The sequence below is a fragment of the Dermacentor andersoni genome, chromosome 7, assembly GCF_023375885.2.
Source record: "Dermacentor andersoni chromosome 7, qqDerAnde1_hic_scaffold, whole genome shotgun sequence".
NCBI lineage: Eukaryota > Metazoa > Arthropoda > Arachnida > Ixodida > Ixodidae > Dermacentor > Dermacentor andersoni.
Window position 1 is genome coordinate 58,062,770 of NC_092820.1, and position 144,179 is coordinate 58,206,948.

At 46.7% G+C, this 144,179-nt stretch overlaps 2 long non-coding RNA genes across 3 annotated transcripts; both read right to left on the reverse strand.

Moving 5' to 3' along the window:
- Positions 1 to 23,525: 23,525 nt before the first annotated feature.
- Positions 23,526 to 47,860, reverse strand: LOC129385508 (uncharacterized). Of its 2 annotated transcripts, XR_011895668.1 has the most exons (6): positions 47,611 to 47,860; positions 30,419 to 30,555; positions 30,283 to 30,350; positions 25,327 to 25,404; positions 24,809 to 24,879; positions 23,526 to 23,727 (listed from the first exon to the last, which is right to left on the reverse strand). It is a non-coding gene; the product is annotated as an uncharacterized lncRNA (long non-coding RNA). The 2 variants fall into 2 exon arrangements; XR_011895667.1 differs by lacking the exon at positions 24,809 to 24,879.
- An 11,434-nt stretch (positions 47,861 to 59,294) lies between these two features.
- Positions 59,295 to 95,101, reverse strand: LOC126534956 (uncharacterized). Its single transcript, XR_007600428.3, has 5 exons — positions 94,921 to 95,101; positions 78,111 to 78,247; positions 77,950 to 78,041; positions 68,283 to 68,369; positions 59,295 to 60,055 (listed from the first exon to the last, which is right to left on the reverse strand). It is a non-coding gene; the product is annotated as an uncharacterized lncRNA (long non-coding RNA).
- Between the last annotated feature and the right edge of the window lie 49,078 nt (positions 95,102 to 144,179).

The window sequence follows — 144,179 nt, forward strand, 5'->3', positions numbered from 1 at the left end:
AGTTCTGCAGCCACAAGTGTCGCATTGGCACCGTCATCCTTCTTCGAAACACTGTACAGTCACCGTATCTGCGCCACCTTTTAAAGATGCATTGCAATCGCATCATGTCGCAACATATACAACGTATTCAATATACAACGTCTTCTCGGACGATTACTTCCAGCACGCTGCCTTGGCTGGTTGATCAAAACCTCTCAGATTATCCAACGGACTGCGTTCTACGCCACGCGAAAGTGATAGTGTCGCCGGACGCAATTCGTCTAAAATCCCCATGTTCGGCGTGATGGCGCAGTTTCTGTATACCAGTGACAACTTGCAAGAATACAGAACATACGCACATCTCTCGAGGAACACAGCTGCTAGGTCACAAAGACACACCTCTTTACCATTGAGCACGCGTGTGAGGTTCCGAGTACAGCTTGCTGATGTGCTTGCATTTGCTTGCTCATGCTTGTTTTATTCACTCTGCCAACTTTTTACAGAGTGCTTAAAGCGCTTGGATGCATGAAATGCGTTTTTTTTTCTTTTTTAACATACATAATGCCACCAAAGATGAGGTATCAAACATGCATATTAGAAATATAATACTTGCTGCGTGTAAGCTTTGTAAACAAAATATAACTTTAAATGATATGCCGGCGATGAGTGAAGTTCTCACCGTGTGAAAAAGGTTGTGCATAAGTGGTTACATTCATGCAGCAAAGAATAGAATGTTAAAGGAAAGCTGAAAGGTTTTCCAGAAAAAAATGAGTGAAGAGCAGTAAGCCATGGTTTTCAACCCTCTGAATTCGAATATCGCATCGAAATTGAGTGAAAGGAAGCGCAAACGTATTTTATTTCGACGACAAGTGCAGCAGCAGACACGCCCAGCTCGCGCGCCTCGTTTCCGCCTGTGATTGGTCGGGCGCCTCGTGACGTCAACAATGGTGTTCGTCCGGATCAACTGCTGCCGCTACACACGAAGCACGGTGCAAAGTAGTTTGGTGGTGTTTTGCTGAGACGGTCATGGAAATTTTCGAGAGCTTGCGTTTCTCTGAAGAGTTCGGCGTTAAGTCCAAACTCTACGAGAGTGATCTTGCGCGCGATGGTGACGGGCGACGGCTTCGAGCGACAAAACGGGCCATCGCTTGAACAAATCGGTCGGTGTTGTCGCTCGATCGCTCGTTTCTAGAAATCTAGAACTCGTCGCTCGTCGCCCGGAAATGCTATGAGCGACTAGCCAATTGTGCGAAGCCGAAACTGGATGTACATAACTCAAATACTGCTGTTTGTCGCATGGCAACGAGCAAACCATTGAATTTTACACGTGCAAGAATAAGAACCTAGTGCAAGACCTTCAGAAATATTTTATGCTCCTTCTTCAGTAAAATACACCAACTTAAATTGATAAAGCATGCGTCACGCTAGTTTCGGCGCGTATATTGCTGCCCTCATTCCGGGAAGTCGTCGCTCAAAGCCGTCGCTCGCGTGGAGTTCGGCTTGCAGACGACGAGTGAACGCGACAGCCATCGCCTCGCTTGTAGCGCTGTCGCTGTCGCGTGCAAGATCACTTGTAAGGGGTTTATACTTGTACATACTACACGTACGTACATACTTGTACATACTACATGTACGAGCCGATTGCGAAGAGCCGGCCTCTCCAAGAAGCAAAAAACGCTGGTGCAAGCACTGCTTTCCACGCGAACGAAGGCGAAGTGTTAGCATCTCCTTGTGTTGGAAATTTTCTTTGGCGAGTATGCTTTTTGCTAAGCTGCATTCAGCGTTCCAGTGAGTACGTTCCTGCATGCCTCCTCGTAGAACGTAAGCGGTGATGCGATCTTCAGCATTTGTGCGCTGCCCCAAAGCTGTCGGTAATCTACACAGACGGTTTAAACGCGGGAAAAGTTTACCGGCTGTTGTAGCACGTGTAGTAGAGAACCTGCATCAGTGCGCCAGCCGCACGCTACTCGTAACCGGCGCAATCCGTCGGCTACGTGAAATGGTCGGTTTCTTGTGTGTGCGAGAGAAGGGGGAGGGCAGCGTCTTGGCGTGAGCAGGGTTTCCAACACATGCAAACTTTACGCTTGCACTGCGTTATGGTAGCTGCATGCAGGCTGTTCCACAACACACATGCGAATAGAAAATTTGCGGCGCTTGGCGATGAAACCTGCGACAAGGGTGGGCGATAAACATGCACCTTCTGTTCAGCGTGCTAGCTATTTTGTTTTTAGGAGAAACAAAAGCACGAATTATTGATAAACTCCGGTAGTAATCGTCACGGAAGTGGTTAGAGCACAACACTTATTCTTGAGCGCTTGAAGTTGTTTCGCTTCACAGCAGCCTCCCACTTAGCTGAAAGCTTCTTGTCTTGCAGGAACTAATGGAACATCGGAACATCATCGCGGCCGCTGGTGTTCGTGCAAGCCTAGGCTGCACAGAACGCCGGCATGATCGGCCTACAAGTTCAATTGATGCTGCGCACGTCAACTACCACTCCTATATACACACAAATAAAGGAATGTAGGGTCGAGCGAAGCAGATTAGGACGGCACGCACGCAGAAATAAGCCCGGTCAGGCACGGTTGCGGAGGCTGCGAAGGAGCGGAACACCAGTGTTGACGTCACTACGCCACCGTTTCCGGTCTCCGCTGGCATGGTCAGCGTCAGCAGCAGCGCGCGGCGCTCGACGGGGGGCGGAGCTACAGCGCAATTTTAACCGACGATTGCGTCGCTCCTAAGTGAAAAATCCCCCCCAAAAGTTTACCTTCATGGTTTATAAGGTTCCCGCATCCGTATATGAGCGTCTTATTGAATTCGACAGACTCTTCAGCTTCCCTTTAAGCAGTGAGCGTACAATTCATTATGACTGGCATAAAAGCAATATGTACGTATAGCGGTGAGTATAGTATGCAGATATGTACTCATGAGATGTTTCCAAGGGGAGAATTTCTTTGAAAGCAAATTATTTATATTGCTGATAAGAGAACTTATTTTGAGTGAAATCAAACAATCGCATTCTTCTCAGCCTGGGTGACCAATCTCTTGCCCCCTTACTACTTAGACATACCTAATTTAACATTTCAGCAATGCACAAAACATTACCAAAGAGCACAACATGAAGCAGTACCATCACGGGCATGCTCCCTCTCCCATCCATGGCAGCAAACGAGGGTGATGGACTTGAGACTCTTTGATATTGTCAGCATCATACATGCATGTTCTATATTGCTTGCTCTATATATGGAAAATAAGCTCACACAAGATGCCCATGATACTTGAACTATTGTAAGCTCTACTAAGGTCATTTTAGTTACTTCGGCATGGACTGCATGTTGTTTAAGTATTTATGCAGTAACAACCTAGCTAGCTGATGCACAGCTATAGTTTAGGAAAATGAAAAATGCATAGCATAACATAAACAGGTGGCCTGTACCTGTATTTTATTTGAAGACAAACCGGGATTATCAAGTGATTTAGGAGTGAGTTTAGTGACCTTTCGTGGTGTTAAAACGTTGATGTAGTTAGTGATTTTGTGTTTGTCTTTCTTAATTAGTAGCGGCTTTAACAAGTACATGACAATGAAATGAAGGCTCATATGGCAGAATACAAGGCCGCGCAAGAAGTGAGTAATCCTTCATTGCCCTTTTTTTATTTGCATAACAAACCAGCGAATCGTTCCTTAGGTTCAGTTCTGGGAATAATGCACGAGGTGTTCTGCGTGAAATTGAAACATTGTTGTGCTTCATTATCTATCCACTAATCAGACCTCCATTAGCACTATGACAGCACAGATATTTGCAGTCAAGAGGCCGCAATGGCTCAGCCCCTGTGCCAAATGTAAAATTGTTCCACAAGAAAACACACACAATGGTGAATTGGGTATGCATTCACATTGACTATTCAAATCCGCACATAACAAGTAATCTTTCATTCCTTGGCGCATTGCTCACCATTGTACAGACTATGTTTCAGCGCTGTGTGTGCAGTAATATAACTTCGCAAATCAGAGCTCTGGCTATTGAGTACACTGAAAGCAATTTTGCAGGTGCTCCTACATATGGGTCCGCTTAGTAGTATCAGCCGTTTTTTTACCAGCTGCTCACTGTTATGCCTGGACTCTACGGTGCCACTGGACAATGCTGTATTCATGCAGGCACGCTAGAACAGCTTGGCTATGCACAAACATCCCGTACATCGCACTTAAGTTAAGGTGGTGCCAGTTTACTGTCAGAATGTGCTTATAAGTATGACTGCCGAGCATTCATAAAGGTGTGGGAAATGTAAGGTTAGAAGATCAGCTTTGCAGGTTGACATTTTACATTTATGGTGCAAGGCCACGTCGATGGGCAAGAAGGATACCACACAAATGCTCGTGTTGTGACTTGCAGTAACAATGCAAGTAATTTTCTGTGGTTTTTAGCTATAAACATGTAAAGGAATCTGTAAATTCAAAACTGTATTAAGTAATCTGAGACACCAAGAAACGCAACATAACGCTCAGGTATACACATTTTTTTTTGTCACATCAGCTCTTTGTGGCGCAGGTCAAATATATATACGCGCTATTTGTAGCTGAAAACAGCATATATTTCACATTTAGAACTCAAAATGTTCAATGGAAACATATTTAATGTCTCAGACATACAATACGGTACCTTGTCTAATGCTTTGCACACCAGATAGCTATATTTAGTACAACTTGAGTAGCACATTCATAATGATAATTGACTACTACATATGAAATCCGTTTTGCACCTCTCCTTTGATATTCTACTGTCCCACACAAAATTGCAGACTATAATCTTTTCTTTATGTCAATATCCAAAAGACAAACAGGTTTTCGGCATCACACGTCGCAATCTTCCACACAGAGCACTTATTGCATGTTCTGAACGTGCATTCATCGCTGGTGGTATATGAATGTGAAAATAGTTTGTTCGACGTAGTTTTACTTGAATATTTTTGAACTTAGCCATAAGGTATCTGCTCTACTTTTATATACCTCGTTCAGTACTGGTATCTGGGCTGTGCCTTCATTAGTGCATAAAATGTTGTGAAAGTTGTGAATTCATTAAATGGGACGCTTATCCAATATAAACAAGAAACTTGCAGGCAAGGTAATCATGACGAACCAGCACAGATGGTGGCACTATTCTACTTGTTTTTACTTGTAATAGCAAAAGTGTTCCCACTTGTGTTGCGGATGGTTGTGACCGATATGCCGACGAAGATTTGGGTCATTCACATTTCAAAAGAAAAGTAACGGTTGCATACGTGCAACATCTTCCGCTGCCTATGTCAATGACTTAGCTAAATTTAGCAGGTTTAGCAGGGTTATTGGTGTAGCTGAAGTGAAAAATCACACATAGCCTTCGCACACTATCTGCTTGGCGAAAAGCATGCAGGAATTGGTCTTTGAGCGATTGGTTAAGTGGTGGCAAATTTACAATAAACTGACTGTTGACGAGGCAGATTTCACTTCATCTAAAGGGCCAAGTGAGTACCAGCCTAGTACTCATGACGTCAAATACAGTCACCATGTGTGACTGAAGAGCAACACGTGACAGAACAATGAGCAGTGGAATTCATCTCACTAGTATACAAAGAAGGGCAGCTGCATTTAGTATTTACTGCTGTTCTACTAAACACAAACCTTTATATGAGTTGTTTGGATGGCATAATCATTAAGATCCTTCTAATCAGCGATAGCAAAAACTAAATAAAAAGCTGCTGCCAGAGCTAATGTGATTGGTCTAAAATATGGATTCTCACATGTAGCGGATACAGTTCACATACAGGCATGAAATGTTCTAACTGCACCATGTGAGAACATTTAATTAAGATCAACTCAATACCATATACAAAACATTGATGGGGTATAGTTGGTGCAACATGCTTTGATATTAGAAGTTGTGCCGATTTATTCACACAAACACATGCATGTAAATGAAAGGTACACGACCATTCGTGTGTAAGTGTTACTGCGCGCTTCGAATGAATAGCACCACTAATACAACAAGACATAAAGACACATAATTTTTTTCGCACCAGTCTAGTTCCTATTAACTACGCAGTATCTTTTTTCTAACATGCAGCAACTGAACTCCGCGCATAAGTTAAGCTGATGTTGATAATCTAAACTAGACATGGGTGTCATTTCCAGAATATGACAAAATAAAGAAGTGACTGTATGTGCCTAAAATTGATAGTTTGGCAATATCTGGTGGCGGGGCAGTAAATTTGTGTCCAAAAACAATAACGCTGCACACTGGCCAAAACAGCAGAAAATTTTGCCAGCAGCTCGTGCTCATGGGCTGGCTTTGATCACATAACTAATGCTGACATAATTGTGAAAATTAATGTTCAGGATATACTCATGACATCCAATAGGCATGTTTTACATTGTGATAGTAGCTGACTATTCAGGGCCAGTGCACTGTGGTCATGAACATGCAAAGGAATGACAAGAGGCGAGGCACCTCTTTCCGTAGTCTGGCAGCGCGGCTGAACGGGTCAGTTAATGAGTGGAACTGTGACCTGTGAACATAAAGATCAGGGAGATAACCACTTATAGCGCGCAACATCCTTCACCCACGAATAATGGGTCGTAGTAAGCTTACATACATATGAAAGTGCACTGGAAAAACATTCAATGAACATGCTTTGCAGGCCCTAGTCAGTTTCATGCACATTTATATTTCAGTTTTATGCAACTCAGTTTAAGCACTTACCAGGCACATAATTCTGGCACATAATTCTTGTGCTACTTTTCGCTTTAAACTAAAGGCTCGTGCCAAAATGGGTGACACGAACCAGAGAGTAATATGGGGTAGAAATGCAAATAACGGCAAACTTTCGCTTACCCATTTCTACCTGCATTAGTAAAGATCATAGCTAGCCAGTCAGTGCTGGCTGCAAGCAGAATATCACATATCACCATACCTGTGACACTTACTCGTTACTTGTTATTGTCCTATGTGTCCATTTTTACATTAATATTGCTTTTTCTCAGGAAACGTAAAATTTGTGCCTAACAGGAAGGAAGTATCCAGTTCTTACCTATAACGCGCTCATCTACGACGCCACTGGTGTCTTCACAAACAGAGTCGGTGCTTAGTCACCAGCCAAAAACAAGCAGTTAGGATTCTTGGGTATGTAAGCCGCTTGCACCACAAAATATAAATCAATTTACTTCGTGCAATCTAGCAATGCTTGCTATTCACCCTAATGTCCACATAATAAATGTAAGGCTGCCCGAAATTTTCATTCATGGCATTAGTGCTGTCAGGCGTGTCCACCTTTCAGGACAGCGCTGTATGCTTGACGCACGTAACTATTATGATGTTCCCTAAACTCCCACACAATAGAACCGCCTTCAACAGTGTAGTAATATCTTCTTAAAGAAATGATACATACATGAAGCAGAAAACGACGGTGTTATAGGGCTTATCTATAAGGGTATTTCATATGAAAACGCGATCGGCAAAACTTTTGTACAGCTCAATTCTGAGCACACGCACATCGCGTAGAACGAGCATTTCTACACCCAATAACACTGGGACACATCGCACATATATATCACGATTTGTAGCTTGCGAATAGATTTCATAACAGCAAGACCACAGCTCGAACGTCGCGGTCACCTCAGCCGGCAAAAGGGCTCACACGCAGTATACCGCACGCGGAATGGCAGCCATAACGAGGCAATAATAACTTATCGCTACTGATCGTGTCATTACTTCTGTAAGTTGCGAAGGACTGGCGTTCATCACTTCGCGGCAAGGAACCGCACACACAGAACAAATGCCAATCGCGTACGCAGGGTGCGCCGATCGGACACTATTTGTTTCGCGACGCCCACAACATGTGTCCTGCTCAGAATACACGTATACGTGATGGACTTCTCGCTTTCGACGAACAAGTGAAGCATGTCGGCAAAAATCACGAAGTCAATCGCTTCAAATATTTCTCCCGACGCTCTCGTAAACACAACACACACTTGTTGCGCTCCTTCTGTTTCTGTCGGCGATCGCACAAAATGATGACGCCTGGAAGGATAAGCTGGCTAGCTGCCTACGATGAATACCTGCGTGGGTGCCAGATAACTCTAGTAAAAATCACAAGAAAGAGAAAAATAGAGTGTTTCTGACGCGGCTGTAGCTTAGGACTCACGTTCCCGCATCACTTCGCTTCGAGCAAGCGCCATGTTTGCCATGACGACGCCCGACGCCGAACAACCCGGACCAGCCAATGAGAGACGAACAGGCATGCGGATCGCAAAGTTGCGAGCCCTCGTTCGTCTAGACCGGAGAGCCATCCGCACGCTGGCGGACGAGGGCAGAACGGACGGGCGGATTGACCATGTTTGGACCCTTAGCGCTTTCCTAAGAACACTTGGCGCCACCTAGCGCCACGTCCCAAAGCATCCTCGTGGTCTACGAGATGCATGATGCACCGGCGCACGCGAACGCTGAGGAACGCTTTTTGCAGCAACCGGACTCTTCTCTCGCACTTGTTTCTGGACTCCCTGCGCTGTCTAGAGGCACTGCCGAGGAATCTGCGAATGGCCTCTGAAACGATAATTGAGACCCACCGGTGCCCGCGAGTGCTGAGAATTTTTCCCCTCGCTTGCCGTACACTCAGCGGCATGAACTCAATGACCTAAGTTCGGGAGCGGTTGATTTAATAGCGGCACACACCCAGTACATTTACTAGAAAGTTCGCTAAAGCGTTGACGTGAAGAACATTCATTGAAAGTGACACATACCCAGTGCATTTATCAGATTTCAGGGTGCTGGTCGACAATTGTGTATTGTGGCCGCTGGGACACATACAGAGAAGCATTGGATGAATCCCTTGCTGAGCTGTTCGCATGTATGTTGCGGAGCAAGAGAGTAGCTACTTCCGTGTTTAAACTGCCAGGTCGTTGCCCTACTTCCGACTTGAAACTAAAAAAAGTATATTGGCAGCACATAGGATAGCTGTGTGGAATCTAATGAGAGAAAAGCTGAATATCTCGGCTAAAACTGAATGTAATAGAATAAAAGCTGTCAACCGCCGTCACACAGAATGTTAAGAAGAGTTTAATGGGCTGCTTTCTTTGAAAGCTTATCGGCGTTTACTTCCATGACAAGGATATGGGTGGTAATCAATAGCCTATCCGGAAACATTCGCCCACACAAGCCATTCGAAGCCCTTGCTTTAAAGCAAGGAAAAGATTTACGAATTCTTGGAGACAATTTTGTGGATGGGTACAAGTCTGGCAGATGAGCAGGAATGGCGAACCCTCTGTCGTCGCAATCATTCCAGATGGATACGCCATTCACGTTTCGCTAGTTGGATTTGGCGCTTTCAGGGTAAAAAGTCGCTGGGCTGTGGGTCCCAATTTGATCAGCAATGAAGTGTTGAAACATCTGCTATACGAGTGAAGACAAGCCCGTTATGGACATATTTCATCGCGTCTGGAGCACAGGGGAGATCCCCGAAGCGTCGAAGACAGCATGGGTGGTGTCAGCGCTCTAGTCTGAAAGCAATCTTGCGAAGCTTGCTTCAAAACGGCGAGTATCGCTACCATCATGCGTATCAAAGTTAGTGGGACGACTAATATGTACCAGGTTATCTTGTTATGTTGAGCAAGGAAGTAGACTGCCGTCGTGTATGACCGGATTTCACCCACGGTTGAGAGCCAGGACAGTGCTTGGACTTACTAAGCCATATCAAGCACATTCGCGTCGATGGCCCTTCGACACTTGCCATCTTTATGGACCTTGCCAAATCACACAACTGTGTCCTTCATATTGTCATCATCAACAGACGCCAAGTGGTGGCTGTCTATAGAAATGCTCTTCAATTCCTCCATGAAATTTTTAGAGAGGGACATGCTCAAATTCAGCTCGGAAATGAGCGAAAAGCGACGCATTTGCAGAGGCGTCCCACAAAGAGTATTATCTCCCTTACTTTTTAATGTTGCCATGGCCACCCTTGTAGGCGCACAGAAGGTAGGTTTGACGGCAGTTAAAATGTCCATCTGCGCAGATGACATCTCCATTTGAATCTCGGGGTACCTACATAAACGTTTGTCCCAGATAGCCCTAGGAGCAATCTCTGTCATTGATCACCACTTATCGACGCTTCGCCTATCTTTATCAGCGGAAAAATCTGCCTTCGTGCTTTTTCCCAGGAGACTCGCCCATCGCTGAATGGTAGAGGCCATCCAATTCGTGACGACACTAGTGTTTGATTTCTAGGCATGACCTTCGACAGCAAACTACTATGGCGACGTGCAGTTGAAAGTTGGCGCTGCATCAGTGCAAAGAGCTAGGGCACTTCATCGCATGACAGGTGTACGTTCGTGAAGCAATCCTACATCTATGTTTAAACTGAGAGTTACACTGTTAGCAAGCGGCGGTCTCTATCAGCTGCCGCCAGTATCACCATCACCGGGTCAATTTCAATGCTTGGAGGCTGTGCACAGGCAGGGACTTCGCTTGACGATGGGCAATGGGAGCTCCTCAGGCGGCTTCAAACAAGAAGGCTAATAATGAAGTGGAGTATCTTCCACTCCGCCTTTGGCATTTCAGGCTTTGCTGATGCATTTATTAAGGCTGGGCAAGTCCCGAACAGGCACCGCACTTCACAGGCGGCTAAAACCAAGAACTTGCTCCCATTTATATGTGACGCTGAACAGCTTTTGATATTTAGGTACGGAGCGGCTTGAAGGGAGTCACCTCGAACCTCCAAGGTCTTCTTCGGACGTTACCTACAGCTTCAGTGTGGCTCCGCTATCGGCGAAACGCACCATTTCAACTGCAGAAACAAAGTTTCTTGTGCTAGACAACTTGGGCACGGCGTTTCAAAGCCACCTACAAGTGTACACAGAGGGGTCGGTGCGTGCAAAAACAGATAGCTGTGCAGCGGCATTCTGCAAACTCTCGCTTGATGTGTGATTATTTGGCCACCTCGATCGCTTAGTTTCGTCTACAACAGTAAACAGTGCCGCAGTTACCACGGCCTTGCGAAAATTGGTTGTGGTGCTGACGGACTCAAAGTCATTGTTAGAAGGATTACGCCATGGCCTACCTCGAGATAAGTTTGCAAGGCAATCTCTTACACAGATCAAAGTTCTAGTCAGCAAGATATTGAACTTAAAATTACAGTGAATCCTATTCTGTATTGAAATTTAGGGAAATGAAAAACTTCATGCTATTGCACGCCAATCACTGACATGTGTCCCAGAAGTATGAGCGCCAAAGATTAGTCACAATCCTAAGGATGCAATCCGCATTCACTTTAGGATGATCCACCAGACTCCACACCAAGCCTGTATGACCCATAGACTTACTCGGGAGGAGGCAACGCTGTTGTACCGCATCAAAACGGACTCTGCGTATACCCCGCTTTGGTTATTCCAGGCTGAATGATGCACTTCCCCGCTCCGTACCCTCTGTGATGATTTCGGCGGCATCGAGCATTTCTCTTTGGTGTGCCCGCCGTTCGACACAGAAAGAAAAGCGATGGTCGACAGTCTGCAAAATAATGGTCTTTCGAACAGGACCCTTGAAGACGTTTTCCCCGGATGGCCGGCAGCTTTCAGGAAGAGAGTGCAACGACTGTTGATTACCTTCATATGAGACACGGGGCTCTTCGACATCTGGTGACCCAGGCTAAGGGGTCGGGTTGCTGTCCATCAGGAGCCTTTGCGACGTGCTTTTCGATTCCGCTTAGCATCTGAGAAACTTAAGCGATATTTTTCGTCATTGTAGAGGGGCACGTGGCCAGTGGCACATACTAGTAACTAACCCAAATCGGCCTCAAACACGTTCATTGAAGAATGCCACACACCTGCTGGCTCATATCCCGTTCCTCAAGTCAGCATCAAAAAGCTTCGCTAAAGACCAGCACAGATCGAGTGGCACATAGTGCTGGAAGTCGGCGTGAAAGAGTTTCTACGCAACTAGTCTCCGAACAGCGCAGGCTACAGCAGACCCCATCTGGCAGAGAGCTCCTGAAGAAACTAGGCTGCGCCGATCAACTTCAAGAGATACAGAGGACCGAAACAGTTCCGGACGAGTATCGCAACACACTAAAGTAGCACACATACCCCGGAACATGGATCCCAACCTACACAAAGCACGCAGAGAGGCGAGGGCTGAATACCTACAAAAGATATTAGCACCCCAAGAAACGATGGTATATGTGGACGCAGCCACATACGCCAGAGCAGCAGGACAGAGCAACAGCAACGTGGTAGCAACGTGGTAGCAACGGTGATTGATTCGAACCTACGCGAGATCACCAGCGCATCACTGCAAGGCTGTGCGATAGTCGAGGCTGAAGAAGCTGCCGTCACTCTAGCGGCAGCGGAGGATATCTAACAATCCTTATAGACTCACAAACGGCGTGTCGCAACTACCTACGTGGCAGAGCAGGGCACGAAGCACTCCGCCTACTCCGCTCCGGAGACCACATAACACAACGACAAGAAATAGAAGAACCAATTAGGCATGTAATAGTGTGGACGCCGGGACACACGGGAGTGGCAGGGAACCAAGAGGTGGACAGGGTAGCTCGAGGGTACACTTATTACCGAGCATCCAACGTAGGCGACCTCGAGGGGACCGAACCTGTACCCCAAGACTGTTCGGCGATACTAAATTACTACAAGGGCTGCAGAAAGCGGTATCCACCACCGCACAACTCCCTGAGCAGAGAGGACTCTGTCGCGTGGAGGCAGCTACAAACGGGCTCATACCCGAACCTAAACGTACTCAGCAAAATGTAGCCCGCAGAATATAATGACAAATGCCCCTGGTGCCACGAAACACCCACGCTGTATCACATAACGTGGGCATGCCAGAAGATAGACGTGGTACCCGCTATACCAAACTCGAGTGCGGAGCAATGGGAGGGAGTGCTCTCCAGCGATCGCCAGGTCGACGAAGAAGGTCTGATTCGGCGAACCCAACTGGCAGCAGCATCCAGCGGAGCCCTGGACTAAGGGTAACCGACCTTTGCGCTAGAAAATGGAAGAAGCCATCTGAAGACAGCAGAAGACCAGCGAAGCTAGAGCTAATAAAGTTTTTCACTCACTCACACTCTACGAATTCCAGTGCATACTCGATCCCGCGTCTAGCGCGAGCAATGTCGGCGTGAAAGAGGTTCTTTGAAGAGCGGCCCGCATGTGCATTTTGGCAATATAAATTGACCCAAGAAGGACCGACGGTTTTCCTCAAACCCTGTTACCACAGCACATATGCCCGGGGGGCTAAACATGCAAACAGCCCAACAAGATAAGCCATCTTGTCATGAGTATGCCAGATTCTTTGCCGGCAGTCCGTACATTTCGCAGTCGCTAGAGGAGGCAAGCCGTGGAAGCTGGCGGAAGAATATGGTAGTGGGCCCGATCTCTGCATGTGGTTTTGATGAAGGAAGAACAGGTGATGATGACGCTTGTCGGAGAGTGGCAGTGTTTTCGCTCAAAGAACGCCGTCGTTCCGTCATCTTGGCTAGAAATGATGGCGCCATTCATTGTGATTTGTTCACATGGTATGGAACAAACACTCGTAAATATGACTCGCTGTGTACCTGTTCAGTTTACCGGTGCCTGCATTATTGGACCCACGTAAAGCATCTACATTAAGTACCGCAAATGTTTAATTGACGTTTCGGCCCCGCTGCCCCTGGCTGACCCAGTTCTCTAGGTAATGCCTGTGATTACTTCATTGAAAATGAATGTACATGAAACTCCTATATGACACAGAGAAGGCACCAAATCAAAAGATAGACAACATTCCTTTCACTGCACATGCTTCGCCAAGTTAAATAATCACGCTACGCTAATCGAAAAAAAAAAAAAAACGTAACGGGTATGTTTTGTCTTTAAAAGAATTTTTAAAAGCACCCGAGCACAATTATACGAACTAGATAATTCTCACAGATGGACGTTATTCCCAAGGGAAACCAAGCAGAATATTTCACTAATTAACAAAGTTTCAAACTTTCGTCGATTGCTCTTGCTGCGCATATTGTAATTCATGAATTGTAGCTGGTGACCTCAAAAGTGATATCCACTTCGAAAAAATTTGGATATTACATCAGATTAAGATTCGCGTTCCCAAGGTTTGCGACTGAATGCATCGGTGTTAAAGTACATTTTACTTTGAATGCACAAAGAGGTGTTTCGTCATAAATCTATATGGAACGTTTTACCTACCTACCTACGTTTTACCTACTACTGTTTTACCACCTGTCACTCACATGTTGCAATGTGTGCGCCAAATAAGTTATTAACATTTTATTTTATTCATTCAATCGGGCACTTTAATGAATAGAGTTGTTCTATATATATATATATATATATATATAGATATATATATGTATATATATATATATATATATATATATATATATAAAGCACTTAAAATTGAGCTGTATGGTTTTTTTTACAATTAGGCACAGGGAGGCATGCGCAAACCACCTATGCAAATAAGTTATGCGGGCAGTCGGGCTCAAAGTTAGATACTTATCGCTCCCAGCAGCCCACTTAACTAAAATTCAATAAGTTGCCTTTTGTTGACTGCACTAAATAGGTATGCTTGTATTCAAACCTTCGAGGCAGCCGTGTTTCTACACAGTATCATTTGAAAGAATTCTCCTAGCGTGTCTGTGCTCCAAGACATCCGACTCCAAATTTTTATTGTCGCTCGAATGATTACGTGTGCAATAATATTAGGATAGGCGCAAAGTTCCTCCCTGATATGATGCGGTTGTCGCGTGCTTCGTTTAGTCTGAAAACGGGGCGGAGGCATTGACATTGGTCCCTGTCTATGTATGCGCTGCAAGTGATGTTCGGGTAGAAGGCGTCTAGCATCGCCGGCCGCTTATCGTGGGCAGATGCATGGGCGCACGTACTAGTGTCGCCTTTCCTCCAGAGGCTTCCGCGCTGCCACAACTGGCGCCACGGCAGAGCACATCAGCGCAATGATGACATCTTCCTCTTCTCTCGAATCAAAATCCATGGCTGTTTCCGGAACGCGGTGCCGACAAAGTGCGCGCGAACTCCGTAGATCCCCATAGTTCTCGCTTAGAAACAGTTCGCGCTCAGCCGGACTTGCCGGTGTGAGCGCAGGTCACCTTCAGTCGATTTTTGGTCATGCGACTTTTTTTATGTCGCTGGTGTATTGAGTCTTAAAAATGACGAACCATAGCAAAGTAAAAACAATGACAACGAACAAAGAACAGGGACTTACCGAAAAATGTGCAATCGGCGAAGCCCCTCACCTCCGCTGCGGATGGGCCCGGTATTGCGATAACTAAAGGATCGGCCCACGTATGGGGAGCGCTTAAAGGGCCCCTCACCAGGTCTGGCCATTTTGAGCTGGCAAGCGCCGAGCATGCATTGCGTGACAACGATCGTGTCTGCAAAGTATTACATCACTAGGCGCCGCGTAAAGATCTGAAATTTCAGACTGAATGCCTATCCTCCTCCTCGTGGCCGACGCGCTCCAAGCCGGAGGATGACGTGGTCGCGTGCTTGCGCCCACGTACTCGGGTCCGAAGTGTGACGTCGCTCGTGGTGACACGTGACTTCGAGAATTATTCAAGGCGCAATCTGTTATTTGTGTGATCTCTTTCTTGAATTGACGAATTAATGTTTAGAGAAATAATAAAACACGCAAACGGTATGTCGGCGCGTTTTTGGCTGAACTTCGCACGAAGCCAGAGCAATGTACTTCCGCTTCGTCTGCTTGTTCCCACGGTTGTGCGGTCCTGTGCGCACGTAACGAAACTATGCAATTTTATACCGTGTTCCGGCGGCGTGATCATGCTCTGCGATCCACTATTTCTGCCTCAGTATTCGTGTAGCGCTGAATACCACGAGTCATCTATTCTTTCATTCATTCATTCACAAAACTTTATTAGAGTCCTGAAGCCCGGTCTTTTCAGACCGAGATGGGCCGCGTCCACGTCGGCACCGCCAGGCCGAGCCTTTAGCGTCATCGTGGACCCTCTGGACAGCCCGTAGTTGATCTTCATATGAAGATCTTGATATCATCTTGAGCCAGTAAAGTCATTTTTCTTCGGGGTCAGCGAGAGTAGCGGGACAGCCCGCCAGCATATGTCTGATGTCAATGATGACATCGCACACGTTACATTCTTTCCTAATTTCTCTTTCGGGGTGAATTTTATTTATGAATTACGGAGTGGGGGGGGGGGGGTATGTCCCGGATAGCAGTAAACGTAGCGTGACTGCCTGAGCCCTGTTCAATTTTGCGTCTGGCAGTGGGAATTGCCTACGCCCCAAATAGTAATATTTAGTGATGTCGTTGCAAGTTAGTAAGTGATCTTTATGCTCCCCGGAATGGTAGTGGGCATCGGTTCGGTTCTGCCGAGTCTGGTGCACTTGTCCCATATGTACAGGAAACCATCTTATTTCTGTTTTAATAGTTTCGACCTTGTAGATAATTTTAGCCGCAGTCTCAGCGACATAGCCCTTGCCAAAGCTCCTAATTGCTGCTTTGGAATCGCTATAGATGAAAGACCATTTACGGTTCCTGATGGCTAGTGCAATCGCGGCTTCCCCGGCCACCATGGAATGCGTAGTGAAGATGGTGACGGCGTCCCGTACCTCGCCCCGGCTGTCGACCACTACGGCCGTGTAGGCCTCTTTGCCTTTGACCCAGGCAGTGTCTACAAGGGCCGCCTGTTGTCCTAGCTGTTCCATTTCTTTCAACAAAGCTTTCGCTCTCGCTTTTCTCTTGCTAACATTGTGTTCCTGTTCCAGGTGCACATTTCTCGGGAGAGGGGTGGTTTTGATCGCGTCTCTAAGGTTTGCGCTCAATTCTACCTCGGATTCCTTCGGGTTCATCGATCTATTGGGGCCGGTACCTATCGCTTTGAGTATCAGCCTGCCCGCTCGCGTTTTCGTCAGTTTTTCCTGCTGCGCCATCTGTTGCGCTTCCGCTCTCTCTTCTATCGGATTATGCACGCATAGGTTCATGAGCTTCAGGTTCGAGGTGCTGATGGGTATACCTAGGGTAGCCTTGACTAAATTTCTGATCATAGTTTTGAGCTTGTTCATCTCGACCTGCGACCATTTAAATAGACCTGCCACGTAGGTGAAGTGCCAGAGCGAAGGCGTGCACTAGCCTTCGAGCGCTGTCCTTACCCAGGCCTCTGTGTCTTTTGCTGATTCTCCTTAGTAACCTGATGACTTGGTCCGTCTTGTTTAAAATGAGTTGACTGGCATTGACGTTGGTACCTCCCGCTGCTGTGTGGAAGCCTAAAACACTAATCTTTTCCACCTGCTTGACCGCGGATGCGTCGCGACAGCATAAGAGAATCTTGGGTTCCTCCCCAGGGACGTAGCCCCTAGGTCTTCGATCCCTGCGCCGATGTTTTAGGACCAAAAGCTCCGACTTTGCCGCCGATCAGTTGAATCCCATCTCGCCTAGCTTGCTTTCCATGGCGTGTATGATCTCCAGCAGTCTGGTCTCCGTTTGGCCTACGTTACCGTTGGCGCTCCATATGGTTATGTCATCGGCGTATATTGCAAAGTGTATGCCTTCTATATGCTCCTGTTTCCTCGCGACTCTGGTCATTTCTAGATTAAATAACATAGGCGAAAGTACGGCCCCTTGCGGGGTGCCCCTGTTTCCCAGGTTCATCACCTTTGATTTTAGTTCTCCTAACGTGCGGCTCGCTTGCCTACCTCCCAGAAACGCTTTGACTACGCTGAATAGCCTCTCCCCCAACCCCAGCTCGGACAGGACCTCGAGTATGGCCTTGTGCTCTATGCGATCACAAGCTTTTTCGACGTCCAGTCCCAGAATTGCTCTCGCGTGCACTGGGCTAACGTGAAAGAGCCTAGGTTAGGGCATGTTGGTATTCCATAACTGAGGTTTTTTAGCGCACGAAAATGGACGAGAGACAGTGGCAAGACGCGGTCACAGCGCTAACGTGTATGAGCTGGTGTTTGATCAGGAGCATGGCGCCCTGAATCGATAGTCTGGGGCGGAAACCGATCACGTTATACGGGAGTATGTCATTTTGCTCGACGTATCTAGTAAGTCTGTGGAGAATAACGTGGTCCATTGCTTTACCTATGCACCATGTAAGCGAGATTGGACGTAGGTTATCCAGATGGAGTGCTTTACCCGGTTTTGGTATGAGGATGGTGGTGGCCATCTTCCATTCCTCCGGATAGTGTCCCTTTCTCCACAACCCGGTGAAATGATCCGTCAAGAAAGTGATCGACTCATCGTCTAGATTCTTCAAGAGCTTATTGGTAATACCGTCGGGTCCGGCTGCTGATCTACTAGAGAGACCATGGAGGGCGGCGCGTACTTCACCCTCGGCGAAATCGCGGTCCATTTCCTCGCACGGTCCTCCCACGCGCTCCACGCTGTCGTCGCTGTCGCCCGGTTGTTTGAGCGGGAGATATTTGTCCGCGAGCTCTCTCATGACTACCTCCTGAGTCGTGTACTGGCTGACTTGATGTACTAGTTTTGTAACTGCCGTTCTCTTGTTTGACTTAGTGTCGCTCTCATTCAATAGACGTTTGAGGATGTTCCAACTGCCTCCATGTTTGATTCTGCCGTGTGCCAAGTGGCAAACTTCGTCCCACTGCTGTTTCACGAGCGTTCTCTAATGCTCCTCGATCTGTCTGTTTAGCAACGCTATCTTTTTTCTGAGCTTTCGGTTCAGTCGTTACGTTCGCCATCTTTGTAGGATGGATTGTTTGGCCTCGATCAGATGCGCGAGCCTACTGTCTATGCTCTCTATGTTTTCTTCGGTCTTAATTTCTTTAGTGGCCTCCCTGAGGTCCTCTTCAAGCTGGTTGATCCAGGTCTGGGAGGACTGTCTGCCCGCTTCTATCGGTTCCGATTCTAGTCACTTCACTCTAACTTTCCTAAAAAGGTCCCAGTCTGTGCACCGAAAGGTTCTAGTCTCTTGTTTCGGCATACCTATACCTATGTGTATGATATAGTGGCTGCTGCCTAGATTGGTGCCCCAGTTTTCCCAACTAGCTTGTTTCGCGTTGTTGACAAAAGTTAGGTCGGGTGTAGAGTCCCTGCACGTGGATGTTCCACAGCGGGTGGGGAAAGCCGGATCGGTGATCAGGCACAGTCCCAGGTCCGTGGCAAGGTTCCATAACCCCTCACCTTTCCTTGTATTCCAAGCGTATCCCCACGCTTGGTAGGGGGCATTAAAGGCCCCTCCGATGATCACCGGGGAGCTCTTTGCGACTGCGAGTGCCTTGTTGAAAAGTGCCCTAAAGCTTTGTTTCTTGTAGGTGGGACGACTATAAATGTTTAGGCAGAAGATACTCTGCGCCCTGCCCTAGTGCCTTTTGAGTACGACTTCTACTAGGATATGCTCGATTTTACTCAGTCCGAGATGGATATCGTGTTCGATAAAGGGTAGCTTTTGGTCTACGAGGGTGGCCAATCCCCTCCCGCAATCTTTTTCTCTACATGCCGATATCTACCCGGTTAGCTTTACTTCCTCCGCTAAAGTTTCCTGCAGCATAATTACTTTTGGTTTGACCCCCATCGATGTAATTAATTCTCGCAGCGATGCCTTTTTGTTGAGGAATCCGCGACAATTCCACTGCCACACACTAAAACTGTGGGCGCTATCCATGATTATTGGATGGGTTAATTTTGCTGTTACCCGCGATCGATCTCTTTGGAGCGCCCCCTGACGTTCCGGGGAGCGATTTTACGCTTTCTGATTCTGACGGCAAGAACTTGTCGTCGTCGCATCTCGTTTCGAGTTTCTTGAATCGCTGTTCAGCCGTTAACCTACATTTCTATAGTTTCCACTTTAATGTTAGTCCTTTCCATCTTCTCTAATTTTTTTGATTACCTCTTTCAGCTCTCTGAGGACTGAGAAAACCGAGTCAGTTTCGGGGCTTACTGCCCTTTTTCTCGGGGCGGGGGAGTTATCTCCCTCGCTTGGTTCGTTGCTTTGACCTACTGGTCTGGCTAGTGATACTCTGGCAGGGCTCGGCTGTGCCTTCTTTTTCAGTTCTACTACCTGTTTGGTCAGCTCTTCGTTAGCTTTACGCAAAGAGTTTACCTCCCTAATCAACTGTTCTATTCTGGCATCATTGCTTTCAGTCACCGCCGGCGTAGTGGTTCCACCGACGATTCTCACCGTACCTTTCACTTTATCCGCCCAGGCGGTCCCAACTGTTCGCTTGGCACCAGGTGTTCCATCTTCTAAGCGCGCCTGCGCTCCTCCCGACTTGGAGTAGCTTCTCTCCCTCGCGGCCGATCGCGACCGGACGCGTTGTCTTTGCATATACGCTCCTCCCGACTTGGAGCGGCTTCTCTCCCTCGTGGCGGATCGTGACCGGGCGCGTTCCCTTCGGCGAGCTCGTACCACATAGGGTGTTTGAAATCTCTGCTTGCACGCCTTGTCTCCGGTGGGATGGTCTCCTCCACAGAACTTGCACTTTGGGGTGCAAACGTGGTCCGCTCGTGGGTTGAGGGCTCCACACCCTCTACGCTGAACAGAGTCCCGCGTGGGGCACACGTCCTAGCGGTGTCCTACCCTACCACAAGTAAAGCACACATCAAATTTTTTCCTGTAGAGATAACATCTCAACAAGGTCGGCCCGTAGCGCACAAATTTTGGCACTTTCAGTCTATCGAAGAGGACGATGACTGAGCCCGACGTTTTGATGCGCTTGGCAACCAAAGCGAGTGGGTTGCGTTCATGCACGATATTCCTTGTGATAGTGGACTGGGAGTCCCTGATGTCGACTCGTCTAATCACCCCTTTGCAAGTGGCGTGCGGGGCCGTCTCATACGCATTGACTTCGTACTCCGTTTCCACGATTTTGAAGGACTTGATTCTGACGTACCTTGCCGCATGGTCTGGTTCAGGCATGCTCACCACCACGATATCTTGTGTGAAGTTGGGGCACATCATGTCTTCACTTGCTTGCTCTGCATTAGGCCTGAATCCTCGATCACTGCAGTTCCGATAGCGGTGGTACTTACCTTGCTCAAATTTAGTCCTCCTCGTGGCCTGATTATAATCTTCCGATGCTCCTCGGGCAGTTGGGGCATCCTTGAGGCCTTGACTATACGATTCTTGATCGAGCCGGTGTTGGTGTCGGGTGCCTTGCTGCCGCCGGTAGCGGCGTCTCCGCCGGACGCTTGCGAGGTATTTGGCGTCGCGTTGGCCTCGTTGCTGCTCTTCTTTCCAGCACGGGATCGTCGTCCGGTAGCCACTTGCCAACCGAAATCTTCCTCGTTGTTGTCCTCTCCCTATTCCATACGGGGGTCTGCCATGTCCACCTGGCACGTAGGCCGGCAAGGCCTAACGGGCCCTGCTCCTCGCTATGGTTAGCTCCGCACGTAGTGCGATGAACAGAGAAAGTCCAATAAAATTTCAAAAATTGGTTCCCACCTTGAAACTTCGTATCTGGGCAACTTCACGAATCTGATGATGTCCTTGAAATCGTCGTGCCTCGAAAAATTGGCCAGCGGAACATCGAAAAGCCGATGCGAGAGCCCTGTCTGCTCCGCGCTCTTCTTCTCCTCCTCCTCATGTATCCTAGCGCACAGAGTAAAAAAATCATGCGCTGCGCGAAACGATAACTGCTCGCGCGCAATGGCGCCAGTGGGTATGCGCATCGCTGAAAGAAAATGCGGGGAGAAAAAAAAATTGAAGGCGGTGCCCTTGACGCATGCGTCACGCGATCCTCCAAGTCCGGCATGGGAGAACGCAGGGAAGTAATTTCGCTTGCGAACGCTAGACGGGGAGAGTGGAGAGGGAGTTTCGCTATGCAATGGAGCCCGCCTGCTGAAATCATGCGTTTGCGGCACTTAAACATTTCTATATTGGCTATTATTGAGCCGACATTAAAAATTTTTGCGGTAGAACGCTCCCTAGAGGACACGCAACAATTTCCAGTGTACAAGCAAAATTTGCTGTGGGGTCTAGTGAGAGGCCCTTTAACGACTGCTTCACCTCAGCGGCCGGTGAATCCGGTATTGCACTATCTTCTCGATCGGCCCACATATGTGGAATGCTTAACGCTTGCTTCACCTCCGCCGAAGCTCGTCCCGGCATTGCACTACCTTTGTGATCTACCCAAGTATGGGGAGCGCTTAACGCCTTCTTGACCTCCGCTGCGGAGGCGCTCGGTATTGCACTAACTTCAGGATCGGTCCACGTATGGGGAGCGCTTAACGCCTGCTTCACCTCCACCGCAAGTGGGCCCGGTATTGAACTATGTTCTGGATCGGCCCACGTATGGGGAACGCTTATTGCTTGCTTCACCTCCGCCGCAGGTCGCCCCAGCATTGAACTAACTTCAGGATCCGCCAACGTATGGGGAGCGCTTAATGCCTGCTTCCCCTCCGCCGCAGGTGGTCCCAGTATTGCAGTATCTTCAGGATCGGTCCACGTATGGGGAGCGCTTAACATCTGATTTACCTCCACCGCAAGTGGGCCCGGTATTGAACCATCTTTTGGATCGGCCACGCATCGGGAACGCTTAACGCTTGCTTTACCTCCGCCTCAGGTCGGCCCGGCGCTGCACTAACTTCAGGGTCGGCCCACGTATGGGGAGCGCTTAACGCCTGCTTTACCTCCACCGCAAGTGAGCCCGGTATTGAACTACCTTCTGGATGGGTCCACGTATGGAGAACGCTTAACGCTTGCTTCACCCCGCCGCAGGTGATTCTGGTATACCACTACCTTCAGTATCGGTCCACGTATGGGGAGCACTTAACGCATGCTTCACCTCCACCACAAGTGGGCCCGGTATTGCACTGTCTTCTGGATCGGCCCACGTGTGGAGAGTGCCTAATGCCTCCTTCCCGTCTGCCGCGGATCGGCCCGGCATTGCCGTGAATAGCGATCAAAAACATTTTGGTTTCTTTCCGAAACAAAACAAAACAAGAAGAAAACAAATGATCTTTCGATTACGTTTTCGTTCAGCGGTAAAATTCGGTTTTTTGTTTTTTTGTTCCGTTAGGACACACTGCTCACATCGCAATTGTTTTATTTTACATCTGCTCAGACTGTAATAAATATTAAAAATGCTCAACTATATAAGAGCCTGAACCTAAAATTACGTACGTTCGCGTCCTGTCCTTCAGGTTTGTCAGTGTACAGTGTAACACTAAGCGCAATACAATCATGAATCTACACATTATATAAAAGATGTTTAGTTCATACATGTTATAAAATGCTGACACGACGTCCCGTGTACATTTCGTGCAGATTATAGAATCATAAAGGTAGGACTCGAATAAGCTTTGGCATGAACGAAATATGAGAATTATTGCACTAAGAGCTGTGCACAATTCTTGCAATGAGATGATTCACAGGATTAGAAGGCGCGAATGTCAAACTGAAGAATGTAAAAGCGTACGACAACGTTAGCGTTACACAATGTTTAGATATACTCGGAGGTCACTTCGGAGGTAAAAGCAACAGCTTTTCTTATTCCTTGTGTTGCTTCTTTTTTTTTTAAGTAAACGTTCAGTGCAAGCACTCACAAAGGTTCCAAAACCAGTAAGTCCTCTCCAAATTGTTTTTTATTCATGGGCTATCGCATAGACACTGATGACTTCGCATTGTGAGCAAATATCTCCTTACATTGCGCGTCATAAATAACATGTCCTTGAACCGCCTGCTTCGCAAACATTCGAAAGCACTTAGAGCTAGGGCCTTCCACTATGAAGGAGTCCTGAGCTCGAAGGTCATAATAGGTAGTTTGCGCTGAAAAAAAGAAAAACAACCGAGGTTTAAAAGGTCTCAAACAAGCAGTAACATTTTCACAGCAAGTTCACGTGCAACTCATTGCAACGATAAGTAGACAGTATTTCTTTCTTTGTACTTCCAACACCTTTTCTAAAGACGAGCTCTATTAATGCTCTTCGAATCACCTAACGACAGATTAACTATCTAGCGGATATACTTCAGTAATAACGAAGGCAGTCTCTGTACTAAAGATATTAATAGAATAAAGAACTCCTCAAATGCGAAACTTGCTGCACAACTCAAATTTGAAAATTTGAGGCGAATGGTCCTGACAGTATAGTTCGGGTTTTAAACAATTCATAAAGGTCTTATAAACCGAGATAATTGTTCTCAGTTTATTCGTTCAACTTACTGATTACGAACGCAGCCATGCAACCCTCCTTTGGCGTAGCAGCGCGGCGTGAAATTAGGCTGCTGCCGCAGTTCCCACTTCTCGCCATCATATTGAGATCGGCGCTGTGCGCAACTCGCCATTGCATTCATAGTCACTTCAGCAGCAGCAGGAATGAGACGAAGCGCCCTATCGCGCTTCATACCAGTTTCATTTTACGTCCCCTGCTGCCTCAAACGTTGAGTGTACCGCGAGCTGTAGTTTGCAATGCTGCGTGCGTAATCAAATAAATTGAAAAAAATAATCTGAAAAATAATTTTATCGGTTTCGGTGGCCGTTTTAAAATAATAAAACACTTTCATTACTATCGCCTCCTGCTTCTACATATATAAATGTAAAGCGTGCAACGAAGAATTTAATTATTGCAATTAGAGCAATTGTTGAACGGGTACCTTTCGTTTTGCTTGCACATGATGTCAGCGTGGCGAGGTAGTTATTCTGTAGTGACTGGATTCGAGTAAACTTTAAGTGTTTTTTTTTCTTTAACGTGTCTCGAAGTAGAAGGACAGCACACTATATATTGATTTGTCCAACATGATTTCCTAAAACATAAAATTGATTGCATCCGGCCAAGGGCATCCATTTGTGAGGTTCCACATGTGTAACCGCAATCCCGCAACGTTATGGCGATGGCGGAGCCAGCCTTACCTATTGATGTCTTCAGCCCGCCCACTACTGCACTTCAGAAGGGTGAGATACTGAGCCGCTCGTATTCCTGGCTGGAGACAGGGCGTCTTAACCAAACAGGCTTACTCGTTACCCAACGAAGGCTATGAAGACGCGAACTTCCAACTCCAGCTATTTCAACTGCGCGCAAAAATCTAACGCTCATCGCACGGGCAAGAAGAAAATACCAGTTAACTTGTTGCATGAGAGAAAATTATCCTGATAGTTATGCACCGTCTCTCCGTACAACTGGAATGGTCGGGCCGCGAGATAAAGGTTTCAGCATACCGTTATCGGGTACTGCGCTGGAGCGTACAAAGAAATTAATAAACAAAGTTTTAACGCATTTCATATAAGCATTGCATGGCCATCACTAAGTACGGTATTACTTTAGCCCCCCCCCATGTCTCTTGAAACAAAATGATGAATGTACTTTTTAATAGCTAATTCTTTCAATATATTGGAAGCATGGGCAAACAATTCAAAACATGCAGACCCACCATTTTCTGTCTTCACCCTAATAACAGCGCAGCCAGAGCGCTTATCGTGATAAACAATACACTCAGACTCAATGTAACCTGAAATGGAGAGTGTGAATGATTTATGCCTGGATATTCATCATATCCAAAACATTCTGTTGTTACGCGCATATTTTGCAGTTGATAATCAGGTTTCAAATACTACAAAAATGCTTGTCAGTGCATAGTAGACAGAGCCAGCACATTCGCGAACCTTATATTCAATAGGCTGCACACTCGGAGATGTGTTGCTATAAAAACTAACGTGACGTAAGTCGTAGTAACAGTGAAGAAGCACAAACCCTACCACAAAGAAGGAATAAATGAGGAAAGCTTCATTCGAGGTTTTATTGCCATAAAGCCAAGCCATGCCACATTGCCAACGATCGCGGCTAACATGAGCGCTGCTCGACGTAAAACTAATCCCACTATTGAAATTCGAACGCTATCTCTACCTTCGTTACATACACATAAATGCGTGACCATCCCTGGCGCTCGCTCAAACTACAAATTGTATCACTGTGCTCGTGCCGATTGTACAACTTGACTAGACATGACTCTCTTGCCATGAAATGGTGAAAACATTCACGCACATCGGATGCGCCAAACCGACAAAGCACTGATTGTGACGAGGAAGGAGCACTATTTTAAGCATCTTATTGGAGAGCACGCTCAGTGCTGTGGAGGAATTCTTCACGGGCGAGCAGTACGGGGAAAGGAACCCATATCATATGCATATTGCCCTTGTTACTAATCAACAACGCTTTATGCGTTCGTTGCATCACCTTTTATCCAGTTTACTCTCAGCCAAAAACAGTTTCCGAAAACGCGCATCCCGACAATGCGAATTCTGGAGTAATAATACATGGCGTTTCTAATTTATTGAATCACTCTGTACGTCACCAAAATATTTTATGGAGTAAAAATTTGAATTGTAGCGTATGAGTTAACGCATAGCGATAATTTGCCTTCTTTCGAAGCCGCACCTCATAAACTTTTCAGGTGGCCTGTACCTACGTGATAGTACTTGTATGTAATATAAGGATTGATTCATCGCACAGACGCTTTGTCTCGTACATGTTTTTGATCTATCCGATTGCACTTAAGCAATCTGAAGATATTGAGCCTACTGATTCAACAGGGTACAAGGATTACATTTTGCATGGCTTCCTACATAGCTCGAACTTTTGTAGGATCAGGGTTTGCTGTGATTTCTAAGTGTTGGAAGGGCCAAAAGATCACGAGATACGTTATCATAGAGGAAGATCGTATTCCGCCAGTTTATAGACATTAGTTAAATATGTCTTGTGTTCGTTTTATTGGAGGCTATGTTGTGGAACAAGCACGGATCCATCAGCATTGGCTGGTTCCCAATCCGATCAGCCTGTCGGAAATGCATAAACCTTGCCGCATGCCTCAATGACGATAAGGCTAACGCTGCAACCCAATGCGGGTAAATATATTCTGGTAAAATAAACAGTAACATAAACATGGCCAAATCCTATGATTTCTTGTACCCTATTTAACAGAAGGATAGAAAACGCCGTCGAGGGGGTCAAGGGAATAAATGATGGGATGAAAAGCAAAAAGAAAATAGATTCAATGCATGAAGTGAATCGCCTCAGGAAGACAGGTGTAACTGGTGTTAGTTGAGACAGACCCTTGTTCTTCGGTAGACATAACTAGATTGATTACTATGATGTCGCTGAGTAGAAGCGGCCAGCCGTAGCTCTGCGATATTTTTGTTTTTCTTCATGCTCTTATATGAGATCTATCATGGTCCTTAAGTCATAGCGTTATTCCTATTGTTTCTCGGTAATGATGGACTGTGTTAAGAATAATATATTCTCTCTGTAAGAAATATCCCATTGCTGAAATGTCCCTCCCAAAAATTTGGTCTTCCTAGATTACGGTACAGGGCGTAAGCTCTCCTAATCTTGTAGTAGTGCTTTAGATCACGTGGGATGGCCGAATATCGGGGAGCATCATCGCGAATGGGTCTCAGATTGTATTTTCGGGGTCTGATGACAGAAGAAATTTATATGTCAAACAATTCACAGCATCGAGTTGTCAGGAAGGCGGGGCTCGGTGTATTTCCATAAATGAAATCCAACCGCCATGTAGCTATTAATAGTCGTAAAAAGCCAGTCTTTATATACTGGGACTCAGGCTCGGCCATCCACTCCTTCTCATCCGGATTGCTAGCGGACACAATAAGTAAGATCCGTCGGCATCAGCACTTCACTATGAGAAAGGAAAAGCAGGGATATCACCGCATTTTGTGGTTCCCTGCTGCCCACTTAAGGGACAATCACTACTGGACCGAATGGGATTAACCCGAATGAGGTTGCCCATAGGTCTGCGCGTGACCTCACGAACCGCGCTGCCAAGCCTGGGGCCTCAGAAATTCCCATAGATCTAGGAATAGACCCGCTCCATACATATCCTGAAATTACCACTCATTAAATGTTTAGAATTAGAGCCTTCTCCCTGCTACATCCCAAGCTTGACAGGGCCCAGGCCTTTACGCTTATAATACGCCAGACTAGATGTTACCCTACTCTTCGCTTAATGCACTTAATCGATCAGGAGAACTCACAGAAATGCCGCAATCGCAGATAAGAAGGGTGTAAGTTTGAACAGATGCTCTGGCTGTGCCAAACCTTAGAGGCCTCTTCACTTCAAACCAAGGACTCCGGGGAATCCGCCTTCAACTTCCAGAACATCTGCAACAACTCCAGGCCGTCCAGAAGGCCCATGATGTTGCGGTGGGTCTGGGCCTGCCAGTCCCGTCATGGGTCAAGCCATCGGCTCATCCCGGGTCCCCCTGGACGTGAGCTCTTCAGGACCTCAATAAAGTTCTTGTCACGATACGTTACGTCATTGCACAAGACGTAAAAAGCGTCAGTAAGAAATCGCCCCGTATTTTTCGCCACTCCATTCTAAAAGCTGATACTATCAGATTGAGGCAAACGAACGATACAGCAAAAAAAATGAGCTGCCTTTGTGACTCCCAGTGCTCTTTACAAACTTCCAATGCTCCTTCTCCGCTTGCGTTCAAACTTAGCAACTTTACAGTGAAATACGGACACTGTGCTTGGTGGACTGAAGCCGTATCTTGATGAATAGCAGTCTCTTCTAAAATCTTTGTGCAACATTTTGATTGATTTCGGACTTTGGTAGAAGCAACTTCATTGGCCGATCTCGCACTTACATCAGAAAGGCGTCACATTGGTCATGAAGAGCTGAAATTCCTCGATGTTATTTTTTCTTCCACTTTCACATCAATTTGTTTATTTCTTTCATTCAGTTAAGAACTATGAATAATTTAGCCTATGCGGTCTTTTGTGTCATTGTTGGTTGGCTTCTCATGATGTGACTTATAACGATCAGGCCTCTCGGTTTCCTTTCTTCTCGTTCACAACATAGAGAGGATGTCGATCTGGCAGCTTTGGCGATTTTTACGCTGCTGCTGGTCCTCGTTCTGCTGCTGTTTTCTTGAACGCCGCGTCCCGGCAGGGGGGTGGAGGGCTTAGAGGGCCTACCTAGATGACATGAGCGTGTTGTAGGGGATAGGCGAAACGGGAAACTCGCTTCGCCATTTGCACCGCGTTGATTGGGCACAATGTCCTCTGTGGATCCCTAGGCGTCGCGTCAATACCGTCTTGACTGCTATAATTATATGTGATCCCCACAAAAGCACAGCAGGAGCACAACCACAAGGTTGCACCTTCCTACTAAGGTGCAACCGTCCAGTGGTCATGCAAATAGAACGGCATATGGGGGAGGGGGACAGGAGGCAGAAAATGAGTAGGACCGTGGTAGCCGCGAAACTCTTGGCACTCTTCGCTCGCTACATGGATACATGTGGAGAGGGTGGCACAGGGAGAGGACATGAAAACGCTACTACTTGGATGCCTGGATGCGTGCGTTCCCAAGGCGCCCTAGCTGCTGGTAGACACGACAGCAGTTGCGGACAAACGGGATAAACTTAAGTTCGAGGTACAGTGTAAGGTAGGATTCTGGTTTTTCTGAAAACCAAACACCGCGCAAATTTGTCAAGCGGACAACTGACGTTTCGTGTGCTGACTCAAAGTGGCATTAAAGCACGGTACCGTCTAGGCGACATCGTAGCACCATAAAGTCTAGGCGTCGCATTTACATTCAACATTTTAGTGCCTGCCGTGGTAGCTTTGCGGCTACGGTCGCGAGTGTGATCCCGACCGGGCCAGCGACATTTCAGTTGGTGCGAAATACAAAAACAAATGCTCGTGTGCTTAGGTTCAGGTGATCGCTAAGAATCCGCAGGGGGCCACAATTAATCCGTAGACTGCCACTACGGCGTGCCTAATAATTTGATTGTGGTTTTGGCACGTACGGTGCCGTATTTTAAGTAGCGCTTAATACTTGAGCCCCGAAGCGATGCGCCATGTGAGGCAAAGAGAAACCTAACCTTCTCGCAGGTTATGGACAATGGCACGCAACAACACCTCCTGCAAACAGGTCTCGCGGTGTGTTGTGTGTACTACGCAGACAAACAGCAGTGGTGCACGCAAGGTAACATTTACCATCTATTCATCAATCTCGCATTGCACTAAACGCTGAAGAAATGTAATATTCGCCATGAACATCACCGTTAATTATCGTCATTCAACGCAAACAGCAAAGAAAGCTTAGCTTACGTCGATTTCCACGGTGCGTGGGATCCATATTTTTTTATCCACTTTCACTGTCATTTATTTATCTTTTCTTTTTCTCAAATAATAACTACAATTGATTTCTCATATGCTGTCCTTGGTGTCCTTGTTTCCTGCCTTCTTGTGATTTGACTAACACACACACACGCTTGTTCCTTGTTCCTATGAACTTGTTCCTATGAGCAGGACGCGCTACAACTCTGCCTGCAGCAAAAGGTATTGACTAGAGCAGTTACAATACCTCTCATATGAAGCGTCATACATTCCTTGTGCTTCTTATCAAAGACTGCTTTGAAGCCCTTATAAGTCCTATAAGAAAAAGAAAGCAATTGCTGTTTGCGCTTCTAATTCAATAAAAGTGTGCTAAAACGTCTCACTTTTCCGTCCCTAACTTGTACCACCTATTAAAGAATAGCGACGATGGGGTTGCAAACTGCTTAACGTCCACTTTGCATCGAATATTCTCTGTGTCACTCGTAGTGTATGTCCAAATGTATTCTGATGTATCTGCGAACTGAAATGAGAGTAAAAGATAATTATTGTCACCGCTATCCCTCGCTACACGTTTTGTGGACTAAATGCCACGTTGTAGTGATGCAAGTACACAATACAAATTATTCAACAACGTTAACGGTTCGTAAGCACTCTAATAACCTAAGGATGATAAGAGAATCAGATGAAAACAAGCTCTGCCAAATGTGCACCACTATCAGCCACGAACCGGTTTATAAAGGGAAGAATTCTTAGGTAGGAGGCTTTAATTAGGACACTTCGTTCAGCATGGCCCAAACGACTGACCAAAAGGTATGTCTAACTCTGCTTAGTATTAATGAAAGGAAAGTGATGTCAGCGCACTTTTCTCCAGAAGTACATTATGCCAAGGTGTCACTTTTTCCTGCTTCTTTAAGTTGAGTCTGATTCTAAATTCTGTTTTATATTTAGCGTGCAACGCTTCGAATGGTATGTAAGAAGTGCCATCATCAAAAGTGGTCATTTCGCGTATTTTGTGATAATGCTTCCTGGTCGCACACGCTGGCGCCAGCTTGTGTAGGTGGTGGCCACTACGACCTGCGAATGCAAATCCGCAAGCAAAAATAACGAAGAGCAAAACAATCTAAAACCACGTAATTGCACCGATAAAACAATTTCCTTTCCCTTCCAGGGGAATAAACATTTTACCTCATCACTGAGCCTAAATAAAGAGAGGTTTAAGACTACACCAAACCATTTCTTGTTGCGAACGCAGTGACTGCAAGATCTGGTGCTAGATGCCACAGAGTTGCAAGCCATCTGTAAAACGGCTTATGAGACAGACACAGACAGACAGACACACAGACATATTTATTTGACATCATGGTTACAGAAAATCAGGAACATGGGTAAAAGGCTGAAAGAGCAGGGCGAAAGAGAATAGCGTAACTTGGCGCTTGTTAGGCAACTTGTCGCTTTGCGATGTAACGCACGCGAACGATTGTGAGACGGTAACAGTTATTCGCACGTTTCATTCTTTCATCTGTGGCCAATAAAAACTGGCAGGCGTGCTTGTCCTTTCTTTATGAGACAATCATTTGCTAGGTCACCATGGCGTCAGTTGTCGCATGCGCTAGTTGACGTTTACACGAAAGTAGTGTACTATCGTGAGTCATATGAGCGGGAACAGAGGAGCGTGTTTCAGACAGCCTCGAAGCCTGCTATGGGCGACACGTGGTGGCCGCCGTCGGAAGCAAAGTGGAAAGGAGGACGCTGTTATAATAACTGTTGGCACTCCCACAATACTTGTCATTGTACAAAGGGCAGTACTTCGCATCACCAGCGCACATTGATAAAGCTGTTTGATGTTACGGTTACTGATAGCTCTGTGCACCGAAGCGGGCCCAATGGCAGTACTGTTGTGAAGCGTAAACATTCGAGAGCTACTCCTCTGGCAAATCTGTCCGTCGGTGTCGAATGCGTGACACGATATAGACGAAAATTATATAGAAAAAAATTGACACCGGATAGACAAAATTCTTGCGGTCAATTCACAAACGCCTATGAAAGCATTCCCAGGCGAAAAAACGTAAGATAGAACATCGTACGAAGACATTGAAACATGTTAGTGACGTCATTACGCCCAAGACTGATGTTAGTCTGGGCTTTACAATAAGCATCTCCGGCAAATCATAAGACGACGATATCTACTGTCTGCTGTCGCTTTGCTTTGTCTTCTGCCCTTCCCATGGTCTTTTGTCTGTTACTGCCTTTGCACATGCAAAAAAAAAAAACCGTGCGCAGCTTGCTAGTGAGAGCTGTGCACGTGTTTTTATTCCAGCTGTTTGTTGACTCCAGCCTTGCACCACCAGTGTGGTGCAAGGTTGGAGTCAACAGCGGAGCTTGTGATCACCTAGCTTTTGCGTGGCTTCCCTAAGTTATTTGTAGGTTTTGCGAGTTTATGCTTGGTTTTGCTAAGTTGTTCGTAGGCTTGGCTAAGTTCATGGTAGACAAGTTCACGTCTAACCAAAGTCCGTCAAAGACGCGACAGCTTTGCCCAAGCTCTATGCTCAGGAATTCGCGCTGGAATCGGCCGTTCGCACCCCTCTTATCTCGGCGGGCTTGACGCTGGAAGTTTTCGAGCAGTCGCAAGCCCGGATCGCTTTCTCGGTGGCGTCGAGCGTTCAGGCTCCAACTATCGCGTTCCCTGGACTGAAACTCGGGATCCTCGATCCTGCGTTGCCTTTTCTCAACCGCAGCTTCGGCGCTGGGTTCCGGATAAACTTGGCGGCGACGCTTCCCTTCTCGCTTGGCAGTAGGACGCTCTTCCTGCTGAGTCGCATCTTCTTCGGGCGTCCTGACTTTCTTCGGTCTTCTCATGGCAGCAGCACGTTCGCAAGCGATAGAGGAGGCGAGAGGTGTGTCGCCGCGCCGGCTATTCCGAGCTTTTACTCGGTTGTGACACCACAACTCCACCCTACGCACATGGGCTGCGAGGAGGTTACGTGGCTCCATGCTCTCGCAGGTCGTGGCAAGGCAACGCGAGGTGGCGCAAAGCTGGCCTCAGTTTTCTGGTGACGCTCCACGGCGGAACTAACAGCTTAAGCAGCTACGCTGTTTAAACGTAGGGGCGTCTTTATCAGCGTTATTCATGAGTGTCTCTAATAATACACGTCAAAGAGGTTATATATATAAATGGGCGTGTGTGTGTGTGTGTGTGTACTCATACAAGAATTATTCAGTGCGTTCGTGTGGAGTATTTCATTTACAAACAACACTCTTGTTCGAGCGGTCCACATGAGATTCGCACCAGTGGTGGTACGTGGTATTATTCGCAATTTCTTTTTTTATATGTCTGCTTATTTGACGCCGTGCTCCAAATCACAAACAGGATGGCCGTCCGTCGCACGCATTCGTTCGCTCGCACCGCAGGCTACAGGGTTAGGAAAATTTTGAGCACAGACACTATCATGCTCTGACTATGTGCTGAATTAAAACTATGATTAATATAATAGAAGGCTCAGGCTAACAGCACGAAAGACAGCAGCGAATTGTACAGCCGCAACAAGTTTTTATAATTAGAAAGTTTAGGTGTTTGTTTCGTTGTTTCATCTCTCGTAGAGATGTACAGCCGCAAAAGCATGAAGTAATACAATCATCCGCAGCCGTATGGGTGAGCGAAAAGTCAAAATAGACAAAAAAAGATAGAAGTGCCCAAAAGTTATGCATGACAAACTTGATGGTTATCAAGAACAGGCACCACGTTTTTATTTGCTACAAGCCAATAGAGCGTCATGAAGACATAAATAATTCGGTTGTATGCGCGCATAAAGAAACACAGCCCATCAGACATTCAGCAGACGCTCGCCGCACAGCAATAATCTTACTGCTTTCCCCAGCACCGCACACGCAATTCAATAATGCACTAAAACGGCTCAATGCATTTCACATGACATATCAGAGCGCGCCACAAAATTATAAGCACGCACCCTCCTCGGCTATCAGTTGTGGCCTCAGGCCAATCGGCTGCTACAGCGTACTCCAACACTTACCCCCGTCAGCTCGAGCGGCGCAGATAGACATAATTAGGTTCGTAAGACTGCTACCGGCCTGGCGTAGAAATTTCTTCTTAAGTGGCCACCTGCGACGGCCCTTTAGGTTTTGTGAATCGACTTACGCTTGTATTGGCGCAAGTACTGCAATTTGCGCCTGTGCTACCATTACATAAATGCCTTTTGCCGACTACAGCGTTCGTCCCTGCAGCGGTGGACATCGCAATCTTTCTTATCTGATGAATAGTTATAGCTTTGTGAATACGTCTTTTCATAAGGTATTTCTTAAGCCAAAAATTCTTCGTAAGTTCGTTTAGTGAATTCCGCCCTAGGTCCTATGGGGGTATATCTTAAAATACATTATGCTAAACGCAGGAACGGGGGCCTAAGAGCTGCGCTCTAAGGAAGAGCATAACAAAAACAATGGCTCGCTGTAAGTTACTGTGTAGGCAACACTCTTATAGCCTATCAGCGGCCACTGAACTGCCGTAAGCTGCCGTTTTCGACAAACTCCAGGTGCGGTGGGAGTGTCAACAGTTACCGTAAGAGCGTTCCCCTTTCCCCTGTGTTTTCGACAGTGCCATCCGCGTATCGCTCTTACTCGGTTTCGAGGCTCTTTGCCATGGTTTCGCGTGTTCCCGCTCATATTGGTCACGCTAGTACATGCGCATATAGATAAATGCACAATATTCCGTGTCGGTCATGCGGTCTAATAAGACTGCACGATCGATGACCTCCGGCGTTCGCCGTTATGTCTAAAAGTGCGCTGCTGGCTCTAGCAAAGGCCGTTCGTTTGCGTTGTTAGTAGTGAAGCATTTGTTTGCTGCTCTAGAACAGTACATCTGGCGACGAGGGTGGGACTCTCCGCGCAGTCGACCACAGCCGGCCAGCAGCAAGCAGCAGTTGCAAGGTTGAACCGCTCACGGTGCAAGGCGACACGGAGCCCTTGTAGCCGGGATTTTATCGACAGCCTGGAGCAGCGCAAGAACGTCGAGAGCAGGAAGGGCGTCATAGTACTCGCATGGACTCCTACGACTGGCTTGAGCAAGCGAACAAGAATCGGCAATACGGATAACGCACACCGAGGGAATCAGGTCTGCAGATTAGTGAAGTTCGCTCAATATGGCCGACACAGGCCATGGTCTTAAACTCGGCAGAATGAGAGGATTCAACCCGCAAAAGGGCAACATATGCGCGGATTTTTAACGCATCGAGAACTACGTAGACATATATAATATCCTTGAAGACAGTAAACTGAAGTTGTTTCTTAATGTACTCGGCGGGAACGCATATGCACAGCTAAAGAAGATAGTCGTGCCCTGTTTGCCCTCTCAGAAGACCTTCGAGGGATATTAAATGGCTTCTAGAAGCTCCTTTCAGCCAAGCTGAGGAAATCATCGCAGGGGGTTATAAATTTAATCGCCAATACGATTAGATAATGAAAGTGGAGAATACTTTATGACTGATCTCACGCATCTTGCACGAGATTGCAAATTTGGCAAGTTTGTAAATGATGCCTTAAAGAGACTGGCAAGCAATTTTCATGGTAGGCATTTCTTTTATTGCAATGCAAAGTTTACCGGTCAGAGTGTGAAATCATGAAGTGACAATGCGGAAAACGCAGTAGAAATTTTTTTAGTCAGAATTCTATCTGCAGTGAGGATGTAGTCGTTCACCGGAAACATACTTAAAACGGTTATAGGTGAAAGCGATAACTATTATATGCAGGCATTAGAGGGAGGCAGACATGTGTGGCCGTCGCTGTAACAACCTATGATTTTGTTTATCAAGTTGACGTTCCTACGATTCATGTTTTCCGAATTGTTAAAGCATTTCTGCGATAATATATACGTGTTTTCCTGGTTTGCCGTCCATCTGCTTTGGCATTTACCCACTCAAAACGTAACCAATCAGATCAAAAACGAAACCATGCCTTTACACGACATACACAGTTCAGCATGCTGTCATAGCCACGCATGCGTATTTGATAATGTGCGACTGCCTAATAATATGCTAAACTACAATTTTTAGCAATTATTGTGCTGTACTTATTAATAGCCTGTTTACGTACAGACATATCTAGCATACATCCCAACTACCTATATTTCACCACGAGGTCACGCCTCTTACAAGTTTTGAGACCAATTTAAAATTATGATTTCTATTTAAATCGTGAACAGTGTGCCGGATTCCATAACTATAAATCATGGTCATTTCTTGTCCATCAACGCCTCACAGCTCATTCTGGCCAGTTGTCAGTTCCCCTTAAGGGACAGGCTAGCTGGTTCGCGTGACAAAGAAACGCGACGGGCTCTTTTTGCGTAGTCAGGCCTGCGCCATTCTAGCTGGCATAGAAAACGGCGCTAGAAAAGAGCTAGCTGCACAACGGGCAACGCAAAGGCATGAGTTCGACAGAAAACCGTGCAGCGCCAACGTCACTCGTGGCGAACCAGACCGTGATAAGGGAAAGATGTCGAGGAAAGTTTCATGGGCCAAAGATAGGCAAGGTGAAGAGCTACGAAATGCTTGTTGTCGTTGCGAAAAGCGTCATACGGTAAAAAATGTTGGTATCGGAACCGCACCTGCCGAAATTGTAACAAAAAGGGGCGCTTGAAAGCCGTCCCGGTAAAGGACGCAAAACAAACGCTGTCAGGTAAGTCGACACTACGGACGATCAACACGAAGGCTTGAGCGGTCAAACTGTGTTCTACTCTGGCATTAGTTTCACTGGCTACACGGCATGCTTCAGCATTGAAGCGAACACTGTTTCGATGGTAATTTACAGGGATGCAGTGGTCCCGATAATGCCAGAGGGTCTGTACAAGCAGTATTTTCCGCATGTCGAGTGTGTGATAGCCAATCTGTGATTGTGCGCTTACACAGGAGAAAAGGTGAAAGTGCTCAAGAAAGGAAACGTTTTGGTAGACGAGGAAGGAAGCAAGACCACTTTACCCGTATATGTAGTGAAAGAGAAGGGAACGTCGATTGCCGCTCCGGTGGGAAAAGTCTTGCTAGAAGAACAGAAGCGAAAATGGAAAACAGTATATAGTCTCTCCGCGGATAGACCAGTGTAGCAGAGAGTAGGAGAGACCAGTGTAGCCAGTGTAGCAGAGATTAGTAGGAAGTATCCCGAGCTTTTCAATAGCGCCCCGGGCATCGTTACAAACTTAGAAGTTCGCATCTTTGTAAAGGAAGCTCAATCAGTGTTCTCAAAAGCCCGGGCAATACTGTTTGCTTCAAAGATGAAGTATCAATAGAGTTAGAAAAGCTCGAGCAAGCTGAATTACTGAAGACGATCCCGAAAAGCGACTGGGCAATGCCTCTGGTCGGGGCCGCAAATAGAGGCGGTGCAGGATTAAGATTCTGCGACGGCTGGAAAGTCATGGTTAATCCTGTTCCGAAAACCAACCATTGCCCTTTGCTGTTGGCGGAATGTCGATATGGCATGCTTGCCGGAGGCAAAAACTTCTGCGTCATGGATATATCGCAAGCCAATCAACAGGTACCGCTTGCTGTGGAAAGCAAAGCGTTGTTAAGGGTGAACACTCATCTCGGATTGCTTCAGTTTCAGCTGCTTACGTATGGCATCTCTAGAAACACCACTATACTTCAGTCATTACTGGACGAATCCTTAAGAGGAAGCTTTAGCTCGGGTGCTCCTATCTAAATACATGTAAAAGGATAATTCGTTTTTCTCGGCAACCACTGCACCAAATTTCATGAGGTTTGTTGCATTTTATAGAAAAACCTCAAATATAGTGACTGTTTGTTACGAATTTTTGATTTTAGTCGTAGAGTTTTTAGAAAACTGGCAAAATGTGAAAACTTTTAAAAACAAAACTATCAAGTGTACAACTCTAACTTAGCAACCAAAAATGATAATGAAATTCTGTGAATTGCATCTAATAGAACATTTAAAGCGGACAAAATTTATATGTTATACATGAATCTCAAAAATATGTTGTAATAGTGAAATATAGCTTTTGCAGAACCCCTGTAAACAACGTAACATATTCACGTAATATGTAAAATTACATATCGAATTTGTCCGCTTTCAATGATCTAATGGATGCCGTTCACAGAACCGCGATATCTTTCTTGATGCAGAGCTATGAGTTTGTAAACTGCGCGCTTCTTTTTTTTCAAACTTTTGCATTTTTCAAAATTCTTGCAGCAAAATTCGAGCCCTAAATTGAAATTCTCCTTCCAACAGTCACTAGAATCTAACTTTCTCTCTCAAATGCAAAAAGTTCATTAAAATTTGTCCAGGGTTTATCTCAGAAAAACGTTTTTGCGTTTTACATGTATTTGAATAGGCCCGGTCGGAGTTGGGCCCGAGCTAAAGATTCCTTTTAAAAGGAATTCCAAAATACATTGCTCTATTGATAACGTCATCGTCGTAGGTGACATCGTAGACCACTGTCAAAAAATCGTCAGAAAGGTGCTTGCACGACTTCCAAATAATGTCACCGTAAAAGAAGAGAAGTGCGAAGCTTTCCAGCAGTTACTCTTTCGTCATTGGCACAAAATGACAGCATATGACCTTTTGCTATCTTCTACAAAGATAAATTCCTCATTTAAGCACCTGAGCCAAGCAACGTAACTGAACTACGAGCCTTCGTTGGCGTCCTCAATTTCTACGCACAATTCAACAGAGTTAGCTGCAGTTGCTGCACCAATGTTCGGCCTGTTCAAACAGGACACTAGTTGGCTGTGGAGGGACTCGTATTTAAGATCGTTCGTGGCATTCAAGAACCGCCTCATCGGCAGTCAAGGTTTAACTTTCTACAATGTGAGAAAGCTAATCGTTTTAAGCTGCGACTGGTCGGCCTACGGACTAGGGGCCGTAATTTTCGACGTCATGCATGATGGTTGAGAAAGACCCATCGCCTTCGCAACCACAACATTGAATGCAACGGATCACAACTAGCCTTTCCCTGCAAGGCGAGAAGAAAGCCGTTACCAGAATTTTTTGTTTAAGCAGACTTCGAATATACCTCTGCGGACGCGAACTCACGCTTTACACGGACTATCAACCGCTCTTGGACACCTTGGCATCGGATAAACCAATTCGTTCTCTGGTTGCAGCAAGGATACAGCGTTGGGTTATCACGTTAGCAGCTTATCAGTACGCACTGCTCTAGATAAACGGCAAGAACATGGAAGTCGCGATGCACATTCAAAGCTGCCACTTAGCACAAAGACGACAGTCATGAATATCTTGCAGTGATTGATTCAACGCTTCTCACCGCGAGCCAGGTGGCTGCTCCGACTAAAAGAGACAGCATTCCTTGCAAAGTCGTGCAGTTCAAGTTATCTTACTGGCCCAAGCACTACGATGATCAGTTTCAGCCCTCTTACGTTCGTCGAAACGAATTGTCATATGAGCAAGGCAGCGCGACGTGGGGCCAGCGGGTCACCATTCCGGACTAACTTAAACAAGCAGCGCTCACATTTCTGCATGAACACCCAGGAATAGAAAAAAGGAAGATAATCTATGCGTCGTTTTTCTCGTGACCCCTGATTGACAAATACATTCAAAGAACTGTCTGTCAATGTAAAGTGTGTCCAGAGACCATGTCTGTGAAGGCACCAGGACCATTGCATCCACGGACGTATCCATCCCGTGCTTGGCAGAGAATGAATCCACCTTATTCCGTTTAATGGACTTTTGCTCACAGTAGAGAGAAGCAAAATGCATCCGCACGACAACGACGTCAAAAAGAATCGAATGCCTGAAACAGATATTCGCAGCCTATGGCTGCTAAACGGAATTTATCAGTGATAGCGAACCTAGGTTTAGTGTGCTGGAATTCTCCGATTTCACCTCTTCTCACAGGACCCGACACACATGTGCCACCATACCATGCTTCGTTGAATGAGACCGCAGAACATCTAGTTCAAAAGGCGAAAGCTACTCTACTCAATCTAAGGGCGAACAAGGTGAACGCAGGAGCCAGTGTTTCGACAAGCGTACTTATCTTTTTGAGGGCTTCAGGGCTTTCTTGAAGATGACAAGTCCACTTGTCGACACCTTCACTCCTGCTTTCACATTGTTCTCGTTTTGCTCATCGTCTTGAATTTCCATTTCCTGCATTCCCTCTGTTTTCTCTGGATTTCTACTACAGCAAGTGCTTCGCGATTGGCTAACAGGTCAACACAGAACTCCGAATCAGCGACTTGCCTTCTTCCTTGCTTACAGGAACGCCGCAAATTCCGTAACAGGAAGAACCCTAGCTGAGCTGTTCTTGAAGCGACAACATCGAGTAATGATTTCTCTTTTGAAACCGAGTTTTGAGCAGGATATGAGGATTCGTCAAGACCGAGACACCACCTATGGCAGCGAGGGCTGAGGAAAGGGCGCACATCTAATACCGCAGCATGAGGCGGAACACTCAGTCTTCTAGCATTACCACCACTTCAACCGTGGTATTGAGTGTTTTACTCAATACCACGGTGGAGTATTGAGTATTGAGTGGAGATCTACTCCTGGAATTGATTGAGAAGATCAAGTTGAAGTGCTTTCAGACGTTGCCAGTACCAGTAATATAACAGTCATGATTCCAGCCCACCGCTCGTCGTCTTTGTCCTTTTTTATACAGTCACTGTAGCGCTCGCTATTGAAGCTACAGCATCGTAGTCGTGTGATTTGTCCTCCTGCCTTTGTGATGCCATGATTGTCAGTGCATTATCATCGTACAGTCGTCATGATGCATGCGTTGTCATACTGTAGTCGGGATGTCGTCGCGATGGTTGATCGCAATCGTTGTAGCTTCGACATCCGATTCTCGGCATGCCGGTGTCGTCGTACAGTTTTCAGGACATCGTCGTCAGCTGCCGTCTCACCATCTTCATCAATTCAGTACCGTCGTCCCATTGTCGTCATGGCACCTTCGTCGAATGATCGATGTGATTCTGTGGTCATTATTCTGTCGCAACCATGCTGACGCCATTCAGTCGCAGCGCAAGCCGCGGCTTGCCATGCACGACGGGCGTACAGTTCAGATCCTTTTCGCGATAATGAAGCGAACACCCTGCAGTTCATGGTGCCGAAAATGGAGGTCCTATGAAACCACTCCTTCAGCTTAAGCTGTGACTGTGCTGCTTTAACTGTGCAGGCCCCGGACTTTTGTTCTTGCTCGTGCCATCATCCTCATTCTTGTTCTATGGGGTTGTCGTCATAACATCATTGTCACGCCGTCCTCGTCATAAAATTGTCATCCCGTTGTGAGGTGACGTGGGTTCGGTGGCACACCAACAGTGAGTTATATTCATTCGAATCCCGTTCTTTTCCTGCAGCTTACCGTTCTGGCATTTTCGTTGCCACTGCAATGTCAAAAATCTTAAGTTCCCCGCTCACGTGGGATCCATCATGGGAGGCCCCACAAACCTCAACGAGCTGGCCCACTCCAAGGCGCGAGGTTGCGCTTTCCGCAACCATGGAGAACTCCAACGCTAGCCCGCAGTGGTGGAGAACGGAGATCAACCGACCACATACAATGAAATGGCTCAGCACTTTTATCTCGGCAGGAGAGACTTTCCCCTTCCACACAAGAAGTTAAATAGAGCGCAAACATTGACCCTCAGATTATGGCAAACAGACTCGTATCCCAGCCCGGCTTTATACCACAAGTTTTATCCCGACACCTATGCCACTAGTTCATGCAGGCACTGCAATGACATCGCTAGCCTAGACCATATGCTCTGGCGTTTCCCCTCGTTACGAGGCACAGAACAAATCAATGAGGCCAAATGGCTCTCCGCTATCAAGAGCCCCGATGCCGGGGCGCAACTATGGGCTCTGCAGGGGGCCCACAATGCTGCGGTCGGGCAAGGCCTGACTGTTCCAACGTGGGAGCGGCCCGCAGCGCGCTGAGTCCCATGCCTCAGGACCTTCATTAAAGTTTTTCATCCATCCATCCATCCATCCATTATTCGTACCAGCACATGCTTCGTATTTCCAGGTGCAACTTTGCTTGGCAGCAGCTCCACAATCAAAAGGAAAGTCGGTGTGTAACGTCAACAACCAGCCATTCAAACAGCATCAGTGCCATATGGCACCAGCACCATCATGGCAACCCTCCGCATCACAAGCATCGATACAATGCATGCAGACTTTGCCTGAATCATAAACTCTACCATACCTTTCCTCCCGTCAGCACCCTTAGCATACCATCACATCCTCTTTCCAACCCTACCTTCCACCGTAAAGCTGTTTGTTTACCACATGTTCGGACAACTACTCATCATTTTTTCTTTTCTCAAACAGCCATCAATTGGAATTATTTTCTCGTCAGCCTCGTTGGTCAGACTGATTCTTCGCGTTTTAGGTCTGTCATTATATTACTTGCTTGATTGCATTATCTGATTGTATTACCTGTAACAACCTCTTTACAATGTTTCTGTGGATGTCTTAACCTGTTCATTGAGATTTCTGACGTTTTGCTTGCCATGTAATATAGCTAAAAATATGTTACTGCCCTGTTTTGTACAGATTGCGTTCAATATTTGTAGATTGTTATATATTATAAGATTTCGTGCTTTTCTTTAGGCGTTCTTCTATTTCTTAAGCTATGCAATGCCACTTATTTAGTTTTTACGTATTTCTTTATTGCTGTTTGTTTTGAACTCATTTCAGTGCTTACCGCAATGGAATCGTGTTTCTGTTAAGTTCTATGCCCGCCCATCCCTCATGAGAACCCCTCTTGCAGGAGTATTTGAAGTGTTATGAGTAAAATAAACAAATAAATGGTCCTCATGTCGCCGTTGTCACTTTGCCACCGCTATATCATCGTCGTAATTTATTGACATGATATTGTCGTCATGTTTTCGTCATTATATGCTTTTGTCGTTCCATTAATGTCATACTTCGGGATTCTATCGTCCCTGCGTCGGCGTCATATAGTAGTCGTAATCCATCCATGATCATCGGCCACCTTTGCAAGCGAATGCCATAGTATAGTGCGACGATATCAGCGCCTGTGTCAATTTGGCGAAAGCAACAAAAACCTATAAATTAACTCTCCACGTATTCAATCAACGTAACTTCAGGAGTATGGTCTCTCACTGTATTGCTCTACCGCTTTTCACCTTACCGTCGAGAGTCATCGTGAGATGAGTTCTGCCATAATTTTATATTATTTCCAGCATGAAAAGAAAAGGAAGCAAGGTCCATTTAACGTATAACTATTTCAATTTACTTCTATTCCAATCTCCTAACGTTAAATTTAGGTAACTGACGACGTAAGCCTCGGGTGTGACCGGCAGCGTCATTTCGACCTCCATTTTGAAACGCTCTTCTCCTTCATAGGAGGTCACGTTTGGTTGATTTCAAAGCGAATAGCATTGCCTATTTTGGAAACTTTTCCTTATAAGCTGACAGTATTGCAGGCTTCATGTGGCAAACTAATGAACAAGCTAAAACAAGACGAGGAACCAACTACAATGGAAAGCAGACAGAGCGAAAAAAGTTGACCAACCTTTAGCCTACCGCACAATGGGGGTAAGCAAAGCTTGTCCTTCGTGCACCTGACCTTCGTCACCGTTGACTAACCTACAGGTAATGGTGCCAGATTGCTTCAGCTTCCCGCTCCGTCAGCTCGGGATATTCTGTTCGTCATTGTCTGATTGCCTGGGCTCGGGCGGCTCTAAAGGCTTTATTGGCGCGGGCGGCGAGCCTTTTCCCGGACGGGTTGTTGCCGCCACTCTTCAAAGCCTGCCCTTTCCTCGGAGGAACGCACAACGCGTGGCCGCCCCATCAGTTTCTTAAGAGTGAATTGAACGGAAACGAAGCCCGCATAAGATGCCTGAAAACTTTACCTGCCCTTTCCCTTTCCGGTGGAAGCGAAGCTGCCCTGAATGGTTGCGCGCGTGGCATGAGCGCGCGCCTATGCAGCTGGAGTCCTTGTTGATGACTCATGCTACAGCACCCGCGCAGCTGTCAACTCGTCAACCAGCCCTTCCCCGCAGCTGCTCCCGCAGCAAATAGTTTTTTTTGCCTGACCACGACAACGCCACTAAAACTTGTGACCAATACAAGTTCGCTTGAAAACATTCAAAGGTTTTTATAACTCCTTATGTACATCACCTTTCCCACAGATAACTAAGTAGCAGGAAATAGAAAGCAAATGTGTTTTTATCCGGCAAAAAAATAGGAAGTGTTCGTTCCAGGGTAAAACAACAAAACTTGAAGGCAGAGAAAATGTTAAGGTCTCTATTCTAAACAACAAATATAAGTTGTCCTATAAAGAATATAGGATCCCTGTAACATGTGGACAAGAGTACATCGGACAAACCGGCATATGTGTTAACTGAAGATAAAGCGAACACATGTATAGTTTAAAAAAAGTCCTAGCAGAGATTTGGCTTTGCATTGTAGCAATTGTGAGGGCACACCCTGCTTTATTAACACGTCTAATCAATAATTATAATAAAACAACTAGAAAAATCCTGGAAGCGTTTCACATTTCACGGCAAAAAGATGATTATGTTAGTCACGCATCTATTTCTATGTTAGAGTGGTTGCTACTTTCAGCGTATGTAAATTCTAGACAATTCACGTGATTGCTGCGTGCGCCCTAGATGGAATACGGAGATACTTTGAGTAGATGTGTTTCGTGTTTAAGTCTGATGTCTGTCGGAAAATAAAACCACTTTTTAGGAACATTTCGTTCTTGTCTCCTTTGTCCCCACTTGTTTAACACAAACTTTCACAGTCACATGTAGAATGGTAGCAGAAACAGCGGGTACCCTTGGCGTACACATTAGATTAGGCTTATCGCCTGAAGCAGTCAGCCATTAACTATTATCTAGCCAAGTCATGTGCGTGGCATATACGTACTCCTTTCAACAGCCTTCCCTTTTGACTTTTTCGCACTGATATTCTTTAAAGAGGACATTAAAGTAACAGCAAATGAACAAGAAAACGGTGAATGCTTGGCCAGACGAACAGACGCCGCATTTTATCGCATGTACAAGACACATGGAGATACCCAGCGGTAGGCGCATCGTGTAGCTGTTGGAGTACAGTGAGACGGAGAGTTGTTGGAACTACAAGCAGAAAATGTGAGCCGTCGGTAGAGCGTCGGTAGGGATGTGAACGTCGGTAGAGAATACCGTCACGGAGCACAAGCAATGTCCGCGACGTTAGTTGCACAGTTTACCGGCAGTGCGTGGATGATGGCACATCGCATGGTGTAGACAGTAGCTACGGCAATCCACTTGTTCACCCTAAATGAAATGGTAAATGGGACAACCCGATCGAGGCCCACGCTGCGCAACAGGACAGTTGCAATCTTGACAGGCTTAAGTGGAGCGGCGGGCCGCAAGGACGCGCGTTTGCTCCGCTGGCCGTACTCACAAGCAGCAAAATACCGACGTAGATGGGTGGGAATGGTGGGCCCGGCATGGGTGTACGAATTATATCATCTTGTTCAGAACCCCGCGAAAACCATATGCCCTTTTTATTGTTCCGTTAAGGGACACGCGATTTCGGTGAAATTCATGAAAAGCGTCCAAAATAAAAGCACAGACCAACGAAGCTCCCGATGGCTTAGGCTGAACGTCGTATTTCAAAAATTTGGCTACACGTGTTTTGTCAGGATCACGCTGTACGCCACGACCACTAAACTGGCCTAGCACAGTTATTTCACGACGGCCCAAACTGCATATTCATTATTTAATATGAAGGCCTGCTCGCCTGCAAACATCGAAAACTACCGACAGGCATATAACTGGCCCTCAAATATCTGTGAAAAAAGAGCATGACATCGTGATGATAGCACAGGCACGTGGAGCATTTGCAGCCGCGAAGTAGAGAGTCCATCATCCTTTGAAACATTGCTGTGGCATTGTACAAGCCAACTGACATCAATTTAAACTGAAAAAATTCACCGACGATTACGATTATCCCTAATGAAGATTTTGAGCGCAGCTGTATATGGGTTTTCAATTCGAGATATATTGCCTGGCGCGGACAACCTGCCTCGTGTGGCACGTTGCAAACGGAGTAAAATGTGGCGCGACTGCCTCGCTAACTGGGCGATCGCGTGAGGACGCGCGTGGGTGAAGCACGAGCGCAATTGAACGCAGCCACCGATGACAACCTCCGTTTATGCAGCACTAAGTTTCCAAATAGCCTACGCGTGCTACTCTGGCACCGTCTCGCAGTCATCGTCACAGCAAAGCCCATCGTGCGCGGCACTACACTTTTCTTCCCAAGCTTTGCACTCCTCTCCCGCTTTCTTCTCGCACTCTCTTCGCTCTCGCTGCTTTTTTTTTTTTTTTTCACCCCCAGCAGCGCTCCGCCTTCGGTCTCATCTTTCGCTGTGCTTGTTCGCTCGGTTACGAGGTAGGACGCCAACGCCGATGCTCGCCGCACAGACGGGCGCCTAGAAATTGCGCACTAAAAGTCCATCCTATGTAACAAAAGCGGGTTTTTCATTGTCCAGGTCTTCTACAGAGATCTGCCAGTACCCTGACCGTAGGCCTATGGAGGAGAAGTAGGTAGACCTATGGATACAGCCGAGGGCATCGTCGATTCGCGGCCTAGGGTAGATGTCCTTTCGCCTGACTTTGTTCATATGACGGCTGTGTTTCATTTAGCCAAAGCGCTACATAAGGTCGACCGTCTGTACCTATCTTATATATTGGATCATATTAGCCCTTGAACTGGAAAGATATGAAAGGCTTGGCCAAGAACTTTTTCATAATCGTTCATAATGCACAAATGCATACGAAATGAAATATGGGAGCACTCTCCAAAAATTAAGCGAGATAAAGTAGGTCAAGAATATGGGTTAACAGCTGGTTACAGGTAAATTTACGTTGCAAGACGGCTGTTTAGCACTTGCTTTGACAGGGTGAATCTGTGTTCCGGAGATGTGCCTCTATGGATATGAAACTTAGGATTGTGCTTAAACAAACGGGAAAATTTTCCCAGTGGCGAGAATATCACTAGCACGTGCGCTTAAAAGACAGCAACGCCGGCAGATACCATTGGATCAATCAAGGTAAATTTAAAGGGCAGACGAATATTTACATTTGTATACGTTTATACACATAGAACAGAAAAAATATTAATCAACATAAAAGTGTACGTCATAGACATGTTTAGTCCACATAAGACGTGTGGCTTCTATGTGTGGCTGGGCAGCGTGGGCAAAGGAGTGCATCGGATTAGCAAAAAAAAATTTTTTTGTTGAGGCAACGATATTCTTCTGCTGCCAGAGTTAATATTCGATCGAAGTTAATTGGCGCTACCACACGACAAGATAACAAAAATGGCAGCTTTATTCGAATATTACCTCGTTTTCTTGCCATCTTACTTTTCTCTATCTTTTTTTATGGAACAGTGTTCTGGTACGCTCAACAAACAACGTTGAGACCTGTTCATCCATTTGCAAAGCACTACACAGAAACAAAGCGTCCTTCTGGCCGTTCAATAGTTTGCACACAAACAAGAATAAGGCAGCACCAGAATTTTCTAGAGACCCTACATTGTGGTAAGTTACTTGACGAAATTCTTGATTTAAAAGAAGAACGATTACCTTTCTTATATTCCATGTCTTTCTTCTCAGTAACGGAAACTTACACTCCACCAATATTGAAGCTATGGTCAACAGAATGGCTACATGAAGCTGCTTGACCATCCCGCTTTTGACATTAATATATTGAAGAACACTAGGAGGGGCACGGAAATTCTCTACCAGATAGTTGAAGCAGCCATTTCTCGTAACTGCAAACCGCTGGCAACAGTTTCGAACTACACTGCGCACTCTAGTGCTGTATATACCACAGGTGTGTCGCGAGAAGAAATGTTGTCTTGCTTTGTGTCCTACATTGTCATCGAGGTCGCTTTCTCAGTGTTATTGCGCTTGCCGTTTTGTCAGGATTGCCATTTGAAAATAGCGTTTCGTGGCGGTATGTTCGGCACAAAACACAATGGGCATTGTATTTTGTTCACACCATGCAGGCGGTGTGAATAATATTTTTATCGTTGTTTCAAATGTAGGAATAACAACAAGCACTGTATAGTGATCAACTTAAAGGAATCTACGATCCGGTTTAATTAATAGTAAGGCGGAATTAGTAATTATGTCTGCGCCAAATAATAAGCTGATGCTACAAAAGACGTGGGCGAAACCGTGAAAAGACGCATGATGGAGCACATTACTTTGTCATGTATTCTGTGCCTCCGTCATGCATGTTTACAGACTAATCCATGTTACAACTTTAAATTTGTGCAGAAAGCTTCAAATGGGATTGGCAGTATTTCTCACCACTGACCAGTTTAGGCTGCTGACAAGGAAGAAAGTACGTTGTGGGCTATTGGTGGTTTAGCTCCCGGAATCTTATTCCTGGTATTTTGGCTAAGCGCTAACAACAACATCGTAAAATTGAGGGTCAACGTGGTCTCTGCTTAGGAGCGCCGAGCGCATACGATTCCGGTGACCAGCAGTTATGCGCTAAAAAAAGTTGGACTATCGCGATTGTTCGATCGCCTCGCTTTCCTAAACCCTCACGGATCCTCTGGCTAAACGCTATCGACTTTGATGCTTTAACACTAGGATATTTGAACCCTGGAATAAGCCGACCGACATTGAACAATGAGTTATGCGTTGTTATTTTTATATAATGGTTCTCTTATCAGCTATTTTCCATCACGCAACTACCACTGTTTGCCCACTCGACTAGCAGGTTATTCTAGGCTCTTCAACGTTAGCTTGTGGCCCTTCAACACCGTCCAACAGGGGCGAGAGTATATCGCGCACACTACGCACACCTAACCAAACCATTCATGCATGAAACGATTCTCAAGGTATTCGGTACACCCGCCAACAACAATATCACGTTCCAACGCGGCGCCATCACTGCTTATCGGTGCCGACCCGTTTCGCGTTTGCAAGCAAGTGTGCACTCATGTTCCAAGCAATTTATTTTGTGGCCTCAAACAGACAATGCCGTGGTTCGCGTTTCAGGTTTCAGGAGCGTAACCGCGGTTAAACTTCACCGTGGTTTAACTCGCTCAACCATGGTTAACGCGAACCGTAGTGCGCAAGAGTTACACGGGCTATCCTGATCACGTTTAATGGTCTCATGACGCGTCACTTGATCTCTTGAGTACAAGCTCCATTTTGAATAATTTTTCTGCGACATGTGATTACGTTGGTATAAAGATGTTATTTTTCAGCAAACCAATTGTCATATTTGAGAGTTTTAACCTGTAAGACTGCATTTTGCACGTGTAGTTATTTATTTTCGAACTCCTGCTCTCAGTTGTGAGAATTCCTGATGGGCATACAACTATACTGAAAGTCAGAATTAAGGGTCACAAATGCGTAAATATAAAATAAAATTAAGTTCACTGAACGAAGAAAGGCGTATAAATGCCTCAGTTGTCTCGTCAGGCCAAATGATACGCTTTTTGGAAGCTATCTGGGAAGCGCCAGTGCTGCACTCGGGAGAAGTACCGTCCGCCGTTTTGCCTGTTTCTTAAACGTCGGTTACACTGAACCGAGGTTGCCTAGCTCGGTTTGCAATAAACCGTGGTTAGCGGCCTAGGCGCAGTTTCCCCTGCCGTGTAACCGCGTTAGCGATAACCACGGTTACGTTCACCGCGGTTAAGGTCGTCCGTGTAACAGGGGTATTATTCGACGCTTGTCGCCGCCACATGAAGCAGCCCCGCATGATGGTTACGAGCCAGCAAGCGCTCTCGTTCCATGCATCGGTTTGATAGTCATCAAAGATTCTCCAACTGTACTCAGCTATTCCTAAGAGTCTCTCTCTTTCAAGCGCTAATTAGTAATAAGCAAGTCAATTTTAGTTCCGGATTGCAGCATCACACACGTAGGCGGTTCTATGAAGTGATTACACTCATTACCATCAATTGCGTGTTCAATTGCAGCTTTAATTATTGGACTTGAACATAATATTAAGGTATCCTTATTAATTTTCCCATATTTAGTTTTGTTTATATAGGCTATAATTATCAGGGAAGGCAGGAAAAAGCAGCCATGGTATCGTCGATTGTACAACAGCAAGTGAATGTTTTTCGCTATTTCACGCATGCTACATTACTGTTACTCTAACTAAAAAAAGCACTAAGCAGCATCAGCTCCAGTAGACATCTGCGTAATTCGAAGTGTGCTTGATTTTCTAGAGAAAAGTTGGAATGACGACGTTGGAATGAACGCCATGTGTATCCTATGGGTATGCACGTGTGTGTGTGTGTGTGTGTGTGTGTGTGTGTGTGTGTGTGTGTGTGTGTGTGTGTGTGTGTGTGTGTGTGTGTGTGTGTGTGTGTGTGTGTGTGTGTGTGTGTGTGTGTTTGTGTGTGTGTGTGTGTGTGTGTGTGTGTGTGTGTGTGTGTGTGTGTGTGTGTGTGTGTGTGTGTGTGTGTGTGTGTGTGTGTGTGTGTGTGTGTGTGTGTGTGTGTGTGTGTGTGTGTGTGTGTGTGTGTGTGTGTGTGTGTGTGTGTGTGTGTGTGTGTGTGTGTGTGGATGGATGGATGGATGGATGGATGGATGGACGGACGGACGGACGGACGGACGGACGGACGGATGGATGAACCTTTAGAAATCAGCAATTGCCTAGGGCGGAGCGAGCGGAACGTGTCTCTCAGAGCGTCCCGAGGGCAAACCGAGCGTAGCGGCACCACACTCGAGCGCACCCTCACACTATTACGACTTTGGCAGTTATGCTTTTGCGTAAACACATTATTGCGTTTGTGGAAACCAAAACGTTTATTTCAGTCGGCCGACAGAAGCAATTCATGTCTGCGGGTTGTATATTCAAAGCTATTGAGTCAGTGCGTAGGTTGCAGGGAAGTTGATCTGAGCTGCACGTGTAGAGCGTTTGTGTTTCGTGAATGAAGCCTGGTAACATGTACCCATTGCAGAGAACTAGGTGGAACTATTCAATAATGCATGGCACTAAAATGTTCAAGAAGACCTGTCAGCATTGTTTTTTTAGAATCAGGATATATGTCTCCTCCTCTTCGTGTAAGGTCGTACGTAAGAGACATTTTTCGTCAAGGGCAGTGAAAAACATCGAGAGTGTTTTGTTTCCATGGTCCCATAAAGATGACTTCATTTAATTGATTCATCAATAGAGTTTAATGGCGCAAGGACCATGTATAGCCAAGAGCACCGGGCGAATTAAGCATGTTTTTTGGCACCGCGACGTAACTTCATGTGGCGTGAAAGGACTGCGTTTCAGTTAGTGTAGATATGAAACAGCCTCTGTGCTAAATTTTACTTTTGAAATTCATTTGGATGTATCGCAACAGGCTCGCAAAGTAAATGCTTTAACCTTAATTGGCGCTCTGGAGGGAAGTTCACCAATTTTGCGGTATACATTTGTGTCCATAATTAAGGTCTCTTAGTTAGCCGGTAATCCAAGTTATCAACCAGCTTTGCCAACTATACAGTGTAAACGAAAACAACCCCACCTGGGAGTCTTAACCGGGGATCTGCCCTACAAACTCGCCTTTCTTGAAGAATTACTCTGATATAAGGGAGCAATACAGCGGCGTTCCTTCATTTTGCTCCGATTGCTGCTTGTGACAGCCTAAAGGCGACATGACCTGACATTATTCCACCTTCATAATACTGGTCGCTTGCAGAAGCTTCACACAGGGAGTTTTAAAATATTCCCCACGCCGTACTAGTTCGGTCAGCTGGCGATTCCCATGTACACAGCTGCGTGACCGCACCAGCCGGCCGCGTTCGGTGGAGTCGATGGTTCTCATGGCTGACGGTTTGTTTCCATCAGTGAGACGGATGTTCCGCGCAAGCGTTTCTTTTTTTATATGCTGCCTTCCAGAAAATGTTGTAGACGTGCCTGAAGCTCACCGTATCTCTTTTTCACGTACGTTAGCTGTGGTCATTTTGCTCACAACTACGAATGCAAGAACAACGTTTTCAACAGCGAAAAATCATTAGGAATGACCGCAAAGCAGCCGGTTGAGCTGTGATATTAGCTCATGTTTCTCGCCGTCCCTTCGGGGTGAGTTCGTTAGGGAAAGCGCAGCGAGAAACATGAGCTGCTTCCAATTGACCAGAACTACTGTGCTATTTTAACTTCGCATTAGGGATAGAATGAAACTACCACCCTCACCTATGAATATTACTAAGGAAGAACAGGTGATATGGAGAAAGCAGACCCATACATATAGCAACCTTCACATTCTCCATAGAACTTATTCAGAAAATATATGCACGCATGCCCATGGTGCGGGGACGCGCCCAGCCTAAGCCCAGTTCACAGGAACAGGCCCAAAGGGCCATCATCTGCCGAGCAAGAGGGCGTGCGGAACCAGTGGTGCCTAGAGACTCCACCCAATGAGCGCGTTTATTGCGTGTTTATTGATCAATAAAGTTTTCGTTGATCTTCTTCGCTGTGGTTTTGCTTTGCGTCACCTTGACTTGTATTTTTCAGTACGTGAAATACGCCTTTTATGTCCTTGTGAGTATATGCTTACAGCATCTCATGTAATGCTTATAAGTGCTGCATAGAGATGACAACAGTAGCCGCTGCTCGACCGAGAATGTCCATGTTAGTGTCACGTGAGTGCCATACTTCGTAGCAGTGCCGTGTTTCCAGTTAGAAAGAGCGGAGTGCAAACCTACATTTCGCCCAAAAAAACACTGCAGTACGTAAGTACATGAAGCAAATAAAGCTTACTGAGAGATGTGAATCCGATTTTTAATCCGCACTTCTCGTTTAATCACCTCATTGCTTCGGATATTGCAGTATCGTTATGCTCAATCCCAGACACTGATTTAGAAGCGTACCTCCTACTTCGGAGCGTGCGGATTCGTCCAATAGGTCAGCGATATACCTTCATGTTGCAACCGAGAGACATTGCTTGGGCGCTTAGCAAGTCCTGCGGGCAAGAAAATGTATGACTACGCAGTTATTGGTGTTACGTTGGTTGCTATGGGCCATGTTCCCACGTAATAAATTCTTTCTGCGCTACCACTAATTCAGACGTTAATTTTGTCATGAAGCACGCCCATTTACATTTTTATTGCTTACTCTAACTAACGCATTCCTTTTTTGGCAAGGAACGCCGGCAGATGGGAACGCGTTCCATCACTCACAGAATGACATGCTGATTTTGACGAATTATGCCATTAGCTTTCATTTCTCACTGATTCTGAATTTACGGTATTGTGTTTAAGTAGGTCTTTTGTTTATTTCAGCGAGGCAGATCTCATATGTCTGAGCCTGTCTCACGTAATTCTAAAAACAACACAGCTCACTAGGCCTTTTCAAGGTGCGCAATATCGCGGTTATATATGTACTGGTAGAGTTGCTTATTTTGTGCGTCGCGTGTATGTTGAATGCCTTTCAATGTTCTGCATTGCGCGTTTCTTAAATGAATACATATGTCGCGGTGTATCTTCTCTCATGGACTTCTTTTACAGAATTGACGCGTTCTTCTGTGTATATTTCGAAGTTTGCCACTACGGAATTAAAACGCTTTACACGAACTCATGTGATACCCAACTTTTATACTGCTGATTCAACTCGAGTAAGCTCCGTCCAGTGTTAAGTATAAAAAAAAAAAGACAGAGAGGAAAGACTCCCAAGGCACTCGGTGAAAAATCCGCCCGCACGGAGTAAAAATTATTCTCCGATTAGACGGGGTAACATAAACTCCCAAATGTGGGGTCGCTAGAGGACAAGTATTGTACTCCCACCTGAGAGTTCTTTCCGGTTGCAGCGTAGCTATCTGCGTGCTGTTGTTTTGCGACATGGGCCACTGGGTATGTGTACGAATAGCTAAGGTAGTGCTTGCTGCTGTCCGGCCTAGTAGATGTGTTGAATCATGGTTGGCTGCCACAGCGAATGTGCCCGAACAGATCACTTAAGCAATTGTATATCATATTAGCATGTGCCGATTCTTAGTCAACGCCTCAGAATGGATGTGCGAATATGACACAATGGGTACGTAGGCTAAAATTTGTTCAAGCGATAGCACCCTCTCCGCGTAACGCACTCCCCCTAATGGATAGCTACTGCTAGGAAGTTGCAATGACCATTCAAGCGGCGTTGCCGTAGATCCCGCAGGGTATCAAGAAGGAATTGCGATGGAGGAGCCTGGCTCGGCAGTAGACGGTTGATACACGACGCCAGTCTAGGTGCCTCGTGCGGTGAGAGCTTTTACCTACTCCGTGCTTCGCCTAAAAAAGCTGTGCACCGTTCAGGAGTTTCCAGTACACAAACGAAACCGCACCGAAGCCGCTCGCCGCCGTTATGCTCCGGTGCCAGCGGAGGCCCGCATGGTCGCCTCCGCTGGCTCCTCCAAAACGGATGTGCAAATTACTCTGAATCACGCGGAAAAGGACAAAAGGAAGCAGGGAGAGATAGGAGAGAGCGAAAGGGTGATTATCGCCGGCGACTCAAAGCTGGCTAGGTGCTTAGAAGCGATTGTGGAGAGGGTGAAATGCGATAAAAGAGTGGCGGCAGGGACACTTCCGGGATGGCGCTGGGTTCTGTATGTAGCGAGCAAAAGCAAAGCTCGCGGAAAATGCCTACGTGCGCAAACTTCTCATAGTAGCAGGTGGGCAAAATGGCGTCCTAAACAAACAAAGGGACAGGACTAGTCCAGCGCTTGGCGAACGGGGTAGACGACTTGGGCGACTTGTCCCCTCAGGTGCAGATTGTGGGTTGCACGGTGCCGGAGGTGCCTATACGCGACAGTCACAAAATGTGGCAATATGGAAAATGAGCCAAGAGAAAGGCTTTGAGCTTGCCGAAGTAAACAGTGAAGTGAGAAGCTGTGGAGGTTTTAAAGGAGACGGGATCCAGTTCAATTACAGGCTTGCACGAGAAGGGGGCTGGTGATTTTCTGGTCGCGCTGTTGCTTTTTAGGGGGCCCATGGGCACTCAGGAGGTCAGAGTAGATAGTAATAAAGAAAGTCCCATAAGCGAAGCTCAGAATAGCATCGTCGTCAATAACAGAAAAAGGAGGAAAGCAAGAAAGAGAGCTCGCCATGCAATAGGCTACATAAACATGCGCGGCGGCAGAAGGAAGGAAAAGTTGGCAATGATTGAGGCGCAGTTAAATAGAGAACAAATAGGGGTGTATGCGGTTACAGAAACGCACCTTACAGACACGGAAGAGCCGCCAGTGATTGAGAATTATGTTTCGGAAGGGTGCAAAATTACTAATTCGAAAAGAAAGGAAGGCGGAGTTGCATTGCTCATATATCAAGCAGCCAAATGGAAAACAGTAAATTCAAAATGTCAAGAGTATCTTTGTTTATCAGGTACAATGAGTGGGAAAAAACTTGGCTGGGCGTTACGTATTTGTTGACCGGAAATAATTGCGCAGAGAAGAATAAAGAGTTAGTGGAATTCATAATTGCTGATAATAAGGGTTTCGGGAATTGTGCTGAAGTTATCCTTTAGGTGACATGAATGCCTACGTAAAGGATTTAGATGGCTATACCGACAACAAAGGGAAGGTAATGCTAGACCATTGTGAGCAACATAACCTCGTTATCGTGAATACAGGGTCTAAGTGTGAAGGGCAGACCAAGTAGGAAGAGGGAAATTAAATTAAAATTATATTATGGGGTTTACGTGCCAAAACCACTTTATCATTATGAGGCACTCCGTATTAGAGGGCTCCGGAAATTTCGACCACCTGGGGTTCTTTATCATGCACCTAAATCTAAGTACACGGCTGCTTTCGCATTTCGCCCCCATCTAAATGCGGCCGCCGTGGCCGGGATTTGATCACACGACCTTGTGCTCAGCAGCCCAACACAAGATAAGTTCAGAGAAGTGGCCATTGACGAGGAAGGGTATAGCAGCATAAAGAGTGACTATAAACGGACCATTCTGAAAATGAAATATGTATGTGCAAAAGAGAGCAATGAGCACAAAATCGACAGTCCAAATTTGAACGCTGGGCGAATAAGAAATATAGCCATCAGGAGTCAAGGAAGAACTTTGCAAATGGCCAAGCAAAGAATGGGAATATGGTGAGCGAAGTGCGATAACCACAGGAATAGGCAAAGAGGACCGACATGTTCCTTGGATAAGAAAAAATAAACCGAAAAGCTGGTGGAACAGGGAGATACAAGAAGCGACCGCCGAACGACAGAAAGTGTCCCGAGAGCACAGGCAGGCAAACAAGGCGCACTTGCCGCAGTATGAAGTCGCCAGTAAATGGGAAATATAACGGGAAAAAAAGTCTATGGTTGAAATGCTGGTGCAAGCAAAAAAGTGAAAGTGAACGTTCGTTATCAGAAATACGCGAGAAAAAGAAGGCCGCACCTAGAATATTTTGGAACTACATAAAATTATTAGGCAGAAAGTCAGCAACAATACAACAACATATCCTAGACGAAGATGGAAATAAGCTGGAAGGGGAAGCGGCAAGAAATTACATCCGAAAAATAACAGCCGAATTTTTCCAAGACAATCACGACGTTGTATTTCAAGAAAAAGAGAATATGAAAGAGAACCAGGTGGAAAAGGAGCTGGTGCTGACAAATTTTAACTGGAAGAAAGCCGAAGAGCGAATTCCTAAGGGGACAGCCACAGCGCTAGGCGAGGTTCCCGTTAGGCTGATTAAGGAACTAGGACCAAAAATAAGAAAGCTCTGGTGAAAACAGTGGAAAAAAACTAAAAGATATACGAATACCAGACGGTTGGCGACAAAGTAGAATGAATCTAATTTATAAAGGTAAGGGGAAGAAAGAATGGACTCGTACAGAACGTTGACCATTACATCGGTAATATACAGGCTAGCAATGCAGTCAATCAAATTAAAGCTGCAAGCATGGGCAGGGAATAATGGCATTTTGGAGGAACTTCAGAATGCCTTCAGAATAGGTAGGCGTTTAGATGATAACTTATTTGTTCTTACTCAGTGTATTGAAATATGAAGAGTAGAAAGCAGACCGTTTTATGTGGCGTTTTTAGACGTTGCAGGAGCATATGACAACGTACACCGCAACATTTTTTGGATATTCTGGAACGGGAAGGCTTATGCGACGGTTCTTTGCAGCTTTTGAGAGAGATTTGCCTATAAAATACCGTTTGTGTCGATTGGGAAGGGATGAGGAGCGAGGAGAAAGTTCATATCAACAAGGGACTGAGGCAGGGGGCCCTTTATCCCCAATGCTAGTTATGATGTGCATGTTTAGGATGGAGAGGGCGCTAGAAGGAAGTAATATCGGGTTTAATCTCTCCTACAAACAGGCGGGTACGGCAGTAGAGCAGGAGTTTCCAGGTTTATTTTACGCGGACGACATTGTGTTGCTAACTAACAAGCAAAGTGATTTGCAACGTCTGGCTAATATCTGTGGATAGGAAGGCAAGAATTTAGGTTTGAAATTTAGTTTTAGCAAATTAGGTGTTATGGTATTCAATGAAAACAGTGAACAGACAGTGGCAATACAGGGCCAGGAAATACCTCCGCTAAGAGAATATAAATATCTTGGTATGTGGATAAACGAAGGCAATAGATATATGGAAACACAGAAAAAAACAATAATAGGGAAGGGGAAGATAAATGCAGCCATAATGAGGCACAGAGCGCTATTGGGGATACAATAAGCACGATGTACTCCATGGTATGTGGAAAGGTGTAATGGTTCTAGTACTTACTACTGGAAATGCGGTTGCTTGCTTTAAATCAGGGGTACAATCAGGACTCGATGGGAACCAAAGGTCAGTGGGACGCCTCGCATTTGGCGCTCAGGGGAAGACAATTGAAGCTGCGCAGTGTGATATGGGATGGACGAATTTTAAAGTGAGGAAAGCTCACAGTAAAATTGATTATGTAGAACCACTGAGGAATATGAAAGAAAGTGAATGGGCTGGGAGAGTGCTAACGAAAAAGATTGATTCACAGTGTAGCAAAGAACTAGGAAGTTTACCAGCAAGTATTTGACCTGTAGGGTAAGGAGCACAGCAACAAAGAACGTCAAACGGAAAATCAGAGAGGCTGAAATAATCTCATGCGTGGCGGCAATGGAAAAGAAACCTGCCATGACTAACTACTTAAGGAGAAAAACGAAATATGCAAATAAGCAAGTTATGATAACTCAAAGAGAAGGTAATTTATTTTCGAAGCGAGATCGGAATGCCTTAAAACACGCACCTATAAAGCGAGGTATGAGAAAGAAGAAGCGTGTGCTTGCTGCGGTAAAGCTAGAGAAACGATGTAGCAGGTTTTGTTAGAATGTGAAGACGTCTGCCCAGCGGTCGATGAAGGCACCACTGGCCTCCTTGAAGCCCTTGGGTTAAGCGAGAGCAGTGGAAAAGTAAACATCTCCGCAATATAGATTAGTAAGAGGCGATTGGAAGATTCGTGGAAGAAAAGTAGGGAAACGACAAAAAACGGAGACGTACAAAAGCAAAGTTCGCAATAGGTGTCAGAAAATTTGGTTGTGGGAGTTCTTAGTATTTTCTTTTCTTTTTTCACCTAGGTAGGACATTTGGCAGTATAATAGCAAGGGCTTGGTGGCGTAAATCACCGTCCCGTTCCAAAGGGGACGCTCATCCATCCATCCATCCATCCCGCCTGCCCTGCAGTCGATCTAGCCACCGCTGGCCTCCTGGAAGCCCTTGAGTTCAGCGAAAGCAAGGGAAACGTAAACATGTCCGCAATAGAGATTAGTAAGAGGCAAATGGAAGACTGGTGGAAGGAAAGTAGGGAAACGAAAAAAAAACGGAGACGTACAAAAGCAATGTTCACATAGGGGGTAAGGAAATTTGGTTGTGTGAGTTCATCGTGGTTTTTTTTTGCGTTTTCTTTTTCTTAGCCTAGCTAAAACATTAGGCAGTATAATAGTAAGAGTTTGGTAGCACAACCCACCGCGCCGTTCCGACGTTCCCGCTCATAACATTCATCCATCCGTCTGCTAGGCGTTCCTAACTTTGTCCTCAGCTTGGCTCGGACTCTCTTTATATATATATATATATATATATACGAAAAAGACAAGCAGTTCTGGTCCGGTAAATATTCACAGTGAGGAACACGCGCGTTTGAAGCGGTTTATAGACGTTTCGGCCGGGGTCCGGCCTTCATCTGCTGAAGGGACCCCGGCCGAAACGCCAATACACCGCTTCATACGCGCGTCTACTTCACTGTGCATATATATATATATATATATATATATATATATATATATATATATATATATATATATATATATATATATATATATATATATATATATATATGTGTGTGTGTGTGTGTGTGTGTGTGTGTGTGTGCATGTACCAGCAAATTTTTCCTGTGGCTTCATTGTCTATGGGCCTTATGTGGTCATGATTGACAAAAATTGAGACCCTCGGGTGCCGTTTAGGTAAATGGAGACGTACAAAAGCAAAGTTCACATAGGGGGTAAGGAAATTTGTTTGTGTGAGTTCATCGTGTTTCTTTTTTTTTTTTTGCCGAGATTTTTACAGATTGTAGGCATTGTGCGAAATCATTCCGTCAACTATTTTCTCTTAAAACAGGCTTATGGCTATGCAAAGCACAAAGTATTCCTTTACGCGAGCTTTGTAACTGAGGCCCCTGCCACGCTTGGACAAGAAAGCCTGCCTTCGCGCATTGCGTACGCCGCGAGCGTTTGCCGTCAAATATTACAATTACATACGCTTTACCGGGAAGCGTGAGAAGCAGTCAGGGATCTTTGACTGCTATCGCGTTTAAATCTTAAAAGCGAAGCTTAAGCATCCTCCAAATTTTATAATACAAAATTGCATGCTGCACTTTTGTTCAGCACATCTTGAAGGAGACTGTGGACACCTGAGCCATGCAACTTCTGGCTGTTAGAGAGCTGCAAGTGATATTAGGTTCGGGAATTTATTTTGGTCGTACTATTGATTGGCATGTGTCCTTGTATAGCACTTTGGTTAGCCGTCGTGTCCTAAAAGCAGCATGTTGAAAATGATCAAGACACTTCTTATCCACGTGGTTAACAGAACTATTCCACACTCGCAGCTCGTGATGTTTATCTGAAAAAGAAAAAAAGAAAATATCATAGTTTCGAACATAAAAATTGGAATATAAAGCCAAACTATCATAAGCCATCATAAAGCTTCCAAGATGAAACAATAATCTCAGCATTGTCGCCATTGCATAAAAATGACTAAATGTTCCTGTCTTGTAACTAAATTTATAATATTGCTAGTGCTTGCTTCAGGGCGGCTTTTCTGAATCGGCCCCCGATTTTCTGAGTACAGCATCGAAGTTGGACTCACTGCCGCATACGGTGAGCTGAACTTCGCCGGTGAGGAGGCAGTCGGCTCACAGAACCATGTCAGCAGGCAGGTGCTTGAAGAAGGGAACTGCGGCAAGGAACTTGCTCCCGGCTTCGGTTTTGAGCTGAAGGTCCAGCGCACCGACAAGCAACACACCACCACCCAGGCTCCACAGCGGTGCCTTGGACTCAGGCTCGAGGGTGACTGGGGTGCGGTTTCGAAGCAATGCCGTACGCTGAGCTCCAGTATCAACAAGAGCTGCAAGCTCGCCGACGCGGACCTCAACTGTTGGGAACTGCCTCGTTTTGTACTGAATGGCTTAACGGGCCACTTGTGGGCAAGTCTCATAACCATGGCCGAAGCGCCTGAGCGATAAGCATCCGCATCGCAATGTAGTGAGCTCCTGTGGGGACCCAGCATCCAAGCGCCATGCTAGCAGTTTCCCGTAACTGCGTCGCCCGTCGAACGAGTCATCCTATCATCCTGGACAGCCTGTGGAGAAAGTATGGCCATGTGCGTTGCGTCATGTAAGCCATCGACGACAAACTTTCAGGCTGCCGGAGAGGCCCAGGCTTGTCGCAAGCGTGTAGGAGGCCTGTTTGTCGTAGATGTAGGTGACGATGTCTTCGGTTGCAGCTTTCCAGCGTGACCGCATATCCATGAATCTATAGCGTCATAAGCACTTGGAAGAGCTGCGTATGCGGACGTAAACGCCGCGCTACAAGTTGCCCATGACGCATATTCGCTTCCATGGAAGCGATGCCAGGCCTCAACAGCGGCTCGGAGACGACCTTCTGCGATGGATTTCTTCATGAACTCTGGCCAAAAGTGCTTTGCGGCAACAGAGTCGACGGCGCACACCCAAGTAATGGCGTCCGCCTTAAATCCGTGATACTCTGGAATTACATTTTCACAGAGTGGAGGGAATGCGGCGTACCCAATGCTGGAAGTAGAGCTGCTTGCATGTTGCTCAACTGTTGTGGCAGCACGAAAAGGCCCGGGCAAGTTTGGCGTTGCTGTCCTGCTCTGGAGTCACCGTGGAGGCTCGGACGCCGTTCTCGGGTGGTCCGCAAAGCACGAAAGGAATCGTCCGCTCAGAAGGGTCGTGGATGGAGGCGGATTTAAGATCCCATGGTTACGTGTTTTGCGAGTGCACCATTGTAAAGAAGAAACAGGGACAACACCCGTTCACCGGGCTAAGCTGTTCTATTCGGCCACGTCTGCTACCTCGCACTCTCCGAGCGAGCAGCCCAGCCCGAGCTCTGCTCGGTCTTGTTTATCGGTATTATATATATATATATATATATATATATATATATATATATATATATATATATATATATATATATATATATATATATATATATATATATACATATATATATATATATATATACATATATATATATATATATATATATATATATATATATATATATATATATATATATATATATATATATATATAGTGTAAGCACTATTAACGCACTTCGTCGTTTTCATTTGGACATAGCCATCAGCATCTTTCCTGTTCTTCTACTTCGCGCGTGAGCTTTTTTGGAATAAACAGCGCTTGACAACTTTATCGGTCTCCGTATTATAAATTGGTGGAGGTACGTCAAGACCCCGACGTCCTCTCGCGTTCCCGTCCTCCCTGGAGCTCCGTTCCGGTCGCCGCCTGCGCCCAGCTACCCCTACAACAATGGACGCTTCCAACCCCGGCCCTTCCGGCGCCTCTAAGCCTACCACACAGATTTTGCACGCCTTAATCGTGCAAAATCCGGCTCCTGTCCAAGACATCACTTCAACGTGTCAACGCCTAGACGAGCTGCATTCTATTCGTCTTCCACATGACAGCAGCGATCCTCAGGTTCCCCATTCTCCAGATCTGCGTGCTCTTATACGAACCGTCATCCGCGAAGAGCTTCAACTACAAGACCTAAGGCGTCCACCTGCTGCCTGCGCCCCAATCCCCACCGTCGACTTGCGCGAGCTCGTAAAGCAAGAGTTGACAGCGATGACTACACCCACGACGCATCTTGCTCCGGCAGCACGTCCCACACCTACCTACGCGGATGTTGCTTCGCTACCCACCCCTACGGTGACCTCCGTGCCTACTGGCGTTTGCTACGACCATTTGGCGTCGATGGGAACCAGAGCACTTGCTGCGCCATCGTACCCTCAGTGGCGTCCACCTCGTCCGGTTTGTTTTTACTGTGGTATACGCGGCCATATATCTCGCTTCTGCCGCCGTCGCCAGCAGGATGAAAGACGACGATATGCTGAGCACGAGAGAGACCGCACTCGCCGATCAGATGCCTACTATCCCGGATCGTACTCGTTCCCTCAACAGCGTTCTCCGTCTCCTCCAGCTGCTCCCAATATGCCTCATAGTTCCCGTTCGGCCAGACGTCGTTCTCCATCGCCTTACCGGCGCTCTACATCACCGCTTCGCCCCACTTCCCATCTTGTCGAAAAGCACTCGCAAAACTAACTGTTGCAGTTTTTGGAGGGGAAACTGCTTCTTATCGGTCTTCAAAAATTCCCCCTGTTCGCCCGGCCAACATGCTTTCTGTGACTGTCGAAGGTGTTCCCGCGTCAGCGCTCATCGATACCGGTGCCGCCGTTTCTGTTCTTCGGAGTAATCTGTGTTCCCGGCTCCCTAAAGTAAGAACGCCTTATCTTGGACCTATCTTGTGTGGTGCTAATAATGCATTCATTCACCCCGACGGACAGTGTACTGCTCGTGTTCTCATTGACGGCATACGCCACCACATTGAGTTTATCATCCTTCCAACGTGTATCCATGAACTTATACTGGGTTGGGACTTCGTACATTCTGCTTCAGCCGTCATTTCATGTAGAGAGGAAGTTGTCCACATCACGGATACAGTGCTTGCACCTGTTACGGACTCTTCACTTTCATACGTGAACTTGGCCATCGCTGCAGACTACGTCCTGCGTCCTGGTCACGAAGACGTTATAGCTGTAACATCCAGTCAGATCACCGACGCAGACGCCCTAGTCGCCCCTTCTTCCCGCTGTACTTCTCGCGGAATTCTCATTGCCACCTGTCTCGTCCGGTTTTCACGTGGCCGTGCCCTTCTGTCTGCTTGCAACACGACCCCAGATCCTGTGATGCTGCCCAAAGGGATGACTGTGGCAACCCTCGCCGACACTCAACCTATCTCTATAGTGACGCTTTGCCCTTCTTCATCGCCAGCACCAACCTTAGGTTTGGATGATTCTTTCCCTCCTCCAGCCGTTTTTGGCTCTGACCTAACAGCCGCGCAGTCCGAAGCCTTAATGGTGGCCTTGGCAAAACACAAAGCCTCCTTCGATAGCTGTTCCCCTGTGTTTAGCCAAACTCCTGCGGTTACACACCGCATTGAAACCGATGGTTCCGCTATAATACGACGACGCTCCTATCGTGTATCACCGTCCGAACGAAATGTCATTGAACAACAAATTGCTGACATGCTTGTGCGCAAGTTAATACGACCTTTATCTAGCCCATGGGCTTCTCCCGTGGTCCTGGTAAAGAGAAAAGATGGCTCCGTTCGCTTTTGCGTCGATTATCGAGGGCTCAACAAGATCACACGCAAGGACGTATATCCAATACCTCGAATTGACGACGCTTTGGACACACAACAAGGGGCGCAGTATTTCTCCAGCCTTGATCTTCGATCAGGATATTGGCAAATTCTGTTGAATGAGACTGACAAAGAAAAGACTGCATTAGCTACCCCAGATGGACTTTATGAAGTTAACGTGATGCCTTTTGGCCTTTGTAATGCTCCTGCCACATTTGAGCACATGATAGACAACGTACTTCGTGGTCTAAAATCGAAGACATGCCTCTGTTATCTGGACGATATTGTCATCTTTTCGTCTGACTTCAGCCAACGTCTTCATCGATTAGACGAACTTCTCAACTGCCTCGCAAATGCTGGTCTCCAGATCTATACAAAAAAATACAAATTTGCAAGCAAGAGGATAAAAGTATTGGGTCACGTCGTCTCAGAAGATAGCATCCAGCCAGAACCCGAAAATATTAGTGCCGTTCTCGAGTTTCCTCGCCCCCAGCAACAGAAAGATCTACGTAGTTTCCTCGGCTTGGCGTCATATTTTCGTAGATTTATACGCAACTTCGCAGCAATAGCAGCTCCTCTACACAAGCTACTGGTTACCGGTGCCTCTTTCACGTGGACTAGCGACTGCGAGTCGGATTTTCAAGCTCTTAAGCGGTATCTTACTTCCGGACCAGTGCTTGGTCACTTCGATAATCGAGCCCCTACCATGCTCCATACTGACACAAGCGCACAAGGTATTCGCGCAGTACTTCTGCAACGTAATACAGCCTTTAAAGAGCAAGTCATAGCATATGCCAGCCGAACACTTTCTCCAGCTGAGCGGAACTACCCCATTACGGAGCAAGAGTGCCTGGCTATCGTTTGGTCGATTCAGAAATTTCGCCCATACCTTTACGGCCGCCACTTCACCATCGTCACCGACATCATGCTCTGTGTTGTCTGTCATCAATGAAAAACATGTCAGGACGCTTAGGACGCTGGATACTCCGCTTGTAGGAATATGACTTTACTATAACGTACAAGTCTGGAAAAAGTCATCATGATGTAGACGCATCGTCTCGCTGCCCACTCTCGCTCTCACCCGGTAACGCGCCGTTGTCTTCCCTACCAAGTCATTTCGATGCTACGCCTGCCTCACACGAGCTCTCGATAACGCCCCTGGACCAAGTTACGCTTTCATCACGCTCTGATTTCGTCTCGCTACAGCGGGTCGACTCCTACTGTCGAGCTCTCATGGATCGCCTTAGTGGGTTCGCCGAGCCACCGAACAGCCGCTTGCGACGCCAACTTCGACAATTCCGCCTTCAAGATGGCCTGCTACACCGCTACGTTTACCACCCAACAGGTCACCGGTGGGTCCCAGTTCTACCTCGCTGCCTTCGCTTGCGGGTATTAGAGGCACTTCACGACGACGCATCGACTGACCAGTTAGGCTTCCACAACACTTAGGACCGCATAAAGACTCGCTGCTTCTGGCCTGGCCTATCCACAACGGTGGCCAAATACATTGCCTCTTGTGCATCATGTAAGCACCGCAAACGCTCGGCATCCCCTCCTGCCGGTTTACTACAACCTCTCCCTTGCCCGGTCGCACCTTTTGAATTTGTTGGTATGGATTTATATGGTCCCTTGCCATTGACACCCTCCGGTCACCGTTGGATTGTCACTTTGGTCGACCATTTAACAAAATATGCCGAGACTGCCCCTCAGCGATCCGTCACCGTTTCTGAGGTCACCGACTTTTTCTTGCGCTCCATCGTCTTGCGCCACGGGGCTCCTCGCGTTCTTCTCAGTGACCGTGGCAAGGCGTTCATTTCACAAGTCCTCGAGGAAGTTCTTCGGGCCACTAATGCCGTCCACAAATCTACTCCTACCTATCATTAGCAAACCAATGGCCTTACTGAGTGCTTCCACCGTAGGCTGTCTGACATGATTTCCATGTAAATCCATCCTGACCACACTGACTGGGATAAAATTCTTCCTTTTGTGACATTCGCATATAATACTGCGACTCAACGGACTACCGGCTACAGCCCTTTCTTCCTTGTGTATGGACGGTCTCCTTCCACCATATTCGACAGAGAACTCTTCTTGGCACCTTCTTCGCCTAACGCGTCGCTTCCAGACGATTTTGCTGCACGAGTTGCACATTGCCGTCAAATCGTCCGGCAAAGCACAGAAGCTACCCAAACTCAGTGCAAGCGTCACTGCGACAACAAACGCCGAGACCTACGTTTTCACCCTGGAGACCAAGTCCTGCTTGGGACTCCAGTCCGCACTCCTGGCCTCTGTGAGAAGTTCGTTCCGCGCTACATTGGCCCATACACCGTTGTGCAGCAAACATCTGCAGTGAACTATCTCGTCCGCCCAGTACACTCCGTCACTGATCGGCGCCGCCGGAATGCCGAAATTGTTCATGTTTCGCGGATGAAGCCGTTCACTCTCCGTTTAGATAATCTCTAATCTGCCGCCTAAGCACTATTAACGTACTTCGTCGTTTTCATTTGTACATAGCCATCATCATCTTCCCTGTTCTTCTACTTCCTCACGCGTGAGCTGGGGCGTTGCCTTTTTCGGAATAAACAACGCTGGACAACTTGATCGGTCTCGTTAATATATATATATATATATATATATATATATATATATATATATATATAATATAAACAGAGAGACAGAGCCAAGCTGAAGACAAAGTTAGGAAAGCCTAGCAGATGGAAGCATTATGTTGGTTCATTACCAGAACCGGAACCGTTAAGGCATTACCTATGCACTGAGCGGTACTGGAGTTGCAACGGTTTATCAGTACCTCGAAATGAACTTAAACAGCAAATGTACCTAATTTCTAGAGATTGTAGGCATTGCGCCAAATCATTCCGTCAACCATTTCCTCTTAAAACAGGCTTATGGCTATGCAAAGCACAAAGTATTACTTTACGCGAGCTTTGTAAGCCCCATTTCTGAGTGTGCTTACATCGTATGGTTTCCGCACACAATCACTAACACGAATTACCTGGAATGCGTCGAGAGAAACATTATCAGGTTATTTTTAACACGTATAAACGACATGATTCTACCACCTAGCTTGTAAAGCAGTAAGGGCTTGCTGCACTTTGAACCAATGCAAAACAAGGTCGCCTGAAATTGGTGCTAGAATTCATGTCAGTTTAAGATTGACACATCCCAATACATATTTTTATAAGCCTTGTGCATCTTGTCACCATCATTATACGTCGACTGTGCTCGTTATTGCGATAACACATTCAAATGTTCATTTCAAAAGAGTACTGACGGACATTCTTTTTTTTGCTATTTATGTGTAATTCAAAACTAGTATATATTTGTATATACTGCGTTGATGCTCCCTGTAATATTTCTTTCTCGGAGCTTGCAGTGTGGGCATTGTATTAGCAGCCTTATTATTTCTAAGAACTAAGAAGAAGAAGAGTTCTTATTTGTAAGAACTAAACTAAGAAGCTTCTTGTTACTTTCTTTACCTTAGAGAGGTGTTCTAGCTTCTTACAGAGTTAGCCTGATCACTAGCTTTGAAAAAGCGCGGTAAAACGAGGCGCCCTTATCATAACCACTCTTTCTTCATTTGCATTGGGAGTGCTGGAGTCACGGTCACGTGAAAGCGAGAAAGAAAATGCACCAACATCTGGCGCGGACGCCGTGCATTCGACAACGGATGCCTCGAGGTGGCACATTAGAATTTACGCTGAATTTTACTATCGTTTGCTGAAGACTGCAAAGTTGTTCTCTACATTTAAATTTTCATCGTTTATTTAGGCAATCGTTGCCTGGAATGAAAGGGTTCAAATTATATTCAAGTGCCCAGACAAAGCCCTGCTACCCGCACGTTTATCGGCGGCGTCAAAAAACAAGCACACAATAAAACAAAATAAGATATACGGACCAGGACATCAAAGAAGTTAAACATCAACACAAATGGCAACTGAAAAGTACCAGGAGAAGGGCTTATATACAATTGCACATGCATCGTTCTATGTAATGTCAAACGGACGGCAACAATTGTGTGAAACAGCATTTTGACATCGCACATTAGCTTAGGTCATAAGCAAGAAAAATATATAGAACAGGCCGTAACATGAAAGCGCCAGCAATACCTACCGCATGAACATTGTTATTCTATGGATACAAACAAGAAATAACTGTTAGCCTTTTCTTGAGGCCATATTTCGCAACCTGCACTGCGGAAACATGTTACAAATATAGCGATGCTTTTGTTTTTTAAACCATGCAATAGAGAAAGAATGCACATAGTTCGGAGGAGTGGTGGCAAACATCAGGCAGTGGAGTGGCATATCATACGTATTGTTCGCAAAAATTTGTAAAGCTTCTTTCTTCCTTGATTAATGAATACGTACAGCCATTTATGGAAGATACCAAGAACACTCCACATTTGCCGTCATTGCTTTCATACAGGAGTCGATCGGTCTCAGTGAAAATGATCTCTGCGGAAAAGAGAAAACCGCCTCGAATTTTATTTATAACAGAGTCCGTACGCGAATTGGTGACATCGTTCAAAGAATAATTTCCGTGCTTCTTGTCCTCGTCCTTTATTAGATTGCACGCGCGCGTTTAGGTTCCATCAAGACATAAGTATTACTAATGGCATAAAAGGACCCACGCCAAATATTTTGAAATCTCCAAAAAAGTAGGACATTTGTTTGCGATTTGAAGCTTTTGTAGCAGTTCGTCGATTCAAAATTTTTTAAAGAAACATTAAAATAAATGCAATCATCTCTTTTATTGTTTGGCAGCATAGTGAGCTGTGAATCTACATAAAGCTTCAGGTAGTCAGCTGACAAAGTGTTAACGGTTTGTCATTGCTCTCTCAGTGCAAATTTGGCTATGAACAGTTAGCACGTGTTCAACCGACCAGTATGCGGCCTTCCCCAAGCCAAAATATCGTAGTGCTTCAACAGAAAAGATAGCAAGAACGGTTCGATATGCCTTGCTTTAATTTCAATGCAGCTCAGTTCAACTTACCACGTAATGTTCGCCTGCGTTTTGTTAAGCCTGTACCCTAAATTGTAGTCACTTATACGTATACAAACTTATATATGAAGTGTTCTACAAATGAACACTACACGCACACACACACTATATATATATATATATATATATATTGCGAGTTTGTGTGTGGTGGCACTGGCTAACACACCCAAGGTTAGTTGTAATAAAACATGAATGCTCAAGAAAATAGATGGGGAAACGGCACTACCGTAACCTACTTGGTTAGGTTCGCACGTCTTCGCATCGCACACGTAATGCGAAGACGTGGGATTGTTGGCCACCGGCGGCAAGCTGCTTTTTCATCCACTTTCGTTCTCATTAATTTTTCATTTTTGTAATTCAATTAGTAAGTACGAGTGATGATTTCCCCCCTATGTTGTCCTTGGCGTCTATGTTGGCTTCTTATATGATAATAACATATATATATATATATATATATATATATATATATATATATATATATATATATATATATATATATTGCGTGCATTTTGCGTATATATTTGCTGTGTATACACAAAAGTATATTTGCAGTTTTAAGCAGCAATGCTACCTGCTATTCAATGAGGTATAGTTCTGTTTTTCAATGACTCTCAAGAGAGCTATATACAGGGTGTTTCAGCTAACTTCAGCCAGAGTTTAAAAATATACCGATGCACTCTAAGACGACGCGACCAAATGCATGTTTCTCACTGTTGTATGTAATGTGTAACGCGATTTTTGTATGTTGCCTCAATAAATAATTAGTCAAGATTAATGAACAAAGTTGTGAACCAACGAATCTTGGAAAAAATTTCGAATTAGGAAGTTGCAGAGTGGTTTGCAAAACATCCAAATAAACAGTTTATGTCTTTCTATCTCTTAAGCATTAGTGTTTTTCAGCGTACTGCGAATGCCCGCGAAATAAAAAAAAAACACCACGTGACATGCCCGTGGCGCGTCGTGATTGCACTGCCCTCAAGAGTTCCGCGCACAAACGAACATGGCATTTAGCCGGGTGTGCTGCCGTTGCGTCTGCTCATTGCTACCCTGAACCGCAGCGTGGGAAGAACATCGCTCGCGCAAATCGCACAGACAACGCCTTCATCACTGCCCTGTCGCCTTTCAAGCGACAATACGCCCTGCTAGATGCTAGGTTCGTTTGTACGCGAACAGTTCGGGAGCGCTGCAATCACAGCGCGCAAACGGGTATGTCACGTGGTATATTTTTTTATGTACGGGTATGTACGCGGTATATTTTTCACAGTAAGCAGGAAAACACTATTACTTCCTAGACAGAGTGTTGGAAACTCTCTAATCGGGCGTTTAGGAAAGGGCTCTACAACTTTCTAATTAAAACATTTTGCCTAACATCGTCGCTTCAGAAGTTGGTTAGTTAATATTGACTAATTATGCAATTAAGCAAAATACAAAAGAACAGCTTGACACATTACATACAAATGTGAGCAACATGCATTTGTTCGCGTAGCCTTAAAGTGCATAGCAATAGTTTTTTACTCTGGCTAAAGTTAGCTGAAACACCCTGTATACAGGGGCACGGCAAACAAAGCATACTTCACTGCTTGATACGAAAGAATACAACGCCGTAACTTATGCCTGCTATTACAAGCTTTCATGCTCGTGGTACAGTATGTCAAGATCTGTACCTCTACTATTGTGCGATGTACTAAATCGCGTTATCACAGTAATACTGAACCTTTATCCGACATGCCCTTATGCAGCGTCTCCCGGATAAGTTTAGCCGAGGTGTAAAACTAGTTTTAACACTTAAGGAGGGTATGACCAATTCTATGTTGTAGTTATTGTAGGGAGCAAGCCACACTGTTTTTCTATATCGCCTCACTGCAATGTTAGTCAAGAATAATAACCAACTTCGCAAGTTCTCATTTTGTTAAAAAGAAATCCAATATGAAAATTGTCGATCGTTCTGCGTAACAACAATTATGAACATGCTACTTGTTACATAGAACTGCTTTCTGCGTCACCGCGATTGGACGAGCAGCGCATTTGTCCTGGCATGCTGCCGATCCAAAAGTGAGATCGCAGCGACACGAGCGTTCGCTGTGCATTTTAAGAGAGTGATGTGCATCTTTCACGTAGCTTTAGGATAGCGATAATCAGGCTAGGCCATACACAAGGCTTAATGTGCGCTTCGTTCTTAAGCGGGCGGTGTCAACGCAGTGCAATTCCGTTACTCAAGCGTGCATTCTATAATATTTCGCGGATTTTACCACGCAAGAAAAAGAAAAGCTACTACTTGGCAAGTGGGAGATTTCATCATCATTATCATCATCAGCCTGGTGACGCCCACTGCATGGCAAAGGCCTCTCCCATGCTTCTCCAACTACCCCGGTGTTGGACTAATTGTGGCCATGTCGTCCCTGCAAACTTCTTAATCGCATCCGCCCACCGAACTTTCTGCCGCCCCTTGCAACGCTTCCCTACCCTTGGAATCCATTCCGTAACCCTTAATGACCATCGATTTTCTTCCCTCCTCATTACATGTCCTGCCCATGCTGATTTCTCTTTCTTGATTTCAAGTAAGATGCCATTACCTCGCGTTTGTTCCCTCACCCAATCTGCTCTTTTCTTATCCCTTAACGTTACAGTCATCATTCTTCTTTCCATAGCTCGTTGCGTCATCCTCAATTTAAGTAGAGCCCTTTTCGTAAGCCTCCAGGTATCTGCCCCGTAGGTGAGTACAGGTAACACACACCTATTATACACTTTTCTCTTGAGGGATAATGGCAGCCTGCTGTTCATGATCAGAGAATGCCTGCCAAACGCAGCCCAGCCCATTCTTTTTCTTCTGATTATTTCCGTCTCGTGATCCGGATCCGCGGTCACTACCTGCCCTAAGTATAAATGTATTCCCTTACCACTTCCAGTGAAACTTGCCAAGGTTGACGACTGGGCGTGTTGGTATAGCATATTAGAGGTTTGATTGCGCAACATTTTGACGAGACATACAGAAGAGAAACACAAACCACACCACTTCCAGTGCCTCGCTACCTATCGTAAATTGCTGTTCTCTTCCGAGACTGTTAAACATTACTTTGGTTTTCTGCAGATTAATTTTCAGACCCACTCTTCTGCTTTGCCTCTCCAGGTCAGTGAGCATGCATTGCAATTGGTCCCCTGAGTTACTAAGCAAGGCAATATCATCAGCGAATCGCAAGTTACTAAGGTATTCTCCATTAACTCTTATGCCCAATTCTTCCCACTCTAGGTCTCTGAATACCTCCTGTAAACACGCTGTGAATAGCATTGGAGAGATCCTATCTCCCTGCCTCACGCCTTTTTTTAATGGGATTTTGTTGCTTTCTTTATGGACGACTACGGTGGCTGTGCAGCCGCTATAGATATCTTTCAGCATTTTTACATACGGCTCGTCTACACCCTGATTCCCTATGCCTCCATGACTGCTGAAGTTTCGACAGAATCAAATGCTTTATCGTAATCAATGAAAGCTATATATAAGGGTTGTTTATATTCCCCACATTTCTATATCACCTTATTGATAGTGTGGATATGGTATATTGTTGAGTAGCCTTTACGGGATCCCGCCTGGTCCTTTCCTTGACAGAAGTCTAAGGTGTTGCTGATTCTATTTGCGATTACCTTAGTAAACAGTTTCTAGGCAACGGACAGTAAGCTGATCGGTCTATAATTTTTCAAATATTTGGCGTCCCCTTTCTTATGAATTATGATTATGCTAGCTTTCTTCCAAGATTCCGGTACGCTCGAGGTGTTGAGGCATTGCGTATACAGGGTGGCCAGTTTTTCTATAACACTCTCCCCATCATCCTTCAATAAATCTGCTATTACCTGATCCTCGCCAGCTGCCTTCCCCCTTTGCATAGCTCGCAAGGCTTTCTTTACTTCTTCCGGCGTTACTTGTGGGATTTCAAATTTCTCTAGACTGCTCTCTCTTCCATTATCGTCATGGGTGCCACTGGTACTGTGTAAATCTCTATAGAACTCCTCAGCCACTTGAACTATCTCATCCATATTAGTAATGATATTGCCGGCTTTGTCTCTTAACGCATACATCTGATTCTCGCCAATTCCAAATTTCTTCTTCACTGCTTTTAGGCTTCCTCCGTTGCTGAGAGCATGTTCAATTCTTTCAATATTATACTTCCTTATGTCAGGTGTCTTACGCTTGGTGATTAACTTCGAAAGTTCTGCCAGTTCTATTCTAGCTGTAGGATTAGAGGTTTTCATGCATTGGCGTTTCTTGATTAGATCTTTCGTCTCCTGCGATAGCTTACTGGTATCCTGTCTAATGGAGTTACCACCGACTTCTATTGCACACTCCTTACTGATGCTCATAAGATTGTCGGTCATTGCTTCAACACTAAGGTCCGCTTCCTGAGTTAAAGCCGAATACCTGTTCTGTAGCTTGATCTGGAATTCCTCTATTTTCCCTCTTACCGCATACTCATTGGTCGGCTACGTATGTACAGTTTCTTCCGTTCCCTCCTCAGGTCTAGGCTAATTCGTGTTCTTACCATCCTATGGTCCATGCAGCGCACCTTGCCCAGCAGGTCCACATCTTGTATGATGCCAGGGTTAGCGCAGAGTATAAAATCTAGTTCATTTCTAGTCTCGCCATTCGGGCTCCTCCACGTCCACTTTCGGCTATCCCGCTTGCGGAAGAAGGTATTCATTATCCGCATATCATTCTGTTCTGCAAAGTCTACTAATAGCACTCCCCTGCTATTCCTAGTCCCTATGCAATATTCCCCCACTGACTTGTTTCGAGCCTGCTTCTTGCCTACCTTGGCATTGAAGTCGCCCATCAGTATAGTGTATTTTGTTTTGACTTTATCCATTGCTGATTCCACGTCCTCATAGAAGCTTTCTACTTCCTGGTCATCATGACTGGACGTAGGGGCGTACACCTGTACGACCTTCAATTTGTACCTCTTATTGAGTTTCACAACAAGACTTGCCACCCTCTCGGTAATGCTAGAGAGTTCCTGTATGTTACCAGCTATATTCTTATTAATCAGGAATCTGAATCCTAGTTCTCCTCTCTCCGCTACGCCCCGGTAGCACAGGACGTGCCCGCTTTTTAGCACTGCGTATACTTCTTTTGTTCTCCTAACTTCACTGAGGCCTATTATATCCCAATTACTGCCATCTAACTCCTCCAATAGCCCTGCTAGACTAGCCTTACTAGATAACGTTCTAGCGTTAAACGTTGCCAGGTTCAGATTCCAATGGCGGCCTGTGCGGATCCAGGGATTCTTAGCACCCTCTTCTGCGTCGCAGGTCTGACCGCCGCCGTGGTCAGTTGATTCACAGCTGCTGGGGACTGAGTTTGATTGTTGTATTTATATAGGAGGTTGTGGCCAAGTACTGCACCAGGGTGGCCAATCCTGCTCTGGTGAGGGAGTGCTTACCGGTTCTGGTCACCGGGACCAGGCCGCACTCCAGGCCTTGTTTATGCAATTTTATCAACACGCGGATTTTTTTATTCCGGTGGAAAATTGCGTGGCACCGGGATTCAAACCACGGTCCTCTTGCACACGAGGCGGATGCTCTACCTCTAAGCCACCGCTGTAGATTTATCTTCAGCCCATTGATGCGTACTGCAGGACGAAGGCATATCCCTGCTATCGCCAAGAATCCATCTGTTGTGCTAGATGATTCCAGCTTGCGCCTGCGAATTTCTTTATTCCGTCACGCGACCAAATCTCAACGCCCCGCCTTACTTTATGCCCATCCTAGACCGCTTTTCCTGTCCTCTTGCATCAAACCTAATTCTAATAGACGACCGGTTATTCTCCCTATGCACTGGATGACCTTCCCGGTGTCCGTATTCGGCAACGGTTCGCCTTGGAACCGGCTCGCTCTCTCGAACTCATTGGTTGGTGCTTTGTTGCCGTCATCCCTGGCGGGCGTGACTACAAACTCTGTTGTCGTCACACAGGTTGTCAATCATGTGGAATGCGAACTCGTCGTCTGCTACGAGCGGTACCGCGGAAAAGTGCTTTGCTCATGCGTGGCGCGTGGGGGCGAGCTTGATATAGAGGGTTGCTAAGGCAACCGTGGCCGTGTGCTACTCGCGCGCTGGCCGGCGCGACGACAGAGTGGCCCATGGCTGCTTCTTTGGTTGTGTCGCTGGCGAGCGTTGGCGAGAGACAAGGACGCGACGAGATGCGACGGCGCGAAACGTTCGACATGAATGAAGCAGAGTTCCAAAGGCATCTTAGGCTCTCCAAAAACACAGTGCGATAGATTTGCGACGAGCTTGAATATCTGGAACCACCGATTAAGTAACGTTGACACCAATGCAAGTGCGGTGGGCACTGCGTTTGCTGGTCTTTTTTTTTTTGCAACGGTTTTTCGGCATTGCGTCTGGCATGTGTAAGCTATTGGGCTGTCGCAATCGTCAGCCAGTGGCATTACCACCTCCGTTGCAGGGGTTGTTACAGTTGAGGAAAAAGAAAAAGAAGCAGGGGAGATTTCTCTCCGCGGTGCTAGGCTGAGTTGCCGTATTCCAACACTTAATTTTTACTTGCACAGGTGCGTTCTGGCGGTATCCCCTCTATCCTACCTCTGCAATGCACCGGAATCTATAGATCATTTTTTCTCCCATTTTTTTATTATCCTGCCGGCAATTTTCTGCTCATCGAAAACTATGTCTAGAAATCCCACTTCAAAATTTAGGATCGCCCTTAAACAGCACTGCTATTCTCTCCCTTGGAGCAACAGTATTGGGATACAGCCACAGGAACGCTTGCCTAGCCATTTATAATTTTCTATGTGGCACAAAAAGAATGCCTTGTTAATAGTTCTTAGTTTCCGCAATTGATTTACTTCTACTTTAGTCTAGAAAATTCAGAAAGTAAAAGCACAAATGCACAGTTTAAATCGTAGTAGTATTATTATTCAAAAAAATTTACGTTACACGAGTTTAAGTATATGTTTTTTTATTGTTCTCTTTTTTTTTAGTATTCCTATCAACGCAAGGCTTACTATAGTATTGATCACTACTTTTACTCATGCATTCACAGTTTATTTTGCATCTTGGATTATATAGTTATTTTACTTTTTGTGTTAATTATTTGATAACCAATTTCTTTTACTTATTCAATCATGTTACCACCCGATTCGTGGCCTATCCACCATAGTGGGTTTGTTCCATTGATGGAGGCTTCGTAATCATCATCATCATCGAAACCCGCAGTCAGAAACACTTCCGTGACCGCGGCAAGATTGTTGATGTTGTGGGATGTGTGGACGAAACTCTCGTCGAAATAATCCGCCCTAAGAAGCTCAGCACGGGCGAAACGAAATCCTATGGAGCCGCGGCCTACATCAAGAGAACGGCTTTGATTGTTTAACATATGGCGCACCACCTAGTGACACAAATGTGAATGAAGAAAAAATTAAACCATCAGCTGTCCACGTCAGAAGCTCACAGATATTACTGGAAATTAAATGTGCAAGTCTTGTGTACAAACCAATATTTTTTATCGAACTAGGAACATCCTTCAGTTACAATATAGCCCCAAAGTACAAACAAAGCGGATGACGTGATCTTGCGGCCGAACATTCATTCATCTCTCTCATTACGCGACGTTCCACACCCACTCCGCGTGTCGTAACCGAGACGTAATAGCCAGAGCGAATCGTTGCATAATGCGGCCCCAGTTCTATTTCTTTCCTCGTTATGTAAACTAGTATAGCAAATGTTTTGTTTGCTCCTTGAATTCGCAACGCTTTCTTCCTGTCTGCCTAAAGTTTTGCGCTCCGTCAGTTTTTCTGTGGCCCATAACTTCTCAAGCCTTTTGTGAGTCTCCAAGTACGTGTAACATGCGATAATGAGTGAATGAGGGAGTGAAAGAGCTTTAATGGAGGTCCGGCGAGGCCGCGAACTCGTCGCGCACCCGGCTAGATCAACGTCGGGACCGGCAGGTCTAGCCCACCGGCCCGGTCGCTGGCATGCCGGACCACCAGGATTTGCTTATCTAGATACCGAGAGAAATAATGCCCTCACTGTACACTTTTGTTTTCAAGGCCAGCTCTAAGCTGCCCGTCTAGACCTAATAGTGCTTGCCGTGTACCCTGCAACCAATTTTTGTCCTTCACTAAACTTTCTTCTCCTGACATGAGCACCCTGCGAATAAATTACCTAGATAAACGTATTTGCTCGTTGTAGCAGTAGTAGTTGTGGAAAGAACTGCTAATGTAGTGTTTCCCCAAACACGTTGCAACTTTTTCTTGGAAAGCTTCGCGCTAAGTTTGATATTTTGAAAGTAGGTAAATAACCTGTAATAATAACGAAGTTCAGCGAAACAGAAAAAAAAATGAGTGAATTGCTCCATACAAAGGCTAACAATTAACATTTTGCCGCATCGTCCTAAAATGCTTCGCCATATTTTTAAACCTTGCCTAATGTTAGCTGAGACGTCCTGTATAACATTTGTCATAGTATTGCACGGAAGGAGATATTGGATCTTGTGTTTTCGACTACAAAAGCTTTGTGTCGGAGCATTTATTGAGCTGTTTCAAACGGCTTCGTGCTGCAGTTGTTCCAACACCTCATGCGTCAACTCTCAATTAAACTTTCGATGCGCATTGTATGGTATTTTTGAACTCACGCGAAAAGCGGAAGCGCACCTCTGTGCTCTGTGATAATAAAGATATACAAGATAGCTTGGAGCTCTTGCCGTCCCCTCTTGTGTCTTCAGTTGGTTTTTAACATTGTACCATACATGCTTCTTAAGCGTTGCAACAACTAGCCCGACATACTACCTTGGTAAGCAAGCTTCGCACCTTGAACCGCGCTACCACTCTCACTTCGGTTCTCGGTATACACATCTTATTGGTAAATATTGTTGAACATCTGTGGACCAACCTTTGGTGACGAGATTACTCGGCTTACATTTTTCATCATCCAGATAATATAGATGGAAAAACAATTCGTAAGTGACATATTAAAGCACGAGTTTTACATTATTTCTAATGTTTATAGATCCGAATAGGCCAGTACGTTACTTGAAACGCGGACCATCATGGCATTGAAGGGCACACTCTTCCTTCCTGCATCTTCCAACACCTGGAAAGATCCTTCCATGCTGTTGTTGACTCTGTTAGGAATATCACATGGCTAATAAATGTAAATAAATGAACTGCCTAGAAAACATAAATATACATACGTAGCAATATGCCAGTAATAAAGTCTGTGAAAAAGAACTGAAGATCTCGTTATTCTCACTGGCACATCTACTTTACAGGTGTATATTGTTCTCTCCGTTGTCTGCAAACTCCATATTGGGTGTCTTGTAGTGTAAAACTGTAATGAGAGGAAAAAGTTACAACATTTAGAGCCAAGATAAAGAGACGATTTGTGTGATGGAAGGCGCGGTGTTTACGACGAATATAGGGCGTAGATGGAACGGAGACGGTCGTCGCCACACAAAATATTGAAACGTGTACTTGTTTATCTTTCTCAGGTGACCGCTTCTCGCCGTCTAACAAACGTTATTGCTCAGCGCAAGGCGTGCCTCCGCGTTTCGGAAGTTTCTCTAATATTATCGATGGTTCTATCTCCGTCTTTTGTCACGAAACCATGTGTTATCCGGTTACATGCTTGAGGCGAATTATATAGTAATTTCTGGAATACCCACGGGCACCAGTGATTACTCTGGAACGTTCGATGACTCATGTATAAAAGCCGAGGCGTTTCACCCTCTCATCAAATTTCGACGATCACTCACTACATTCGCGGCTATCGTTGTGCTTCGATTTAACGTGAATTGACAAGCGCCACAAGCCGAAGCCTTCCAGGAACTGAACCAGCGCCTGCAGTCACCGCCAGTGCTCGCCCACTTCAGCGAAGGCACCGACGCTGAAATCCACACCGTTGTAAGCCGCCAAGGCGTCCGCGCCGTACTAGTCCAAAGGAAAGACGGATTTGAATGAGTCATTGCTTGCGCAAATCGGTCGCTCTCGAACGCGGAAGCTTTGCCATCAATTGGGCTGCCGCGAAATACAGCCGTTCCCTTTATGGCAGGTGCTTGAAAGTCGTAAGCAACCACTATGCCCTTTGTTTGCTGGCAAATTTGAAGGACCCTTCAAGATGCCTCGCGCGATGTAGTCTGACCCTCCAGGAATTTGGTATAGTTGTCAACAAATCCGGACGGAAGCGCTCTGATGACGACTGCCTATCACACACCCCCATTTACCCGCCACCACAAGACGACGAGAATGACGACGCCTTCCGAGGAACAACAAGCGCGGAAGACTTCGCTGAACGGCCACGAGCAGACCCGGAGTTGAAAAGCCTTGTTGAATGTTTGGAAGGGAAAACCGACGTTGTCTCTATGGCATTCCAGTGAGAATTGTCTTCGTTTTCTCTGCAAAACGACGTCCTACTAAAGAAGTAACTCCTCGCCAGTCCGCGCCAACTACCTTCTTGTTGTTCCCCCAACAGTGCGTCCAGAAGTACTACACGGCCTGCGTGACGATCCGACCGATGGGCACCTGGGATTCTTTCAGACGCCATAGAGGATACCGGAAAGGCATTACTGACCACGCTTGACCACTGACGTCACCCGTTACGTCAAGACATGCCGAGACTGCCAGCGACGCAAGACACCGCCGACAAGGCCAGCGGCACTACCACACCTGATTGAGCCTTCTTGCCAACCATTTCAGCAGATCAGGATGGATTTGTTGAGACCCTTTCCGACATCAACAACCGGAAATAAGTAGATCGTCGTGGCTACCGACTCATTGTACTTTGTAAGGAGAGCATTGTACTGTGGCAGCAACGCGCATGGTCGCGCGGGTTTCTGTTGAAAGCAGTCTGTTTTAGGGGCAAAGCCAAGGTGGGCTGACGGCTCCCAGCTTTGTGTATACTATGTTCGTGCCGCTCAGCTTGCGTTGACGCGATGTACAGCACCAAGGTCTCTTCGCTCGCTGCTGCTGTCGCACTTCCTCATGCCAGCGTTATGACAGCGAGTCTCCGTGGTCATCGAGTGTGATGTGTGCATGCGTGCATGTATGCCTGTGCGCGCTGACTCAATGCTTGTTACTTTAGTTAGGAAACGAGTGTTTACAAGTTTACACGTGAATAAGACAGCTATTCTTACTTCGTATGGTGGTCTATCAATTTGCTGTCGCTATCGACACTTCACCTTTTGGGCGAAACTGCAACTTTTTCAAGGTGTCTGTACCATCGGCGAGGCTTATTAGATATGCTGAAATAAACTTAAGGTATTGCTGAACAAACGATCATGAAGTAAGCCGTAGAAACCTAATCTATTTTTGATAAAACGCCCGTGTTCTTCATTTTCAAAGTCAAGCACCCTGGCACCTTAGTTGCTTCGGCATTGAGCTGCTGACCTCGAGGTCGCGGTAGCTTTAGGTACACACTACATACACCCATGTAGTCCCAGTTAGCACAGAAACACCCACTATGCCGTTTTTCATAGTCCCAGTTTTCGTTCGGGAAACTAATCTCCGATAATCAATCAATCCTTCACGGTAGCTAAGTGACCTGGTCCTTAGCCGGTCCGGCAGAGTGTTGCCTCCGGTTATAACAGAATCATGTTTATCAGAATCCACAACACCCTAGCCGTGGTCAAAGCTTTGATGTGCACCCTTGCAAGGACGATTGCGATCGTAATGTTGTAGCAAGCCACTTCGGAGGCCATCATAAGGTCATCGCCAGCAAGACGCATTCCTATATATATATAAGGAGGCAGTAAGTGGTGGCGTATGTGCTGTTTTTATTCATCAAACGAGTCATTCAGCCCAAATGTGTTTTTACAAGACCGAGTTATGCAAGGTGATGGAGATTTGAAGCGATCTAGGGAAGTCTTGCCGAACAAGGCAAGTCTCGAAATCAGCGTTTAATGGACTTTTGTTGCTCTGACGATCAAAAGTCACCTTTTAGAAAGGTTGGTTCCATCATCGCCCCCTCCAGCGTATTTATGTCTACTTCCATAGAAGGCTTTGTTGCGAGGTTCCTAACTCCTTATCAAGCTTCTTTGTTAACCTGCATGTTGACGAGTGAAATGCGAGGATTTTATATTTTCCTTTTCACGAAAAATATTAAGTTGCCGGCCATGATTGGCATTTGCCCTTCAACCAACTTTTCTTCTAGTGTAAATTTTGTTGCCGTCATCAGCGTCTCCTCTGGATATTTAGCCTAGATAGACGTAGCCTGCCGCAGACTATAGAGTCGATCCTGATCAATCATAAATTCTTATCTTGCATGGCTAACGAACTGCATAATAATATTCAGGGCTGTATTCACACTTTGTCGGAAAACATCATTTGTTCAGCAAGCCGCAAATGTTTGTGATATGCGCCGTTGATTCTCACTCTTGTTTATTTCTGCTCAACAGCCTGAATCCTTCTTTAAGCACGCAGTGAATTTCATTGCGATATCGAATCTCCATGTCCAACCCTTGTTCTGATCGGTGTTTTCTGCTTTTCCTACGGAGAATTAGGGCAGCAGCAAAGTTTTATAGATATTTGCAAAGCTATTTACAAGTGCTTCTTGTACTTATTCCGCGTACTTAGACTTTGAAATAGATAACGACGCGAATTACCGCTTGCGTCTCCTGGCATTTGGAAGGCCCCTACATTCTGACATTTCGAAGGTCGCCAAGTTCTTTTTGTAGCCTAGCGATTGGCATCAGTAAGCCTCGTAGCATAAATAAAGAAGCCGTGGTGTTATCTAGGCGGCGGAAGAGTGCCTATAGCGATCTTGCAGGTAATGAAGACATGCGGGTAAGTTGGTTCGTTTGCGAAAGCTAAGACAAACTTTTGCTCAACAAAAAAAAAAACAGATCAGACGAAACAGATGAGGTGGAGTGCTCTGCCCTGTCTTATTTTTGTCGTCCATTGCCATTTTCGCTCTTACGCTTTGTTTAAGCCCTCGAAGACCCTAATTAGCTACCCTAATTCTTCACAGCAAAAGCGAAAAAATGCACATTAAAAAGGCAGCAGTTTGGCCAGCACAATCTCTCCCATACAATTCACTATGCGCTTAGAAGAAGTATGCCCTTATCAGAGTACGGCTCTACAATGCCTGAAATCCCGATAACGGAGTCCGGCATTTTGAATTTGCTGCTACAGATATACGTTAAAAATTGCCTGACCCTGATAATTTATCAAGTACTTTCATCAAGTGGTACGCGGGTCAGTTGTCCCCTTTCCTGCATAAAATTTTCAGTGCATCACTTGAAACGGCAGTGCTTCCCGCGGACTGGTTGTGCATAAAGGTCGTGCCAATTCACAAAGGTAGGAACAAGCAGCTTCTAGACACATACAGGCCAATAACCCTAACCAGCACATGTTGCAAACTAATGGAACATATAATAAATAAAGCTACCGTAACCTATCGGAAAAAAAAAAGCTATTATACTTCAACCAACACGGCTTCAGGCAAGGGCTTTCAACAGTAACTGAACTTTTTGAAATATATACACGACTTTGCTTAACAATCGATTCAAGACTGCAAGCTAACGGAATTTTTCTCAATTTTTCGAATGCATTCGACCGCGTTCCACACAGTTTACTAATCTTCCAACTCAAATCAATAGGTAGTAATGCCAAGATTGTTTCATGGGTCGAAGCCTACCTCTCAAATCGGTCCCAGTTTGTTTGCGTAAAAAATACTGAATCAGACTGATGTTATATTGATGTTATTTCTGGTGTGCCACAGGGATCGGTTCTGGGGCCAACTCTGTTTCTTGTATATATTAATGACTTGTATACAAGTATGGAACCAGGGGTTACGATAAGGCTTTTGCGGACGACGTGTCATATACACACCTGTTAAAACAGTCGATGAACGGACAAAGCTTAATAACCCTCTACAAAACATCGTTACCTGGTGTGAAAATTGGGGCATGCAAATTAACACACAGAAAACTAGGCGTATGACTAACACGTAAGAAAGAGCCCTTAAATTTCACATATAAACTAAGTAATACTTCATTGGAGTGACTTGCCCCAGTAAAATATCTAGGTGTCACACTAACAAGATCATTGACATGGGACGTACATATCAATAATGTTAGCGCACGTGCGTTCGAACAACTCGGATTTTTACGAAGAAAGCTAGCGACAGCCCCCATCTCGATGAAATTAAGTGCTTATAAGCTCTGGTTAGGTCGATATTAGAATACGGTAGCATAGTATGGAACCCGCATCAAAAGTACTTAAACTTGGCATTAGAAAAGATCCAAAGCAGGGCACCCCGATTCATATACACAAGGTACTCAAGGTACGACAGCGTAACTGGGCTGCGCACATAAGCAGGCATACCAACACTTGCTGGTTGGTTGGAGGAGGTTGGCCTGTTTGAAGTATCTTTACCTTCTTTACGGTGACCTGATGAACTTAACAAAATCAGACTACTTGGTGCCCTCCCCCGGACGTCACTTCCGTCGAACTAACAATGATAAATCTATTAGACCATTCTTTTCGTGTTGCAGCACACTAAAATACTCATTTTTTCCCTTCAACAATAGATCTGTGTTATTCCCTCTCAAGTGAAACTGTTTGCACACAATATGTGCATTCATTCGTGTCGGCAATCGAGATGCACCACGAGTCATTATCGGAATGATGACCACATTTTGGTAGCCTTGGCTGAGCGTTCCTCAAAAATTTACCGATGACGTATTGCCCTGCCCCAACATCTTCCACACGGGACAGTGTCCGTACGTTCTTTCGTACTTCTCTGCGCTTCGTTCTTGCGCATGTTTGTCCATTGGATGGTACGTTATTAGGCATTACACTTGATACTGTTTCTACATTACACGGCACACCCAATGTGCTTTTTTTCTGTATTAACTGCTTCTTACACTTTACATGGCGTACGCACTGTATAGTTTCTTTTTGTTTCCTTGTATTTACTGCTTGCTTACATGGCGCGTCGATTGTAACCATTGCCTTTTTGCTTGAGTTTGCTGCAAATCCCTGTATAACAAAGCACTACACCTGTACTGTTTGTATGTCCACTCCAGTATGAGCCTTTCAAGGCTTACAGTATTGATGAAAAATAAAAAAATAAAAAATAAGAATTCCTGGTGTTTCGCTGCTAAGCATTAGGCATAAGAATCCACCAAGAATATCTCACCGACATGTGTTTGTAAATGGCAATGTCCGGTTAAGCAGAGATGGATATGACTTGCCTACAGAATAAATATAAAAGTCAGTTGATTTCTTATTTATAACAGGGGATGCGGATCATGAAAATTAAATATACGAAATAATAACAGTGGTCGCCATGGATAAAGTAGCATTACCAAATCATGGCAGCACGTTTAGCATTATAGCTGAAAAGGAAAGTGCACAATCGTTGCATTCTACAGAAGCTGACATCTGGATCAGAAACTTGGAGATCAGCAAAAAAGCTGAAGAATAGATTAAGGACGGCACAGTGATAGAATGAAGAACAATTGTTATATGCGAACTTAAGGGACAAGAGGGGCAACGGCATAACCGATATTCTACTTGAAATGAAGAAGAAAGAAATGGAGTAGGGCACACTGTGCAATGCGTCGCGCAGATAAACGATGGTCTATGAGAGCTACACAATGGGCGCTAAAATGAGAGAAACCAAGTCGAGGACACAGAAAATCAGGCGATGTGATGAAGTTACGAAAATTTAAGCCATGACTAGAATGAGCTAGTGCAGAACAAGGGTAATTGCATGTCGTTGTGAGAGGCCTTCGTATAGACTGATTAAAGTGATGACTTCGACGGGAATAGTACAGCTGCTTCTGTCTTCAACTTATATAGCTGTATGTGCCATCAAATGCGATTATAGTTTGCCAAACAATTAGCCATTTCTGGCATATTGGAAGAAGCTTAAATATTGCGTAGACAAGCGTTAAGTCTAACATAACCACAGAGATAAATAAATAAGAAGATTTTTTATAAAAAATAAATCATCCCCGACAAGAAACCGGTAAAACTACGTAAAAGCATTTTCGGCATACATCTGCTAAAGAACATGGTGCCTACTTGGCAAAACAGGATTACAAGCACATTAGTATTGCACAAAGCTTGCCAGACAAAGGTTAACCGTTGCCCGTACATGCCTTTTGTCTAGCATAGCCGCAAAGATACCTACAAAGCTTTCTTCATAAACGATATAGTTCCTAACAACCAACTAAACTATTTAAACCCATTTGTTGGCATTCATCTGCTAAAGAATTTGATACCTACTTCTCGAAATAGGATTAGAATGACATTAGCATATCATACATCACATTAGCATTTCTTCATAAAAAATTAATCATCCCCGACAATAAACCGGTCAAACTATTTAAAAGCATTTTTTGTCATTCATATCCTAAGGAATTTGATACCTATTTCACAAAACAGCATTAGAAGAAAATTAAAGTTTAACGAAGCTTGCCAGACAGAGGCTAAAAGTTGCCCGAACATGCCTTTTGTGTAGCATAACCGCAGAGATAAATACAACGATTTCTTCACAAAAAAAATAATTCCAGAGAACATGCCACTAAAACTATTTAAAACCATTTGTTGATGCTCATCTGTAAAGGCCTTGATACCTTCCACACGAAAGAGGATTAGAATTGCACTAGAATATCAGGAAGCTCAGCAGACAGAGGTAAATGGGCTTCACAAGAAAATAATTATAAAGAAGATGATGATTATTTATTTGTATCCGCTTTGAAAAATGGCGTGGACAAATGTTGACCTAGCTAGCTTGTGTTTTTCAGGTCTGCCATACATATTCTGCGTTCCAGCGTCTTGATTCATTTGCTTATTCTATTTTCTCTTTAAAATTTCCATACATACGTCTTACCACTACATATGCTGTAATAAGTCAGCTTTTGTCAATTTCTTTTTCTTTTTTTAGCCACTACTCTAACTCTACTCTCTAACTCTACTCTACCATATCCCGACTGCTGACCGGTTAATGCTTCCTTCCACTTTATTTGCAATTGATTCTTGAAGGTATTTTGGCAATTTGACGGAGCACCACTCTGAAGCCTTTATGAGCAGGTGGTGATGGTAACAACTGTATTGAAAATCTGTAACTTCGTGGCCTGGCCCTAGGCTGCCCCCGAGGAGGTCAGGAGATCCTGTCTCCTCGCCATTGCATGGGCTTGCTGGACGGCCAATAGTTGATCTTGGAGGTTTGAACTGCGCAGCGCCGCCGTCCAGTGCACTGGATTTTCTTTGCCTATAACGTCAGGTTCCCAGGGAATGGGTCTAAGAGATGCGTGAGCTCTGCCGCATAGTTTGCAGTTTACTTCTGAATAGATGTATGAACGTATCCTCCTGAGACGAATGGGGTTGGGGAAGGTCCTGGTTTGTAACTGCCTCCAGTTAGGGGTTACGATGTGGATAAACACACCTGTATTTTTGATAAAGTTTTGTAATGTCACTATCATTCTGTGTCTTTCCCACCGTTATATTTCAATCCCCAAGAAAAGGTCTTTCTTTGTGGGGGCGAAATGTGAAACCTCGTGCCACGCGGTGGACCTCCTCGTTGATGCTGGGTACGGGGGTGTTGGGGATGTTAGCCGGGAACCATATAATGTGTCATTCATCTCTCTCCTTGGAGGTAATATAGTTTGCGTTGGCTCTGAGTATAGCCTCGGCCTTTGGCGAAATTCTGCCTTGTGCCTAGTTTCTGACCGCCGTCTGCTAGTCACTAAGCACCTATCTGCAACCAGGTTCACGACGGCTAGGGCAATCACCACCTCTTCCGCTACCTCATCGTCTGCGTATGTGGTATGATGCACTCCCTCGATGGCGTTGAGGCGCTCAGAGAGGCCGATGATAACGAGATTAAAGAGCATCGGCGAGATGACCATGCCTTGCGCGGTGCCGATGTTAGCCATGTTCCTGTCTTCGAATGCGAGTTTGCCCAGCGTTAACGAGACGTTCTTGTTTGTGAGGAAATCCTCACGTAGCTGTACGCTTGGTTTCATAGATTGACTGCAGCTATCCTTCGCAATATGTCTGCGCGAGCCACGGCGTCGAAGACTTTCTTGAGGTCTAATCCTGGAATGGCCCTTGTACTCCTTGTCTCCTTGTCGACAATCTGGTGCTTGATTTGCAACATTGCATCCAGCGTAAAGAGATGAGCTCGAAACCCTTGCATGGTGTCCAGATACGCTTCGACATCGTCGAAGTGCCAGTAGGGATAAGCAGCATTTTTGCTCTTTTCCACTAGTCGCTGATGCTTCCTCAGGTCCAGCAATCGTTATAGCACTTGGTCAGTTTGGTGATAGTCTCGTTGTCCAAGTTACGAAGGGTCTTATTTGTTACACCATCCGGTCCCGGGGCTGACTTGCTGTTGTGCTTTTGCAGAGCGGCCCACATTTTCGCCTCGTCATTGTCTCTCTCCTGAGACGAGTTGTGTTTCCCCGTGTATTCCCCGTGTGGAACAGCCTTGTTCAGCGGGGCGTATCTGTTGCAGAGTTAAGAGCGGTTTTCTTCCTTGTCCTTGGCGTGTGGGGGTATTATCTTCCGCATGGTTTCCCTATGTATTGCCTTGCTCTTGACCGCGTCTAACTGGTGTCGTAGCAGGTGCCACGTGCGACCGGTGCCAATCCGTTCATCCATTGCGTTACAGATCTTATCACATTCCTGTTTAATAAGAGTTCTCCACTGTTCTTTTTGTTTGTTGAGTAACGCTATGCGTTTCCTCAACTTACTATTGTTTCTTTGTTTCTGCCAGCTGGCCTGTAGCGATCGTTCGGCCTCCCACATGTGCAACACGTGGCTGTCGATGTTCTCGACGGGAACTTCTGGCGTCACGGTCTTTGTTACTTCTTTGAGGTCAGCCATCACTTTGGCCCATTGTTGAATGTCTATGATGGGTGCGTGCGTCATTACGGCTCGATTCCTACGAAACTGGTCCCAGTCCATCCATTTGAACGTTTTGTTTGGTTCGATCTTTAAATCTCCGATAAATTCGTCTCGAGAATTCTGTCTTTGCTAGCAAGGTATTCGAGCGTGTTTGTACAACTGGCGCTTGTCAGGTTCTTGAATAATCTTAAGTCGGGCGTGGTGTCTCTTATCAGCCCGGTTCCCATTCTCGCGGGGGAGCTGAAGTAGGTGATGCGAGTCAGGCCTGTCTCCTGTATGTCCTAGCATAAAGCATTTCCTTTGGCTTGTATAGGGGTAGCCCCACGCTCTGTGCGGGACAATAAAACATCCCCAATCAGTAGCGGATGGGAGCCCGCAATATCAGTCACCCTCCTAAAAAGGGTTAGTAGGAAGCTCTGTCGTATGCTCACTGGATTGTTCTATAGATTGAGGATAAACGTGCGCGTTTGGCTCTTGCTTTCGGGTATGACTTCTACGAATGAGTGTTTGATCTGCGCTACCTTAACGTCGTGACGACGGATTACTAAGCCTTTTCTGACCAAAGTAGTGAACGCGCAGTTCTCTCGGGTGGGGGACCGATGGTTGGTAACAGGGTAGTTTTGCTAATTCTTGTTTCTTGTAGCATTATTACGCCGGGTTTGAAGTAAGCAAATTTGTTGTTCCTGATTTATTAAATGTATTTTTGCACGGCTTGCTTTGATTACCTTCCGTTTCAAAAAAGTCATCACAAACTTAAAATCTGGCATTTTAGGTGCCTAAACCACTATCTGATTACGAGGCGCTTCGTAGGGGAGGAGAAAGGTTCATGCATGGCATGTTGCAGTGACGTAATTATCATGCTCCTGTTTCAATATGTTTGCTTGGTTCTGCATGCGTAGTAACCTCCTTGCATAGACGCCTCTGAAAGAAATAAAATTTAACCGAAAAGTTTGCGCTTGTCCGTTTCAACGCCCTCTCGTCCTCACCTGTCGTCCTCCTTCAAGCCCCAGGTCCCCCTCTGGCAGCTTTGTCGAATTGGTGCATGCGCAAGCACAGGCGAATGCGGTGGGGTGATTATTGTCCCTCTCTTTCACCTCCGTCACCACCGCTCGAAAAACGCGGTGGGGTTGCCATTGTCCCTCTTCTCTCCTTCCGTCGCTGCCACCGAAGAACGTTGTGGCGCTAGGTTCGGCAGGGGCGACGTTGGCATGTACACCGGCTTCTTCCTTCTCGCTTTTCCTGTGTTCTTTCCTTCTATGCATAGCTAGCACACGGCGTGGGTAACGTGAATGCTTGCAATCTCGTCTGTTCTTGTCAGCTCACTGCTATCGTGAAAAATTCTCGTTTGTGGTCGTCATTTCTGCTGCGAAGCCTACATCTTGAAATACGCAGCAAAGTGCCACGTATTTTTGTGAGTGTTAGACATAATTATAGGCAAAGGCGACAAATTGAAAAACGTCGGTACTGGTGGCCACCGGAGACATATGGGGGGGGGGGGGGGCAACTAGTGAGGACGCGCAAACCTCGGCTTCCGATATCATCAATGATTTCACGAGGTTATTCACCCCAAATCGAAGTGAACTATGTACCAACGAAAGCAGTAAGTTACGCAGATTCTCTGGATAACGGGTTTATTTTGGTGGGTGGGCTCTTTCTAAACATTTCCTGCATTCCAATTTTCAACCTCGGCGTGCGAAGGTGGGTAGGCCTAGGCCTAACACCACCAGTCACTCATTACCGCCATACAAAAGGTCACCGGTGAGACGATATCGCCGGAAGACGCGAATGACCCGGGCTGGATCGCAGCATATGACCGCAAACTAAGCAAGGACAACGCCAGTGAACTCCATGGAGGATGGAGATCATGCCGACGCCCCAGCGCCGCAGCACCCTCCACAACAGCCGCTTCCGCTCCGGGTGGAGCCCTACATCCGGCCACACTAGTAAGAGGCGATTGGAGGATTGGTGGAAGAAAAGCAGGGAAACTACAAAAGAAGGAGACGTACAAAAGCACAGTTCGCAATCGGCGATCAGAAAATTTGAGTGTGGTAGTTCATAGTGTTTTTTTTTTATTCTTTAACCTAGGTAGGGCGTTAAGCAGTATAATAACAAGAGCTCGGTGGCGCAACCCACCGCCCCGTTCCGAAGGGGATGCTCATAACATCCATCCATCCATCCATCCATCCACTAGTGTTCCCGTATATGCACCCGCAGGGAGCAGAGTTGCGCATAGGTCCATGTTATGTTCCAGATCTGCAGTGAAGCCACTCCTCGCGGCCTAGGAGGCAAATGCTGCGCGGTGTTCCATTTGCTTTTTTGTCGGCTGGTCGCGAGCTACATGCGCCAATCGTTAGTAAGCGCTGAGAAAGATGACACTATTTAATGACACTATGCTCGAACCATTGGCGTAGCCGAAGGGGGTAGGGTACCAACCCCCCGAAATCTTTAGTCTGTATTTACATATATATACAAGAACATACACAAACACACGCACGAATGCACCTCAAACTCAATCTCAAGGCAGTCCAGAGGGCCCAAGAACAGGCGGAGCGTCACCACGTTCCCGTCTCGACTTGGGCGTCGCCTGCGGCTCCAGCCCGAGGATCTCCAACGCGTGGGATCTCCAATGGCTTAAAACTCCTCAGGACCTCAAAAAAGTTATTGACTGACTGACTAGTGGCCACCGTAATCGATTTGGGAGTAATTCGGATACACAGGAGTGTTGCAAAAGTGAGTGCATTTCTTTTGCGCATGATAAAAATTTGCTAAGGTGCCATATGAAGTGAATTAAGGAACGGCGCATTTAGTTTTGTGTTTTAGAAGCAAGATTGTTTCAATGAACTAAATTTCAGCATACTGCTGCCGTAAAAACTTCGTCCACCTAGTCAAGTGGTGTTTCTTGTCATTCTAATTCCACGATTTGAGCGCATTTTACTGTTGAAAAAGCGCATTTTTCTGTTGTCAGAAATTACCGGACGCCATTGCGTAATTTATCTTAAAGCTAAACGTGTTAAACAACACAACTTTGATGTAACACTACCTAAATGTCTTGATAATTAGCCCCAGAGGTTCTGGAAATACTGTCGTGGCAATAAAAACTCTAAATTACATCCTCTTGCCGAAGCAAAAACTGCTAAGGCTAACGCATATAACAATTTCTTTTTCAGTCAGTGTTTACTATGGATGATAATATCAATCGCGCACTTTCAAAGCAACATCACGTGAAAATCAATAAACTAGACATTACGGATGTCGCTATCTTCACTCTGCTGCTTAAACTTGACCGCAAGTAAGGCAGTGGCCTCGACAATATACCTAATACGTTCCTAAAAAGATATGCAGAGTGATATTAAACATCTTAGCCTAGTTTTCCGGAAATCACGACTTCACAACTACCTCATGATTGGAAAGTCGGAAAGGTAATCCCTATCCACAAAGGAGGGGACGCAACATACAACCTTCAAATTTCAAACCGATTTCACTGACTAGCACATCATGCAAACTTCTCGAACACATAATCTTAAAGCACATGACCGTATCCCTAGAGTGCATTAATTTTTTCTCTCCAAACCAACACGGTTTTCGCAAAAGTCTATCGACCGTAACTCAACTACTTGAACTAATCCATGATCTTGCTTTTACAGCTGATAACCACGATCAAACTGACTTGGTTCTATTCGATTTATCTAAGGGTTTTCACTGTGTATGTCAGAACAAATAATAGGCAAATTTAAAAATGACTTCGGTATAGGAGAAGTTTCTGTATGGATAAAAGGTTTCTTAACTAACCACTCGCAATTTGTGGTTTACGAAAAAACGCTTTCTAACACAGTCGCAGTAACAACCGGAGTCCCAAGGGTCTGTTCTCGGACCATTGCTTTTCTTACTCTATATTAACGAAAACACAGCAATACAAAAGTATTCGCGGACTACTGCGTCATATAAAGAAAAATTAATCATTAAAATGGCCATATTAAATTAAATGGCAAGTTGGTGACCATGTGCAGGGTAATAGAAAGTGTGAAAGTGTGTGCACCCCACGCGCGGTGTACATCGATGCAAGTGAAGCCTTCTCTGCTGTTTGACCTTTATTACCCATAATTAGCGGTGATGTTGCCGGCGTATGTTTAACTTCTTAAACGTCTAGCGCAATACAATAGTTATCAGTTGATGGTGAATTTCACTGGTGTTCGTCCGCGTAGTACACAGAACACAGACTAAGACGTGATTGCTTGAGGCGTTGTTGTGCGCCATTGATCATAACTTCCGATAAGATTATTATTGTCGTTACCTCACATGACACACCGCATTGTGTCAGAAGTCTTAAACATTCAATGAATTGTAGGACTGCACTTGTTATAACCACTATAGATTATGAGGCGTGCCGCACTGGCAGACTATGGCTTTATTTCCACCTCTGGGGTTCTTCAGCGAGCACAAAAATCGAAGTACACGAGCGCTGTTGTATTTCGCCCAGTCTAAATGTGGCGTCCACGGTCGGGATCGAACCCGCGACCTCCAGCAGTCACATAGCCGTAAAGCTGCCTCTGTGGGCACAGAAGTGCATAAATGACGTGAGACCTCTAGATACTACGCTGCTTTTATGCGACTTTGAGTCTCCACGCCGTGCGTCAGTTGTCCGCATGAGAAATTTCCATGCTGTTTGGTTTTAAGGAATAGCGGAAACGCTCCGTACCGTACCATGAACTTATATTTATCCAGTTTGACCGCAACCGCTTTCTTGCCTAGTAGTAGTGTTAGCTCGCCTTCTCACATCGCCTTTTGCTTCTCCAACCCTCACCCATATATGCGAGTTGCGAACGAGTTGCGAACGAAGAGTGCTCAGGCTGTTATTCATTCGTCTTGTGGCTGCAATGGGTCTACCCATTCTGTGCCTGCTATCACCCACCTCCTCCCTGCCATTCTACCCACCTCCGCTCTTGACGCTTGCGCGTTGTAGAAGGGTAAGCGTTTTAGTTTCTGCAATGCTTTTGCGGTGGGTTTGGATAATTAGAGCCCTCAAGAGGGCTTTGCGGTGACGCCCAGTGAGCTCCATAAGCTATTCTGCAAATGCCACGCGGTGCAAATGTCCGGATGAGATTATCGCGTCCACTTTCCTGTCTACAACGCTCCCGCCATGTACATACCTGCTCTGAACCACCTCCCGACGCGGCGTGCAAGACAGTAGCAGCAGCAGCAGTCATAGAGTCGAAGGGAGAGGCAAAGAAAGCTTCGCTTATTCCACAACCAGGAGTAATTAAAAGGAATGTAAGATAAACAGAGACAGTGAATTGGATACAAAGAAGTGAAACACATAGAACACAGAGATTTACAAGAATATGAAGAAAGAGAAAGGAGAAATCTGAATTATAACATAAACGGCAGTTCCTTGCTGTTTGAGGCTCTAGGTGAGTGCCTAAGGTCGAAAACATGCCGGAGCAACCATTTGCAACAACATGAAGGCTTTGTCTGCTGCAGCCAAATATGTCAAGGCCATTCAGTACATCCTAATGAAATGTGAAGAGATTCACCCAGACAGACCTGCAGCTAACGTAAACCTTCCAGAATCACTTGTATGTCAAGTGGCCGGAAGCGTGAATGAATCAGCAGTCATGATAATTGATGTTTAGATTATTGGCTGAAAAAAGAAGCGGTTTAGTTCGACTTCGAAAAGACGAGTTCGCGTTTTTTTAACGAAAAGTTCCAGTTGAGTCAAAGACGTCTCTCAAAATCACCAGGAGTAGATGAACAATCGCACGTTTCATCATGCCATGGTGCAATTCAGCGCGACAACGTGAAGACCTAACAGCATCCATTAGCGTGCGCACCTCATAGCTGTGTGTTCTCTATCATTGTCGATTAAAATCTGTTATATAGTGAGCGCTAGATGACATATTCGTATTCTGCTTCAAGCAGTATGAATTGCCTTGTTACTGGGTAATTTGGGCGGAGAAAAGCAAGGTAGCGCTAGTACGCCATAAAACGCCTAAAATTTAAATACTATGCAAATCTTAAGTTTGCCGCCAGACGGAAGGTTGTAAAAATTTCATTACACATTATATACAGGCATAAATTCACCAAGTGAGACGCATAGGCAACGTGCGCTTTCCAGATTCGCTTGGATTTAGAGCGCACGAAGACATCAATCGGTCAGCACTCGAGATAAGCAAGTGAGGTTGAGAGTATTGGTAGAAAAAGCAGGCAAGAGATTGATACGCCCGAATCCGTTCCAGGCATAGGTAGGGGTACAAAGAAAGTAGATCAGTTTTGAGAAATAGAAGAAAAGATTACAGAGATGTATACGAAATGCTGGAATTAAAAGCGTGTATATCATACCTGATTAACTAAATCACGCTAGATAACTATCTGTCACCACCCCCTCCGAAAGGGATGCCAATAACAAAAAAAAGAACACTCGTACGCCATAGGAGTGCGGATGCCGCTTCACGCGTTTCGAAGCGTCTTCGCGCACCGGGCTGCCATGCTTTTGAGGGCCGCGCGCAGGCTTTGCGGCAGTGGCGCTAAAAGGCGCCGAGTGTACGAGCGAAGCGCGAAAGGGAGTCCAGAGGGGGTATTTTGTAAGAGTCCACCTAGGGGACTGCCCATTTCGGCCGCTGTTGATTGGATGCAGCTGTACGAGAGAGGAGACGAGCGGCCCTAGCCAATCAGCAGCGGCCGAAATGGACAGTCCACTAGGTGGACTCTTACAGAATACCTCCCCCCCCCCTCCCGTTGCAGTACACGCCTCATGCACACTCGTTTCCACGGTAGCCATACCATGTGTTGTTATATTCATTCAATGCGAAACCGAAAACCTTCGGCAGCCATTGTGAGAAGGCTTCGTCCGAATTTCTTTAGACTGACGGGTAGCTTCGCGATATTCCGCATGTCACCTAATTGCCCATGTCGAAACAGGCGGAAGCTGTCATGGGCTTTTATTGCAGCTAACATGCCTAACGTAGCTACAAATAAGCTGAAACAATAACTTAGAAATTCTGGGACACGACCTGGCACCTGATAGTATTGTATGGGCTGACACGCTGTCATGCTGCATCATTCTGTTTAGTACCTGCGAATCTAGCGGTATGCAATATAAGTTTCACAGCTCAGGAACCACAGACACTGCTTTGAAAAAGAACGAAGTACCTGTTTGATGTCCAGTGGCTTAAATGAATGCATTCCAGTGGGACCAGCTTGTGTTACTACGAGCGCGCACAGAATTATAATACAAAATTGTTTTCTTGCCATTACATAACACACGAACCTTGGCCAGAGCGAAAGCTAACCAACATTCAAAACGCATACGTTCGGGCAGGGGATGCTTATATCCCAGTGCTGGGAATAAATTATAATATATTGCAGAAGCAGTAGCAACAGCTGCGCAGAATTGTTCGCCTTCAGCATTGTTGTCCGACACGACCGCACTAGCCACACTTTCAACGTGTCGCTAGAAACGGTCCTTTTATTTTACATCCTCCTTCTACTCAGACGCCGACAAATATTTCTACATCTCTGCTGATTTTCTTGAGATTTAGAAATCCCAGAGCGAAGTCCTCCACACAATGGCGAGCTTCTCTTTACACCTTGCTAGTTACCGCATAATTCCATGTCGAACACTTCAAATAGAAAACTGACAGTACGAGATTAAGATAAACTGTACAAGTGCAAATAGGAGGCTGAGTTGGCTTATATTTAGACATAAAACGGCCAACGCAGTATTGCTAGAATTCTATAGAGAAAACACAACATCCTTGTATTAAGCTATCACAATCTTCAAACATCACTTCATCTGTCGCTTTGTACTGCTGAGTAGACCATAAACATGATGACTTTGGCGCAAACAAGGAAAGCCGGAAGGGCACACGGTGAGCGCCAACTTTCAACTGTTTATTCTCAATTGTATAACATGCAATATATACACGCCGGCGAATGAATTACATACAAAAACACCTTCAATCGCGGCACCACCCTGATCACTGCCGGCTATTAAAAAACCTTCTCTCGGAATGCAAAAGTAAAATTGATGTGTCGCTAATGCAAGACGACCCTCGCTTTTTAATATGAAACGCCTCTAACAATTCACGTGCCGTGGTGTCCCTGCTTCTTCCAAGAATCCGTATCTTCTCCTGCCATGGCTCCCACTGCTATGAATTGCAGTGCTTAGGCTAATGTGCTCTGTTTTTACCTTCAGTCACAGTTCATGTTCCCACGCACGTCCATTGACGCATTGCCCAGTCCGGCCGACTTATGTCTTACGGAAAGAGAACGTAAACTGATACACGACTCCAGTAGCACGATTTAGGAACGGCTTGGCATGTGCTTTAAAACAGCCACGTTTCTTGCTTCATCAGAGAGAATGCGAGGACACAGCTGGGCGAGCTTGCCTGGTGCAGAAAATGCGACTGGCACCCCATGTCTGTCTGCAACCATCTTTAGGTTGTGCGTTACACGGTGCATATAAGGTCTCACCATTATCTGCGCTTGCTCAGCCCTTCTCCTCTGTTCGTCGCTCTTGAGTCTCTGAAGGAGTTACTTGGCGGCGGCAGTAATGAACGCGCGGGGAAACCTAGCGGAATACGTCGAACCAATTGATACTTAAAACTTGCCTGCATTGCGTGAGGGCTCGACCATACTAGAGCGGATTCAAGGTAATGCTTAGCAATCCCTCTCTTAACTGTCTTGGAATGTGCCTACTCATATGGCAGGAATTCCTTTGTTGTCCGAGGCGAATAAAGCCAGCAGGTGATGTTAAGATCTAAAGATTGTTGAGAATTGCATGAAGATACTTCGTAATTCAAGACCAATCCCTTCCCGAGACGGCAAAAGGCTGCTAAAGCTTTATCAACAATGGCGTGATATGATACAATGGATTGTCCTTTAAACCAATTAAAAAATCTTCGACATGCCTAAAAACCTTAACCCCCCCCCCCTCCCCCCACTTAGAGTGCTGCTCCAAGGCATGATCCAATAGTAGATAAAAAGAACTTACAAAGCACAGGAGCAATACAGGAGCCAATACAAATGCCTTGTTCTTGTACATAAAATTGGTCACGAGATTTGATGAAGGTGACTTTAAGATAAAAGCCGAGAAGAGATAAAAAAGCGTCGACACACCTGCAGTATTCTGAAAGGCAACGGGACCGCTCTCGTCGACGCACCTTCTGATACAGAGAAGCAATTCATTGTGCGGCACAGGATAAAACAAAGCCTCAACGCCCACGGAAAACGTGTACCCTATCGATGGATTCGTCTGCAGAAAGTGCGTGACCCAAGAAAAATTCTCTGTCACAGGCGGGTCGTCAACAACAAGTGAATTAAGGTGTCTCGTTAAAGACTGGCTTATCACATTTGGCCAAGCTCCGCGTTCACTCACAATTGGCCTAAACGGAACCCCTGGCTTCTGCGTTTTTGCCGTGATGAAAACAAAAAGGGCGACGCTCTTCCAAGTTCCAGTTCCGCCCTTTCTGTCTTCTTCACGGCAAAAACGCACAAGCCAGGGGTTCCGTTTAGGCCAATTATGAGTGAACGCGTTGCTTGGCAGAATGTGATTAACCATCTTTTAATGAGGCACCTTCACCTTAATTCACTTGTTGTTGATGACCCGTTTGCGTCAGAGAATTCTTTATGTGTCACGCACTTTCTGCAGACGAGTCCATCGATAGGGTACTTGTGTTTCGTGGGCGTTGAGGATTTTTTTATTCTGTCTCGCACAATAAATTGCTTCTCTTTGTAACAAGGTGCATCGACGAGAGCGGTACCGTTGCCTTCCAGAATGTTGCAGGTGGGACTGTTGACGCTTTTTTATCTCTTCTCGAGTTTTATCTTAAACTCAGCTTCATGAAATTTCATGACGATGTTTACGTACAAAGACAAGGCATTTGTATTGGCTCCCGTGTTGCTTCTGTGCTTTGTAAATTGTTTTTATCTGCCATTGGCTGTGTCTTGGACCAGCACTCTAAATGGGGGGGGGGGGCAGGTTGAAGGTTTTTAGGTGTTTCGGCAATTTTTTAATTGTTTTAAAGGAACAATACATAGTATCATATCAGGCCATTGTTGATAAAGTTTTAGCGACATTTTGTCGTCTCCAGAAGGGATTGGTTTTTTATTACGAAGTATCTTCACGCAATTCTCAACAATCTTTAGATCTTAACATCACCTTGCAGACGGCTCACACCTGCTGGCTTTATTCGCCTCGGACAGCAAAGGTATTACTGCCATGTGAGTCGGCACATTCAGAGACTGTTAAGAGAGTCATTGCTAAACATTGCCTTGAATCCCCTCCTGTGCAGTCAAGCCCTCACGCAATGCACGCAAGCTTTAAGTATCAATTGGTTCGACTGCGTTTCGCTGGGTTTCCCCACGCGCTAATTACTACCACTGCCGAGTCGCTCCTTCAGAAACTCAAGAGCGATGAACGCAGGAGAAGGGCTGAGCAGGCGCAGAGAACGGTGAGGCCGGAAGTCTTGCCTTATATGCACCATGTAACGCACAGCATAAAGAAGGTTGCAGACAGACATCGGGTGCTAGTCGTATTCTCTGCGCCACGCAAGCTTGTCCAGCTGTATCCTCGCATTCTCTCTGATGAAGCAAGAAACGGAGCTGTTTTAAAGTACACGCCAAGCCGTGCCCAAATTGTGCTACTGGAGTTCTGTATGAGTTTTCGTTGTCTTTCGGTAAGACATAAGTCGGCCAGACTGGGCGATGCGTAGCTGTGCGTGCGCGGGAACATGAAATGTCACTGAAGGGTAAAGATGGATCACATTTGCCTAAGCAGTGAAATTCACATCAGTGTGAGCCACGGCTACAAGATACGGATTCTTGGAAGAACCAGGGACACCACGGCAGGGGAATTGTTAGAGGCGTTTCATATTAAACAGCGAGGTTCGTCTTCCATTGGCGACACATCTGTTTTATTTTTGCATGCCGAGAGAAGGTTTTTTATTAGCCAGCTGTGATCGGGGTGTTGCGCTATTCAAATTGTTTTAGTATATTCCACATTCGCCTGCGTGTATATATTGCATCTTATACAATAGAGAATAAACAGTCGAAAGTTGGCGCCCCCCTTCTTCCCTTCCGTCCTTCCTTGTTTGCGCGAAAGCGATGATATTTATTGTCTACTCACTAATATCATGTTGTAGTCACGACGAAGCATCAAACACTCACAGAACTCCGAGTTAACAATCTAACTCTTCATTGAGCGTTGCGGTGCTCAGAAAAACATGTAACTCATTAACCCTAACAAAAGGTGGCGAGCGCAATTTTCGCTCGCCAAATCTTACTCACGGGTCAAGTGAGGGCCCCCTTTATACGCAAACGAGAAGAAAGCGGTTCACCGAGGGGCGCGAATTTTATTAGTCATATCATGAAGAGTCAATAAACAGTGAAAGCAAGGACAACAGAGGGGAAATTATTTGTGCCTAATAAATTAAATAAAGAAACGATAAGTTATTGGTAGTAAAAGTGGATGAAAAAAACAACTTGCAGCGCGAGGTAAGACCACGCGCTGCTTAAGCCTGGGAATATTGTTGCGTGTGGAAAGACACAGACAGAAGACGCTATTTACAGGCTATTTACACTGGAGCCAGGCAGCCAGGCCGACACTCGCTCGCGCCAAGCGCACCGACCAACTTCGTCGTCGTTCTCGTGACGGCTCGTTTCTTGAGCATCACTTGATCATATCGTAATACTACCCCCCCGGCGGCAAAAGCACCGTCACGGTGCTGTTAAATATCCAAGGCGCGTGGAGAGTTGTAGGGCTTGAGTCGGGCGACGTGGACAATGTCACTGGTTGTCACAGCGGAGGACGTAGTGGGCGTGACTACAACGATTTCATAGGTGATATCGGTCACTTTGCGGAGCACGCGATATGGGCCTGTGTAACAAGAAAGAAGTTTTTCACATAGGCCAACTTTACGCGAAGGTGACCAAAGCAACACGAGGCTGCCGGGCACAAAATGGACATCACGGTGACGGAGGTCGTAGCGTTGCTTCTGCTTGTCTTGAGACACTTCTAGACGAGCGCGCGCAAGTTGGCGAGCGTGGTCAGCATGGGCGATTGCATCACGGCCATAAGCGCTAGTTGAAGCTGTGGCGGACGGAAGAACAGTGTCCACTGGTAGCGTTGGTTGGCGGCCATACAAGAGGTAAAACGGAGAGAAGCCAGCAGTTTCGAGACGGGAAGAGTTGTATGCAAAGGTAATGTAAGGTCGAGCCAGGTCCCAGTCACGGTGGTCGACGGAAACGTATTTGGATAGCATGTCTGTAAGGGTGTGGTTCAAGCGCTCAGTGAGGCCGTTCGTTTGGGGATGGTATGAGGTGGTAAATTTATGCCGTATTGAGCAGGCACGCATGATGTCGTCGATGACATTGGCCAAAAACGTACGGCCACGGTCTGTTAGCAATTGACGCGGAGCACCATGCATCAAAATAATATCATGTAGGAGGAAGTCCGCAACATCAGTTGCGCAACTGGTCGGAAGAGCACGGGTTACGGCGTAGCGGGTCGCGTAGTCCACCGCGACTGCCACCCACTTGTTCCCTGATGTAGATTCCGGAAATGGGACGAGAAGGTCCAAGCCGACAAGATGAAAGGGCTCGGCAGGGATGTCGAGCGGCTGCAGGTAACCAGCGAGGAGCTGGGAAGGCTTCTTGCGTCGTTGGCAAACTTCACAAGCGGCGACGTAACGTCGTACGGAACGGGCAAGGCCCGGCCAGAAAAAATGGCGACGTACACGGTCATAGGTTCGAGATACGCCGAGATGTCCTGCCGTTGGTGCGTCGTGGAGCTCTTCTATAATGGTGGAGCGGAGGTGTTTAGGTATTAAAAGTAGGAACTCAGAGCCGTCCGGATGAAGGCTACGACGATACAGAGTACCGTCGCGGAGGACGAAGAGGTGTAAAGTAGCATTGGCCGGAGAGTGCTCAAAACGGTCGATGAGTGCTCTGATGTAGGCGTCCCCGCGTTGCTCGTCGGCGAAACGAAGCAGCTGTGATACAGAGAATACGCAAGAAGCAGTGGCAATATTAGAGGAGCCAGAGTCGTCAACAGGGTGACGCGACAAGCTGTCAGCGTCTTGGTGCAGGCGGCCAGACTTGTACACCACGGAATGTGAAAATTCTTGTAGCCTCAAAGCCCATCGACCAAGCCGGCCTGTAGCATCCTATGGCGAAGAGAGCCAGCAAGGAGCATGATGGTCAGTGACTACGATAAAAGGGTGACCGTAAAGATAAGGACGGTACTTCGCAACCGCCCAGACAACCGCAAGGCATTCTCGTTCCGTAATGGAATAGTTGCGCTCCGATGGTGCTAGGAGGCGGCTTGCATAAGCAATAACGCGATCCTGGCCACGCCGACGCTGGGCTAAGACGGCACCTACGCCATGACGGCTGGCATCTGTACGCAATTCTGTAGGGGCATCAGGGTCGAAGTGGGCGAGAATGGATGGTGAGGTTAGAAGAGTGACGAGACGAGTGAAAGCGGTGGCCTCTCCAGTGCCCCACGAGAATTGTACGCCTTTCTTCAAAATGTTAGTTAGGGGTCTAACAATTGTCCCAAAATCTGGAACGAAACGACGAACGCACGAGCATTGCCCTACAAAACTTCGAATGTCTGCGGCTGTTTTCGGAACCGGAAACTCTCTGACAGCGCGAATTTTGTCGGTATCAGGCTGTACTGCGGAACCGTCAACGAGATGGCCCAGAAGAGTAATTCGCCGGTGGCCAAAGTGACATTTGGACGAGTTAAGTTGCAGCTTCTCCTTTCGAAATACATCAAGTATAGTTTTAAGATGTTCAAGGTAAGTGTCGAACGTTGGCGAGAAGACGATGACGTCGTCGAGGTAGCAGAGGCATGTGGACCATTTGAAACCTCGGAGCAAGGAGTTCATCATACGCTCGAAGGTGGCAGGGGCGTTGCATAATCCAAACGGCATTACCTTAAATTGGTACAAGCCATCAGGCATGATGAACGTGGTTTTTTCTCTGTCCATATCGTCAACAGCAATCTGCCAGCATCCCGAACGAAGATCAATAGACGAGAAATAGCTGGAACCGTGCAGGCAGTCAAGGGCGTCGTCTATACGTGGGAGCGGGTAGACGGCCTTCTTAGTAATGTTGTTCAGATGACGGTAGTCTACACAGAAGCGCCACGTGCCGTCCTTCTTCTTAACCAACACCACAGGTGACGCCCAGAGACTCGAAGAAGGCTCAATGATGTTTTTATCGAGCATTTTGTTTACTTCGTTTTGAATTACTCGGTGTTCCGACGCAGAAACTCCATACGGTCGTCGGTGAATAGGCGTAACATCGCCAGTAAGAATCCTATGCTTGACCGCGAGCGTCTCGCCTAAAGGCCGATCGTCGACGTCGAAAATATCTCGGTAGGACGATAATACTTGGCAAAGCTCTTCAGCCTGCGCCGAGAACAGGTCCATTGCAACCATTTTCTTTATAATGGGATCGGCACCCCAGGCTGGCGCGAGGGGCCTGCTAAGCTCGCGAGAACCATCGGTCGATAACGCTGCCACGTATTGGTCGCCGAGACAATCAACGGTGGCAAGGCAAATACCTTGCGGTAGAATTTGCTTTGCCAATCCAAAGTTACAGACAGGCATGCGAGTGCGGTTCCCAGTAATATGAAGTATACTGTGAGACACTGTAACGTCATACCTTATTGGAATGTCGGGCAGAGGAGTGACGAGGTAGTCGCCATCAGGAACTGGTGGAAAAGACAACAGTTCAATGTAGGCTATTGACTTTGGCTGCAGGCGGAGAAAGCCGGTGGGACGTAAGCGGCAGTGGGGTGCGTCAGAAGGTTCTGCGAGCATCGGCAACTCAAGGCGAAGGGTACTGGAAGAGCAGTCAATAAGAGCAGAATGTGCGGAGAGAAAATCGAGGTCGAGAAAGAGGTCATGGGGGCAATGAGCAATTACGGCGAAACGGCCAGGAGTGTGGCGGCCGGCGATGCCGACGCGTGCTGTACACATGCCGATGATAGGCACAGTACCGCCATCCGCAACGCGGACGACGCATGCCGACGCTGGGGTGAGGAGCTTGTTCAGTCGTCGACGGAAGGAAGCAGTCATAATTGAAAGATGTGCTCCTGTATCGATGAGTGCCGTGACAGGATAGCCGTCAACGTCAAGGTCAAGAAGGTTTCGGTTAGTGGGTAACGTGAGGAGAGGATTTGAGGGCAGGGTCGACAACGCAGCTTCACCTTCTGAAGCTGCAGTGTCGAGTTTTCCGGCTGGATTCGGGAGACGATAGGCGGCGAAGAGAAGCGACGGAGTTGGGGCGAACGACACTGATGGCGTCGAGGTGAGGGCGAGCGGCTGTACCGAAGGTTCGGAGCAGGACCATCAGCCGCAGTAGATTCATGGCGGGTGGTATAGGGAACGGAAGGTCCAAAGGTACGGGAATAAGCGGCGGTGTATGTTCGAGGAGGTGGTGGCCATCGGTTGCGGCAGTAACGAGCAACGTGGCCGATGCGACAGCAGTGGAAGCAGATCGGCCGGTCATCAGGGGTACGCCAATCGGACGGGTTGCGGCGAGATGTGGCGGAAAAGGACTGCCGAGGACGAGGACGGCCGCTAGAGAACTGGGGAACGCTGGGTTGAGACGTGGAACACACGGAGTTCACACCCATGTTCTCAAATTCCTGTCGGACGACGGCCTGGATCATTGCAATGGTGGTTGCAGGCGGATCGGGAGCCGTCGTGGAGAAAGCTGGCGAACAGGTGGCCTCGAGTTCGCGGCGAACAATACGGGTGACGTCGTGACAGGTGGTGGTCTGACGTGGTCGACCCTCACATGTCGACGTAGCAGCAGTGTTGGGTAGCCGCGTGATGTGGTGCGTGATTCGGCGGCTCTTAGCTTGTTCAAGGCGACGGCATTCTTTGATGATGGCTTCGATAGTCGAGACGTTGCCGCAAACAAGCAAATTGAAAGCGTCGTCGGCGATGCCATTTAGAACATGTGACACTTTATCGGCTTCGGACATAGCATCGTCAGCTTTGCGGCATAGAGCCAAGACGTCGAGGATGTAGGAAACGTAGGGCTCCGCAGATGACTGAACACGAGACGCAAGAGCCTTTCTCGCGGCAGCCTTGCACCCAATGGTGTCGCCAAACAGTTCCCGTAGGTTCTCTTTGAAATTGTCCCAACTGGTTATCTCATCGTCATGCGTTTGGTGCCACACGCGCGGGGTGCCACCGAGATAAAAGATGACATTGGCGAGCATAATCGTTGGGTCCCACCTGTTATTAGCACTGGCGTGTTCGTAGAGTTTGATCCAGTCGCCGACATCCTGTGCCTCCAGGCCAGAGAACACACCTGGGTCGCGGTGTGGGGTGACCGTGACGATTGGAGCAGCGGGACAAGCCGAAGCCGTTGCAGAGGTGGGCGCATCACCGGGAGGCATGGTGACAAGCTCGGTGTGCCGACCACTTCTGAGTTCCATGGTGAGGACGGTGATCGCTGACCTCCACCAAAATGTTGCGTGTGGAAAGACACGGACAGAAGATGCTATTTACAGGCTATTTAAACTGGACCCAGGCAGCCAGGCCGACACTCGTTCGCACCAAGCGCACCGACCAACTTCGTCGTCGTTCTCGCGACGGCTCGTTCCTTGAGCATCGCTTGATCATATCGTAATAATATTATACATGATGTCTTCTTGCTTCCTGGAAAAGTGTCTTCTTGTTGTGTCTTCAGGTTTTCATCAAGCAAGTGTTGCGAAAGAACCTACCCACACGAACACGCGGAGCAGCAGGATAGAAGGGCGGTGAAAGCAAGCCCTTCTGCGCAATTGACACATGTAACTGCAACACCTCCAGGTGAAGGGTCCTGTGAGGAAAAACAGGAACTATGGCAGAATGCTGTTTCCCTAACAGCCAGCGGCAAATCGCAAACGGCGATGAGAACCGACTCATTGCCGCCGCTCTCGAGTTATACAGGGAAGGCCTAAACATGTGCTGTAGCTCTAGGCTGAAAGCACGAGCCTCCCCACATCTGATGCTTTACACTGTGAAAGTCGTCGTAGTGGAAGCAGCGGACACTCCCGGGCAGGTATTGTACACGCTGGACTGCAGGACTAGACGACAGCGATTAGACAACAAAGAGGTGCACTTATATCACCGACAGCATACTCAGCTGCGAGAAGTGTCACTAGTTTAATCAAAATTTTTGGTTGAAGCGCGATGCTTTCCGGACCACGAGACAACCAATGACGTAGTTCGAGAACTTCTCTTCGCCTTCGGTCTCCTTACGCTGTGTTGACCTTTCAGCTCTCGAACAGTATACCTGTAAATTAAAATAAACTGCAAACCGCCAATGTCGATATACGGATACGCCAATTAAGAGGCGGCAAAATCGGTGCACAATAGAAAGCTTATTTCGACTTACCGCCGTGTGCCGTGCCAAAATGTGTTATCTGTCGTGGAGAATGATATTCCCTTGATGTCTGCCTCAAAAGGTAATAACAGAATGTTTTTGTTTTTTTTGGTGGTTCTTACTAAATCCTACTTCAAATGGGTGAAGAAGTGCAGTGCACGACAGAAAAACACTATCTTTCGTTAGACATCTAGCACTGTTACGGTTTGTTGAGGGTTATTATTTGCCTTGATGATTTCATTTCCGCAAATTCAATAAACAACACAATTATAAGACAGCACTGACTATGGCAAAAAAATATGTGGCCTTTTGTCTCGAACCATATTTCTGCAGAATCCTTCTGAACACTTTCTTTACGAGGGTGAAATGAGCTTAAAATATCAACATAAATTTTTGGCAGAGAAGTACGCGGCAAGTTAACCAAAATATTGCTACACGCGTGTGGTATTTGCTTGTTTGAACGAGGCGCGTGGGCACCATCACTCGAGAAAAGTGGAAGAAGAACGAACAGGGCTGGCGCTGTGAATCTAACCGGTCGCGCTGCAAGCGCTGTTGTAAATATAACCTGTAAATGGTTGCTCGTCTTACTGACTCGTTGTTCGCCTAAAATTGTGGTGGAGGTGGAACGTTCCCCGTCGTCGCCACGTAGCTCCGAAGGGCCGCACCGTCGTCTTCTCAGCCATGGCTTCCGATGGAACCGCCTCGTCGCCACCTACAGCTGCGGCGCAATCCACAAGGTAGGTTACGGTTTCTAGTCTTCGTGATCCTAGGATATTCTCCGCCCTAAATGTCGTTGACGTCGACGACTGGCTCAGCCTCTATGAGCGTGTTAGCCAAAGCCAGCACTGGGACCCTACCATCACACTTGCCAATGTGATTTTTTATCTCGACGGCACACCGCGTGTCTGGTTTCACACCCATGAGGTCGAGCTATCCAGCTGGGACATTTTCAAAGAGCGGCTTCGCGACCTATTCAGCAACACGTCAGGTCGGCAACTGGCTCAGCGAAAAGAGCATGACAACCGTGTCCAGTCGTCGACCGAATCGTATGTCTCCTACATACGGAAAGTGCTCGCGCTTTGTCGGAAAGTCGACGAGCTCATGACCGAGGTTGACAAGGTGGGCCATATCCTAAAAGGCATCGCGGACGACGCCTTCAATTTGCTCGTCTATAACGACGTCTCTGCCGTCGACGCCATCGTCAAAGAATGCCGCCACTTCGAGGTAGCCAAAAGCCGCCACGTCATCCCACTGTTTTCCCGGCTCCCAAACACCTCTGCCACGTCCTGTTGCTCTGCTCTTACCGCCACACGAGTATTTCAAGACAGCGTGACACATATCGTTCACCGTGAGGTAGAAGCGACGAGTCCGGCCCCCCTTCATCCACGACCCCTTGACGGTTCCTTTGACCAAGCGGCCCCCACTATTTCCACTATTCAAGGGCATTGACGCGTGCTTGTTTATCCTTCTCCGGTGACTCCGGCTAACAAATGTTCAATGTTATCGCTCAGTGCAAGACGCACTTGTATGATTTCGAACTTCCGCGAATGTTATCATTCATCCTATCTTTTGTGTATGTCCACTCCGAACCTCGTAATATGAGATTGCATGCGCGATAGGAATTGTGCAGTAGTTTCTGGAAAGCACGCAGGCACCAGCCATAACACTGGCCCCTGCGACGGGGGCAGTATAAAACCCGACAAGCTTTGCCCACCGATCAGATTTTGACGATCGCCGACTATGTTCGCCTCTATCGTCGTACTTCGAGTGTAACTTGCTTTTGTAACTGCCTAATGAAAACTTGGTGAACCTAATTTCGTTTAAACCCCGGAAGGCGAGTGCTAGTTTCGGTTTTAAGCTATGTACGCGCTCCCAACTGTTGCCGGACATCCTAACTTTTGTTATTTCCCTCTTTGAGAATATTCAGTCGGGCTAAGCGCACGAAGTTGTTGTCTTCGTCCTTCCGTCGAGCTTACCACCACTCACCCTTGCCACTCACTAAGCGATACCACAAGTCGGATCGTGCTCGGCCTTCTGTTTGAGTTGTGGTCCCAAGTGTGGAAAGATAAGACAGAGGAGCTGGATCAGGCATGCAAAGCAGAAACGCAGACAGGCGCAGGAAACCAGGTCAACCAAACATTAGACGAAGATGGTTAAATCGCGGCATCATATGTGTGGCGCAGCTCTGTGGTGTTTTAACACCGGAAATTTCATTTCCGCAAAGTATTTCAGGTTTCATACTGACAGCAGGTAAGCACAAGCATTTCCTTTTATTTCCTGAGCAGGTATTCTTTTTGCATGTGTAAACCAGTTCAGTGCAAGCCTTTGTGGACTTACATAGGAGCAGTGTCACTCCACCCATTCGTTATAACGTCTACCCTACTGCTGTCAGTGAAATACTTGTACTGAACGGCTTGCGTGCGTCCTTATTGGGCTGTACATTTTGTGCCCTCTTTACTTTGTCGACACATACAGCCAAGGCTTAGGCAAAGAAAAATAGACGCAGCCGTGACATTTTATCAAATCTCAAGGTCAATTATGGCCAAAGAATGTACGCAGGTAATTTTTTGTTGCGCTTTTATGCACCTCTACTATGACATCGTACTGAAGAAGGTTGATTTTCTCAATGGTATGTGACATTTGCAGCGTAGACGGTATCATACAGTCAGATACCTTGCTTTACGCTCAGCTTCGGTGTGTGAAATTTTTTGAGCATTTGTACTATAGACGAAGCGCAATGTTATTTGTTTTGCCGGCAAAACGTATTTTATAATACCAGTAATGCAAGTATAGAGTACTTAATGCTCAATAAGCATCAGCTGGCAATACCCCTTGCGATGAAGAGTGCTATTAAGCTTCTTTTTTATGAATAGTTGATTCCTTGCGGTGCTGTTGTGTCAGAATAGTGTCCTAATACTCGGGGTGCTCTTCTGTATATATGAATATGGCGCAAGGTACGACGGCAGCAGATTATATGCGCTTCTAAGCGCTTTAAAATATATTCCCCCATTCTACATGTAGTTCAAATAATGTGAGCAATTTAGGCTACTTTCTGTTCTTGGAGATGCATGGAGCCAGTTTCAATTCTGTGGGCCCTTACTTCCCATGCAGTCAATGAAATACATGTATTATACTCTACCTTCGGTCTGTAAGCCACAAAATGTGTCGCTGTCAAAACATACGTGATAGTCAAGTTCCGTGTGACCAGCCCGTGATGGTTCATTTTCGCATTCGTTTCGATCTTCTGGAGTCTATGTTGGCTCATTATGTATAAAATTTAGTTGTGCATGAAAATTGCTTGTGCAAATTGAAACTTTCGCACTGTATGGAGGTCAGTCTTTTTCCAGTACGGAATGTGTGAATAAAACCAAAACGTTCAACTTTAACTTGTGCTGAGTTTTGGCTGACTGAGAAATCGGCCAGCTTTAGTTCATCCACTTCACAACACACGAATAAAATTAACGTTTGACAATGCCAGGAAGTAATTTTCTTTATGCTATTCCCCACTACATTTGTGGAGAAGTTGAACTGTAGCCCTAAGTTTAACCACATGTCAAGGATTTCAAACCGACAACATTCACGAAATGATAACATTTATTATATTGCTCGTAATATATTACCTTCGATTATTGGTAATGAATGACGGTTTGCTGTATAAGTATAATCAATTTAATTACTTGGCACTGTTGTGTACGAGCGCTTCCCCAGTGCTTTAACGTAGGAATAGAAGCTTCCAAGGTGAACGTGTTAGAAGAAAGGTGCCTAGTCAACACGGCACACTTCAGCGGGTTCTGCTCCACGATTTGGCAAATGTCGCCGCGCGGCCAGCGAACTGCAAGAGAGCAAGAACACCACCCGCCTGCATGCGAACAGGGAAAGGAGGTTTTTTGATGGAGGACGTTATTTTGGTCCCTTAAGTTCCAACGTTGCTTTGTTATTCGGTAAAATCAAACAAATAATGTTACGCGAAGGACGAGTCAGTAAGATGACTAACTATTTACAGGTTATATTTACAGCGCGAGCCCAATTCGTTCTTCCTTCTCTTTTCTCAAGTGATGGCGCTCACGCGCCTCGTTCAAACAAACAAATATGACACGCGTGTAGCATAATCCCCCGGCGGCAGAGGCGACGTCCCAGAGCGTCTAAATGTCATAACTGGGAAGGTGATACTGCTTCAGTTGTGTATCGGGCACGATATCACAGGACTGGAAGCAGACGGGCGTCAGGTGCGATCTCGCAGGTGACAGGAGTCACGGCTCGAATCACTAGGTATGGCCTGTCTAAAGAGACAGGAGTTTTTCCGACAGGCCAACCTGACGCGACAGAGACCATAGAAGCACCAACGAACCAGGTGGGAAGTGCACATCACTGATCGGTGTCGCTGATCGTACAAACGCATTTGACTGCCTCGGGATTTTAGAAGGCGGTCACAGGCCATTTCTCTTGCGTGGGCGCAGCGGGAGATGGCGTCAAGTGCATATTCACTGGTCGATGCCGCGTCAACAGGGAGGGTTGTGTCGAGGGGCAGCGCTGGTTCTCGGTCGAACAGAAGGAAAAATGGGGAATAACCGGCTGTGTCGTGGCGCGAGGAATTATAAGCAAATGTGACAAACGGTACAACGAGGTCCCAGTCAGTGTGGTCTGCAGAGACATATTTCGCGAGCATGTCTGTGTGAGTGCGATTGAGACACCCCATGAGGCCATTTGTTTGCGGATGGCATGTCGTGGCACAGGACTGCAGGATGTTCGCGATAACTTTGATAGCCACGGTCAGTGAGAAGTTGTCGCGGAGCTCCATGTAATAAAATCACGTCGCGTAGGGGAAAATCAGCGACGTCTGTGGCGCAGCTTGTAGGAAGCGCTCGGGTGACGGCGTAGTGCGTGGCGTAATCCGTGGCCACAGCGATCCACCTGTTCCCAGAGGTAGAAAGAGGAAAGGGGCTAAGTCCAAACCAACCGGAAAGAATGGTTCCGTGAGAATGTCGAGTGGTTGAAGGTACCCAGCAGATAGCGTCGAGGGTGTCTTGCGTCGCTGGTATTTCTCACACGCAGCTACGTATCTTCGCATAAAGCGAGAAAGCACTGGCAAAAAAGGCGTCGGCGTATCCGGTCGTAGGTACGTGACACAGCCAGGTGACCAGCAGTGGGGAGGTCGTGAAGTTCGTTGAGAACAGCCAAGCGAGGTGCTTAGGGATCACAAGGAGTAATGCAGGGCCGTGGGGTGAACGTTGTGGGGGTAGAGTAAGCGATCTTGAAATATGAATAAGCGAAGGAAACTGTCGGCGAGTGACGATTCCAGGCGGCCAATGACGAAATGACGGGTGACGGCGCCACTCGTCGGTGACATGGAGCAGTGAGAAAATAGAGAGAACACAGGTGTCGGTGTCAGTATCAGACCTAGAGGTCGCGTCTTCGACTGGGTAGCGAGAGACGCAATCTGCGTCCTGGTGTTGGTGTCCCGACTTGTAAATCACTGCTTAGGGATATTCTTGTAGTCGGAGGACCCGAGGGCCAAGCCGGCTAGTAGGCTCCTTGAGCGACGAAAGCCAACAGAGCGCATGAGGGTCTGTGATTACTGAGAAGGCCTTGCTATATAAATATGGGCGGTACTTTGAAAAAGTCCAGACGAGAGGAACACATTCGCACGCGGTAACGAAATAGTTGTGCTCTGTAGTTGTCAGGAGCTGGCCAATGCAGCCTATTTCGCGGTCGTGTCCGTGTTAGCGTTACGATAAGACGGCGCCGACCCAATAACCACTGGCATCGGTTCGGACCTCTGTAGGTGCGGATGGGTGAAAGTGGGCCAAGACCGGTGGGTTAGTGAGAATCGCGATAAGGCGTGAAAATGCGGCAGCCTGAGGGGAACCCCACGCAAAAGGCACGTCTTTCTTCTGAAGTTCACTGAGTTGTCGAGCGATTGCTGCGAAATCTGTCACGAACCGTCAGAAATAATAACAGAGCCGCACAAAACTTGGGATGTCTTTGACAGACTGAGGTACAGGAAAAGCCTTTACTGCTCGAAACTTCTCCGGTTCTGGTTGTACTTCGGAAGCATCGGCTTGATGGCCTAGCACTGTAATCTGTCGGCGCCTCAAGTGGCACTTCGGCGAGTTTAATTAGAGCCCAGCCTTGTGGAAGACGTCAAGAATAGTTGCGACGCGCTAAAGGTGCGTCTCAAATGTAGGCGAGAATACAAGAGCGTCGTCGAGGTAACAAAGGCAAGTTGACCATTTCAAACCTTGAAGCAGAGAGTCGCTCATCCGCGCGAAAATAGCGGGGGCATTGCATAAACCGAACGGCCTAACCTTGAATTGGTATAGGCCATCTGGAGTGACGAAAGCGGTCTTTTCTTGGTCTTGCTCATCGACGGAAATCTGCCAATAACCAGACCGAAGTTCGATGGACGAAAAGTATTTGGCACCGTGAAGACAATCAATAGCATCGTCGAATTGTGGTAAAAGGTAAACGTCATCTTTAGTAATTCGGTTTAGGTGGCGGTAATAAACGCAGAAACGCCACGTGCCATATTTCTTTTTGACGAGCGCGACAGGCGACGCCCAAGGACTCGACGAGGGCTCAACAATGCCTCTGGTGAGCATCTTGTTGACTTCCTGCTGAATAACTTGCCGCTCTGCCGTGGACATGCGAAACCATCCGCAGCGAATGGAACAGCATCACGAGTGTTTATCCGACGCTTAACAAGGGACGTCCGACCGAGTGGTCAATTGTCAGTGTCAAATATGTCGCGGTAGGAAAGCAAAAGGCGATATCGGGTGGCTGCTTGGTCAGGTGCGTGTTCCGGAGCGACCATGCGACCTAATGGGCCATTGAGGTTCAAGGTGTACTGCGGGTAATTAGGAGGATCTGGAGACACGTCGGCTGCAAAAGTAGTGCAGTGGTCGTCTGTCACTGACCGGAGCGAGGCTGCCGCTATGCCTTCAGGTAACACTTGCTTCGTCAAGCCAAAATTCATAACGGGGAGACAAATCCAAGTAGCGGCAAGGGTTACGACGCAGTATGGCCCAGGGATCTCGCGCGCCAGGAGGACATCACGGATAGGTGCCATGACATAGTCGCAATCAGGCACGGTTGCCGTTGAGGCCAATTGGACAAAGGATATGGCTTTTGGAGGTAAGCCAACAAATGCTGTAGTGCAGAGGGTGCGCGGTTGTTCGGGGCGAACGTCAGAAAGAAGAGGAAGCTCTAGGCACAGCGTACCGGTGGCACAGTCGATGAGGGCAGAATACGTCGACCCCGAAGATGAGGTCATGAGGGCAACTGATCAGCACGGTGAACAGGACTGGAACTTGGCGGCCAGCAATTCCTATGCGAGCAGTGCACATACCCCTGACGGCAACAGTGGCGCCATTGGCGACCCGTATGGCTCGAGCGATGGCAGGCGTAAGAACTTTTTTGACGCGACGACATAGGTTAGAGCTCATCATGGACACTTGCTCTCCAGTATCAATTAATGCCGTCAACGGAAAACCATCTACGTCTACTTCAATTAGGTTCGTGTTTGTGAGGAGCGTCAACGGGAGATTTGGACAGGACGAACGTGACGCAGCACTATCTCCAAGAGCTGCATGACCTAGGTTTCCGTCCGACGGTTTGGCGAGGAAAAGCGGCGAAGCTGGGGTGACGGGAAGCGACGGCTTTGAGGCGACGGCGATAGCACAGAGGAGCGGCTGTCAGGGGCGCCAGTAGTAGGACACAGACGGTGAGGTGAATAAAGGCGAGCGTCGGTGTATGGGCGAGAAACGGGGAGTGAGCTCCAGTACCGCGGTATCCAGGTGGTGCGGCAGTGGCGAGATGCATGACCAACGCGGTGGCCACGGAAGCAGATCGGTTTGTCTTCTGGGGTTCGCCATTCGGCAGGATTGCGTGGTCTGGGAACGAAATACTGCTCATTATGGGTTGTGGGCATGGGAATGGGTGCCGAATCAGGACGGGAGACAGAGAAGCGGTAGGGATGCCAAGGTTTGCAATTTCTTGGTGCACAACTGCTCGGATATCGGAAATAGTGGAGGCCACTTGGTCAAAGGTACCTTCAGGGGGGTCGTGGATGAAGAGGGGCCGAACTCGCCGCTTCAATCTCACAGCGAACGATACGGGTGACGCTCTCTTGAAGTGGTCATGTGGCGGTAAGAGCGGAGCAAGAGGACGTGGCAGGGGTGTTTGCGAGCCAGATAAAGTATGAGACGACGCGGCGGCTTTTGGCTGCCTCGAAGCGGCAGCATTTTTTGGCGATGGCATCGACGGTAGAAACGTCGTTATAGAGGGGCAAATTGAAGGCCTCGTCAACGATGCCTTTTAGGATATGGCCCACCTTGTCAACCTTGGTCATGTGCTCGTCCACTTTCGGCAAAGCGCGAGCACTTCCTGTATGTAGGACCCATACGAATTGGTCGACGACTGGACACGGGTGGCAAGCTCTTTTCGCGCATCCTGTTGGCGACATGACGAGTTCTCAAATAGGTCGCGAAGCCGCTCTTTGAAAATGTCCCAGCTGGAGAGCTCGTCCTCATGGGTGCGAAAGCAGACACGCGGTGTCCCGTCCAGATAAAAGAGCACATTGGCAAGCATGATGGTAGGGTCCTAGTGGTGTCTTTGGCTAACACGCTCATACATGCTGAGCCAGTCGTCGACATCAACGTCATTTTGCGCGGGCAATGTCCTAGGATCACGAAGGCTAGGCACCGTAATGTACGTTGTGGCAGGCGCCTCAGGTGAAGGTGGCGACGGTGTGGTTGCATCGAAAGCCATCGCTGAGAAGACGACGGTGCGGCCGCTTCGGAGCTCCGTTGCGAGGACGGGGAACGTACCACCTCGACGACAATGTTAAGCGAAGGACGAGTCAGTAAGACAAGTAACAATTTACAGGTTATATTTACAACAGCGATTGCAGCGCTAACCGGCTAGAGTCAAAGCGCGAGCACAGTTTGTTCTTCCTCCTCTTTTCTCCATTGCTGGCGCCCACACGCTTTGAGTTTAAAATTTGAAGTGGCCGCCTACGCGCGCACTCGAAATTGTAATTGCTGTTCGCATGACTACGCATGCAAGAGAGTTAGGATCGATGCAAAACTCCTCCCTGATGTGACGTGGCTCTTGTGTGCGGCGTTCAATATGACAACGGGGCGGAGGCATTGGCAAAGATGATAACTGTCCTCCTCCCCAGCTTACTGCGCATATCAGAAGCTTCATTACACTTTGGTTTTTAAGGCAATATATAAAATTCTTTTTTTATATGTGTGTACATGAAATGGCCTTCGTGTTTACCTTAGCTTTTTTTGTTACTTCACTGTCTGTAAACTTTTGTGTTGCTTAGTAGTCATGTACAGGCGCGGCCACTGTTATAAGTAACGCGGAGTAGGTGGCAGCGCTTCGCGGAGCGCGAAGACCATGGAGGAAGGAAACTGAGAAGAGGCCCTACCCCCTCTGCGCGCTAGGACAGAAGTGTGGAGGAAATGACGTAGTAGGTTCTCCTTTGTGTTGCTGTTTTTTTTATTTCTTTGCTGTAGTGGCCCCGCCTTTCGGGCCACAATGCCGGTTTTGTTATTGTTCTGTGCGCTCACACGTGTTGCTCCATAGGTTTCGTACCGTGGCAAAGGCGCCGTGCGGGCAGATTTGCGTTGGTCTCCGTGTTTTGTTGCGCTGCGTTATCTGGACCGTGCTCTACCGGATGTTGCTGTGGCCAGGTGGGACAGGAGGAACTAAAGTTCGTGAAGTGAACGCACATGCAACGCTGCACGCCATGTACCGCGCCACGGCAATGGCAACGGACGAAGGAATATCCGCGGGAAATTTGGCCCTCTTTGGCGGAATCATGCTTACCTGCTAACGATTGTTTAGTATTGCTGCTGAGCGCGCGGGTCCGAGCAGCACGGTTGCGCGCAGCGCGGCGTGGTTTGGAGAGAAATGTAAACAAGAGAGGGGAGCTGGACCGATAGGCGGGGCAACGCCATGAGCAACGTCAACTTCCGGCTTCACTTTCGCTTCACAAAGAGTGACGTTAGGGCCTCTCCTGAGTTTCCTTCCTCCTTGGCCAAGATTGACGCCACGCGAAGTATTGCGGCGCATGCGCAATCAGTGGCAAAGGCGCAGTTAGCTGCGCGTCGTCTGCTATCATCTGCTATGGTTCCTACCACTTCGCGGCGAGTGGCGAAACCTAGATTGCGCGCGCGCTTTGGGAGAACACAAACCCCTCAGCACTGGTGGGTCGACGGGTAGTATTCTAAATCAGTTATCGAAGTAATCAGGCATGCTGTACACCTAAAATTTTAACTGCGCCTTTTACTTCTGAAAAGTCCCTTTTGTACAGAGGATCGATTTCAGAATTCGCATGAGAAAGAATTAAAAGATCGCACGCAAACAAGGCATATTTATAAATTTGTGCTTGAGATTTATTATATGGTAAACACGAAGAAGCCCTGACCACGGCTGCAAATGAAGCTTAGATGAAGGTCTCCTTCCTTTCAGGTACCATGGCTACAGTATTTTGGACCAGAGCGCGTGTGGCGAAGTGGCGGGAACCATAGCAGACGACGCGCTGCTAACTCCACCTCTGGCGCTGATTGCGCCTTCGTCGCAATACTTCTCGTGGCGCCCACTTGGTGGCCCGAGGGGCGCGGCCACGCTTACGCCACGCGCGCCGTGTTACTTCTAACAGTGGCCACACCTGTACATGTCAAGCATTTTTCACTTTTGTTCATTTTCTGAATGTGTGTCAAACCAAGTTATGCGAAAATCTTTGCTTTCGAAAACGGAAGTTAATAAAACGAGGTCAATAATCTATTGCGTTGGGAGTGGAATTTATATATGTTCTCGCATATGCGGGCATACTCAAAAGTATGGACAAAACTGCGCACGTGCAAACACAAAAAGAACCAACGGCGCACCACGCGCCAGTTCACAATGCCAATGTCTGGCGTAGCGCGCGCACGCGATAGAAGAATTACGCGCTGCGTACAGGCAAAAAGAAAGCAAAAGTAAAGGTGCGCGGTGCAGGGCGAAGGGTGGAAAGGGAGCGAAGCGGGTCGTCGTAGGAAAAAAAAGGGAAAAACAAAGAACGCTAGGGTAAAGAGGCACTGCGTGGCTGCTGTTTCGGTTGCTATGACAACGTAAACAATCGTGTGCACCGCCATTTTACCAAAGTATCGCCCTCCTGATGGGCCGTAACTCAAGAAACCTAGCGTGCAAAGAGCGTCTACTTAAAACTAGCCAATGGCAGCCGTGCTGAGATTCTCTCCTGGGATTCAGCTACGCAAAAGTCCCCAACTTTGTTAGCGCTGGTACAACGGCTTAAGTCGCACATGGACTATTTCAGGTCGTGAGCGGCGCCCCTGTGATAACGAAATACCATCTGGAACGACCTCATTGTAGAGTGCGCCAATGCGCGGCATGATCATGTAGGGTCTGAAATAGCGGCGTAAAAGCCTCTCGGTAAGTCCTGGTCGGCGTATTGGGGTCCAAACCCAAACACGCTCGCCGGGCTAGTACTCGACGTAGCCTTGTCGAAGGTTGTAGTGTCAGCTGTCGGTCCTCTGCTGATTCTTGATCCGCAGGCGGGCGAACTGTTGGGCTTCTTAGGCGGGCTCAAAATTGGTGGCGACGTGAAGGTTCTCTTCGTCGGTGACGTGCGGCAGCATGGCATCGAAAATCGTCACCGGGTTCCTGTGGTAAACCAGCATGAACGGCGGAATCAGTGTTGTTTCATGCATCGCCGCGTTGTAAGTGAAGGTTGCGTATGGCAGGATGGCACCCCGGCTCTTGTGTTCGACGTCGATGTACATTGCTAGCACATCGGCGAGGGTCTTATTCAGGCGCTCCATAAGGCCATTCGACTGCGGGTGGTAGGCAGTTGTCCTCCTGTGGCTTGTCTGGCTACATTGCCGAATGGCTTGGGTAAGCCCCGCTGTAAGGGCCGTTCCTCTGTCGGTCATGAGGACGTCTTGAGCGCAATGTCGCAGCAGAATGTTCTCGATGAACAATTTCGCTTCTTTGACACGCTAGCTTTCGGTAGAATTTTCGTTTCAGCGAAATGGGTGAGGTAGTTCGTCGCCACGACGATCCACTTATTTCCGGATACTGACGTCGGAATGTGTCCCAAGAAGTCCATCCTGATCTGCTGAAATGGTCTGCAAGGAGGCTCGATCGGCTGTAGTAATTGCGCTGGTCTTGTCGGTGGTGTCTTGCGTCGCCGACAGTCTCGGCATGTTTTGATGTAACGGGCGACTCCGGCGGTCAGGCGCGGCCAGTAATACTTTTCCTATATCCTCGATAGAGTCCGGGAGAATCATAGGTGCGCAGCGGTCGGATCGTTATGTAGGGCGTACAGTACTTTTGGACAGAGCGCTGAGCGAACAACAAGAAGGTAGTTGGAACGGACAGGTCAGAAGTTCTTCTTTACGAGTAGGTCGTTTTGAAGCAAGAACGAAGACAATCCTCGCTTAAAGGCTTTAGGGACAACGACTGTGTTCCCTTCCAAATACTCGACGAGGCTTTTTAGCTCCGGGTTTGCTCATACCGGCTCAGCAAAGTCTTCCACGCTTATAATTCCAAGGAAGGCGTCGTCATCTCCGTCATCATGCGACGGCGGTCAATGCCCATTACCGTGACAGGCAATGGGCAATAAAGTGTTTTCGTCCGGACTTGTAGATTACAGTGATGTCATACTTTTTTTTCAGTCTGAGGCTCTATGTGCAAGCCATCCTGAATAGTCCTTTATAATCGCTAGCCAACACAAGGCGTGATCGTCGCTGACAACATTGGTCGGCCAGCCACATAGGTAAGGGCGGAATTTAGCGGCAGCCCAAACAATGGCGAGGCATTCCTTTTCGGTCGTAGAATAATTGCCTTCCTCTTTTCCCAGCGACGAGCTCGCGTAAGCTATCACCCATTCAAGTCCGTCTTTCCTCTGCACGACAACGACCCCGAGGCCTAGGCTACTGGCGTCAGTGTGGATTTCGGTATCGGCGTCCTCGTAGAAGCCCGCAAGTACCGGCGGCGACTTCACACGCCGTTTGAGTTCTTGAAATTCGTCGGCCAGCGGCACTTCCCACTTGAACCCGACATCACATTTAGTTATTTGGGTCAGCGGCTCAGCGATGCGTGAAATTTCCTTGACAAAGCGCCTACAGTAGGCACACGTGCCAAGGAATCTTCGCACTGCCTTCTTGTCGATGGACTGTGGGAGGATTGCGATGGCAGCTGTCTTTTGCGAGTCGTGGCGGACTCTAGCTTTGCTGATGACGTGGCCAAGGAACAGAAGCTGATCGTAAGCGAAGCTACACTTTTCTGGATTCAGAGAGCCCTGACGACGTGATGGCCTCTAGTACTGTCGCAAGTCGCGTATCGTCGAAATTTCCAGCGAAGACGACGACGTCGACCAATTAAACAAAACAGGTCTGCCACCTGAATCCTGCTAAAACCATGTTCATCACGCGGTGGAACGTTGCAGGCATCGAGAACACTCTAAATGGCATAACTTTGAGCTCATTGAGTCGTCGTGCGTGATCAAGGCGGTCTTTTCACGATCTCTCTGATATATTTTAATTTGCCAGTAGCCAGACTTGAGGTCCATCGAGGAGAAGTATTTATCATTGCAGAGCCGATCCAATGTGTCTTCTGTCCGTAGGAGGTGGTATACGTCCTTTTTGGGGATCTTCTTCAGTCGACGATAATCAACGCAGAAACGTAGGGTTCCGCCCTTCTTCTTCGACAAGGCTACAGGAGATGCCGACGGGTTTTTCCACGGCTGGATGATGATGTCGTGCGACATTTCATCAACTTGTTGCCTAATAGATTCACTTTCTCGTGTCGAAATTCAATAAGGGCTCTTGCGAAGTTATCAAGTGAACTCTTAGGTTAATATGTAATGCTTTGCAACTGGTCTTTGTCGAATCCTCAATCATGCCGAAAAGCAGTCTTTGTATTGTCGGAGAAAATTTCTGAGGTGTTGCTGCTTACTCGCGGGGAGACTTGGACTTAAGTCGAAGTCTGTATCGAGAACTATGGTCGTCGGCGTAGGTGCGGCAGAATTCAAGAGGACAAACTCATTGCTGGTTTCCACAATTTCCTTGATGTATGCGATCGTCGTGCCCTTGATGTGCTTGAACTCCTGGCTGAAGTTTGTCCGCATCACTTTCATTTTCTTCCACGCAGTCCAGCGTTCCCGCTTGCGGCGCAAATGCCACAGTCGAGCAGTAGACTTTGGTCGCCCTCGATGACGCCTCCTACGTCTTCGGGGGTTCTCTGGCGAGGGAAAGGACAATGCTGGAGCGAGGCGAGTTGCTGACTTGGTCCTCAAGTACACTCAAGGCATGATGACATGAAGGCCTTTCCATTGGTATCGCTTGGTTTGTGTCAACGTTATCGACTTCTACCTCAGGTCCGTGATGGCGCCGCGTTGGTTCAGGGCGTCCATGCCGGGAATTACGCCTCGCGGGCACTGTTGGATGACAACGAGCCTTGCAGGGTAGGTCTGGTCATGGACTGTAATTCTTGCCGTACAGATTCCCGTAGGCGTTATGAGGCGTCCTCCAGCTGTCCGCATTTGAGGGCTGTCCCATGCAGTTTTGACTTCCCTCATCTCGACGGCGAATAATTCACTGATGACGGAGTAGTCGGCTCCTGTGTCCACTGTGGAGGTGACTGCGTGGCCGTCGAGAAGCACGTCGAGGTTGGTTGTTCTTTCGTCTTGAGTTGCAATTAGGTCTTGGCGTCGGATCACAGGTGTGTCGTGTTGACGTGTGGCCGGTGCATTCTTTGCTTCCAGGCTTCGTCGGGATTGCGGCGTGTCACTGGTATCTCGTCGAGATAGTCTCTACGGCGTATTCATTGGTGGCCGAAGATCTTCGTCAGTTCGGCGAACAGCAACCACACCTCCATCGGTTGCTGCCTTTATATTTCCGGATATGGGCTGATCAACCTGCCGCCGGCTGGGCCAGTGTATAGAAAGCGATGCGGCGACATGTCTGCGTAGCGGCCTGGTGACGGCTAACGGGACGGTTGTCGCGGGCTCCACTGAGCAGCGGCCATGTAGTCGGCGATATCGCGAGGGCGTTCACGTTCCTTAGTGTGTGGTGCGTTGACAGCGAACCCTCGCAGTCCCATCTCGCAGTAAGGACCTCGGCGGCACATGTGGACGGCTTCTCCGCAGTGATAGCAGAGTGGACGGGGTCCCGGGCGCGCCAAATGCCCGTCTTCCTCGCGTAGCTGCGCTGTGCGAAGGGTGCGCGTGCCGGCGGCGGTGGATGAAGGAACTGGGGCGTCACGGGGCCCTGGCGCGGTCATGGCGGGAGACGGCGGCACAAGTCATCGCTTCTGGCCGGGGCTGCGGTGGTTATAGGTGCACGTCACGAACTCCAAGCGATCGCTGAACCTGTCCTTCGACAATGTCGGCGATTGAGACCTATTGAGGCTGCGACCTTTGAAAGGGCTTCTGCAGTTCCTTGCGAATCTATTCGATGTAACTGGTGAATGTATCGTAGCGGCTTTTACTTCACTCTCTGAACGCTGCTCGGCACGTAGCTTGTGGACGGTGGGTGATAGACAATTTCATTTAAACTAGCGTTGAACATTGACCAAAGTTGACAGTGTGCTTCGTGATTTGTACCCCAAAGGTGAGTGATGTCTCTGAGGTCGAAAATTACGTTATTCTCCTTGGTCGTATTATTCCATCAATTGCATATGCTTAACCTTTCGTGAAAAGACAGCCAGCTATAGACGTCATGCTGATCTACACCGCAGAAACCCACAGGACTCACCTGACGAACCCAACTAGAGCGAGTATCAGAAGGTGTCAGCGGTGTCTACTGGAACATTTCAGACCTCGCTTAAGACAGAGCCCAAAAGCGGAGTTCATGGGTGGAAACGTTCTTAAAGACCTGCATATGCACCTTCTACTAGCACAAACCAACCGTCATGCGACGCAAGGTAAAATAACTGGTAGCCCGAGCAAGTGGCGGAAATCAATTGCTAGTTTCATTTTTTAATTCAGTGCCAGCCTCGCCGTTGACGTTTATTTAAACAAAATATAAATAATAAAACTGTATAAAGTGTGGCACTCGTTCCTGTTACGGCCGTGTTTTTATATCTGAAAAAGTCATATAAAAAACCAAGTTTTATTGCGTGAAAGAAACTAAACCGCTTTCTCTTTACCTCGCTTGTGCTTGTCGATTTCGTCCGAGACGGCGAGGACTGACAACGGCTCGGATCATTTGGCGCAGCCGCTAATGTTTGTTGTGGCTGTTGCCGAGTGTTATGCGTACTTTCCTTGGTTTTGGCGCCAATTTCAGCTTTCGCTAGAAGACCTGCTATGGGAAACTGAAACACATTCACATTTGCATGGTGCCAGGAAACGACTGAGGCAGAGGAACCACAACACTTGTTCGGCTTTGTGCTGAACGCCAGCGTGTTTTTATTCCATTGAGAGGACAGATAACTTATAATTAGTTTTCAAGCGTATGATTTCTGTTATTCAAGCTTTTTGGCGTAGTTGCGGAATCATGAGCGAGGTTAATTTTTAAACCCACCCTTCTGCTTTGCCTCTCCAGGTCAGAGAGCATGCATTGCAATTGGTCCGCTGAGTTACTAAGCAAGGCAATATCATCATCGAATCGCAAGTTACTAAGGTATTCTCCCTTTAATCTTATCCCCAATTCTTCCCAATCCAGGTCTCTGAATGCCTCCTGTAAACACGCTGTGAACAGCATTGGAGAGATCGTATCTCCCTGCCTGACTCTTTATTAGGATTTTGTTACTTTCTTTATGGAGGGCTATGGTGGCTGTGGAGCCGCTATAAATATCTTTCAGTATTTTTACATACGGTTCTTCTACACCTTGATTCCGTAATGACTCCATGACTGCTGATGTTTCCACTGAATCAAAGGCTTTCTCGTAATTAATGAAAGCGAAATATAAGGGTTGGTTATATTCTCCACATTTCTCTATCACCTGATTTATAGTGCGAATATGGTCTATTGTTGAGTAGCCTTTACGGAATCCTGCCTGGTCCTTTGATTCACAGAAGTCTAAGGTGTTCCTGATTTCATTTGCGATTACCTTGGTAAATACTTTGTAGGCAACGGACAGTAAGCTGAACGGTCTAATATTTTTCAAGTCCTTGGCGCCCTCTTTCTTATTAATCAGGATTATGTTAGCGTTCTTCCAAGTTTCCGGTACACTCGAGGTAATGAGGCATTGCGTATACACGATGGCCAGCTTTCCAGAACAATTTGCCCACCATCCTTCAACAAATCTGCTGTTTCCTGATCCTCCCCAGCTGTCTTCCCCCTTTCCATATCTCATAAAGCTTTCTTTACTTCTTCCGGCTTACTGGTGGGATTTCAAATCCCTCTAGACTATTATCTCTTCCCTTATCGTCTTGGCTGCCACTGGTACTATATAAATCTCTATAGAACTCTTCTGCCACTTGAACTGTCTTTGCAGCAGTGTAGTGTGTGCTGACGGAACGCTTTGTGTTTTGTAGGCAAACTCGAGGCAGCCACGTCAAGTGAACAGCTCCGGCCAGCGACTGCCTGCCGCGCTGATCAGCTTGCCACGACAAGGTTGATAGCGAGTCACCGGACAGCGGATTCAGAGACCGCGTGCCTTGATCAGCCACCTTTCCTTTGACTGGCGTGACTACTGAACAAGCTGCACGTCATCGACGGGAGCGCCCTCTGAGTCACCTATAAATAGCCACAGCTGCCATCATCATGTGGGATTTGCAGCACTGTACTGTGTGCTGACGGAACGCTCTGTGTTTTGTAGGTGAGTGTATAAAATCTGACATTTGGTTTCATTGCTGGTACTGTCCATTGGCTGCAAATCCCAAATAGTGCTTTTGTTCAAGTAGTGTTTTTGTTCCAGTATGGGAACTGACTTGTGCGCGTACCGTGCCAGAATCGGTCGTTTTGTTGTGCATATTAAATCTAACGAGAATCATTCACCCTTGTGGATGCAACCAAGTGCATTTTCTGGATGTTGGCATCGGGGAGGGCGAATACTTGTGGTCTTTTTCTGTGTCACGCGCTTACTTATTTGCGCTGGTGACGTCGAGACGAACCCAGGCCCGGACAAGTCTGACCAAATCATTACTCTCGTTAAAGAGCTAGCACTGTTGAATGAAAAATTCCACAAAGACATGTCTAGTAAGATTAAGGATATTCAAACGAACGTAACGGAGATCACAAGGCGGCTTTCCAAAAGAGAAGACAGATTTGAGGTGGTGAATAACTTGCACGACGACGCCACCAGTGTAAATGCCACACTTCAAGAATCGCATGCCCAGCTAAAAACTATTGAAAAGAAACAGGCTGAACATGCAAGCATAGTCGTTGATGATTTGATCAACCGAATGCGGCAAAACAATCTCATCTTTAAGAGCATCCCTGAACAGGAAGCAGAGAAATGGAAAGGCACAGAGAAATTGGTAAGCAAATTTGTGGAGAAAAACCTTGGTGTCCAAACAAGTGAAATCGAACGCGCTCACCGAATGGGCCGGAAAAAAACAGATGGTGTGCGCCCTATTGTTGTGAAGTTTCTGAACTTTAAGGATAAAAGCACTGTTTTGAAAAATGCCTTTAAATTAAAGGACTTTGATTCGCCTCGTGTCTGCATCGAGGAAGACTTCTCACCTCGAATTCAGCTGATTAGGAAAAAGCGCAGAGATTTTGCACGCAATGAGCGGCAGTCCGTCGATGAAAGTGCTAATTACTGTTCGATAAACTTGTTTTCAATAAAAAAATATATGCCTTCGATGCTGCAACTGAGCAAGTTATTCCTCTTCCGGGACACGAGGCGGATGCTAGTTCAGACTGACGCAAGAAACATGGTGCAGATAAAAACTTTCATTCATCGTGTGTAATTTTCGGAGTTCGCTTGGCAAGCAAGACGCCCTCAACAAACTCATTGAATGCTGTGAAGCGGATATAGTGCTGGGAACTGAAACGTGGTTGCAACCTGATATCGACAATAGCGCACTTTGTTTGTTTCGTAACTTTTCTGTGTTTAGGAAAGACAGGTGCACCTCGTGTGGGGGTGGAATTTTAATTGCTGTAAAAACTGATTTCCAAGCCACCTTGCTAGACAGCCCTTCATGTATTGAAATCTTGTGGCTTGCATTGCGACTGCGTGATTTTATTACCTGCATCATCGGTGTTTTCTAGCGTCCGCGGGATTCACCTGCAGAGTTTCTTAGGCACCTGAATGAATCACCGAGTTTTATATATGACAAATATCCGACCTCAGAAACAATTCTTGCCGGCAACTTCAACTACCCAGGTATAAATTGGCGCATGTACACAGCCCAAGGCACTGCCAGGAAAAGGGAATGTAAAGAATTCCTTTGTTTGATATCTCATTTCAGTTTGTCAAAGATTGTTTCTGCCCCGACACGTGGCGAGTCGGTCCTAGATCTTGTCTTGAAAACGCAATCTGAAAAAATGACAGTGCATGTTTTGCAATGTGTCAGTGACCACAATGTTCTTCACTGCGAATACATATTAGAAAAAAAGAAGCCGGCAATTCCTAGGAAAACTATTTACAATTACGCACGGGCGAATATTGAAGGATTGGTTAGTCAGCAGTCATTGTTCAGTAAGCAGTTCCTGGAATCGATATCAAGTCGTTGTTCAAATGACAACTGGATTCTACTAAGCGCTGAACTGAAAAAAATTAAAAGACAGACACATTCCAAAAATAACCCTCACAACGTCATCACAGAGCGTATGGTTCACTTCCAACGTTAAACGTTGCATCGGGAAGAAAAAGCGCCCTTACACTAAAGAAATACGTTCGACATCTGAGAGCGATTGGAATAACTACCGTGCGCAGTCGAGAATATGCCAAGCAGAAATTGAGGGAGCCAAAGATAAATTTCTAATGACATGTCATCTTTGCTTAAAGCCAATATTCAAAAGTTTTAAAAAGTAGTCAGTCCTAAGCCTCCTTCATCTAGTCTCATAGCAATAGTAAAACACTGTGATTTTATTCAGCCGTCTGAGGTTGCCACCGAATGGAACCTATTTTTTAGCTCCGTGTTTACTTACGAAACACCACTTTCCACAGGTTTTAATGCTATTAGTATAAACGCTGACATGAATGACATCCTAATTACGCAGGAAGGCATTGAGCAAGCTATTGATCGTTTGCCGAGTAATTCAGCCCCCGGACCCGATGACATATGTCCAACACTGCTCATGTTAACGAAACCAGTGATAGCTCGCATTGTCGTCCCAATTTTTCAGCAATCCATTGATACAGGAATTGTGCCTTACGCTTGGAAAATCGCACGCATTATACCTTCATTTAAATCTGTAGATTCTTCTGTCCTTTCAAATTACAGGCCCATCTCATTAACGAGTATACCTTGTAAAATTCTGGAACACATCATATCATCAGCAATAATGAAGTACCCCAGTTAGCAGAACTTTTTTTTGGGGGGTACCAACACGGATTCTTGCACGTTCCTGCGAGTCACAGTTGTTTGAACTTGTGGCCGACCTGCACGACGCTATACACCATTTAAAGAGAATTGATACCGTATTCATCGACTTTGTAAAAGCGTTAGACAAAGTTGCTCACAATCTTCTTATATTTAAACTTGGAAATCTAAACATAAACAGCAATGTCTCGAACTCAATTGTTAACTTTTTAACTAACGGACAGCAGTTCCCGTCGGCCAGTGAATTTTGCTCCGCACTAACCCATGTAAAGTCTGGTGTGCCTCAATATTTGGTGCTCGGGCCGATCCTCTTCCTTATTTACATTATAAGCTGCAGCCTCACTTCTACAATTAGGCTATTTGCGGACGGCTGTGTTATTTACAAAAAGATTAGTGGCCCTCATGAAAGTAATGCTTTGCGATCGGATCTTGACAAAATCGCTAAGTGGTGCCAACAATGGCATATCGAAATAAACGTTTCGAAAACGAAACTTGTAACATTTACGACGGCTAGAGTCACAGAACCCAGCCTTTATTCTATTGGTAACGGGGTCATTGGTAACGGGGTAACGGGTGGGCAGATGAGATTAGGAAGTTTGGAGGGTGAACATGGCCACAATTAGTACATGACCGGGGCAGTTGGAGAAGTATGGGAGAGGCCTTTGCCCTGCAGAGGGCGTAACCAGGCTGATGATGATGCTGATGATGAAAGGGGTCATTGAACAAGTTCCTGCAATCAAATACCTAGGTGTCCACATTTCTTCTGATTTGCATCACCCAAACACATTGAATATATAACCACCAAAGCATCCAAAACCCTCGGTTTTATTAGGCGTAACTTGTACTTTGCAAATCAGGCAACCAAACTCTTAGCCTACACAACTTTAGTCAGATCTCAACTAGAATATGCCGGTTTCGTCTGGAACCCGCATCAAGCTTATCTTGCCGACAAACTGGAATCATTTCCAAATAAGGCTTCTAGGTTTATCACAAAAAAATACGCTCGCTACTCCAGCATCACAGATACTAAATCATCTCTAAATTTAAGCTCACTTGAAAAGCGATCACTAGTCACCTTGCTATGTCACTTTCACAAGTTCTATCACAATGCTTCACCTTTCACAGAATCTCATATCAAACCAGCACATTGCATTTTCCCCCGATTAGACCACTGCCTCAAAGTGCAACTCAATATAGCTCACACCAAACTTATGCGTCATTCACCATTGTTCCTTGCCATTTATCATTGGAATAAACTACCTGCAGAAATTGTTTTCGAAAATAATTACGACGCATTTGTGAACAAACTGAAGTGCTTACTCTGTGCTGGTCCTTAATAGATTATTATCAGAACTGCATTCCTTTTTACATTGTCTTGAGCATTGTGGTCCACGTGTGTGCATGTTCTCAAACACTTCTTTTATCCAGATATTTCCCCTGTTTTCCTGAGCGCGTGTTTGTTCATGCTTTTCTAATTTCTTACTGTGGTATACAATATGATCACATTATTGTATCTTTGACCCCCTATATAATGCCTATACTAATCTATATTAGTAATGATATTGTCGGCTTTGTCTCCTAACGCATACATATGATTCCAGCCTATTCCTAGTTTCTTCTTCACTGCTTTTAGGCTTCCTCCGTTCCTGAGAGCATGTTCGATTGTATCCATAACATAGTTTCTTATGTCAGCTGTCTACGATTGTTGATTAACATGGAAAGCTCTGCCAGTTCTATCCTAGCTGTAGGGTTAGAGCCTTTCATACATTGGCGCTTATTGATCAGATCTTTCGTCTCCTACGATAGCTGACTGGTATCCTGTCTAACGGAGTTACCACCGACTTCTAATGCACACTCCTTAATGATGCCCATAAGATTTTATGTGTTGGAAAACTAGCTTTATTCCTCTGAGGTTTAAGGGGAAAGCGTCCCAAGCTAAGTGATCGTGTGGTGCTTCGTGTATTTCTGCGTGGTGCATCGTGTCAACGTTCTTGTGGAAGTGTTCTAAGTTGAAAATAATTGAGTTGAGCTTGTTAGTCTCCTCGTTGTGCTCCATTAGTGAATTAGTTTGGTGGATTAGTGGGCGGTGTTTCTTTTGTAGGCGGGGAGCGACAGTTCTTACGAATAAATGTGCGTTTGCGCGAGCGGCTTGAATAGTTCGCATTACGATGTTCATGGACTTAATCGTTTCCGCGGCACTTTGTGTACTGGGGTTGTTTGTGCCTATATTGATAATGAAGTATGTGGTATCACAAACTAGCGAGAGAATATCTGTTTGCGCCCCACTCACATATCTTATGTATGGTGTGTGTGGGCCTGGTGGAAAGTGTTCCTTCAGGTATCTGTACTTACTGTCCCCAAGGACTGCTACATGTGCAAAGGACAACAAGGGGCACTTACCCTGTTCCGTCATCGTCAGCTAGCATGGAAGTCCAAAATCAAGAAAGGGGCTGACAGATGGAATGGCACACTGTCGTATAAAGTTTTTAAACAGGGATCCCTGTTTAACCTTATTCCTCTTTACAAACTTTATACCACAGTGTGCTATTCCATCTGTCAGCCCCTTTCTGGATTTTGGACTTCCATGCCAGCTCACGATGACGGAACAGGGTAAATGCCCCTTGTTATCCTTTCCCATGTCGCAGTTCTTGGAGACAGTCAGTACAGATACCTGAAGGAACACTTTCCACCAGGCCCACACGCGCCATACATATGGTACCTGAGTGGGTATCTGAGTGGGTAAATGAAAAATGACGTCTTTATCACATGTTTTCGCAATGAAAATATTAGAGACAGCAGTTTGCCAAAACTCAAAATGACATCTATATTACCATACCCACATATCATATGACATGGTCATTAACTTACTCATGTAGCTGTCCCTGTACAACTGCTCTGAAATAGCCAATGATGGAGGCCGCAGATGAAGAACGCCAGTCACTTGCGGAGCTAGGCAGTCTGGTCTACAGAAATGTAGGCAAGGCTTTTCCCCTACTTGCATTCCCCGAAATTAGAACTAATTTTTTTAATGTAAAACCATAACATGGTGCAAACATTATTTGCGTTTACGATAGGGTGCGTTAATATATTTTTTTTCAAGATGAATTAAAGTTATAGGCAAACAACTTTATTGAGACAATTCTTTTCGAGCTAAATTTTATAACATAAACGACGAGCAGATAAGCCCTATGCCCTGCCACATTCTTGCACCCCGGACATGTTTTTTTCTCCGGAAAAATGAGCATCATGGGAGCTGCGATAACGCTGTCTCCTGGGTTCGCAGTGTTACCCTGTAGCTGTAGGTAACCTTTCCGTCACTTTGAAGAACAAGCGTGTTTACGTATATATTGCAATAGTTCTTTAATGGAGCAACTTAGGTAATTCACGGCACACATGCCGGCGCTGTAACAGTTCATGTGCGCATTTACACGATAGTTCACTGCATCCGTTGAGGTGCAGATTTCAGACAGCGCTTACAAGCCATTGTGTGCTAAGGACGTGTGACGACCACACATACGCTACCTTTAATACCGCAGTTTTTGCATTCTCCGCCAAGTGGTCCGGAACAGAAAAGGGGGGGGGGGGATGTAGAGGTCTGTCGGTGGTTTAGTGCACTGAAATGTTCGTTCGGAACTTTTACAATGTGAACTATTTTAGCTTTTTCTTTCAATTTGCGCTTGTATTTTTTTTACAGGAGGCTACCTGGCGCACGCATATGTGTCTGCATACTGGACACCTATACGTCGGGTCGAAAAAAGCTTTTCGAGCCCGTGACCAGGAGGGCTGTGTGCAAGTGGAAAGATGAAGCCCAGAGGTGCAGAAATGTACCCACGAGATCGCGAGCAAAAAAGAAAGCTGTCCGAAAGTGAACAAGAGGCCAGCCCTGCAGATGTGGAAATCGTTTGTGAAGCCCACGTTGTACAGGCTCCTGGGTATCCAGGTTCTGCTCCACGCTGATGAGTGTGTTGGGTGATTTGTAAGGGCTCGAAACGTTGATAAATTCAACTCAAACTAAGGTTTGTGCTGGGTCACCGGTCCCTGGAACGCTGAATTATTGACACGTGGAAGCCAGCGCAGCGCATAGTGACACTCGCTCGGCAAGGCTGAGGAGTCACACCGGCCAATTGGGGAGCGCCGGGCGAAGCGAAGATATGTTAAAGAGCCATCAGCCAAAAGGAGGGTGGAGGGCGAAAGCAGAGGAGCGTGACGGCACCACCACTTGTCTTTGAGCTTTACATTTAGTCGGTCCACAGTCAGGGGATGAATTGGGGCTGACTGTAGACCTGACGTGATTGTCACAGGATTTCACATGGCCAATGGGAGGCATACGGACTTTCCGCCTCCTGCCTCGAGCTTCTCAGGCTCATGCCAAGCACTGGCGAACCGGGCAGACTCAATTGCCACACCGCAAGCATATACAGTGTGGCTGGCCTTGTCTGTGTGCTCCTCGGCTTACCACAATAGCAACTGAAGTACTGCAGTTGTGCAGTTAAATACAGCGCTATTGTTGCATGCAATCAAGACTAACTCAATGCAGTTTACATTCCTCCTTATTTCACATTATTCATTGTACAATTATTTTCTATTCATGGTTATTTCCCGCACGGTCAAATAACAACGAACGTAAACTTAGTCATACAGCAATTACTGATTTATCTAGAGTGTAAATGCATGAACTTAAAATATTATTCTTACGGGTGGAAAGACGCAGACAAAAGACGCTATTGACACTCTATTTACAACAACAGCGCAGCCAGAAACGAAGATAGAAAGCAGCTCATGCCAAGTCGAGATGCTCGCTTTTGTCTTCCTTTGTGCCGTGTCTCTTTGACGCCTGGTGTATTGCAACACAAATCCCGGCGGCGAAAGCAACGTCCTGGTGCCGTTGGATATCTGCGGCATGCAGGGAGTTGTAGGACTGGAGCCTGGCATCATGGACGATATCACTGATGGTCGGATCGGAGGATGTTGTGAGCCTGGCTGGAACGATTTCGTAGGTGACATCAGTGGCTTGAAGCACGGGATATGGACCTTTCTAACAAGACAGGGGCACTAGAGCGCCCCGTGAAAAGTGCACGTCATGGTGACAGAGACGTCAGTGACTCTTCTGGTTCTCTTGTGACACTGATAAGCGAGCGCATGCAAGTTTTCTAGCGCGCTCAGCATGCGCGATGGCATCACGGGCATATTCTCTTGTCGAGGTCGTGATCGGTGGTAGCAATAAGTCTATCGGTAGCGTGGATTCACGGCCATATAAGAAGTAGGACGGAGAAATGCCTGCAGTCCTCAAGGCGAGAACAATTATAGGCGAATGTAATGTAAGATAGAGCTATGTCCCTATTGCAGTGATCGGCTGAAATATATTTATCCAGCACATGTGTAAGCGTCCGGTGCAATCGTTCGGCCAAGCTGTTGGTTTGTAGATGGTATGAGGTTTTCAGCTGATGCTGAATAGGAGAATTAGGAAGAAACAGCACCAACTAAGGCGATCACGAGATGGAGAACGACACAGGACAAGCGCCATAGCGCTGGTCCTGTGTCGTTTTCTCTCTCTTGATTGTCTTAGTTGGCGCTGTTCTTCCTAATTCAAGTATGCACCATCTAGCCCAAATGAATGTTGTCATGAATAGGAGAGACGCGCATGATGTCATTAACGACTTTGGACAAGAAGGTACGGCCTTGGTATGTGAGCACTTGACGTGGAGCTCCATGGATCAAGGCGTCGTGTAGCAAAAAATGTACCGCATCAGTTGCGCAGATGGTTGGAAAAAGGCGCGTCTAAGGACGAATCTGGCCGCGTAGTCACCAGCGAGAGTGAGCCACTTGTTTTCCGAGGTAGATACAAGAAAAAAGCCCAGTCGCTCCAAGCCGAGGCGACCGAATGGCTCTACCGGGATTTGAAGTGGCTGCAGGTAACCAGCCGGAAGCAGGGATGGCTTCTTGCGACGTTGACATGGCTCCCAAGATGCGAGGTAACGTCGTACTGAACGCCCAAGACCGGGCCTGGAGAAGCGGCAGCGTACTCCGTCGTAAGTTCGAGACATGCTGAGATGGCCAGCCGTGGGCGCACCGTGAAGTTCCTTTAGAACGGACGAACGGAGGTACTTCAGGATGACTAGGATGAGATCGGAGCCTTCGGCATGAACATTACGATGCAACAATGTACCATCCCGGAGAATGAAGAGCGAAGGAAACGTCGGTTGTCCCGGACTCCAAACTATCAATGAGGGCGTTGAGGGAGGCGTCACCACGCTACTCGTCGGCGATACGGAGTAGCAGTGACATGGTGGAACCACAAGCAGCATTATTGATGTCATGGAAGTCAGAGCTGTCAACGGGGTAAGGCGACAAACTATTCTCGTCGTAGTCCAGACGTCCGAACTTGTTAATCACACATTATGAAAACTCTTGTAGCCTCAGAGCCCAACGACCAGCGCGGCCCGTGGAATCCTTCAGGGAGGAAAGCCAGCAGAGAGCATAGTGGTCGATTATTACCGAAAAGGGATGGCCGCAATGGTATGGACGGAACTTGGCAACCGCGCAGACAAAAGCAAGGCATTCCGGTTCGATAATAGAATAGTTACGCTCTGATGGTAAGAGGAGGCGGCTCGAATACGCGATAAGGGGATGACTGGCCTCCATACGCAATTCTGTGTGAGATCAAAGATCGTTAAGGTCAAGCATCAGTGATGAGGTCAAATGCGTAATGAGGCACAGAAGGCGGCACATTGTGGAAATCCCCAGGGGAATGGTACGCCTTTCTTCAAAAGGTCAGTGAGAGGCAGAGCACTAGCGGCAAAATCTTGGACAAAGTGGCCGAAGTAGGAACATAATCCGCCAAAACTGCGGACGTCTGTAGTAGACTTCGCAACCGGAAAGTCTCGGATGGCACGAGTTTTGTTTAGGTCAGGCTGTACTCCAGAAACGTCGACGAGACGACTTAAAACCATATTTTGGCGACAGCCGAAACGACAACTCAGTGAGTCGAGTTGCAGCCTGGCCTTACGAAAAACATCAAGCATTGCTGAGAAACGTTCAGCGTGAGTATCAAATGCTGGTCAAAATACAATAATGTCGTCAAGGTAGCAAAGACATGTGGATCATTTGAAATTCTGAAGAAAGGAGTCCATCATGCGCTCAAAAGGGACCGACGTGTTACATAATGCGAAGGGCATACTTTTGAACTTGGACATCTCGTCGGGTGTTATAAATGCCGTCTTTTTTCTGTGCATATCCTCGACTGCATTCTACCAGTACCCAGATAGAAGGTCAGCAGGGAAGTAGCAGGCACCGTAAAGACAGTCAAATGCATCGTCAATTCGTGGCTGCGGGTAAGTTTCTTTCTTAGTTACTTTGTTCAAATGGCGAAAATCCATACCGAAGCGCCAGGTCCCGTCCTTTTTCCTAACCAACACTACTGGTGACGCCCACTCACCCAACGAAGGCTCAATGATGTTCTTATGAAGCATCGGTTAACCTCCGTTTGAATTACCTGGCATTCCGATAGATATACTCGATATGGTCTCCGGGAAATAGGAGCACCATCGCCCGTATTAGTATTGTTATGAAAGAATGAACGAAGAGAGGAAGAAGATCGCGAGACGCTGGCTGCTGCGGATTGTTGGCGGTCAGCCAACCTGTCTACGCGACTCATCCAGTATATAATTGTAGATATAGTCTTTATATACTCCTAACTTCCCCCTAACATATTGGTGGGAGGTGTGTTGCACCACGGCTGGAAACGGAGCTCCGCAGCAGGCGTCGCATCACCATCGGCACCATGAATGACGGTGAGCAGGCGGGATCAACGTCGTTGCCACCTCCAACGTCACCGTCGCCACCCACGTCGCTGTCGCCTTCGGGTGTGGTTGTACAACCCAATGATCCTGGAACTTTCTGCGGCACCGATGGCGCTGGCGTTGAAGAGTGGGTGGCTATGTACGAACGCATGAGTAGAATCAACAGAGTGGAGCCTACGCTTATGATAGCCAACCTGTTGTTCTCCTTACGAGGCACGGCAAAGGTGTGGTACGAAAACCACGAAGAGGACCTCATCAGCTGGGACCAATGCAAAGAGAAGTTGATAGTGTTGTATGGCAAACCAGCCGGCCGTAAGATTGCCGCAAAGCAGGAACTGGCCTCCCGTGCCAAATCCCACATGGAATCCTATGTCTCGTACATCCAGGAAGTGCTGGCTCTTTGTCGTAAAGCCGATGGAGGCATGACAGAGGCTGAAAAGGTCGGGCACGTGCTTAAGGGCACTGCTGACGACGCCTTTAATTTGCTCATGTGCGAACACTGTTCTACAGTTGATGCCATCATTAAAGAGTGCCGAAAATTTGAACAGGCAAAAAGCCTACGTTTCTTGCAACCGTTCGCCAGGCTTCCCAATACTGCCGCAACGTCGACGTGTGAAGCTCAACCCGCACAGCAGCACGCGTCGCCATCAGAGGACCTGGTGCCAATCGTTAGACGTGAACTGGATCCGATGGCGCCCGAAGCTTTCTACTCGCGTAGCCTTGATGCTGACTCAATGACTCAAGTTTTTCGGTTCCCCTCGTACAAGCCATCGTTAGGAACTTGAAAACATTGGATTACATTCTGCCTGTGCTGTCGCCAAACCCAGAGCTCACGAACCCCCTTCTACTAATTTCGCTCCACCCCGACACTTCTCTGCGCGTTATCGCAACCCGACTGAGTGGAAAACTGCAGACGACCAGTCTATATGTTTCACCTGTCACCGCATTGGTTATGTCGCCCGATACTGTCGCAACACGTGGCTCTCAACACTTCCCACGTCGACCAACCTGGAAACGGAAATGCCTGCAATGTTTCGCCCACCACCGAGTCTAATAGCGCCGACAATTCTGCTTGGAACGCATGGTACAGCCGCTCACCATCGCCGCTCGGACACCAGTCTCGTTCACTGCAAACGCGTCGCCCATCCTCCCGTTCGCCACAGCAACGTCGCCTTTGATCCTCTTTGGCGTTTGGCCGCACCCTTTCGGAAAACTAAGAAATGCAGCCCTCGGACGTGGTGCGGCATTGCCTATTACCGCAGCCAATCATCTGTCTGTGCCCACAAGCAGAAGCGTAACAGAGTTAAAATAGACGGCGTACCTATCCAAGCACTCGCCGACACTGGAGCCCACGTATCTGTGATGAGTGCTAGCCTACCTAGACATTTAAAGAAGGTTCTCACCCCAGCAGCTGCTTGAATGTTTCGTGTGGCCGACGGCGGCGTGCTGTTTGTTCTTGGAATGTGTACTGCGCGTTTAATGTTAGCCGGGCGCCCTACTTCTGTTCTCTTTGCTGTCATCGACAACTGCCCTCACGACGTTATCCTTGGATAGGACTTTTTTGCACTCATTCTCCTCTCATTGACTGCGCGACTGGAGTTTTTCAGTTGGAACTGCCTCAAGCCGCCGATGCTCCGAGCACAGCCCCAACCCACTTGTGCTCGCTTCACGATGTGCGTCGGTCACCCAAGGCAGTTACTTACGTTACTTTGACTGCCCAGCCACATGTTCTTGACGGTGAATATGCGCTTCGCCCTATCATCGACGTGCTTTTGAACCGGAACGTTGCTGTTCCGTATACGTTGCTCACGGTTACTAACAACGACGTCGTTCTACCGCTTCTGAATTTAGCCTGTGCCCTCAAGCGAATCTGGCCGGCATGTTCTTGGCCAGGGTTTCTAGTGGTTCCGAATTTCACATTCACAGTCTGAATGCCGAGAGTGGCTTATTAGCGCCAATTGCAGCTCACAGCTCTGGTTCCTTAACGGATGATTTCTCGAAAATGATTGCAGCTGACCTCACCTCTGCACAGGCCACGGACATACGTCTCCTGCTTGAATCGTACAGTGACATCATTTATTTCTGCGACAGGCCTTTAGGCCAAACATCTGTCGTTCACCACCGTATAAACACTGGAGACACGAATCCTATTCGTCGACGTCCCTATCGGGTATCGCATGCTGAACGTCGAGTCATCCAATCAGAAGTGGACAAAATGCTCCGCAAAGGGGTCGTCGAGCCATCAGCCAGCCCTTCAGCCTCGACTGTCGTCCTTATGAAAAAGAAAGATCGTACCTGCCGTTTCTGCGTCGATTATCGCCACCTAAACAAGGTCACGTGCAAATACGTCTACCCACTGCCAAGCATCGACGACGCCTTGGACTGCTTGCACGGAGCTAAATACTTCTCGTCCATCGATCTTCGTTCCGGCTACTGGAAGACTTCAGTTTATGAAATGGACCGAGAGAAAACGGCCTTCATCACGCCGGATGGTTTATATCAGTTCAAAATCACGCCCTTTGGCCTATGCAATGCTCGGTCGGCATTTGAACGTACGATGGACTCTCTTCTGCGAGGCTACAAATGGACCACCACTGTTTGTTACCTTGACGACGTTATTGTGTTTTCCTTCACGTTCGGCAGCCACCTTAACCGACTCGCTGCAATGCTTGCAGTCTTCCGAAAAGCCGGCCTTCAACTGAACTCCACGAAGTGCCAATTCGGGCGCCGTCAGATTACCATGTTGGGACACCTCGTTGACGCATCCGGTGTCCGACCAGATCCGGAAAACATTCGCCCCGTACGCAGTTTCCCTGTGCGACGTTCTGCTTCTGACGTGTGCTGCTTCGTCAGCCTGTGATCTTACTTTCGTCGTTTTGTCAAAACCTTCGCCGACGTTGCTCGGCCTTTGACAGATCTTCTAATGAAGAACACGCCATTTTCATGGGGCCCGGAGCAGGCTCACGCGTTCGCCGCCCTCATCGGGTTTCTGACCAACCCTCCCATACTTGCCCACTTTGATCCATCTGCACCAACCGAGGTCCACACTGACGCAAGCGGCCACGGCATCGGCGCTGTTCTCATCCAACAGCAGAATGGTACCAAGTGCGTGATAGCTTACGCCAGCCGCCTGCTGTCATCTGCCGAGAGAAATTACTTCATCACCGAGCGGGAGTGCTTGGCTTTAGTTTGGGCTGTCGCCAAGTTCAGGCCATAATTGTACGACCGCAGGTTTCCTGTCGTTACAGACAACCACGCCCTCTGCTGGCTGTCTTCCCTCCGGAACCTCACAGTACGACTTGGCCGCTCGGCAGTGCGGCTCCAGGAATTTTCATTTGTTGTCAACTATAAGTCTGGACGTCTGCACAAAAACGCTGACCACCTCTCGTGTCACCCCGTGGATCCCCCTTATCCTGTTTCGCATGATCCGGTGACCTGCGGGATGGCTTTGACTGACATGACTGACATGCGCGCGGAACAACAACACGACGCATCCTTACAGTCCATCATCGCCGGAGTGAAATGTCGCAGCACCTACGGCACGTGCCGCATGTTCGGGCTGCATGACGGCATCCTCTACCGCCCCAATATCAACCCTGACGGCCCCGAGTTGCTCCTTGTCCTTCCTCGTCATCTGTGATCCGTCGTTCTCGAACAACTTCACGATGCACCGACGGCGGGACACCTTGGACTTTTGCGTACATACGACACCGTACGACGCCGGCTCTTCTGTCCGTGTCTCTACCGCTCATTGCTTCGTTATGTCACAACTTGCGAATTGTGTCAGCGCCGCAAGAAACCTCCGCTGCCAGCTGTCAGACGACTACAATTGAAGTTCCCTCTGAACCGTTCTTTCGTGTAGGCCTTGACCTGCTTGGCCCTTTTCCGATGAAGACTAGAGGGAATAAGGGGATCGCCGTGGCGACTGATTACGCGACACGCTACGCGATAACAATGGCGTTGCCGACTTGTTGCGCAACAGACGTCGCCGATTTTCTCCTTCACGACGTCATTCTCCAGCATGGTGCACTTCGACAGTTACAGACCGCAGCCGCTCGTTCTTGTCTCGAGTTGTCGACGACCTCCTCCGCTCTTGTGCCACTGGGCGCAAGCTGTCCACCGCCTACCACCCACAAACGAACGGTCTTACGGAACGTCTGAACGGTACACTCACAGAGATGCTGTCAATGTACGTTTCTAACGATCACCGCGGTTGGGACGCCACGCTCGCCTACGTGACATTCGACTATAACTCGTCGGGACGTGACACCGCAATATATTCACCCTTTTATCTTTTGTATAGTGCTGACCCCGCATTGCCATTTGACACCATGCTACCTTCTGTGCCCCGCGTTGCCACTGAGCACGCTCATGAAGTCGTCCATCGCGCTCACATAGCGCTTCAAATCACCGGATCTCCCTTATTAACCTCGCAGCATCTGCAGAAAGAGCATCACGACCGGTGCTATCGCGATGTTCAGTTCGCCCCAGGTGCTTGCGTGCTGCTTTGGTCACCATGTCTTTGGGTGGGCCTCCCCCAGAAGCTTCTCTCTCGCTGCACAAGGCCTTATGAACTCCTATGTCAAGCTAACGACGTCAATTACGAGGTCGTGGCGTTACAGTTTGATCCATAGTAAAGTCCGCCGCCTGTTGACCTCGTGCATGTTCCGCGGGTGCAGCCATACTTCGCTCGCAGTTCTTCGCCTACCATGCGCTGAGACGGCGCTTCATCACCAGGGGGTCCTGTTACGGAAGTATGAACGAAGAGAGGATGAAGATTGCGACACGCTGGCTGCTGCGGATAGTGGGTGGTCAGCCATCTTGTCTACGGTGACGCATCCTGTACATATATTGTAAATACAGTCTTTATATACTCCTAACATCCCCGTAACAATATGACGCTTGACAGGAAGCATCTGGCCTGAGGGGCAATTGATTCCCTGAAGTACAATAAAAAAATGAAGAGGTTTTCAGCTTCCGCACGTAGAATGTCCGTCGCAATTATTTTCCTAATCTTAGCATCAGCACAAGAGGCACACACTGAAGAAATTATAGGCTCATACGAAGTGCCGGGGGAGAAAGCCACTACATGATGGTGATCTAAAAGCTGAAGTTGGGCAAGCCGAAGTCCTTGAGGCACAATCTCCTTGGTTAAGCCGAAGTTTACGGCATGAATGCATGTACGGTTGGACGCGATAGTCAGAACTGCGAATGACGGTGACATCACACCCCAGCGGAATCTCGTGCAACGGATTGATGAGATGCTCTCCATCAGGAACGGGCGAGGAAGATGAACTTCCAACTACTGAAGCCCCGACGCGCATAACGTGCTCCACGGCAACGCGTAACGACGTTATCGTCACAAATGAAGATAAGCCTAACATAGATGCAGGGACCGTAGCCTGTGACGTCAGTGATCACCTCCCAACCTTCGCTTTCGTTAACAACGGTAGACCAGATAGCGCTCGTAGACCACACGGTTTCAAGTATCGCCGTATTGATCTGAACAAATTGAGGAACTTTCGGGACGTGATTTCTGCCACTGACTGGGAGTACGTCTTATCAGTAAATGACCCTGACACAGCTAACAATGCTTTTCTATCCAAACTGAAAGCTATTTACAACACTTCTTTTCCTCTGAGGCAAGAAAGAATGTGCAGAAATAGAAAACCATGGATAACGGCAGAACTAACTGGTAAAATTAAATTAAAAAACAAGTTATTTACGTAGTTCATTAAATCTCCAGACCCTGCAAAGTTATACATCTATAAAAATACCGTAATCAGTTAGAACGAGAACTGAAAACGGCGAAATTTGAATACTTTAGCAATCTTTCCGACCCCGCTACGACAAACAGTGCCCGAGAGCTATGTGACAAACTAACAAACGCCACTACTATATATTTATAACCTTTGTTTAAATACCGGTGTCTTCCCAAAACAAATGCAAATTGCAAAGGTTGTTGCCGTACATAAAAGTGTTTCTCTTTCTGAATTTTTCAATTACAAACCAATATCGATACTTCCAGTGTTGCCTAATCCATTAGAAAAAAATATTCATTGCAGGTTGACTAACTTTCTAAGTAAGCATTGTGTTCTTTCTGACTACAAGTCTGGATATAGAAAACAGAGATCCACTGAGATGGCATTGACTAAAGAAAAACAAATTATAACTCTATTGCAAAACCCAGTGCGCCGAATTATGGGCCCAGTGCCACGCGCTGGATGCTGGGGCGCTGGGCAGGCATGGAGTACATTGAGGCGGTGGCTACTAGTGCGAAAAACAGCTCTAGCGCCTTAAATACGCGGTTCCTGGGCATCGCATATATTTTTCTGAATACAGAAAGCAACTAAGAGCGTTTTGGTGCTATAAAAAACCGAAAATAAAAGTGCGCTGACCAGGATTAGGTCGTCTGACCTGCAGATCCCAAGCCCGGTACTTTACCGCTACGCCACGCCTGCTTTTTTTTTTTCATTATTTCCAGCTTGGCTACAGGCCTTAGAAGGGTTTGTGATCATAGATCACACTCGTTTTATATGGGTTAAAGTCTCAAACGTTGACACCACAGACTCCTCACAGTCATTCGTTTTGTACACGTCACGTACCTTCGCAACCAGTTCTACAAAATATTCATACACAGATCGGCCTTTACCATCCCAATGTCTAAATGCCAACAGACTACGCCAGACTGCCTGCAGCCCAAGTAGAATGATAACGTCCACCTGTTCAAAATCGCGTTCGGGTGGTAAAAAACGAATGCCTCGCCACAGCAGCAGATTTAGAAGCAGTTTTAGTTTCGCAGACATACGTCTCGCACAGACATGGTAGATGCGCCATCGCCCAGCAACTAAAACTCACGCCTGTACAACAAACAAAAAAAATTGCTGTCCGTATTCAGTAGCATGCTCGGAAGTGCCACAACATCGATTGTCACTTGTGATTGGTATTTTAACTTGGAAAAAAAAGTCCTAAATGAACCGCTGGCCCGGGACGCTGTATGGGCTGTTACTGCCGATTTCGATAGTCGCTTCTTGTTCCTCATGCGAAGGATAGGCAACGTTTCCTTAGTTCAGTGATGCCTTTCAGTCAACACGTCTGTCTAGTCATATATCTTCGTCACAGAGGCGCAGGCTAGTGCTGGGAAACTTCGGCGACAGCACATATACGTGTGCTTATGACGCGTCACATCGGCGGTCATTATTAAAAATGGTTTACTTAAGAACACCGATACGAAAGCTGAAATATAGAGTGTTTTATCCTTGTTAGACTTCTTAATTCCTGATCCTACACGCGCCAATAGCGTGCAGATGGACTCGGCAGATACGCTAGGCCTAAGCTTCGGTGAGGCCCGATCTCGGAGCGGGTAGCTGGCGAAAGCTAAAATATGTGTATTTGAGCCTCAGAGCGTTTTTTAGTGCAATAGGGAAAGTGGAAGCGCACGAATCGCCTCGGCTTTGTTATCAATGCGATATTATCAATCAGCGGTAGGCATGTCAGCGGTAGGCTTGGAATTCGGGGTTCGTTCGAGTGCGTCTGAACGACTTCTGCATTTCATGTCCACTCCACAACACTGCGACAACGGCGACAACTCCCAGTCATATGTTTCTTGCGAACTACTGAAAAACGCGGTGTCCTTTACGCTTGCGTGGTTTCGTTCAAGAATTTAGCTGTCCACCCTGTCAAAAGGGAAAATTCCAAAAACGAAAGTGATCTTCCGTGTCAAATGTGCATGAATATACAGGGCAGCTCACGCACCTTTATTCCAAGCTGTGACATGAAATAGTGTTTTATGATCGCAAGATATAGCGTTATTTAGGACAAGAAACTAGCAAGCGATGAACTTGTATAAAGAATTTAACGTTCAGCTGCACTCGTCCTTGCGTACTGGAACCAGCGCGGCACAAACACAACCAGCGCAGTTTCCAGTGCGAACCAGCGAACTGCACCGAGAACCAGAGCCTGTACAGCACAAACCAGTGCGCCCCAGCGTCTAGGCAGTGGAACCAGCGTCTCTTCCACTGTGACCCAGCTCTTATCCAGCCTTCTCACTAGTTTCCCAATGTGTCCCAGTGAGCACCAGCGTACCCACTGCGATCCAGTGCAAAAAAAAAAAACGCGCTGGTTTCATATTGGAAGGCACTCGAAGGCGCTGGTTGTTGCAATAGGGAATTGACGCTTTTTAAAAAGATCTTCTTCTTCTCGGTATATATATAGACTTATCCAAAGCATTTGATCTAATTGGCCACTTTCTATTGCTTCAGAAACTCAGTCACTATAGCATTAGGGGCATCAGTCTTGCTTTAATACAGTCTTGCCTAAAGTACCGTAAACAAATGGTGTGTTTAAATGAAACATCATCAGATGTTCAGCCAGTCTTTTCTAATGTACTTCAGGGAAGCAATTTAGGGCTTTTGTTGTTTTTAATGTATATAAATGATATTTCTCATACCACCTTTCCGGTTCATCTCGTACCTTACGCTGATGATATTACAATGCTCGCCACAGGAAACGCACTAGCTGAGTTATCCCTCCGTGGCACCAATTTTTCGAATATTTGCGTTACTGGTGTAATAAAAATCATCTTAAATTTATTACGAATAAGATAAAGACTGTGATATGCAGGACAAAAATAAAGTAGTAAGTGGTGATATCGAACTATTAGTAGATAATGACAGGATTGATATTATGCCCAGTTTAAAATCTCTTGGTGTTGTATTTTATGAGACGCACAATTTGGACCTGCAAATTGAAAATATTCGTGCTAAAATAAACAGAATAAATCGCGTGTTAAGTAAACATAGATTAACCCTGCCCACACAGGTTAAACTCATTCATAATTCATATATAGCGCCAGTGAATATTTATTGCCACACTGTTTGGGGTACGACGACACAGCACAGTAAACAGCGTCTTCTTATTGTACTAAAGCGTGCGATGAGCCTGATAGCTAATGTACCGTGGAATGCTCATAGCAGGCAATATTTCAGGCCGTTCAATATTTTAAGAGTAACTACCTTGTATTAGTTAAAACTGCTTTGCATTTGCAAAACTGCTGTGGCAACGAGCCTGCTGTAGCCCTATGCTAACAATGCTTTAGCCAGTTCATGAACCTACATATGATGTGTGTCCCTCTATATCATGGACCCTTCCGTTAAGTCGCACTAAATACCACACACAATCTTTATCGTACAATCTGCCGAAGTACCTAAATGTTCTCGAACATAATCGTTTTTCTGTTAGGTTGTTTTTACACAAACTTTCATGGAATTGATAACTCTTTTCGAGCCTGCGAACAAATAGCTCACCTGTGTAACTGTTTGACAATGCATTGTAAGGGACTTTAACGAATTCTATTTGTCTGCATTTTTGTCTACGTTGGCGTTAGAAATGTGTAATGGCAATTGGCGCGAAACTGTGTGATTGTTTAATTGTGTTAATTGTGTAAAATCCCAATTATATTGTGCATTACATGTAAAATTACAATTATGCAATATATTACGGGTATTGAGAATGATTTTCTCTGATTTGAATTTCGTTGTTGTGAATATTTTGCAAGCTGTCGCATTGCCTTGGTTTTTAACCACACTACTATTTTGCGAACCGTAGGGGGTTCTCAAGCTCCACTTGGCAGCTTTCTCCTTTCCGTCCTCTCTCATTCTGTACCTTGTTTTGAGAGAAAACAATCTATCTAACAGTTTGATATCTGACAATGATTTGGGCGGCAGTCGAAAGAAGTTGGTGGGGCTTAAGTGGCTGGGGGTTGCATCATAGGTATACGAAAAAAATAGGCAGTTCTAGGCAGAGGGTGCCGGCGGAGCAGTCAGTAAGAGCCGAATGTGCTAAGAGAAGACCAAGGCCGAGAATTAGATTGTCCGGGCAATGGGCCATCACGTGAAAAAGAAGAACAGTGTGACGGCCGGAGATACTGACGCGAGGAGTACACATACGGATGACAAAAACAATACCGCCAACGGCACAGCGGACGACGTGTGTTGGTGCGGGAGCAAGCACGTTTCTAATTCGTCGTCGGAAGGCAGCGCTCATAACGGAGAGGTGGGCGCCTCTGTCGATCAGCGCAGTAACAGCAGCGCTTTCAACGTCAACTTCAAGAATGTTGTCGTTCATGGGCGAAGTTAGCAGAGGATTTCTGGGCAATATCGATATCGTAGCTTCACCTACAGAAATTACAGTTCCTTGTTTTTTCGGTCGGCTTTGGGCGAGAATAAACGGCGACGAGGAGCGACAGGTCTCGGGTGAGGAAGGCTGACGGCGTCGGCGTGACGGCAATCGGCCGTAGCGAAGATTCACAGCAGGGGCGTCAGCGGCACTACGATCCTGAAGAGAATCATAGAGAAGAGTAAGCGCAGAGTTAGGCAAATATGCACTGTTGGTATGTTGGAGACGGAGTTGGGCCATGGGTTGCGGAAATGATGAGCGATGTGGCCAATGTGGCAGCAGTAGAAGTAGAGGTGACTGTTATGAGATGTGCGCCAACCAAGCGGGTTGTGGGATGTGGAGGGAAATGGCTGTCAGGACGAGGATGGCTGCAAGAGAAGTACTGCGCTCTAGTTTCGTGGGTTGACGAGCACACAGCGCTAAGACCCATGCTTTAAAATTCTGTCGGACAACGGCCTGGTTTATAGTAACCGTGGCTGGTGATGAATCGGTGGTCGCTGTGGAATGGGATCGCGGGTACACTGCCTCGAGCTCGCGGCGAACGACACGAGTTGCGTTGTCAAAAGGGATTGGCTGGCGGGGATGGTCCTCAC